Source organism: Papio anubis, chromosome 12 (genome assembly GCF_008728515.1).
Source record: "Papio anubis isolate 15944 chromosome 12, Panubis1.0, whole genome shotgun sequence".
Classification (NCBI taxonomy): Eukaryota; Metazoa; Chordata; class Mammalia; order Primates; family Cercopithecidae; genus Papio; species Papio anubis.
Genome location: NC_044987.1, coordinates 46,301,633 through 46,445,811, shown reverse-complemented (window position 1 = coordinate 46,445,811; position 144,179 = coordinate 46,301,633). Strand labels below are relative to the sequence as shown.

Sequence of the window (144,179 nt, the reverse complement as noted above, 5' to 3'; positions counted from 1 at the left end):
CTAACTACAGCCTAAAATTATATGATGAAGCCATCTGTATCGCACTGGGAAAATATCATGTGGCATAATTAATTCATTGGATGTGATGATTACTTAGAATTATAGAAATACAGTATTGGAAGGGCTCTCATGAGGTTTTGTAAAAAATTCTCAGACTCCTCCATAGACCTGTATTTAAACTTACCAGAAACATAATTACTCCATTCTTTGGATAATCTAGTAAAAAGTTAAATATTTGCCACTAATGAGCTTGCAAATTTGGTTAAGTAACTTAATCTCTCCAGGCCTCAGTGTCTCATATTTAAAAGTCAGGGCAGGAATGTATCATCTTTATTCAAACTCTACCACTGTGATACTGAAGGCCTATATAGAGCTTCTTCAGGTTCCTGGGGAATAAAGGGCCTCCTAGAGTAGATACCATTCCCATCCCACATTCTTGTTTATGTAAAACAATATGTTATCTTTTTATGTTTCTGCCTCTAATTTTACTAGAAAAAAAGAAAAAAGAGATCTGATAAACAAAGAGTCGTGGTCACTAGGATAGACAGTGTCCAAGTTTTCTGTATTAATAGGCAATGAATTTACCAACTTCATTGAGAAGTGATCCAGTGTAGACAGTACAGAGTTTTGAGTCAGAAGATATGATTAAGATGATGGCTCAGACCATCAACATCTGTGAGACTCTAGGTAAGTCACTGAGTTATTTAGCATCTGGGCTGCAGACCTAATTACAGCTTTCTCACAGTGCTCTTAACTTGGGCTCCCTGGAAATCAGAACCTGAAATAAAGGCTTTTATGGAACTACTTTATATGGGAGTGTGATTCCAGTAGCAGCCATGAGCAATGGGGAGCAAAACATAAAAGGAGAAAGAACCAGTAAAAAAATGTTTTATTGACTTGTTGCTTGATCCCGAAAGATCATCTGAGAAGTGTACAATATGTCAGGGTGACAAAGGAGAAAACCTTTGTCTATTGGTTTCCATTCCCCATTGGTAAACTATTCACCCTGTGGCTGTAGCTGTTTTATATTTCTAATTTGTGCATGTGTGGGTATCAAGTGACTCTCACAAGTGACCTACTTCCCAATTTCAAACAAGAAACTATGGGGTGAGGAAAGAGATGAGCAGTATTAGCCTGACATGTCTATTTGTAACTGCATGAAGCTGCTTGGAACCTATGCCAAACTGGTTAAGCAACTGTGGATGGAATAAGAAGTGCATCTGAGAAGATTTCTAACAGTGCATAAGAGATTTTTGTTATATGTCACCGCTTGCATCACTCTAATCCACGTGTGTTCTCATTTAAGTTCCATCTATTATAGAGGTCCCTTTTAGGTTATGAATGGATTAGGTAAATAACCTATATTCCCAATGGCTGCAACAGTTCACATGGCTCTAACTAGTATTGACTATTTCCCTCTTAATCATCATCCTAGAAATTGCTCACCTTTGATTAGCACTTTAGTTGGTCTGAGTAATTGTCTGGTGGGGTGATCCAGTATTATATCCCCAAGTGATCTGAGTCCTTAATTGCTTTGCCTTTTTCAGGATTTGTTTGCCACAATTTCCCATTGATCACTAGGCACAGAAGATAAATAAGCACCTCAGTAAACCCCTTGGACTCCATTGTCATTCCTGCTCCATTTTATTTTGTGGCAGCAGCTCTAGCTCATCGTGGTAATTAGCTTTGGTTATCCTAACATGAGCAATTTTATTTGCCTGCTAGTTCTTGGATATTAAGAGACCAAAGTGACCACATTGTAGTCATAGCTTCAAGTTCAGAGAAGTCATTACTGTCTCTCTAGTAGAAACATTTAGTTACTGGGAACCATGCCTCTAATCTAGCAGACCTAAGATTTGGAAAATAGCAAATTTTGGCAAGTGGATCACTTAAAATGATGGTGACCAAAGCCAATGCCAGTTTCACTCCTTGATTCCTGGAACCATGTATCCTAGCTGTTAGAGACATAGCACCATGGTTATAGGTTTACTGAATACACTGTATCCTAAAGTACAATCTCCAATCCTGAGATGACACTTTAACTGGGAATTAACAGACTGTCTGCTTATGGGTTTAGTCTACATGACAAAATGAGCAGATGTTATGGTCAGACACCAATTGTTTCATATCCTTTGCTTACTACAATTATATATAAAACCCTCAGATAGTCATTCTGGTAGAGGTACTGTGGGCAAGAAAAGATAATACATAGCCAGAGGTTTCCATGCTGGTAAGATTAAATCACTTACCAGGTCTCAGTTCAGGTAAAGTTAAATTAAAGTTGAAAAAGTCTGATGTACTTAATCTTCCACTTTACTGGCTGGTCTCCTCAAGAAACTGTTCCATATGTGAAGGAGAAATAATATCCTTTACAGACAAGTAAATGCTGAGATATTTTGTCACCACCAGACCTGCCTTACAAGAGCTCCCAAAGGAAGCACTAAACATGGAAAGGAACAACTGGTACCAGTCACTGCAAAAACATGCCAAATGGTAAAGACCATCAATGCTATGAAGAACTGCATCAATTAATGGGCAAAATAACCAGCTAACATCATAATGACAGGATCAAATTCAAACATAACAATATTAAACTTAAATGTAAATGGGCCAAATGCCCCAATTAAAAGGCACAGACTGGCAAATTGGATAAAGAGTCAAGACCCATCGATGTGCTGTATTCAGGAGACTCACTCATGTGCAAAGATGCACATAGGCTCAAAATAAAGAAATGGAGGAAGATCTACCAAGAAAATGGAAAGCAAAAAAAGCAGGGGTTGCAATCCTAGTCTCTGATAAAACAAGCTTTAAACCAACAAAGATCAAAAGAGACAAAGAAGACCACTACATAATGGTAAAGGAATCAATTCACTAAGAAGAACTAACTATTCTAGATATATATGCACCCAATACAGGAGCACCCAGATTCATAAAGCAAGTCCTTAGAGACCTAAAAAGAGACCTAGACTCCCACACAATAATAATGGGAGACTTTAACAGCCCACTGTCAATATTAGACAGATCAATGAGACAAAAGATTAACAACTGCTTGAAGTTGTTGGACTTGAACCCAGCTCCGGACCAAGCAGACCTAATAGACGTCTACAGAACTCTCCACCCCAAATCAACAGAATATACATTCTTCTCAGCACCACATCACACTTATTCTAAAATTAACCACATAATTGGAAGTAAAACACTCCTCAGCAAATGTAAAAGAAGAGAAATCACAACAGACTATCTCTCAAACCACAGTGAAATCAACTTAGAACTCAGTATTAAGAAACTCTCTCAAAACCACACAACTACATGGAAAGTGAACAATCTGCTCCTGAATGACTACTGAGTAAATAACAAAATGAAAGAAGAAATAAAGATGTTCTTTGAAATCAATGAGAACAAAGACACAACACACCAGAATCTCTGGGAGACATTTAAAGTAGGGTGTAGAGGGAAATTTATAGCACTAAATGCCCACAAGAGAAAGTAGGAAAGATCTGAAATTGACACCCTAACATCAAAATTGAAAGAACTAGAGAAGCAAGAGCAAACACATTCAAAAGCTAGCAGAAGGCAAGAAATAACTAAGATCAGAGCAGAACTGCAGGAGATAGAGACACAAAAAAAACCCTTCAAAAAATCAATGAATTCAGGAGCTGGTTTTTTGAAAATATCAACAAAATAGACCACTAGCAAGATTAATAAAGAAGAAAAGAGAGAAGAATAAAATAGACACAATAAAAAATGGTTAAGGGGATCACCACCGATCCCACAGAAATACAAACTACCATCAGAGAATACTACAAACACTTCTATGCAAATAAACTAGAAATCTAGAAGAAAAGGATAAATTCCTGGACAAATACACCCTCCTAAGACTAAACCAGGAAGAAGTTGAGTCTCTGAATAGACTAATAACAGGTTCTGAAATTGAAGCAATAATTTGTAGCCTACCAACCAAAAAAAGTCCAGGACCAGATGGATTCAGAGCCAAATTCTACAAGAGGTGTAAAGAGGAGCTGGTACCATTCCTTCTGAAACAATTCCAATCAACAGAAAAAGGAGGAGTCCTCCTTAACTCATTTTATGATACTAGCATCAGCCTGATACCAAAGCTTGGTATAGATACAACAGAAAAAAGAATTTTAGACCAATATCCCTGATGAACATCGATGCAAAAATCCTCAATAAAATACTGGCAAACTGAATCCAGCAGCACATAAAAAAGCTTATCTAACAACCAAGTTGGCTTCATCCCTGGGATGCAAGGCTGGTTCAACATATGCAAATCAATAAACAATCCATCACATAAACAGAACCAAAGACAAAAACCACATGATTATCCCAACAGATGCAGAAAAGGCCTTTGACAAAATTCAAAAGCTTTCATGCTAAAAACTCTCAATAAACTAGGTATTGATGGTACATATCTCAAAATAATAAAAGCTATTTACAACAAACCCACAGCCAATATCATACTGAATGGCCAAAAGCTGGAAGCATTCTCTTTGAAAACCGGCACAAGACAAGGATGCCCTCTCTCACCACTCTTATTCAACATAGTGTTGGAAGTTCTGGCCAGGGAAATCAGGCAAGAGAAAGAAATAAAGGGTATTCAATTAGGAAAAGAGGAAGCCAAATTGTCCCTGTTTACAGATGACATGATTGTATATTTAGAAAACCCCATCATCTCAGCCCAAAATCTCCATCAGCTGATAACCAACTTCAGCAAAGTCTCAGGATACAAAATCAATGTGCAAAAATCACAAGTATTCCTATGCACCAATAGTAGACAAACAGCCAAATCATGAGTGAATTCCCATTCACAATTCCCACAAAGGGAATAAAATACCTAGGAATGCAACTTACAAGGGATGTGAAGGACTTCTTCAAGGAGAACTACAAACCACTGCTCAATGAAATAAAAGAGGACACAAACAAATGGAAGAACATTCCATGCTCATGGATAAGAAGAATCAATATTGTGAAAATGGCCATACAGCCCATGATAATTTACAGATTCAGTGCTATCCCCATCAGGCTACCACTGACTTTCTTCACAGAATTGGGAAAAAACTACTTTAAAGTTCATATGGAACCAAAAAAAGAGCCCACGTTGCCAAGACAATCATGAGCCAAAAGAACAAAGCTGGAGGCATCACGCTACCTGACTTCAAACTACAAGGCTACAGTAACCAAAACAGCATGGTACCGGTACCAAAACAGATATATAGACCAATGGAACAGAACAGAGGCCTCAGAAATAACACCACACATCTACTACCATCTCATCTTTGACAAACCTGACAAAAACAAGAAATGGGGAAAGGATTCCCTGTTTAATAAATGGTGTTGGGAAAACTGGCTAGCCATATGTAGAAAGCTGAAACTGGATCCCTTCCTTACACTGTATACAACAATTAAAATGGATTAAAGACTTAAATATAAGACCTAGCACCATAACACCCCTAGAAGAAAACCTAGGCAATACCATTCAGGACATAGGCATGGGCAAAAACTCCATGACTAAAACACCAAAACAATGGCAACAAAAGCCAAAATTGACAAATGGGATCTAATTAAACTAAAGAGCTTCTGCACAGCAAACGAAACTATCAGAGTGAACAGGCAACCTACAAAATGGGAGAAAATCTTTGCAATCTATGCATCTGACAAAGGACTAATATCCAGAATATACAAATAACTTAAACAAATTTACAAGAAGAAAACAAACAACTAAAAGGTGGGTGAAGGATATGAGCAGACACTTCTCAAAAGAAGACATTTATGCAGTCAACAAACATATGAAAAAATGTTCATCATCACTGGTCATCAGGGATATGCAAATCAAAACCACAATGAGATACCATCTCACACCAGTTAGAATGGCGATCATTAAAAAGGCAGGAAACAACAGATGCTGGAAAGGATGTGGAGATATAGGAATACTTTTACACTATTGGTAGGAGTGTAAATTATTCAACTATTGTGGAAGACAGTGTAGTGATTCCTCAAGGATCTAGAGCTAGAAATACCATTTGACCCCGTGATCCCATTACTAGGTATATACCTAAAGGATTATAAATCATTCTATTGTAAAGACACATGCACACAGATGTTTATTATGGCACTATTCACAATAGCAAAGACTTGGAACCAACCCAAATATCCATCAATGATAGATGGATTAAAGAAATGTGGCACATATACACTATGGAATACTATGCAGCCATAAAAAATGATGAATTCATGTCCTTTGCAAGGCCATGGATGAAGCTGGAAACCATCATTCTAAGCAAGCTATCACAAGGACAGAAAACCAAACACCTCACTCATAGGTGGTAGTTAAACAATGGGAACACATGGACACAGGGTGGGGAATATCACACACCGGGGCCTGTTGGGGTGGGGGGCTGGGGGATAGCATTAGGAGAAATACCTAATGTGAATGACTAGTTGATGGGTGCAGCAAACCAACATGGCACGTGTATGACTATGTAACAAACCTGCACATTGTGCACATGTACCCTAGAACATATATATACACACATACATATATATACACACACATATACACATATATATGTATATATACACACACATATATATGTGAAGAAACTGTTCCATAATAAGATTTAACATTGGCCTCTGCTCTGGTATGTTTCTCATTTCCTAGTGACAGAAGCTAAATGAGTCTCCTTCCTGCTGATAGAGATTCAAAACAAGCACATTTGCCAGATAAATAGGTGTGCGTCAAGTGCCAGAGGCTGAGTTGCTCTGTGTCAGTACACAGACCACATCTCGTTAGCAATTGAGACTGGCCTGCTACTTACTTAAGTTTATAGTAGCCCTCCATCATCACTGTATGACCCCTGAGTTTCAGGGCTCATATATGTCAACTAAATAGAAACGGCCACCTCTTCAAGTCTTTGATGATGTTGGTAATCTCTGTTATTTCTTCTTGAATAAAGTGTTCTTTCTAACTTTCTATCTTAGTTGGTGACAGGTGAACAGTTTCAGAGATTTTCATGTGACCCTTCTTACAATAATAATTTTTGTTCCACAGGTGAGTAGACCAAAGAGAGAATTATGTCAGCCCTTCTACTAACTACAATTGAGGGACCAGGTAAATATCTAAAGGAGAGCAACTTGGGCTCATTGGATCCACTGTGAGTTAGAACTGTGCAAGAATTCTAGCTGATACAAACCACCTATGTAACAAAACTTCCTGAATTTATCCAATTTCTGATCTTTGACATATTCCTGTTTCTAAATTCCTGCATCTCACAGCTTAGCAAACTGAGAAACTGACTGTTTTCTGGATCAGATAGTCGGAAATTAAATCTTACAGTGATTCTATCTAAATGTTTTTATATCTCTTGCCTTCATCTTAAAAATATTTTGGAGAGTTATTGATAATGAACACTTTCTGTTCTTATTTGCCTACCCACCAGGAGTAATATATTTTACTCACATTTTTCACACTAACATTGGGTATATATGAGCCCCCCTTGTATTAAGTCTTTATTTTAATACTATATTTTTTCTTTTCAATATCTATTTTAAAGAGAACATTAGGAAGGGGAAGCATAATAATCTAGGATTTGTTTGACAAATATAATAGCTCCTGCTGGAGATGATATACACACAAATGTTCTTTCCAGCTGAAAAATCAGAATCACCTGCAGGGAGGAAAGATTTCTTTTCCTTACCCATTGCTAGATTCATGACTGAAGCACCTACAACAAAAGACACATTACTAAGAGAAAAGCATGCAAATTTATTTCATGTAAGTTTTATGTGATGAGAGACTTCAGAAATGAACAAACAGGTACATTCGTATATTTTTCTGCTTAGGTTTGATAAAGAATGGATAGCTGTGGGGAAGTGTGATTGGAAAAAAGGAGTATCATGTAATGACAATAAATTGGGAGGAAGGGGTCAGCTAAGTAATGCCTGTTAGTGCAGATTCTTCTTGGCATCTCTGGGTCTTTGGATTACTTTCCCCAGGTATAGGAATAGTAACTCTCAACAGAGGAACCTACGACCTGCTTCAGAAGAATGCCAGAAAATTCTTCCTAGGTTTTGTGACTTGCTTCAGGGAAGAAGGGCAAGGGGAAAGTGAGAGTGAGCATCGTGCTTCTGCTGTTTTCTCAATGCCAGGGTTTTATACTTTGGGGTGGCATGATCTGAACCCCATCACACCTCAAGCCAGCTAAAGTTGTTGAGTATTGGTCTTGGGAAATTAAGTGAGTCTCTGGCCTCAAGCAAATGATTTTATTCTAAGCGTTTCTTTACCTTTCTCTATGTGACTACAATAATAATTGGCATTTACATAGTAAATTATAATTGACAATAAACTTTCATACCTATGGTCACATTTCATGTTTTCCAAAAAACTGCTATGAAGATTGTCTGCACTTTAGTTTAGTTATAAGAGCTCATATTCAAAATTGGTATCTCTCTCCTCACAAAGCAATCAAGTGCCATCCAGACATAAACCTACATCTTTTTCCTCCATCTCCAATTATTTTTATGTTTTCCTATACTATCTTCCTTGAACTCTTACAGTGAATGTATTAATACAACAGTATAGTGAATAAAAATAACATTGAGAGTCAAGATAGTTACTTAAGTACATAGAGGTGTTGTGAGACGCAATTAAGAAATGTGTGGGCTTTAAAGACATTACAGGGGTATAAGAAAATGTTATTAAAAAGGTTAACTGAAGGTGGCTGTGAGAGTGGAGGTAGACTGATTTAAGTTAAATAATATTTCTAGGTTGTGATTGTAAATACCTTGTACCTTGAAATACTTGAGACAACACAGGGATGTCAGATTATACATGCTCTAGAACTGATAAATATTTATTAAGTACATGTATAAATGATTTAATTTTTCCATAATGTCAGAAGTTTCCAACTTGAGATTATATCTTGTTGGCATTAAGAAATAGAAATCTCTCATGCAAATTCCACAAACATTTATTGAATATTATTTGTGTATCTGCTGTTATGCTAGGTTATGCTAGGTCCAATTGCTATATTCTTGGATCCACAGTTCAATGATGTAGACAGACATTGATTAAATCATCACCAGGAAGTATAAATCTCCAACTGCAGGAATACTGTGAAAGAGTTATATATGGTCATATAAGTGTTTGAAATGAAAATTTGACCTCATCAGTGAGTCAAAGTATTACAAAGAAAAGGACAAAAGATTTGATATGTAGAGGAGAGAATAAGACTTACCCAAATGAAGAAGGAAGAGTAGCTAAGGCCAAAAGGGAGTCCTTTAAAGATCACCTATTGCAAAATTTAGCATTGTACACAGGAGGGCTGAAAGAAAGAAAATATGGCTCAAGTAGAGTGTATAAAGGTATCAAGTTTGAGAGAACACTAGAGATAGTAGTGGTCACATTGTGCCAGGCCTTGCAGGCAGTGTAGATGAGTTTTACTTTTATATTAGGGCAATGATCAGTCACTGAAGATTTTTAAGAGGGATAGGGAGTGACTTGAGCAGTTTTTTGTTTCCATAAGGTTTAATTGCCTGCAGTTTTGTGTGAGCCAGGTAAGAGCAAATTTGGATAGATCAGTCGGTAGGTTATTCTAGCAAACCAGTGATAGATGATACTAATGAGACTGGTGGTGAGAATGAAGAGGAGGGAAGCAGAATTGTGAGGCATTAAAGGAATTAGGTCAATAGGACTGTAACTTGCATAACAAGGCTATGCCATTTACCCAAAGAGGGAGCTGTACAAGAAGACCATGGTTTGAAAGGAAGATCGTTAACTTAGCTTTGAAAATATTGTGTGGAATGAATATTTGATCCTCAAGATGAGAGGAAAGACCTGTGCTGAAGATACAAGTTTGGAAGTTATAAACACATGGTGATTGAAGTCTTGGGTATTAATTAGATTGCTTATGGGGGCAGTACAGGGTGAGAGAAGAGGGTCTTGGAATGAGCCTTAGGAAACTCAAATATTTAATAATTAAGGGCAAGAAGTATCCTGTAAAGAAGACCAACAAAAACAGATTGAAAATAAAAAAGAACTGGAAAAATATGTCTAACAATGAAGCCCCAAAATGCTCAAGAAAAATAGGCAGAACTGAAAGGAGAAACAAATAATTCAACACAAATTATTGCCAAGGTTAATATGCTACTCTGAATAATTGATAAAACAACTAGATATAAAATCAACAAGAGTGTAGAAGACTTGAAAAACACTAAGTTAGACTTAAAAAATAAAAAATTTGAGAAATCTCTAAATATTTTAAATTAAGTATTACATGTATAAATAATCCGTATGTCAATGAGAAAAGCCACAGGGGAAATTGGAAAATATTTTGAAGCAAAGAAAAGCAAATAAAAAAACCCCACTTATCAAAGATTATAGTATTTGCTAAAACAATGGTTAGAGGAAAATTGATAGCTTTAAATGACAGCTATATTAGAAAAAGAAAAAATGTCTTAAAACAATAATGTGAATTTACACTTTAAGGAATTAGAAAAATAGTTAATGATAGCACAACAGGGTCATAATAGACAATATTACAAAAAATCTAAGAGCCTGGGCACGGTAGCTCACGCCTGTAATCCTAGCACTTTGGGAGGCAGAGGCGGGTAGATTGCCTGAGCTCAGGAGTTCCAAACCAGCCTGTGCAACACAGTGAAACCCCGTCTCTACTAAAATACAAAAGAAATTAGTGGGGTGTGGTGGCACGTGCCTATAGTCCCAGCTACTCAGGAGGCTGAGGCAGGAGAATTGCTTGAACCCGGGAGGCAGAGGTTGCAGTGAGCCAAGATCATGCCACTGCACTCCAGCCTATGCAACAGAATGAGACTCTGACTATAGAAGAAGAAAATAAAATAAAATCTAAGCAATCCACACACAAAAAAGTTCTAGAATTAATAAGTTTAGCAAGGTTGCAGAGTAACAGGTAATTAACAGAGCAACAAATAATTCAAAAATGAAATCAAGGCAATAACTCCACTTAAAATAACATCAAAATAAATAAAATACTGTGAATAATTTTTTTAAAAGAACTGCAAAATGTATATGCTTCATATTATAAAATACTGCTGAGAGAAATTTAAAAAGGTCTAAATCAGAAAGGTAAATAAAGAATATTCAACAGAATCAGCTGAAACATAAATAAGTAAAAGACTTTAACAAGGCAGATGGATACAATATGAAAGTAGAAAACCCAATTTTTTCTCACATTCCAGAAATAAGTAATTCAGAAATACAAAAGAAAATACTTGACTATAGCAGAATCAAATAGAAAGTAACAAAAATAAGCTTTCTTGTATCAAATTTAAACAAAGCCAAAAATAAGATTTAACTAGATGGAGGAAAAATCTTTTTTAAACTATGAAAACACCAATTTTTAAAAATTAATTTGCAATTTTGATGCAAGTTAATCAACATTTAAAGAATTTTGAGTGAGATTGTCAAAGCAATTCTAAATCTCCTCTGGAAAAAATGAATAAATGAAAACTACTAAAATATTTCAAAAAAGTGAGGAGAGGAGCTATTGCTTTACCAGATATAAATGTTTCCTATAACATCTCAATAATTGAAATAAAAATGGTAAACAATAGTCAACAGGTAGATCAATGGGGCAGAAAGGTAGTTCCAAAGCAGATTATGAATATACATTTATTTATGTATTATTTTATGTATTATGTATTATTTTTTATGTATAGACAAATATTATTTGAGATAATTTAAGCAGGGTTATAATGGTTGTCCACTTGGCAAGCAATTTTAGATATGCATTCTGTAGAACAAAGTCCATTTCAGATGAAACAAAGAGTTGAATGTCAAAAAAATTCCCAAACCAAAATAAGCCAAATGAAAAACATAAAACCATACAAATAGAAGGAATATGAGTGAATATTTATCTGATATGGAGGGGAAAGAACTTTATGACAAATAGTGAAAGATATCTTCCAGGAAGAAGTGAAATTAAGCTCATTAGTTAACAATAAAAGACATTCTTCAAAAATCTTAAACAAAAATAAAACGGAGGAGACTGATAAAATGTTCGCTGGAAATATGACAAGTGAAAGCTTGATACAAGCACATAAACTCAATTGGGAGAAAAAACAACCACCCAGAATCTGTCACCCTGCCAAAAAGAGTATGTATGAACAAATAACAGCATAAGAATATTAAACAAACAAAAATCAAGATGAATATAGTTGACAAATGTAGTTGTACTTAGGAATACATCTAACTAGGGCCGTCAGAAATCTCTACAAGGAGAACTACAACATTCTGTTGAAAAAAAATCAAATGATACAAAGAAATGGAAAAACTTCACATGCTTATGAATCTGAAACAGCAATATCATTAAAATGACCATGCTACCCAAAGCAATCTACAGATTCAAAGCTATTTCTATTAAACTCTAAATGTCATTTTTTACAGAATTAAAATAATGTATTCTAAAATCCACAGGGAAACAAAAAGAAGTCCAATAGTCAAACCAAATCTAAGCAAAAAGAGGAAAGCCAGAGGCATCACACTATCTAACTGAAACTATACTACAAGGCTATGGTAACCAAAAGAGCACACTACTGGTACAAAAGCAGACACACAGCCCAATTGAACAGGATAGAAAACTCAGAAATACAACCACACACCTACATACTCAACAAAGTTGACAAACAATGCAGAAAGGATTCCTTATTTAATAAATGGTGCTAGGATCTCCAACACAGTTCAGGTGCTGATCCTCAATAAAGTTGACAAGCAATGTGGAAAGGATTCCTTATTTAATAAATGGTGCTGGGATACTTGGCTAACCATATGCTAGCCATATATAGAAGAATGAAATTGGACCCCTACCTTTCACCATATACACAAATTAACTGAAGACAGCTTAGGGAATTAAACGTGAGATATAAAACTATAAAAATCCTAGCAGAAAACCTAGGAAACACAATTCTGGACATTGACCTTGGTAAAGACGTTATAACTAAGTCCCCAAAATTAACTGCAACGAAACAAAAATTTACAAATCAGACCTAATTAAGCTGACGAGCTTCTGCACAGCAAAAGAAACTATCAACAGAGTAAATATATAATCCACAGAATGGGAGAAAATATTCTCTTTTTTAAAAAATTATACTTTAAGGTCTGGGATACATGTGTAGAACATGCAGGTTTGTTACATAGGTACACACGTGCCATGGTGGTTTGCTGCACCCATCGACCCATCATCTATATTAGGTATTTCTCCTATTGTTCTCCCTCTTCTAGTCCCCCATCCTCTGACAGGCCCTGGTGTGTAATGTTCCCCTCCCTGTGTCCATGTGTTCTCATTGTTCAACTCCCACTTATGAGTGAGAACATGCAGTGTTTGGTTTTCAGTTCCTGTGTAAGTTTGCTGAGAATGATGGTTTCCAGCTTCATCCATGTCTCTGCAAAGGACATGAACTCATCCTTTTTTATGGCTGCATAGTATTCCATGGTGCATATGTGCCACATTTTCTTTATCCAGTCTATCATTGATGGGCATTTGAGTTGGTTCCAAGTCTTTGCTATTGTGAATAGTGCCGTAACAAACATACATGTGCATGTGTCTTTATAGTAGAATGATTTATAATCCTTTGGGTATATACCCAATAATGGGATTGGTGGGACAAATGGTATTTCTGGTTACAGATTCTTGAGGAATCACCACAGTGTCTTCCACAATAGCTGAACTAATTTACACTCCCACCAATAGTGTAAAAGTATTCCTATTTCTCCACTTCCTTACCAGCATTTGTTGTTTCCTGACTGTTTAATGATCACCATTCTTACTGGCGTGAGATGGTATCTCACTGTGGTTTTGATTTGCAATTCTCTAATGACCAGTGATGATGAGCTTTTTTCCATATGTTTTTTTGGCCGCATAAATGTCTTCTTTTGAGAAGTGTCTGCTCATATCCTTCACCCACCTTTTAGTTGTTTGTTTTTTTCTTGCAAATTTGTTTAAGTTATTTGTAGATTCTGGTTATTAGCCCTTTGTCAGATGGATAGATTGCAAAAATTTTCTCCCATTCTGTAGGTTGCCTGTTCACTCTGATGAGAGTTTCTTTTGCTGTGCAGAAGATCTTTAGCTTAATTAGATCCCATTTGTCAATTTTGGCATTTGTTGTCATTGCTTTTTATGTTTTAGTCATGAAGTTTTTGCCTATGCCTATGTACTGAATGGTATTGTCTAGGTTTTCTTCTAGGGGTTTTATGATTTTAGGTCTTACGTTTAAGTATTTAATCCAGTTTGAGTTTTTTTTTTTTTTGAATAAGGTGTAAGGAAGGGGTCCAGTTTCAGTTTCCTGCCCATGGCTAGCCACTTTTCCCAACACCATTTATTAAACACGGAATCCTTTCCCCATTGCTTGTTTTTGTTAGGTTTGTTGAAGATCAGATGGTTGTAGATGTGTGGCGTTATTTATGAGACCTCTGTTCTGTTCCATTGGCCTATATATCTGTTTTGGTACCAGTACCATGCAGTTTTGGTTACTGTAGCCTTGTAGTATAGTTTGAAGTCAGGGAACGTGGTGCCTCCAGCTTTGTTCTTTTTGCTTAGGATTGTCTTGGCTATATGGGCTCTTCTTTGGTTTCATATGAAATTTAAAATAGTTTTTTCTAATTCTGTGAAGAAAGTCAATGGCAGCTTGTTGGGAATAGCATTGAATCTATAAATTACTTTGGGCACTATGGCCATTTTTACCATATTGATTCTTTCTATCCATGAGCATGGAATGTTTTTCCATTTTTTTGTGTCCTCTCATATTTCTTTGAGCAGTGGTTTGCAGTTCTCCTTGAAAAGTTCCTTCACGTCCCTTGTAAGTTGTATTTCAAGGTATTTTATTCTCTTTGTAGAAATTGTGAATGGGAATTCACTCATGATTTGGCTCTCTGTTAGTCTATTATTGGTGTGTAGGGATGCTTGTGATTTTTGCACATTGTCTGTATCCCAAGACTCTGCTGAAGTTGCTTATCAGCTTAAGGAGATTTTAGTCTGAGATGATGGGGTTTTCTAAATATACAATCATGGCATCTGCAACCAGAGACAATTTGACTTCCTCTCTTCCTATTTGAATAACCTTTATTTTTCTCTCTCTTGCCTGATTGCCCTGACCAGAACTTCCAATACTGTGTTGAATAGGAGTGGTGAGACAGGGCATCCTTGTCTTGTGCCAGTTTTCAAAGGGAATGATTCCAGCTTTTGACCATTCAGTATGATGTTGGCTGTGGGTTTTTCATAAATAGCTTTTATTATTTTGAGATATGTTGCATCAATACCTATTTTATTGAGATTTTTTTGACATGAAGGGTTTTAAATTTTATCAAAGGCCTTTTCTGCATCTATTGAGATAATCATGTGTTTTTTGTCTTTGGTTCTGTTTATTTGATGAATTATGTTTATTGATTTGCATATGTTGAACTAGCCTTGCATCCCAGGGTGGAAGCCAACTTGATTGTGGTGGATAAGCTTTTTTATGTGCTGCTGGATTCAGTTTGCCAGTATTTTATTGAAGATTTTTGCATTGATGTTCATCAGGGATATTGACCTGAAATTTTCTTCTTTTGTTGTGTTTCTGCCTGGTTTTGGTATCAGGATGATACTGACCTCATAAAATGAGTTACAGAGGAGTCCCTGTTTTTCTGTTTGGAATAGTTTCAGAAGGAATGGTGGCAGCTCCTCTTTGTACCTCTGGTAGAATTCAGCTGTGAATCCATCTGGTCCTGGGTAATTTTTGGTTGGAAGGCTATTAATTACTGCCTACATTTTGGAACTTGTTATTGGTCTATTCAGAGATTTGACTTCTTCCTGGTTTAGTCTTTGGAGGATGTATGTGTCCAGGAATTTATACATTTCTTCTAGATTTTCCAGTTTATTTGCATAGAGGTATTTATAGTATTTTCTGATTGTAGTTTGTATTTCTGTGGGATCAGTGATGATATTGCCTTTACCATTTTTTATTGTGTCTACTTGATTCTTCTCTCTTTTCTTTATTAGTCTGGCTAGTGGTCTATTTTGTTAATCTTTTCTAAAAAACACCTCCTGGATTCATTGATATTTTGAAGGGTCTTATGTGTCTTTATCTCCTTGTTTTCTCTGATCTCAGTTTTTTCTTGTCTTCTGCTAGCTTTTGAGTTTGTTTGCTCTTCCTTCTCTGTTTCTTTTAATTGTGATGTTAGGGTGTAGATTTTAGATCTTTCCCACTTTATCCTGTGGGCATTTAGTGCTATAAATTTCCCCCTAAAGACTTCTTTAGCTGTGTCCCAGAGATTCTGGTACATTGTATCTTTGTTTTCATTGGTTTTAAATAACTTTTTTATTTCTGCCTTAATTTCATTATTTACCCAGTAGTCATTCAGAAATAGGTGGTTCAGTTTCCATGTAGTTGTGCAGTTTTGAGAGAGTTTCTTAATCCTGAGTTCTAAGTTGATTGCACTGTGGTCTGAGAGACAGTTTGTTGTAATTTCTGTTCTTTTGCATTTGCTGAGGAGTGTTTTACTTCCAATTATGTGGTTAATTTTAGAATAAGTGTGATGTGGTGCTGAGAAGAATGTATATTCTGTTGATTTGGGGTGGAGAGTTCTGTAGATGTCTATTAGGTCTGCTTGGTCCAGAGCTGGGTTCAAGTCCAACAACTTCAAGCAGTTGTTAACCTTTTGTCTCATTGATCTGTCTAATATTGACAGTGGGCTGTTAAAGTCTCCCATTATTATTGTGTGGGAGTCTAGGTCTCTTTTTAGGTCTCTAAGGACTTGCTTTATGAATCTAGGTGCTCCTGTATTGGGTGTTAGTTCTTCTTAGTGAATTGATTCCTTTACCATTACGTAGTGGCCTTGTCTCTTTTGATCTTTGTTGGTTTAAAGTCTGTTTTATCAGAGACTAGGATTGCAACCCCTGCTTTTTTTTTTTGCTTTTCATTTTTCTTGGTAAATATTTCTCCATCCCTTTATTTTGAGCCTATGTGTATCTTTGCAAGTGAGATGGGTCTCCTGAATACAGCACACTGATGGGTCTTGACTCTATCCAATTTGCCAGTCCATGTCTTTTAATTGGGGGCATTTAGTCCATTTACATTTAAGGTTAGTATTGTAATGTGTGAATTTGATTCTGTCATTATGATGCTAGCTGGTTATTTTGCCCATTAGTCTATTCAGTTTCTTCATAGTATCAATGGTCTTTACAATTTGGTATGTTTTTGCAGTGGCTGGTACCAATTTTTTCTTTCCATATATGGTGCTTCCTTCAGGAGCTCTTGTAAGGCAGGCCTGGTGGTGACAAAACCTCAGCATTTGCTTGTCTGTAAAGGATTTTATTTCTCCTTCGCTTATGAAGCTTAGTTTGGCTGGTTATTAAATTCTGGTTTGAAAATTCTTTTCTTTAAGAATGTTGAATATTGGCCCCCACTCTCTTCTGGCTTATAGGGTTTCTGCAGAGAGATCCACTGTTAGTCTGATGGGCTTCCCTTCATGGGAAACCTGTCCTTTCTCTCTGGTTGCCCTGAACATGTTTTCCTTCATTTCAACCTTGGTGAATCTGACGATTATGTGTCTTGGGGTTGCTCTTCTCGAGGATTATCTTCATGGTGTTCTCTGTGTTTCCTGAATTTGAACGTTGGCCTGTCTTGCTAGGTTGAGAAAGTTCTCCTGGATTATATCCTGAAGAGTGTCTTCCAACTTGGTTCCATTCTCCCCAACACTTTCACGTACACCAATCAAATGTAGATTTGGTCTTTTCACATAATGCCGTATTTCTTGGAGGCTTTGTTCATTCCTTTTCATTTTTTTCCCTCTGATTTTGTCTTCATGCTTGATTTTATTAAGTTGACCTTCAATCTCTGATACCCTTTCTTCTGCTTGATTGATTCAGCTATTGACACTTGTGAATGCTTCATGAAGTTCTTGTGCTCTGCTTTTCAGCTCCATTAGGTCATTTGTGTTCTTCTCTAAACTGGTTATTCTGGTTAGCAGTTCCTCTAACCTTTTTTCAAGGCTCTTAGCTTCCTTGCATTGGGTTAAAACATGCTCCTTTAGCTTGGAGGAGTTTGTTATTACCCACCTTCTGAAGCCTACTTCTGTCAATTCATCAAACTCATTCTCTGTCCAGTTTTGTTCCCTTGCAGGAGAGGAGTTGTGATCCTTCGGAGGAAAAGATGCATTCTGGTTTTTGGAATTTTCAGCCTCTTGGGGTTGGTTTTTCCTCATCTTCATGGATTTATCTACCTTTGGTCTTTGATGTTGGTGACTTCAGATGGGGTTTTTGTGTGGATGTCCTTTTTGTTGATGTTGACGCTATTCTTTTCTGTTTGTTAGTTTTCTTTCTAACAGTCAGTCCCCTCAGCTGCAGGTCTGCTGGAGTGAACCCCACCAAGCTCGAGCATTACAGGTCAACTTCAGACTGCTGTCTGGCAGCAAGAATTTCAAGCCAGTGGATCTTAGCTGGCTGGGTTCCATGTGAATGGGATCCACTGAGCTAGACCACTTGGCTCCCTGGCTTCAGACTGCTTTCCATGGGAGTGAATGGTTCTGTCTTGCTGGCATTCCAGGTGCCACTGGGGTATAAAAAAAAATTCTGCAGCTAGCTCAGTGTCTGCCCAAATGACCACCCAGTTTTGTGTTTGAAACCCAGGGCCCTGTTGGTATAGGCACCTGAGGATATCTACTGGTCCGCAGGTTGTGAAGACCGTGGGAAAAGCGTAGTATCTGGGCCAGAATGCACTGTTTCTTATAGCACAGTCCCTCACAACTTCCCCTGGGCAGGGGAGGGAGTTCCCCGACCCCTTGCACTCCTGGGTGAGGCGATGCCCCACCCTGCTTTGGCTCGCTCTCCATGTGCTGCACCCTCTAACCATTCCCAATGAGATGAGATGGGTACCTCAGCTGGAAATGCAGTAATCACCCACCTTCAGCATTTATCTCGCTGGGAGCTGTAGACTGGTGCTGTTCATATTCAGCCATCTTGCCAGCCGAAAATATTCTTAAACTATGCATCTGACAAAGGTCTAATATCTAGAATCTGTAAGGAACTTAAATCAACATGTAAAAAACAACCCCATTAAGAAATGGACATAAAACAAGAACAGACACTTCTCAAAAGAAGCCATACATGCAGCCAACTAATATAGAAAAAATTTTCCAAATCACTAATCATCAGCAAAACATAAATCAAAACCACAATGAGATACTATCTCACTCCAGTCAGAATGGCTACTATTAAAACGTAAAAACTAACAGATGTTAATGGGGCTATGGAGAAAAGAAAATGCTTATACATTGTTGGTGGCAATGTAAAATTAATTTAGTCACTATGGAAAATAGTTTTGAGATTTCTCAAAGAACATAAAACAGAACTACCATTTGATCCAGCACTCCCATTGCTGGGTATATGCTCAAAGGAAAAGAAATCTTTCTGGGGAAAAGTCACATGCACTCATGTGTTCATTAGAGATGTATTCACAATAGCAAAGACATGGTTTTAACCTAAATGCCCATCAACAGTGAACTGGAAAGAGAAAATGTGGTACAGATGCACCATGGAATATTATGCATCCACAAAAAAGAAAGAAATCCTGTTCTTTGCAGCAACGTAGATGCAGCTGGAGGCCATTAAGTGAATCAACACAGAAATAGAAAACCAAATACTACATCTTCTAATTTATTAGTGGGGGCTAAACATTGAGTATACATGATCATAAATATGGGAACAATAGATACTGGGAATTACTGGAAGGAAGAGAAAGGGAGGAGAACAGAGTTTGAAAAACTATGTCCTGGGTACTATGCTCACTATCTGCTTGACAGGATGATTCATATACCAAAACTTAGCAACACCCAATTTACTCATGTAATAATCCTCCACATGTACTCCCTGAGCCAAAAACAGAAAACAACAACAACAAAAAAAAACCTGAAAATAGAAGAAAACATGAAAGATAAAATACATTAAATTTAAAAAATACTTAAAAATCAGTATTAATAAGACAACCTAATTTTAAAGAAATGAAGAAAATATTTCATCAAACACTTCACCAATGAAGATATATAAATATAAAATAAGACATAAAAAGATGCTCAATATCATTAGTAATCACATAGATGCAAATTAAAATTACAATGGAATATCAGTACATATCCATTTAAATGACTAAGAAATGTTGGAAATGAAGAGGAAAAACTGAGACTCTCACACAAAGCTGGTATTGGTAATGTAAAAGCGTATCATCTCTTGGAAAAAACAGTAGAGTTTTTCTTAAATATACACATAAAATATAACAGTAATTCCAGAACTAAGTATATACCCCGGAATAGCGAAAACTATGCTCATACAAACACCTGTATGCATTTGGTAGTTGTATCAGTTTCCAAAGGCTGCATGGTAAATCAAAAACTTGATGCTTTAAAACAACAGAAATTTATTATATTACATTCTAACCTTGAAATCAAGGTGTCAGCAAAGCTGAAGGCTCTAGGGAAGAATCCTTCCCTGCTTCTTTCTAGCTTCTGGTGGTTGTCAGCAATCCCTGACTTTCGTTTGGTTTCAGCTGCATCTTTCCAATTTTTGCCTTTGCTTTCACACAGCCATCTTCCCTCTGAGTATGTGTGTCAGTGTTTCTGCCTCTCCTCCTTTTATAAGGACAACAGTCACATTGGATTTAGGGCCATCCTAACCCAGTATGACCCCCTATTAACTTATCACATCCGTAAAGACATTATTTCCAAATAAGTCACATTCTGAAGTTCTAGATGGGCGTGAGATTTTGTGGGACACTATTTGACACACTGCAGTTTACCATCTGTCCCCCAGATTCTCATTCATCCCACATGCAAGATATATTCAACCCAGTCCTGTGTCCTCCAAAGTATGGATCTATTCTTGTATTAATGGTAAGTTCTAAATTTTCTTTAAATATCAACTCAAAAAGTTTTGATGTAATCACCTCAATTATCAGAATCAGAAATGAGTGAAACTCAGGATATGGTCTATTATTTGGCAAAATTGCTCTTCATTCACTGACCTGTAAAACTAGAAAACAAGTATCTGCTTCCAAAATACAATGGTAGCAAAGGCATAGGATAGACACTGACATCATGAAAAGGAGAAGATGGAAGGAATAAAGGGTCATTTGTCCCAAGCAAGTTCAAAACTCAGCAAAGCAAATTCTTTTAGGCCTCAAGGCCTGAGAATAACTTTCTGTGGCCCATGCTCTGCCCTTGAGAGCCACACTTTCTCTTTGATCTGATAGTTACTTTGCGTACTGTGACTGAGTGAATGTGTGTACTTCCACATATGCCTGTGCCAGGTCTGAATTTTTCACTCTGATGCAACTTGGGTGACCAAAACCGTGATTTTATTGTTTTGTAACTGAACCAACTAGGTTTAACTCTTCCTTTTGGTAAATAGCAAATTTCTTGGTATATTTACATCCAGATAAATTGAGTCATTTGCAGACATTTCTTTGTCTTCTTTAGGAAGTCTAATTGAGGGATTTCCCCTTTGTTTTTACTTTCCTTACTTTCTGCCTGTCTCCAGTGAGTGATCTAAATGCTGGGTTGGGTAGAGGCAGTGGGTGTATGCATTGTCCTAGCATTAACTAGATCAAGGTATCTGGCCCATCATTGTCCTTTGTTCTCTGTGGGTGTTTTCAGCATGAGTCTTAGGGCATTTGGCTGCATACACTGAAACCTGCTGAGGTATCTTGTTTTCACCATGGTCATTGGTCAACAGGCCCATATTCTGCCTCTTCAGCCTTTGTGCTTCTCCCTGGGACATAGGAAATAAACATTTTATACAACCCTGTGAGGACTTAAATTTTGCTGGTGCTGTTAGGCCCATCTGCCTAGGTATTCCACTCAGATTTTTTTTTTTTTAATTTTATTGTGCACAACAATACCAGACAGTTAACTTCTCTACAGGGCTTTCAGTCTGGGAAGTAAGGCAAGAAATACCTTTCTTATGGTGCCCTCCAAAACTTATCTGGGAATTCCATCATCTCCTTCTGCTAGGATATCTGGTCTACACTTCAAAGTTGAAGGCCGTGAATTATTTCTCCATAATCTGTAAGTCATTTGCTATATTGCTCCATTTTCTGTTTACATGATAAAAATACTCCTCCAATGATGAAATGATTTTATTTCCTCATTCCATGTAAAGAAAACTGTTATAATCGTCATGATTTTTCTCAATGTTATCATTTTTAGTTTAAACTTTCTGCCTTTGAATTTGAATTCAAAAAATGTCCTTTGTCTCTCAACATCTTAGCCTTGTGAAAACCTTTGCTTTCAAGGTTGTTGCATCTTGAATGCATTTTAAAGCCTGTTTTGGAACTTAATGCTAACATTTTGACTCTGTGTTCTAAGTAATATATGCCCTCCCTCAGAGGGCAGTGAAAAATCACTTTTCACTTTCTGCCTAAATGGTGTTAAAAGGGTAGTACAAAGAAGCATTGGTGTATCTGGAATGTGAGAAAGCCTGCTTGGTAACATTTAAAAATCTTCATTCTCATTTAATAATATCCCTTTCTTTTGTTATTACTTCCACCCATATGTGCCTCCATCTATGGACATCTATGTTTATACATACACACAAACACATATGCATATGCACATATTCACAGGTACACACATACATATCATGTAGAATATTATATTTTTGTTTATTCTCTTTATCATTTTCATGTTAGAAGATATTATCTATGTCATCTTTTTTCCTGATGGCTAAATGCTCAGGCATCTTAATAGCTATCCTTCATTAATTTGCTTGACATGTTATTGGGCTCTCTTTAGATGCCAGAATTGTAGCAGACACTGGAGAAGATATAATCTCTGCTCACAAAAGAACCATAGGATAGAGGGAGGGAGTGATTGGCAAGCATTTTAGTCAGGGTTCCACATAGAAAACACTATACACACATACATACATATATGCATTTATGTATGTGTATATATACATGCATCTATATACATATATACACATATAGACATGTATATATGTATGCGTATGTATGTATATATACACATATGTGTGTGTATATATACACATGTGTGTATATGTGTGTATACAGACATACACACATACATCCTTCATTATACAGATAAATATCTCTCATACATAGATGTGTGTATATATACCTACACACATATGTGTATATATGTATGTGTATATACACATATATATTCCTCTGTATATACGGGAATTGGCTTACATTTTTGTAGGCGTAGGTTAGTCTGAAATCCGCAGGGTAGGCTAGCATGTTGGAGACCCAGGACAAAGACCCAGGAAAGAGTTGACGCTGTGACTCAGGTTAAAAGGCAGTCTAGAGGTAGAATTTCTTCTTCCTTAGGGACCTCAGTCTTTTTCTCTTAAAGCCTTCAACTGGTTTAATGGGGCCTACCCACATTATTGGAGATAATTTACTCAAAGTCTACTAATTTAAATGTTATCAAATCTAAAAGAATAACCCTCACAGCAACATCTAGACTGATGTTTGACCAAAAACTGGGTACTGCAGCCTAGCCAAGCTGACACATAAAATTAGCCATTAGAGAAAGTAAACAGAAAATTAAAGTGTGATAACTGATAAATTCCTAGAGAGTTGTGAATATATTTTTTTGACGGGAAGGATCTTCTCTTAAAAGGTAGAAACTTCATGATATGCAGCTTAGTCCATTCAGGCTGCTCTAAAAAATGCCATAAATTTCCTGGCTTGCAAATGGCTGAAACTTAATCTCTTATAGTTCTAGAGGCTAAGCAATCCAAGATCAAGGCACCAGCAGATTCAGTGTCTGGTGAGGGTCTGTTTTTGCTTCATAGATGTCACCTTCTTACCACATCCTCACATGGTGAAATAGCTCTCTGAAGTCTCTTTTATAAGGGCATTACTCTTATTAATGAGGGCAGAGCTCTTGTGACCTAATCATCTCTCAAAGGCTCCATTCTCTAATACTATTACATTGGGAATATCTGGTTCAACATATGAATTTTGAGGGCCTACAAACATTCAGAGCATAGAAGCATGCTCTTATATCAATGTCCAAAATTAGGAAAAGAAATCCTTAAGCATTTATATCCTGTTTCATTTGTATTCTTAATTTTTTTGTTTTTCTTTTTGAAATATTTTTAAATACCACCAGATATAACTGAAAAAATATTTACGACAGTGGCAGAGTAAGGTAAAATATTTAAATCAAGACAATAAGCATTTTATTGTTTATTAATCAAAGTTGCACTGAGCTTATCAAAGATTTAAAGAGAAAACAAGTGAATGAAAAATGTACTGCTAACAAAGAAATGTTTTTAGTCTCGAAATCTTACAAGGCATTTAGTCAGGTATTCCATTTCCCCTAATGGCTGGCTAGATATTTGAGACAAATAAAATTCTGGGTCTGGACTGGTACCAGACCACGGCCTGTTAAGAACCAGGCTGCACACCAGGAGGTGAGCGGCAAGTGAGTGAGCACCACTGCCTGAGCTCTACCTCCTGTCAGATCAGTGGGGTATTAGATTCTCATAGGAGCACGAACCCTATTGTGAACTGTGCATGCGAGAGATCTAGATTGCGTAGTCCATATGAGAATCTAATGCCTGATGATCTCAGGTGGGACAATTTCATCCCAAGACCATCCCGCATGAAAGTCCGTCGATAAATTGTCTTCAACGAAACCAGTCCCTGGTGCCAAAAAGACTGGGGACTGCTGATGTATAGAAAACATTTTCTTCAAAACTCCAAAATGCTAATACAAACAAAGTTTAAGGTTTAAAGTTTTCCACATGACACAGATGACCTAATGCAAGGAGTAAGTTACTTACAGGACATCCCTAAGTCACAGATTAAAGTGGATATTTTACTGGAGTTCCAAACTTTGACGGGCCTAGGGCTTTGTTCTATGGCTGGAAAAAGCACAGCACAGCTACATATGCTGTCTTCACTGCATCTCAGATACCAAATATCTCAATGGTAAAAGTAGTTCTGTTTCACTCAGGGACCATTCAAGACATAAACCATACTATTTTAACATGTAAATTTAATATAAAAATTGTTATGGTTAACTAGAGAGAACAGAAAAAGCAAAAGGGACATAAATATCATAATGGTAGGTGGTAGGACATAAATATCTACCAGTCCTAGTCCTGAGGGAAAAATGAATGAGAATGGAATCTTAGAGACTTGAAAAAGAGTAATCACAAAGGTGTGATGAAGACCTTTGGGAAGGAGTAATGTATGGCTGGTGCTGTTATCTCTGAGGAGAGTAGTTCTGATAGTATAGAAAATCCGCAATGCGGACCAAACAGCTGCTATCACCAGGGTCAAGAACAAAGCTGATGCTATGATTACACCAATAGGAACAGGAAGAAACAAGTCTGTTTTTCCTATCTATCTCCCTCTGGCATGTCCTATTGGCAGAGCCAGTTGACAAAGAGGAAATGTGTGTTGCAGAGTCTAAGCTACAGAGTGTAGACATACCTCCCCAGTCTCTCACCTTTTCGTGGACAAATCTTAGTTTGGTAGTTTCACACTTGCACATTTTTGGTAGGAATATCAAGTAGTAGTACAGTCATTCCAGAACAAGTATGAAGGTTCCTAAAAAAAAATAAATATAGAGCTACTGTATGTTCCAGCAATCTCACTATTGGGTATATATCCAAAGGAAATGAAGCCAGTATATTGAAGAGATATCTACACTCCCATGTTTAGTGCATTGTTTTTCACAATAGCCATGATATGAAATCAACCTAAGTGTCCACTAACAGATGAATGGATAAAGAAAATGTGATGTATATATACAATGATATACAATTCTACCATAAAAAACAAAATATCCTGTTATTTGTGACAATGTGGATGAATCTCAATGATATTATGCTAGGCTCAGGAAGACAAATACCTCATGATCTCACTCAAGTGTGAAATCTAAAAATGTTGATCTCATAGAAGGAGAAAGAAGAATCATGGTCACCAGGAGTAGAGGTGATGGTGATGAAGGGGGTTGGGAAGATGTTACTCAAAGACTACAAAATTTCAATTTGCTAGGAGGAATAATTTCAAGAGATCTGAGGTAGAACACAGTGTCTAAGAGAGTAGATTTTAAGTTTTAAGTGTTCTCATTGCATGAAATAATGCATATGTTAATTAGTTTACTTTAGCCATAACACAATGTAATATATATTTCAGAAAACTATATATTTCAAATATCATGTTTTACTTGACAAATACATACAATTTTATCTATAAAGTTAAAAAGATAAAATACATTACATATATATATATATATATATATATATCAGGAGGGATGATAAATACAGTTAAAGTATTCTAAGTCCTTTGTATTTTCATGGGTAAAAATAAAGATATCAATTAATATTAGATTTTCATAAATTAAAAATGCATGTTAAAAAGTAACCATGGAAATATTAGAAATAGAACACATAGCCTGTAAATTGGTAGAGGGGAAATAATTGGAATTGCCAAAAGTAATCAATTTAATAGAAGAAAATATGGGAGAGAAAAAGGGACATAGAGTTGGCATGACAAACAGAAAGCACATAATAAGATCCTGGGTTTAAATCCACATATATAAGTGATTTCATTTAATATAAATGAAGGAAGCAATCTAATTTAAAGGAAAACATTGCCAGGTTGGATAAAACAATGACAAAATTCAGCCACATGTTGTTCACAAGAGCCACATCTAAAATATATGGATATAGAAGTTTTGAAAGAAAGGATAGAAAAGATTTGCCAAGAAATCCTGACAAAAGATGGCACAACTACTGATTTGTTCAGACTACAAAAGAATCTACGTGCCCAGTCCTAGATGTGAAAAAAGACTTTCAAATGTGATACATAGGAAACTTTTACTTGATCTTGCCTGGGCTGCAACCTGGGGTTCTGCCAACTTGCGCTTCCAGCAACACAAGGCCAAGTCACGGTCTCTGACTTCTGCTTATCACCACTTTGTATAGCCTGAGGAAGAATTGATATGAATCTGGACTTTTGATACTAAATCAAGACATACATTCACATGGGTAAAGATAGAAAATCTTACTTCAACCTGGGCAACCTTTCCATTTCCGGAATCCCAAAGACAGTACTTCTATTTTTAAAAGAATAATCAGAGGAAGCAGAAATTATCTACAGTTGAAAGCTCTGAAGAAAAAGTAAATTTTGGGAAGGTAAATGGTTTATTCACAAAGCTGGTTTTATTTTTCTGTCATTTTATCCTCAATTTCTTTGTTTTCTGCTTAACAATTTGGAGGCCATTAAATCCAGAAAATAAAATAACTTTGATTATAATGTTGACAGTTTCTTTTTTCAAGTTCTTTCCTATTCTTTATAACCTAGAAAAGATAGACATTAGATTTATCCAGTTTCAACATATTGTATCTCTTTTGAATTTAAAAGTAATAAAAAGCATTCAGATATTAATTGAAATTACTGTCTGAATAAGCTACTCCTAAGTTGTATGAATTTCATTATCTGTCAGTTCTCAAACATGTAAAATGAGCAAGGGAAACATTTTTCCAACAATACTTCAAAATTTCTGAAAAAATTAGATTGTCTATTATCATACAGACACAGAGGAGATATAAGGGGAAAGTAGACTTTACTCTTTTTTTTTTACTTCTATTTTTCTATTTTATGTTGAAAATATCCCCAGACACCTACTGTTACTCTTTCTGTCACTATAAACTTGCTTCAATTATCTAGATTTTTATTATTTTTCTTTTGAGATGCAGTCTTACTGTGTTGCCCAGACTTGACTTGAACTCCTGGGCATAAGTGATCTCACCTCAGCTTCCTGAGTAGCGGGGACTATAGGCATGCACCACAATGTCTATCTCTAGAGTTTTTATAAAATGGAACCTTATAGTGTGAACTTGTCTTTGGCTTCTTTCATTAAGGATATTTTGAGATTCATCTATGTTATATGTATCTATAATCCCTATTTGTGTTATTCAAAATGTCATATGCATGGTGTCACGCAGTAAAAAAAATAAAAAAGAAAGAATATGTACCATATATTTTAAGTTATACAGTAATCGAAAAGTGGAGGAAAACTGGTCCCAATGGTATGATTTTGTTGTTAATAATTCTATAAGCCAATGGTTATATTCTTTCCAGTGTGGTAGGGGCAAAGTTCTATTAGCATACATGTAGATAACAAATAGAGTCTACTCATAAATATTTCTTTCTGAAATGTAAATAGGGTCATACGTCTACCTGCTTGAAATTTTCAACAGCATAACAATGAATAGAGAGAGAGAGAGAAAAAAAAAAACAAAACACATTTTTTACAGGTGGAAGGTATCCAAGTTACCCTGAGTTACCAGCAGTGTATCCATACAGGTCTGTAGTAACTTCAATTCTTGAGTCCTCAGAATAAAGAATTCAACTGAGGGCCATAAGGCCGAAGAGACTGAGGCGAGTTTCAGAGCAAGAGTGGAAGTTTATTTTTAAAAGGCTTTAGAACAGGAAAGAAAGGAAAAGTTGCTTGAAGAGACACAAGTGGGCACCTGAATGTCAAAGACAGAGTTTAACACTGATCCTAGGACTTTATAGACTCTCCTCTTTCCCATGATTCTCCCTTAGGCTGGGCTTCCTGCATGTGCAGTGTCCTCCTTACCCTTGGAAACTGAGCACACGCAGCACGTCTACGAAATTGTACACATGCCCATCTGAAGCTTTTCCTAGCGGAGTGTCCCTGCAAGTCACACTTCACTACTTTTTCTCTTAGAGCACATGCCCAGGAAGTTTCTTCTCCCTGGCCTCTGCATTCAGTTAACACTTGAATGTCAATAGCTGTGGATCATCAAGAGAGTGTCTCTCCCGGGTGCCCTGGTGCCAGCTGCCAAGTTATCATTGTTAGAAAGGCAGTGTCATAATTGCGGAACCACGCTCATGCCTATCTTACTACCTGTAACAAATTCATGAACATAAAATACCTAAACAATTGGCCTCTTCTTACCCCTTCAGGCCTGGTTTCCATCCCTATTTTTAAGAACCACATTATGGTCTGTACCTCTTTATCTTGCAGGGCCCTCTATTTGGAATGTTTATTCCTTTACCCACTTTCTTTGCTGTAGAATCTTTTAGGGGCTGCTGGTCTCAGCTGTACTGTGAACATTTATTTTTCTTCTCTCTTCATAATCGTTCCTTCATTGTGGTTGTCTTAATCAAGCCTTTTATTGTGTTGCTTTTTAAATTACAGGGGAAAGAAAATGTTGACAGGGATTATATTTATTATTTAAAAAATTCGAACAACTTCCCTTAAATAAATATTATGCATGTTTTATACATCAAGTACATAAGAGTTATAACAATGTAAGAAATTTGCTGGTGATCTTTTATGATTGAAAAGTGATTGAAATTGGGGAGAAATTGAAATGCGTACAATTTCAAACAGTAGCTTTTTCAGGTAGTAATTTTAATGAGCCATCTGAACTTCTGTTGTTTATGTCACTTACATAATGAATACATTTTGTATCCTTGTGGAAATTCGGATCGATCTGACTCCAGAAAGCTTTGCCAGAGGTCATACTATGAGCCTGGAGGCTTCTAGAGAATTTCAAATAAGATGCCGTTCACTATGAAGTAGAGAAAAATTCCACATTTAGGAACTAGTATCTCAACTTTACCACCATTGACCTTGGACAAATAACTTCATTTCATCATTTGTAAAATGAATAGATTTGACCTGATTAGTGTCATTCTTTTTTTAAAGTCTCTTTTTGTTTTGCTAAATACAAAACCTTCCTTGTCATTCTTGGGGATGCTCTGATTGCTCTTAGGCCAACCTCATTCCTCTGTTACTGATGAGCAAATCACCTCTGAAGCTGCATTGGACACTGGGCTGAGCCCACTTTCATTTTATTGGCTCTATAAATACATAAAAAATCAGGCTATGAAAAAAGTAAGCACAATTTCGGTTTCTAAGGCTGAAAGAGACATGTAGTCATATGTTTCAGTTGGGGAAATAGGGTTTGTATACCTATTATTTATATTCAATCTGAATATTATGAAGAGTCTTTTGGGATTTCTTAATAAATGGGGCCCTGTGTGATGGTTTCCCAACCGAGACAAGCACAGTCCTGAATGCAGGCACCGGCTGTGTGCTTGACTCTTAAGCAGCTTTGGTGGTCTTGCAGAGGTTCCACACTGCTCATCATGTATCCTCCATTCAACTGATCAGCAGAATAGACTTCTTGGCTTTTGTGCAAAATGCTGAAAGATTGAATCCTCATGTCAGTAATTTCTGGTTGCTTGGAAACAATTCTCCTTTGGTCACTGTGAAGGAATTTAGGTCAGCAGTGAATTAATCCCTTACAAATTAGAGAAATATTGCCTATCATGAATTCTAAATTGGTCTGTTGAAGATGAGAACTATAACACTGATTCCACCTTTTTAAATGAATGTGAAACAAATTGAAAGGCAACATTCCAAATAAATTCTCTGAAAATGAACAATGTTATTTTACATCAAGAAATTCCTGTTTTTATCAAGAAAGATCCAGTGATTCTTACGACCCACAACCAAATAGGATTTTTTACCACTTCACATTAGTAGCATATAGCAATGAAGAGACAGAGAGAATAAAATGAAATGCGTCCCTGGGAGGTACCCTGATTCTAAGAGAATGCGGATGGTATTTTATATCCTTCAGTCTGATAAGAACTGCAGAAATAACCATTTGAGAAACCTCACAGTAATTTATTTCAAGTGATGAATTTTGGAAGGAGATAAGGAGGAAGAAGATTCCCAAGCTCTTTTCATATTGTACCCAGGCATTAAGATAGTACAGTATGTTGATAAAGAACTGTGCCTGTTCCAGGGTGAAATCAACTGGGCATGTTCAAGGTTAAGATCACTCTCTCTCTCTTTACAGGTGGTAGATAACCAAGACAGGGAAAGTAGAGAAAAATACGCAGATAAAATGCCCTAGTTCATCTTCCTTCACCCAAAAAATAAAGGCATGCCCACATACACATCACACACACACACACACACACACACATATACACACACACACATCTCTATCAGATGTTTTAAGCTGTTGCTTTAAAGTTTAGGGCTAAGCATAGTGGGGTATCTAATCCCAGTTAGGGTCTTAGCTATTGTGTCTTCAGGGTATTAAAGCCACTTTCATACTATATTTTATTTCAGCTGGAGTTTTTAAAAATTTAGATAGAGTTTAGCTTTATTGAGGGTAGATCTTAAATACTCTTTATGCTGAGTTCTATTAGCTTATTAGCTTGGGTTAATCGTATGATCTCAGTGGCTGGCACAAAATTAACCAACCCTAAATATTAGTATAGCTTAATTAAACTTTTGTTTATTGCTAAAGATTTATCACTGCTGTTTCCTGTGGGGGTATGGTTGAACAAAGTGTTTTGAGCTGCATTTGTGCTTGCTTGATACTTGCTCCTTTTCATTCGGTTAATCTAGAGGCCATTTTTATGGGGATGGGGATGCTTGCATGTGTAATCTCACTAAGAGTCAATAGAAAGACCAGGACCAAACCTATTTGTTTATGGGGTTGTGCAGACCCATCTAGACATTTTCAGTGTCTTGCTTTGAATAATTGACTACACCCCCAACTGTTATGGGCCTGGAGCAAGGAGGGTAGTATTCCCGAGCAGGATGATGATTTCACAGAGGTTGGTAGATTAACAGACTAAAACTTGGTAGGGGATATCCATGTTGATGAGAATTATCTTGGCTATAATGTGCTATGTCCGATTAACGATTTTATATACTATGTAATACTAAGGACTTTTAGTACGAGTCAATATCCATGTTAGCTAGGTTTGTTATGTGGGTGATCATCATGAATGTATTATAGTTGATCAAGAGATTTTCAGTAGATGCTTATATGAATGTGGATTAAGTTTTTAATGTACTTTCATATGTAAATGTACTATGTACAATCAAGCAATTACAATACAATATTCACAGGGACTAGCAGTAATGCACAAAGTACATAAAAGCACTAATGTATTAGTGGCAGTTGGTTAATACTGACATGGCAAAGTGTGTGCCGAAGAAAGTACAGGGAATAGTTTAATTAGAATTTCAGCTTTGGGTGTTGATGGTGAAGCAGGAATGCTTTTTCTCTTTGTCCTGGGAAGGGATTCTTCATTTCCGGTTTATAAGACCAGAGTATTGAATTATACTACAGGGGCAGTTTCATTAAGTAGGGCAATAAGTGGTATAGGGTGAGGATGGTAGAGAAGTTCATAATGGATGTTGTCCGTCAAATGATAATAAAAGGTTATTCGATGGGCTATCCTCCAATTCATGTGAGTGTAACAGGTCAGTCACTAAGATCTAGAATAGGCATTGAATTAATGGACGGAATATTGTACTTTGTTGTTGAGACATGTAGAGTACAGAGATAACTGTTAAGATGAGAATGGAAGATATAAGGGCTAGTACACCTCCTAGTTTTTAGGGATGGATCGTAAGATTGCATATGTAAACAAAAAGTATCACTTTGGCTTAATGTGGGGTGGGGTATGAGAGGGCTGGCTAAACTAACTATCTGGGTCACTCAGGAGATCAGGCGAAAATAGTACTAAAATTATTAAGAGGAGGAGGAGAAAAATTAAGCCTAGAATATATCTTTACTTGTATAATAGGGGTGGAAAGTGATTTTGTCAGGGTCTGATGAGATCTGTGAAGGATTGTTAGATTCTGTTTCATGTAAGAATAAAAGCTGAATAGTTGCTGGAGCTGTGATGATGAAGGGTAAAATGAAATGGAAGGCAAAAAATCATGTAAGGGTGACTTTGTCAACTGAGGATCCACCTCAAATTCATTGTACTAGGTCAGTTCCAATATATGGGATGGCTGATAGTAAGTTTGTAATTACTGTAGCACCTCAGAATGATATTTGGCCTCATGGGAGTATGTAGCCTATGAATGCGGTTCCTATATTTGTGAGTAGGAGGATAATGCCTACGTTTCGGGTTTCTAGGAATATAAATGACCTGAAGTATAAGCCTCAGTGAACGTGCAGGAAGAGGTAGATGAAGAATATTGAAGCACCATTAGCATGAAAATAGTGGACTATTCAGTCATAGTTTACATCTCAGATAATATGAGCGACTGAAGAGAAGGCAGTTGAGGTGTTTGATGTATAGTGTATGGCCAGGAATAGTCCTGTAATGATTAGGCGAATTAAGCAAGCACCAAGAAGTGATCCAAAGCTTCATCATGTAGAGATGTTAGATGGTGTGGGAAGATCAATAAATGAGTAGTTGATCATTTTTATTAGCAAATGCGGTTTGCGTATTTTGGTCATTAGTGTTCTTATAGTTGAAGTACAATGATGGTTTTTCATACCATTAGTCATGGTTATAGTCCATGTAGGAACAATGGCATATGCTTTATTTTTATGAAGTCTTCTTTTGATTATAAGGTTTGTAGGTTTTTCTTCAAAACCTTCTCCTATTTATGGGGGTCTAGGGTTAATTATTAGTGGTGCTGCGGGTTATGGTATTGTGTTACATTTTGGTGGGCTTTTGTGGGGCTAATGGTTTTTTGAATTTATTTGGGTGGTATAATGGTTGTTTTTGGCTATACTGTGGCAATGGCTATTAAGGACTATCCTGAAATGTGAGGATTAAGTGTTGACATTTATTATTAGGATTATTCATAGAGCTGGTGTTAATTTGGTGAATAATTGAGTGTGATGGGGTGGTAATACATATGATCTATAGGATCTCTCTCTCTCTCTCTTCATTGTTATATACTACTAATAATACAAGGTGGTAAAAAACTCTCTCTAGATATATATTATTCTCCTTTTGCCACTGTAAAAGAGTTTGGTCTAGATAGATATACGTGTGTGTGTGTGTGTGTGTGTGTGTGGAGAGAGAGATCCTATATCCTATAGATTTTATTTTTCTGAAGAACCCTTAATAAAACATAAAATATTCTGTAGTTAAATATCCAGGGAGCTTATAACAATGCAGATATGGGGGACTCACTTTATTTCTGGGATGGAAGCTAAGAATCTATATTTTTACCAGGTATCCCCCTCCCAAATGATTCTAATACATACAAAGTTTGAAGACCACTGTGCTAGAACAATAACAGCATTGTGTGGAGCTCATTCTGTATGAATCAAGTATTAGGTTTATTTTCCTTTATAAGCTTATGCCATCCTTAGATTAATTTTATGAGGTAGGCAATGTTAATAGACCTTTAAATCACCTGAAGATATTTAGGTAGATAAGCTAACACCTTCAACCTCATTAGAATTTTCCAACTGTTCAAATCAAGACCTTCTACATAACTACTAAATGTCAGAGCTTCCTGGAACTTCTATAAGGCATACAAATTGGTGGTCTTGTGGAACTCTCACAAGACCGTGCTCAAAACTTTTAAACTTTTACCTAGTCAGAGCTGGTTCCAGAAAGTGACTCTGAAGGACAAACCTTTTATTAAGTCCCTAAATGTAAATGATATTGCTTTTTCTTTCTTTTCTTTTTGGGCGCTGGGGACGGAGTTCGCCTGTCACTCCAGGAGTGCAGTGGCCAGATCCCCAGCTCTCACTGCAAGCTCCTCGGGCCTCCCGGGTTCACGCCATTCTTCCTGCCTCAGCCTCCCAGTAGCTGGGACTGGGCCCCACCACCTCGCCCGCTACTTTTTGTATTTTTTGCAGAGAGACGGGGTTTCACCCATGTTAGCCAGGATGGTCTCGATCTCCTGACCTCGTGATCTGCCCTGGCCTCCACTCCCAAGTGCTGGGATTACAGGCTTGAGCCACCGCGCCCAGCCGTAAATGATACTTTTCAATGTATCTATTGTACCATTTTTTTTCTTGCAGTTAGAAGAATCCCAATGGATCAGCTGAAACAATCTTATAGTTTTATAGATTAAGGAAAGACTTAGAAAGGTTTAAACTCATTTAAATCATTTAAACAGTATCATTTGTTTAAAATATTGATAAAATGATACTAACTTAATTTTTTTCTTGAAACAGTTTAACATACATTCTTATGAGCTTGCTTCCTGCATTGAAGCCGCCTTATCTGAAAGCTTGGTAGTGTGTCATTTTCTATTTATGAACCTTAATAAATGGTGTAAAACTTAGGATAAATAAAGACTTTACAAGTTAGTTCACATATTTCTCAATTGGAAAAACTTCACTGATTGTTATTATTTTTATGCAGAAATAGAGACTAGTCTGCTTTTAGGGACACTTTAAATGTTCTGTCTGCATCAACTCTGAAAAATTCCAGTAGTATCTTTTAATGGCTGTGATAATCACAGTGTTTCATCTCATTCCACACAAGAGGAAATTATTATGAAGTAATTGATCATCTCAAATGCAGTCAAGGCAAAAAGATTAACTATTAATCAAGAATCTTAGTGATTAGATGGGCTCAAAGGAACAGAGTGATTGCAACATCCATTTGAAGTGTGAGAATTGATTCTAGAAAAATCAGAGCACCCCAGGATTGGTTCTAAAAGCGTCCTTTGGGCACAGTTGGCCTTGTTTAAAACTAGGAAAGATACAAAATCTTTTATCCCAGACTATTTCTCAAGCTTTGCATTTGTCAGAATCACCTGAAGGTCTTGTTAAAATACAGATAGCTGGGAGCTCCGTTTCCAGAGTTTCTTACTTAGTAGATCTGGGATAAGGCTTGATAATTTACTTTTCTAATAAATTCCTAGCTGGTGATGCTGCTACTAGCTTGGGAACCACAGTTTGGGAATTACTGCCCTAGTAAACATGCTGCCCTAAAAGAAAAGGAAAACAATTCATAATTTTTATATTCCTCAAACTAGTATGCCATATTTTAAAACGAATGAACACGATGACAATAATTAACACTATTGGGATTTACTTGGCACTTATTCTTGGTCCTGTGCAATAGGTCATTTAATTATCTCAAGAATCCTCCTAGGTAAGTATTTTTATGGCCTCCATTTCAAAGGTGAGAAAACTGAACAGAAGAGTGGTTAAGTAAATACCCTGAAGTTACATGAATAATCAAAGACAGAGCTAAAATTTGGATCCAGGCACTCTGACTCCAGAGCACAGGCTTGACACATGATCTATACATACACTTCTCAAATAGAAATTTTTAATCGTGTCAATAAAACAAGCATTAGGGTCAGATATACTTGAATGAAACCCAAACTTCACAACACTTTTACAAACTATAAGTGACAGACATACTGTTTTTTAATTTGTATTTTCTTTATCAGTCAAATGGGGCTAATAACACTTATTTTTGTAGGAATGTTAAAAAATAAAATCAAATAATGTATATAAACACTTAGATAAAGGTATAGCATGTATGAGTGGTCTACAAATTGGAACCATTATTTGCTCATATCAACCGTAACTCCAGACACATCGAGATTTAACTTCCCAATTTATGATTTACTATTCATACATCCATTCAATTTTCACATGTTAAATAATTATTATCAAGCAAACATTGATATTTTTCAAGAGATAAAGGAAAACATTATAAGTGTATAAACTAGTAGCATTCTGTAACACTAGTGATGAACCGGATTCAAATGAAGACCAGACAACTGATAGGTAGACTGTGTTTGCCAGTTCAGGTTTGAGGATTTCTATTGGAGTTCTATTCATTTTGCCTACCCATTTCAAGTGACAGCTCAGGACCTGTGTATCCAGTCTTTTAGGACAAATGCCTTTTCGAATTTTGGTATTGCAGAGAAATAGGCAGTGTAACCTATTGAACAGTTGCCTCAACCTTTGAAGTGCTGAATCCATCTGCACAGAGAGTTTTTACTTGACTCCTTTGGCTGCAGTAAATTTTCCATATGGTTCACTGCAGCACTGCAGATGTAGTGCTACCAAGTGTGTGATTCATATCTGCAGATAGTATGAAGAGATTTCCATAGCAACAGGCCACTAAAAAATGAGAAAATGAGGAGTCAATGTTACATAACAGGATTTTTAAAATTGTTTTGTTTTTGTTCTTTTGCTGAAAGGGCAACTGGTTTGTATTGCTCAAGAATTTTAATGAGATAATATACTGAATTTAATAATTACATTAAAAATTAATTTCCCCTGTAGATCATGCCACAAAAAAGGAACAGACTCTCAAAAGTACCTGAACTTTTGTTTCTCAGTTAATTGAATTTCAGGTTGGGATCTCTATCTTGTCCACATTATAAGTGTAGCAATTTGCTGTATAAGTAATCTATAAGGGACAAGAAAATGTGATTTGATATAGAATCTACTAAGATTCATTATATATATATCCATCCATATTAGAATCCAGGCACTTAAATGAAAAACGGCCTCTATCTTCGAGAAGCTCCAAGCCTATTAAGGAAGAAAGAAACACAAGCAAATATATTCAACATTGATAGATACTGTGTTATGGGCAGCAGCAGGACTGCTGCTATTGGTTGGTTATATCTGAGGCCAATTTTATGGATCAACCCTCCTGCTGAAATATCCTAAAAAATTCTGGATAAGATATTAAAAATAAATGTAAAGTATTAATAAGCTCTCAGGGAAGTGAGCAGTTCTCAGATCAGGCACTGATAAAGAATGGAAACTCAAAGAACTAACTGCTATTCTTAGTGCTCTGCAGCTGGCGTTCACTCTAAGGACAATTGCCAAACCATGTAAGCTTGCATTTCGGTTTTCATGGACTCATGGAGTGAAAGAGACAGGAAACCAAGCCTGATGTCTGCCAAAGACAGGAAACCAAGTAGATTTCTATGGCAAAACTAGGTTCTCAGGAGTCTAAGGACCTCTTCAGTATAAGGATGAGCCAAAACAAAACTAATAAAATCTTTCTTAGTGTACTGAAGAAGCAATTGTCTTTTAATAACAATGAAATGAGCTCCAAATGAAAAATGACAGTGTGAAAATTGAGAAACCTAACATAGTACTTGCCAAGATTTGCAGTATATAATCTCACCATCTGGTTCAAAAGAAACATAGCCACATTTTTAAATCAGAGTGGTCCAGTATTGGCAAAACTTGGCAAATCAAAGCAAATCAAATTTGGCAGTATTCACCTTTTCCCAGGTCTTGAATAATTTTCATGCGTAAAACTCTAAGAAAAATAAGCTTATGAAAATGAACTAAATTCACTAGGAAATGAGGTTCTGTGAATAAGAACGAGCATTAAAGAACAGCAAACAAAGTTTTATAAAATCGTCACATAATAAAATAATCAGATCCAAATTATAAAATAACTCTCTAATATGCTTAAAGAAAAAAAGTTTAAAAACATGTATAGTGAATAAGGAATAGAATCAATGACCATATTGGGAATAGTTTAAATAGCACAGGTGACTTTGTAGCATATTATAGAGAGAAGAATAAAAAACTAGTAAAGTAGAATATGGTTCTAAAGAAATGATCTGAAACTAGTATGAAGCAATGAGATGGAATATTTAAAAGGGAAACAAGGAGTCATGGATGTTGGAGTAAGACAATCCAACATATGTATCATCAGGGTTCCAAGAGGAGAAAAGAGAGAAACAGGAGCAATATTGGAATGAGTTTAAGCTGAGAATTTTCCAGCAGAAATAAAAGACCAATCCACATTTTTTAAGTCCAATAAATCACAAGTAGGACTTTTAAAAAGTCTGGCACATTATATTTAAACCAAAGTCAATAAAGAAAAAGAAAGCATTTTAAAAGCAAGCAAGCAGAAATGATAGACTACTTCCAAAGCAGTAATACAAGAAGAGTTGATTTTGCAGAAGCAACCACAGAAGCTAGAATAGTATGTTCAATGTATTGAGACAAAATAACTGTTGGCCTAGAATTCTACACTCATTAGAAGTATGTCTGAAAAACAAGAGTGGAACAAAGAAATTTTCAGACGAACAAAATTTAAGGAGTTTACCAGCAATAACTCTCTATAAAAAAATTCTTAAGGATATATTTAAGGCAGAAGAAAATTCTTCTCAAATGTAACTGCAAGAAACAAAAGCAAAGTAGTAAATTTGTGACTAAGTCTAAACAAGCACTGGTTATAAAGTATAATAAAGGCTGGGCACGGTGGCTCACGCCTGTGATCCTAGCACTTTGGGAGGCTGAGGCAGGTAGATCACCTGAGGTCAGGAATTTGAGACTAGCCTGGACAACATGACAAAACCCCGTCTCTACTAAAAATACAAAAAATTAGGTGGGTGTGGTGGTGGGCACCTGTAATCTCAGCTACTTGGGAGACTAAGGCAGGAGAGATTGCAGCGAACCGAGATTGCACCACTTCACTCCACCCTGTGTGAAAGAGCGACACTCCATCTCAAAGAAAAAAAAGAAAAAAAGTATAATAAAATATTGGGGATTCGAAAATAAAGGTGAAGTACATGATAATAATATTACATAATTTGGAGAAATTGTGAATGGAATTAAGGTGTTTCATGGCTTTTGTATTTCTTAGCAGGTGAAAAAAACCCGATTAATTTTAAACTTTGAGAAGTATATGTCTTCTAATTACTACACTAACCATTTCAAATACAAAGTAGAAATACAACACATTACTTCCGAATTAAAACAGGGACTAAAATAAGAAAAAAATACATTCAAGAGAAACCAAAAAATGGGAGAAAAAAGAAAATCATTCAGGTCAGATAAGTACAAGCACAAAATAGAATAGTAGAAATAAATCCAAAATATATAAAAAATTGTTATTCTCTATAATTGAACAAAATATTACAGTTCAAAGCAAAAAATTGTCAGAGTGGATTAAAACAATCCAAGTACAAGCATGTATTAGATAATGATTGCTACATAAAAACTGCCCAAAAACATAGTGGCTAAAAACAACATACATTTTTACTTTACAGTTTCTGTGGGCCAAGAATCTGAGAATGTCTTTCCAGGTGGTTCTTGGTCAGGGTCTCTCACAAGACTTCAATCCATGTGTTGACAGGGCCGCAGTCATCTCAATGCTGGACTGTGAATGAATCCTTTTTGAAGCTCACTCTAGTGGTTTTTTGGAAGACCTCAGAAGATCTTCTTCCAGCTTACTCAAGTGAAACTCTCACAGTGCTATCTTACCATAGACAGCTGGCTTTCCCTAGGGCAAGCAATCCAAAAGAGAGTAAGAGAGACCACTTAAAGCACAAGGCACAGTCTTTTTATAACCTAATCACTTCCTTCATATTTAGTTCATTAGAAATGAGTCAGTTTAAGTCCAGTCTATATTCAAGGAAAGGATGTTATATAAGAGAGGTAAATCAGGAGGCAGAGATCATTGGAGGTTGCCTACCCGCATGATTTTTTTAACAGGACACATCTAAAACATAAGGAAATAGAAATAATGAAAAAAGGCAAACCAGAAAGGAAACTAATGCAATTATAGTAAAATCAGGTAAAGTAGACATTAATACAAAAAACATTACCAAAGTTAGGGAATTAATTTATAATGATAAAAAGTTAATTATAACAGGAAGATGAAAAATATTAAAGTCTTGTTAAATGACATCACAACCTCAAAGTATATAATGCAAAACTTGATGAACCTACAAAGAAAAACAGACAAATCTCCAATCATTATAGACAGAAGAGTTAATAGATATTTGAGTCATGTAATTAACAAACTTGATTAGCAGACATACATTAAAAACTGTAAATAGCTGCCTTAAACTCATGGGAAAGGTTTACAAAATATGTGATACCTGTATACTGAAAACCAGAAAACATTGGTCAATTACATTTTTGAAAAATCTAATTAAATGGAGAAATATACCAGGTTTGTATATTAAAAACTAAATATTGTTAAAATAATAATTTTCCCCAAATTCAACTATAGATTAAATATAAGCCCAATTAAAATCCCAGCAGTTGTTTTTGGTAAAAGTTGAGTTGTTTCTAAAATATATATGAAAATTCAATGGATGTAGAACTGCTAAAACACATCTTTAAAAGAAAAAACTTATTTTTACACTAATCTATTTCAAGAATTAGTAGAAAGCTTCAGTAATTGAGACAATGTGGTATTATCTAACATAAGAATAGAAATATGGATCAATGGAACCAAACAGAAAGTTCAGAAATATATCCACATGTCAATTGATTTTTGACAAAGTTGCTAATGTTATTTAATTTGGAAAGTAAATTTGTTGTGTTTTTTTTTTGTTTTTTTGTTTATTTATTTTTTTTTTTTGAGACGGAGTCTCGCTCTGTCGCCCAGGCTGGAGTGCAGTGGCCGGATCTCAGCTCACTGCAAGCTCCGCCTCCCGGGTTTATGCCATTCTCCTGCCTCAGCCTCCCGAGTAGCTGGGACTACAGGCGCCCGCCACCTCGCCCGGCTAGTTTTTTTGTTTTGTTTTGTTTTGTTTTTTGTATTTTTTAGTAGAGACGGGATTTCACCGTGTTAGCCAGAATGGTCTTGATCTCCTGACCTCGTGATCCGCCCGTCTCGGCCTCCCAAAGTGCTGGGATTACAGGCTTGAGACACCGTGCCCGGCCGGAAAGTAAAGATTTTTTCAACAAATGGAACGCAAATGGTCATAGCAACTTTATTCATAGTAACCAAATTAAACACTGAAAACCACCCAAATGCTCATCAATAGATGAATTGACAAATAAAATGTGATATGTCCATACAATGGAATACTATTTAGCAATAAAAAGGAACACAGATGATTTTTAAGAAGAATATACAAAGTGAAAGAGGCTGGACTCAAATAAGTACATATTATATAAAATCAGAGAAAGCTAGTACACAATGCCTGTGAAGATACGCCAACAAGACACGTTCAATTTCACATTGCTATATTTAAACAGCTCATGAAATTAAAGGCTTCAGTTTTTGTTTTATTTTGGAAAAAAATGTTGAAGTTTTTGTTGAAAGATGAGGATTAGTTAAAAGCATGTAAAAAGAGCAATGTGCCTCCAAAATCCTCCTCCCCATCTCTGTGCAGACAGATTGCCATCCCTTCCCCAGCATGGTGGGAGGGGTGTTTATAACTGCATAGGTGAAGATGAATCACTGCACTAGGATTAAGAGAAAAGTCTACATGTTGAGCAGTGAGACTATCAACTGTCTTTCCTCTGAACAGTAAGAGAAACTGGCTCACTAAAAAATGTCTACAGATGCTAATATTTGGAGGTTTTCCAGAAAACATTTGAGTCTCTGCCTTATTACCCCACATATCACATACACCAAGGTGCAAATCAATTATTTAAGGCCTCCCTTTTAAATCTAAATGAATGGTCAAGAAACCCTATACATGTGTGTAATTACAGGTACTAAAATAAAAGTCGGAAAAATGAACATAAAATGCACTTGTAGGAGACATACAAAATTAGAAGAACAAGAAAGCTTAAAATAAAAACTGTAATTGACACTTCAGAGACACAAGGAAGTTATCGAATCCACTAAAAAATCGTATCAGTATCCAAAAAGACACTAAGAGATTAAGAGAAAGCTTTTGGAAATTTAAAATGAAACAAATAAAATAATTACATAGACAGATTGAAAGAAAAAGCTGGATAAATGTCCAAGAAAGAACTAACAAATAGATGGAAAACAGGTGGAAAAAATAGAAGTCAATTGGAGGTTCATTCTAAGAGGTTCAAAATGCAGGAGAGTTCTACGTAGAAGCCTAGAGACACTAGAGGTGAGGACTGGGGGAAAAAACAGTTAAAGAAAGTTAAAGTTTCCCAGTAATCAAGGACATGTATTTCCAGATTAAAAGAGCCCATCAAGTACCTAACACTGCAAAAGATGAAAGATCACCAGTAAGGCACATAGATCATTGTGAAATTCCAGAACATCCGGAATAAAGAACAAATTTGAGAGAGAGAGAGAGAGAGAGTGTGTGTGTGTGAGAGAGAGAGAGACAGAGAATCAAGCTAGAAGGCAATGGAGCCTTCCTGAAGACCAGTTATTTCCATCAAGAATCCTACATTTAATCGCTCAAATTATATAGTAAAATACAGGCATTGTCAGACATGCATTATCTCCTATGCACCTGTTATTATAAAACAATCAGAATATTAGTAAAAATGAAGGAATAAATTAAGAAAGGAAGGAGTTCAGAAAATGGAGTCCTCATTGACTATTAGGGATGCTGTGTTAGTTTGCTAGGGCTGCCGTAACAAAATAACACACACTGGGTAACTTAACAGAAATATCTTTTATCACAGTTCTGGAGGTGGGAAGTCCTCAAGATGCCAGCAGGGTTGGCATCCTCGAAGCCCCTCTTCTTGCATCTTCACTTGGCTGTCCCTTTAAGCATAGCGGCCCTGGTGTCTGCTTGTATGTGTTTATCTCCTCTTGGAAGGAAACCAGTGCGATTGGACTAAGGCCAGTCTTGTAGTCTCATTTTAATTTAATTACTTCTTGAAAGATGCTATCTTCAAATAATGTCATATATTGAAGAATCTGGGGTTAGGGCTTCAACATATGAATTTTTGGTGAACACAATTCAGTCCATAACAAAGGCCTAAAGAGGGAAGCAGTCCTGAGTAAGGCTAGAGGACAAGGAGTTTGCAAGGATGTAGAGAAAAAGTAGAGAGATTATTGATTGCATTTGCTATCAAGAGGTGATTGACTCTTTTATGGGAGAGTTTGAGAAAAAGCAGTAATAGGGACATCATTTTTAAACAAATCATTAAACAGTTAACTTCAGGGAACTAAATGTGTACAAAATAGTCAAACTACATAGTTCAGCTATAAATTATATTTACATTGTTACAATAAAAAAAGATGGTTTAATTAAAAATTGTATAGTATAACTATTTTGGGAAGATGAAAAATATTGGGAAATTGGGTAGTAGTGCAAAAATGAAGTCTTTATCTTCCATAGTAGAAAGATAATAGATGTTTAAAATGGTAAAATGAGTGATAACATAGTCATGTTGTTTAGAAATACGAAGGTATACAATAGGAGAATCAATGAAAAGTTTTGAAAATGAAATCTAGGGATGAGGATTCAGTGGTAGGAGTGACAGGAAATAGGACTATGTGCATATCTTTGTTTGATAAAATGAATTTAATGTGGATGGTTAGAACAATATTACATTGCTTTATTTTAGATAAGATTAATGCATACTTATTGTAAAAAATTTGAAAAATAAAGGTGCCAAAAGAAAGTATTTCATCGTTAATGTGGTTAATGCACATACATGCTGCACTTGCTGTTTTATAATCTTTATTACTTAAAAGCATATGGTGATTTTATCATGACATTGCTTTTTATATATTTTTTTAAAAAATAAAAATGCAAAGAAATCTAAAGAAGAAAAATACCAACTCCCCTTGGAAAAGACAGGAAGTGACATTGAACTGGTTCTTAACATATAATAATAAAATGATTGAGCTCTTTCTGAGTCAGTCAATTCACTAACTGCTTTACATACATCATATCATTTAGTTCTCATAATAAATCTGAAATTTCAATGATAAATCTCACTTGTACAGAGTAGGAAACTACGGCTTAGCAAGATTTTTGTCAAGGTCATTTGGCTAATAAATGACAGTGCTAGAACTTTAAATACCACAACCACCTGGTAAAAAGTGCTGTGGGTGTTGGTCTGGAATACACCCAGATAACCAGCCTCCCTGACTCCAAGGCCTGGGTCGTTAACCTCTTCACCATGTTCAGTAGCTGGGTAAGTGAAGGAAGAGGGGAGGATATTGCTGACAGAATAAACTATATATAGAATAGAAGAATGAGGACTTCAGGCGTGGTTGGAGCCTGACATTTCTTTTTCCTGTGTGGATATCATGGTATTTGTGGACAGGGATTTGGCTGAAAAGTTTAGTTGAGGTAACAATAAGGAGTACCTTGCCTAACGTGGACTTCCATCAACAGGCCTCTGGTTGTCAGACAGGGACATCCATACCGGTGAGGATCATCAATGTGAAAGGCGTCATCAGTCTTAACCAGTTGGTAAGTAATTTAAAACATTAATTCTATATGAAAACAAATATAAATATATCATGGAGTAGAATGGAAAACTTACAAATTTTTAAGTTGAAGCCGAAGACTTCAAAGTTTTATTTTTATTATTTTTTATTTTTTTGCTTTTGGTTAGCTTTTATGACAATCTCCTGGATCTCAAGGGTCTAGGTTTGATTCTCTCTCATTAGGAGCTCTTTATTGGAAAGTTTTAAAGTAGTAATCTATGAACAATAAGAATCTGATTGAGAATAACATGATTGATCAGATTTGTTTAAAATGTTATTTCCTTCTAAGGAAATATCATGATGCCTAACCATAATAACAACAAAAATGTAGTCACAGCTTTTCTTTTACAGACCCTAGAGTGAAAATATATTAAATTTCACTGATGGTGTTGATTTAGGAAGAATATTAATGAGTGACAATGATAGAAATAAAAAAATCTCCAAATCCATATTACTATAATATAAACTGACCTGTCTCAGAATATTTCTTGGCACTGCTAGCCTGTTTTCCCAATACTAAAATAATCAGTTCACCTGGAGACAAGAATTACATGGAGAACTTCAGACAAAATTCATCAGCACACTGAATTTATCTCTACTCACAAACAAATTCTGGCAACCTATAGAAGCTGCTCTAAACTGTACCTTATGAAATAGCAAAGGAAGTTGTCTGTTGTAGTTAGATTTCTAGAGGGAAAAAGATAAGATTAAAACCTGACAGCTTGTAAATGCAGTGTAGTATTCTGGATTGGATCTTAGAACACAAAAAGAACATTAGTGGAGAACTGGTGAAATTCAAATACAGCCAGGAGTTTAACTAATAGTAATTTACCAGTGTAGGTTTCTTAGTTTTGACAAATGTATATGGTAATATTAGTGTTAGCTGAAAGTGGGTGAAAGATATATGGAAACTCTGTGCTCTATCTTTGCAACAATTTTGTGAATCAAATTATTCCAAAATAAAACATTTATTAAAAATATTTAAAAACCATTGACTTCAATGTTATGAAAACAGAAATATTTGTTGATTTGATACCAGGTCCCCAAATAATTTTTAAAACTATTGCAAGTTATGTTTAAAATTTCAAAAATTTTCACCTTCTTGCTTAGAGTATCATGAATGCCTTATTCCTTCAATGTTAAGAACTTTGTCATATTTACTAGATAGCTGATCTATTTCCATCAAGATATTTTAAGTTCGACATTCATTTTTAAATCCCCATTCTACTACGTTTGGCAGTTAAAAATGTTTAAGAGGTCTGAGTATCTCTAATCTGTACTCCAGATAATGGGTTTGCATCCTTTCCTCCTGCCATAAAACACGTGCAATTATGATAGGAAAGCAGTGGCGAGGTGTTTTCTGCCTGTTGTATATTGCCAGGGAGTAAGGATGCCAGGGAAGGTAACTAGGTTGTTCTTGCTCAGAGGGCAAGTGCCGGACAATGACACTGCAGAGGCCCATCCAGTGCACAAAGGTATGGACTCCATGCCGTACTTTCTAGTCTGCCTTTTTTTGGGTAATTTATTCTTCAGTAATTGCTTATTCATTGACTTTTTCTGTAATTACTTTTTTTTTTTTTCAATTTGTTCATCAGCTTTTCTGATTGCCAAACAATGTGCTTTAAATGTGGTAGGCTGACTCTGTGATGAATGATTATAAATGCACATATTATTTTCTCTTAAACATTTTTGAAAGCTAATTTATCCACAACTTCCTGTTTGAACATTGCAGTCATTTAAATAGATTTAGGAAAAGGCAAACTCTATAACAATCTTTAGTTAAAGATGCATTTGGGACTTAAAAACTTCAAGGGAATTAATCGCTGATTCACCTTGAAAGTATTCTGACAAATATCCTCTCTTTTGCTTCCATGACTACAAAATTCTGCTGTTTTCAGATTAACCTAGGATAAAATGATTGTGTGCTTTATAAATTTTAGAACACTCCTGCAAAGGAGTTGGTATTTCTTAAGATAAGGAAATGGAGGATTAGAAAGGCAAGTAACTACACACAGAAAATTTAGGGAAGATCATTAACTATTGGGTACCATGATCACTACCTGGGCGATGGGATTAATTGTACTCCAAACCTTAGCATCATGCAATATACCCATGAAACAAACCTGCACATGTACCCTGTTGTATCACTTCATTTTCTCACTGCTAGAAAGACATACCCGAGACCGGGTAATTTATAAAGAAAAGAGGTTTAATTGATTCACAGTTCCCCATGGCTGGAGAGGGCTCAGGAACCTTACAATCATGGCAGAAGGGGAAGAGGCAAGTCTTACATGGTGGCAGGTGAGCGAGAGTGACCAAGAACAGGGACAACTGCCTTATAAAACCATCAGATCTTGTGAGAACTCACTCACTATCATGAGGACAGCATGAGGGAAAATGCTCCCAGGATCCATTCACCTCAACACCTAGGGATTCCAATTCAATATGAGATTTGGGTGGGGACACAAGGCTTAACCATATTGCCTCTGAATCTAACACAAAATGAAAGTTTAAATGATTTTAAAAAACCAAATAAATTTAGGGAAGATCAGGCATGAAACTTTGTATAGGAGGTGGCTCTCAGCAGTGTGGAGAGTGAGGTATAAAGATAGAGGTGATATCTCTCCCGACTTCTGGAATTTCAACTTTACTAATAGCACATATTAATTTAACAAGCAAATATTTTCGTAAAGCAAAATAAAATTACCTAATGATTGTGATTTTCTTGTTTCTTACGATGTTTGATCTGTATACAATGGAATAATTTGTGGGTGTCTTTGCTTCCCAGATTATTTCCTGATTTCTGTCAATTGAATATTCAGTTCAGTCAATACTCCTTTGAATCAATTTTCTGATTTTCCTCTACCAGATTAGCCATCTAATATATCATTATTTTTCAATAATATTCAGACAAGAATATTTATTAAATACCTACTCTGTGCCCAGAATTGTGGAAGGCGCAGAATGGTGGTAGGAATACAAACTGACAATCAGCCAGGTGAAGTGACTCAGGCCTGTAATACCAGAACTTGGGAGGCTGAGGCAAGAGAATCTCTTGAGCTCAGGAGTTTGAGACCAGTCTGGGCAACATAGTGTAACCCCCATCTCTACAAAAAATTAGAAATTAGCTGGATATGGTGCTGTGTACTTGTGGTCCCAGCTACTTGGGAGGCTGAGGTGACAGAATAGTTTGAGCTCCAGAGGTCAAGGCTGTAGTGAGCCACGATTGTGCCACTGCACTGCAGCCTGGGTGACAGAGCAAGGCATTGTCTCAAAAAAAAAAAAAAAAAAAAAAAAAAACCGCTCAAAGCCTAATAATGGATAATGTTTATTGAGTACTTATATGCTGGAGAGTATTTTCAAAGCCTTACATGAATTACCTTATTTTATTTCTCACAATAACCCAATGAAGAAAACTATTATAATCTACCATTATATACTATATATTGTACACTATTTATTATATTGTTAAATGATATAGCATAACATTTAATATTATAGGATTGATAGATTATAATGATATGCAATATCAAATATATTAGATATTGTACATCATTTTATAGATAAGGAAATTACATTTTTATGAATTAATTAAATAAAATTTAATTTCCTTATCTATGAAATTTTGAGACAGAGTCTCTCTCTGTTGCCCAGGCTGGGGTGCAGTGGTGTGATCTCGGCTCACTGTAACCTCCATCTGCATGGCTCAAGTGATCTTCCCACCTCAGCCTCCCAAGTAGCTGGGACTATAGGCATGTGCCAGTCTGCCTGGCTAAGTTTTGTATGCACATATTTTTGATAGAGATGGGGCTTTGCCATGTTGCCCAGGCTGGTCTCAAACTCCTGGGCTCAAGTGATCCACCAGCCTTGGCCTCCCAAAGTGCTGGGACTACAGGTGTGAGCTACAGTGCCTGACTGGAAATTAAGTTTTATAGAAATTAAGGAAATTGCCCAAGGTCAGATTGCTGATAAGTGACAGACAGGATTTGAATCCAGCATGTTAGACTCCAGAGCTTAATTGCTTAATTTTTTAAATGGCTTTCTGAAGGATTTATTACATAGCTGGAGAGAGACAAGACACATACACCACACCCCAAAACCCCACCAAAAGCCGTACAAAATAGTACTGGACAAAAGTCATAGTTTATGATTAGCCCCATGTCTGTCACTTCAAAGGCATGCATTTTAGGGTGTGGAATAGACTAAATAAGTGCCAAAGAGCATGGATCAGGGCCTCAGTGCTGTAGGAATTCAGATGAGATCAATGAGATGTAGTGTTGCTAAGAAAGGCTTTGTGAAAAAGGTGGACTTTCAGGCTGGAGCATGGCAATATTTAAATAGGAAAGTCCAAAAAAGCATGAGCAAAGACCAAAGGTAACAGTGAGTCGTGGATGTATCCCCAACAGGTAGCAGATCATTTGGCTTACACAATGAGTCCATGCTGAGAAAGGTGAGAAATGTCAGAGAGGACAGGAAAGCCCTGAGACTGGTACCTTGGAAGCTTCACTCAGCAGTCTAGATTTAATGTGAGTGATGGTAATAATGGTGACAATAACAATAAACAATAAACAAGCTTTACAGTTGGCCCTGTGCTTTCAAAGACATAATCTTAATATATGTGTTTGTAGAATATTAATGTGGCAGAAAATGGATTGCAGTAGAGAATGCTTAGATTCAGTGAGGCTCATTAGGACATTACTATTAGCCAGAAGTGCAAAAAGGAGAGTTTGAGCTAGGGTCCGGGTAATTAAGGGGACCTGGAGGATGTAATAGCTATTAAATGTCTACCATGTGCCAAAGACATTAAATATGCTGTGTTAATGTTCAAAAGAATTATATGTTATATATGGTATTCTGACATGAGCTCAAGGCCTGGTTCTAATACTTACCAATTGTGTGACATTAGATAAGCTATTTAAATGTTCACTGCCTCATGTTGAGCATCTATCAAATGCCAGCATTGGGCTAAGTCTAGGAAAAGAATGGTGAAATAAACAGTCACTGTCCTTGTACTTATGAAACTTACAGTCTATGAGGAAGACTGATATTAATATGTAAATATATAGTTTTCCATTGGTGCATTGAAAGTTACCACCAATTTAGTGGCTTAAAACCATCAGTCAGTCACTTAAAAAAATCCCAGTAGTTTATTTCTCACAGCTCTGTAGTTCTGAAGTCCAGACTGGCTCAGCTTGTTTCTGTGCTCCTGGTTTCTCAAGACAGAAATCAAGGTATCTGTTACCTGGGCTCTTATTGGATGGCTTTGGGAAGAATTGGCTTCTGAGCTCATTGAGATTGTTGGCAGAATCTAGTTCCTTGTGGTTGTGGCACTGAAGGGCCCCTGTTTTCTTATTGGCTGTCCACTGGGGGCCTCCCTTAACTCTGGCAGGACCCTCTCGAGTCCGAGCACCCAGGCCCCTGTATCTCAGAGGCAGCACAGCAGGCCAAATCCTTCTCACACTTGGAATCTCTGACTTCTCTTTGTACCACAGCTCTGTGACATCCTCCTTTACTTCCATCTAGAGAGTGTTCTTTCCTTTTAAGAACTCCTGACTAGATTGGATCCACCTAGATAACTCAGGATACACGTTGTGTTTTAAAGTCCATAACCTTAATTCCAACTGCTAAGTCCCTTTTACCATGTAACATAACATATCACAAATTCCAGACATTAGAACATCTCACAGTGGGGGAGGGAAGGTGTGTGTGTGTACCAAAACTTCCAAAACATATCACAAATATGCTTAGTTATCTTTATTTCCACAGCCCCAAACCAGTCTTTCACATGGACTGTTACCATAGACCAAATTAGTCTTTCATTTAGACTATTACCGTGGACTTCTAAACAGTTTATCTGCTGTCATTCTTGCCCCTTTCTAATCCCTTCTCAAGGGGCAACCAGAGTGATCCTCTAAAATATGTTGCTCAGGTCCTGTCTCTCTACAGCTTCCATTATTCTGACAGCCAAGTTCCTCATTCTGACCACACAGACTTGTGGGACTGACATCTTTTTTCTTCTTTAGCCTTTATTTATTTATTTATTTATTTTTTATTATTATACTTTAAGTTCTAGGGTACATGTGCATAACGTGCAGATTTGTTACATATGTATACTTGTGCTATGTTGGTGTGCTGCACCCATCAACTTGTCAGCACCCATCAACTCATCATTTACATCAGGTATAACTCCCAATGCAATCCCTCCCCCCTCCCTCCTCCCCATAATAGGCCCTGGTGTGTGATGTTCCCCTTCCCGAGTCCAAGTGATCTCATTGTTCAGTTCCCACCTATGAGTGAGAACATGTGGTGTTTGGTTTTCTGTTCTTGCGATAGTTTGCTGAGAATGATGGTTTCCAGCTGCATCCATGTCCCTACAAAGGACACAAACTCATATTTTTTTTATGGCTGCATAGTATTCCATGGTGTATACGTGCCACTTTTTTTTTTTTTTTTTTTTTTGAGACAGAGTCTCGCTTTGTCGCCCAGGCTGGAGTGCAGTGGCGGTATCTCAGCTCACTGCAAGCTCTGCCTCCCGGGTCTACACCATTCTCCTGCCTCAGCCTCCCAAGTAGCTGGGACTACAGGCGCCCGCCACCTTGCCTAGCTAGTTTTTTGTATTTTTTTAGTAGAGACGGAGTTTCACCGTGTTAGCCAGGCCGGTCTTGATCTCCTGACCTCGTGATCCGCCCGTCTCGGCCTCCCAAAGTGCTAGGATTACAGGCTTGAGCCACCGCGCCCGGCCCCCACGTGCCACATTTTCTTAATCCAGTCTGTCACTGATGGACATTGGGTTGATTCCAAGTCTTTGCTATTGTGAATAGTGCCGCAATGAACATACCTGTGCATGTGTCTTTATAGCAGCATGATTTATAATCCTTTGGGTATATACCCAGTAATGGGATGGCTGGGTCATATGGTACTTCTAGTTCTAGATCCTTGAGGAATCGCCATACTGTTTTCCATAATGGTTGAACTAGTTTACAATCCCACCAACAGTGTAAAAGTGTTCCTATTTCTCCACATCCTCTTTTTTTTGTTTCACTCTACTTTCACTTCATCAGGCTGAAGTAACAATAACATACTTGTAGTTTCTTGTATAGACCAGTATTTTCTCACTCCTGAGTCTTTGCCCATCTAGAATTCTATGTCCATGGTGCTTCCTCCACTATCCTACCTCTTCCCAACAACCTAGTTTTAGCTTTTTCCTTTCTTTTTCCATCAGTTCTGAGCTTAGAAATCTTTCTGTTGACATCTCATTAGAAATTGGTCCCCACATGTTTCATATAGTGTACTCTCCCCCTTCATAATATCGATTTGTAATGATAACATAATTAAACACAGCACTTAATTTATACCAGGCATTGTTCTAAAAACTTTTTTTTTGTTTTTTTTTTTTTTGAGGCGGAGTCTCGCTGTGTCGCCCAGGCTGGAGTGCAGTGGCCAGATCTCAGCTCACTGCAAGCTCCGCCTCCCGGGTTTACGCCATTCTCCTGCCTCAGCCTCCCGAGGTAGCTGGGACTACAGGCGCCCACCACCTCGCCCGGCTAGTTTTTTGTATTTTTTAGTAGAGACGGGGTTTCACCGGGTAAGCCAGGATGGTCTCGATCTCCTGACCTCGTGATCCGCCTGTTTCGGCCTCTCAAAGTGCTGGGATTACAGGCTTGAGCCACCGCGCCCAGCCTAAAAACTTTAAATATAGTAACTCTTTTAATTTTCTCAAGAATCTTATATGGTAAGTACTATTATTACCTTCATTTTACAAGTGAAGAAACTGAAGCACAGAGTTGTTAAATACCTTGTCCTAAATGACAGGTAATAGGTAGAAGAACCAAAAGAATCCAGCTCCATAGTCTACCCTCCTAACTAATAGGTAACATTGCTATTACCTCTAATGAGGTACGCATGTGTTTTCTTATGGTGGTTGGCAGAATAACGTCCTCCAAAAGAAGTCCATGCTCCAATCCCAAAACCTGTGAATGTCACAAAGCATGACAAAATGAATTTTGTAGATGCAATTAAGGTTATCACTCAGCTGGCTTTAAGGAAAAGTATACTTAATTATCCAGGCAAGTCCACAGAACTTTGTCCAGCTGAAAGCTAAGAGATGCAAGGGAAAAGGAAATCAGAGAGATTCAAGGAATGAGGGAGACTGGAGTCATGATTATTGGAGGGTCCATTTGGAAAGCATATGAAGAAGGAATGCTGTCTTCAGGAGCAAAGACTGGCCACCAAAATTAACAAGGAAACTGTGACCTCAGTCCTAACTACAAGGAACTAAACTCAGCCAACACTTTAAATGAACTTAGAAAAGGATTCATCCCCAAAGCCTCTAGAAGAAAACACATTCCTGCCAACACCTTCATTTTAGTCTTATGAGACTCTAAGCTGAGAACTAGCTGAGTCGTGTTATATCCAGACTTCTGACCTTCAAAACTGTAAGGTAATACATAATTGGGTGTTGTTTTAAGCTGCATCATTTGTTTTGATTTGCTATATTAGCCATAGAAAACTAATACAGAGGTTAAATAATCAGGTCTTAAGTTATGACTGGAAGTGGGAGAAATGAAGAAATGGGGAGTGCTAATAATAAAGATTAGCATTGAAAAACTTGGATGTCATTATTTAGTCAACAGAATTTGGGGGGAAATTCAGTTGAGGGAAGGATTTAGAGCTCAGAAGTTCTTTGTTAAATATAGTTTGAAATATGTAAACCTGGTAGTCAGATATATCAGTTTAGAGCTCATAGACAGGTCCTGAGTTTAGAACATGCATTTAGGAGTCACTGACATGCAGCATCATTGCTTAATCTATAAACCTGACAGTAGTATTAGTTATGGTGAAGGGTTGCTATGAGACACAAATGGCATGATGTGTATACAGTACCAGAGCAGTGCCTGGAATTTGATAAATGCCCAATAAATGTTTGGTATTATGATTTCAAACTTATTTATGAGGAAACTGATGCTCAGAAAGTTTCAGAAACTTACCAATGTGTCTGGAAAATTGTGGAGCCAAGACTTCAACCTAGATCTGCCCATTATGCAGTTTGTTCTCTTTCTCCTGTGCCATAGGAGATAGTAAGTCTTCATTCGAACATGTAGAAGCATCCCTAGGTGTTTTCTTTAGTTGTCATGGTTCTTGGTTAGAAACATGAGAAACCAAATCTGACTAATTGAATTGGAGAAACGAATGCATTGGGTGTCTTATAGAATCCTAGAAAAGCTGGGGAACTACACCAAGAAAATGAGCAGAAACCAAGGGAAGTCAGGGGACAGAAACCAGCCAGAAGAACTATTGGACGAGGGCACCTCTGCCACCAACTGGAACTAGGCTGTGTTGTGGGTACTGTCACCACCAAAGGCTCTGAATGCTGGTTATACTTGTAGTTGCTGCCAGTCTTGATCTTGGATGTTGTAGCTACTATCTCTGAAGCGTTTGGAATACACTCTCTACTGTCTCTACTTTCTTTGATTCACTCCCTCCGTATTAAGCCCTGGCTTAGGGCATTGTAGCAAGGATTCTATTATGGGCCAAATTGTGTGTCCTCGCTTCCCCCCATTGAAGTTCTAACCCCTAGTACATCATAATGTAACCTGTTTTAGACATAAGGTCTTTACAGAACTAATTAAGTTAAAATAAAGTTTTTAGGGTCGGCCCTAATTCAGTACGACTGCTATCCATATCAGAAATAAAATGTTGTCATAGTCATATACAAAGGGAAGATCATGTGAAGATAGAGGAAGATGTCCATCTACAAGCTGAAGAAACAGACCTGGAGCTGGTCTTTCCCTCACAGCCTCAGAAGGAAGCAAAACCTCTGCCAACACCTTTATCTTAGACTTCCATTTTCTACAACTGTGGGAAAATAAAAGCTACCCAGTCTATGTATTTATTATGGCAGCTCCTAGCAAACTAATACAAATATGAAGGAGATTCACATAGTAATCTCCTTCTTTGTCTGATTCTTCAATTTTACCAATTGACATCCAGGACATCTTTTCTTCTCAGCATTAGAATCAGGTCCAGGACACCAAATATAGCTTTTAACCTATACTTTTTCTTCAACAAGTCTCAAAATATCTACACAATATACAGTCATAATAATGTAGGGGAAGCTTTCTAGAATAATGCATTTTCCCTTATGTAAGGAATGCTAATGAGCAGATTCTGCATATTAGAAAACTGACTATAAGACCAATAATTGTGCTAGTTATGGTAAAGGGTTGTTATGGTAAAGTCTTTAAGAAAGGCTTGAACCCTTCAGACAATTTCACCTCTGAAACACTACATTGAAAACTAACTTTGGGTTTTTCTACAAACAATTGTGTAGTTAGATGACTAAATATATTTCTCTTTAATTTGTCCTTTCTCTGACATTCCTTTTTCTGGCAAATAAAAGTTCTATCTACCTGATTTCTCAGTCGAGAAACCTGAGTAATTTTTTTTTTTTTTTTTTTTTTTTACTTTCTGATTCACCTTCCCCATTCAATTAATCATTGTGTGCTGTTGACTCCAGTACCTAAGGCAGTAGTCTACCCCATCCATTTTTCTCATGTCCTTTGCTACTATCTGAGCTCAGCATACCATCATCTCTCCCCAAAATTACCACCACAAAATCCCAATTGTTTTCTTTGATTCCAGGGATCATTCCTCCAATCTTTCCTGCATAAGAGCTAGAGTCTTCTATGTGGCAGGTTGGTTCTGGAGAGCATTTAAATCGTTCATTGGTTTTCCATGGCCCTCAGGATGAAGCATAGGAATTTTACAGCATAGTTTACTCAGTTCTTGACTATCTCTCTAGTCTTTGCCTCCTTCTGTGATCTTACCTCTTCTTTTTCCCACAGTCCTATGCTCTGCTCTGGCCATAACACCAACATTAAATTTCTTTTTATACTCATTGTCTCCAGGATTTTGTACTTTAAATTCCCACTGTCTGGAAATTGTCACCCACTCTTTCTTCCTAGAACTCCCATTTTAATGAAAAGTTTTTATTTAGATGTCTGATCTCAGTGCCTCACTTACTAGGTGAATCACACTATGCAAATTACTTAGTCTTATGCTTCAGCTTTCTCATCTGTAAAATGGGGATATCAAAGAATTCTCTTCAATGGGCCATTGTGCAGAATAACAGAATTAAGTTTTATAAAATGCTTATGATAGCCAAGTGATCATTGCGAGCACTCAATAAATGGTAGTTATTACTATTTTTTAATGCCATTCTCTTTGAGCATGGTTTCCTTATCATACCACTCCTGAACTCAAAACTGAGTTTGGAATGCTTCCTGCATACTTACATAGCTCCCTACATTTTCCCCATGTTAGCTCATATACGTTGTTTAAAGTGTTGGGTGCTTGTCTGTGAGCTCCATGAGGGTACATTTGTATTCCTTATGTAAAGAACAATGTGGATACCTAATGCATTTTTCTTAAATGAATGAGATTCTTCTATTTTCAGTTCTTCCAGAAGAGGCATCAAGTGTGATCTATAATCTACTCTGGTAGGCAACATCTAGAGCTCTAGAATGTTTTTCTGACCTTCTAGATCTGCATAAGCCATAAGTATTAAGCAAAAGATTAGAGAGATACCGCAGTGGTATGGTATAAGTGTCATAAGCAATGATTTAACTACTGGACCAAATTAAACTAATGTTTACTGAGAATCAGTTTGGTGCTAGTCAATTATTATCACTCAGTCTTCACAAATATCAAATGAGTCAAGCATCATTTTGCTTATTTTATACATAGGCTATCTATGTAACTGATCTATATAAATAAAAATCAAGCATACTATGGGTTTTTTGCTCAAAGTCACACAGACAGTGTTCCCTTGAAGCTAATTCTTGACTAAAGTCTTTGCATTTTCCATCTTACCAAGATGGATAGCCATTCACCTAAGGGAAAGGCAGTGATGACAACATGAAATATTACACATGTATATAACAATATTTGGAGATTTTGTTGACATACAAGATTCCAAATTATTAGTTTCTTGTCTTCTTGTGAATTGATCTTTCTGAAAATTACCTGCTCTTAAGCAATCAGAGTTTAACTCTTAGTAAGTTTTTAATAAATACTTGGTTACTATTTCATGTGTGAATGTTGCTTAATACCTTGTGATACATGTGCAGCACTTCCCAATAAAACAATATAGGAATAAATGCTTACTTTTTTTTTTTTAGATGGAGTCTCACTCTGTTGCCCAGGCCGGAGTGCAGTGGTGCGATCTCGGCTCATTGCAAGCTTTGCCTCCCGGGTTCACGCCATTCTCCTGCCTCAGCCTCCCAAGTAGCTGGGACTGCAGGCACCCGCCACCATGTTTGGCTATTTTTTTTGTATTTTTAGTAGAGACAGAGTTTCACCGTGTTAGCCAGGATGGTCTTGATCTCCTGACCTCGTGAACCGCCTGCCTCAGCCTCCCAAAGTGCTGGGATTACAGGCGCCTGGCCTACTTACATTCATTTTTATGCAACAACCAGCCTCAGGAATTAGCAGCTACTTTTTAACAGAAATCATTCTTAACTAATCAGTTCAATCTTTCTCCAGTTGGTATTAAGGTGGCTTTGTGAGATCTGCCTCTTTTGGAGGGGCAATTATACCTAACAGTAATTGAGCTCTCTCGAGAAAACTGGGTGGTCTTGTTGCTTTTATCAAGGAGAAGCATTCATCTTGAACAAACCTTTTCTGGGATAAATAAAACACCAGTGATGTGGGTGTATCTGAACCCCATGGTGGGCATTCATCACTTCATATTTCTATGTTTTAATTCAAATCCTACACTGTGGAAACAACATATGACATCCTGAAATAGTTCTGCCAGCTCATCCTCTGTTAACTTTAAAAATATCTAACATTTACTGACTGCTTACTATGTGCTGACACTGTGTAAAACTCATTACTGTCATCATCTTACTTAATGCTCATAACAACCCTGTGAATTTGAATGTATTCTCCATTTCACAGGTAACTTGTTCAGACTGCCTCAGCCAGTAAGAGGCATAGCTGAGAATCTAATCTAGGCTGTATCACTGCAAAGTCCATGTTCCTAATCACTGTGCTATGTTACTTTAGTAAAGTGTACTACTATCCATCGGACACAAGAGAGATGTTAGACTGGAGTAATTTTATCCTAGTCAGAAGCCTAGTGAAAGATCCTTTATTTAATGGTTTTTGTACATTTTGCTACTAGAAAGTAAATTCCTAGTGCTTTTATTGTCTCTACCTGTTGCTTATAAAGGTGTTAATAGATTTTGGTCTTGTGTTCTTTGATCAGGGACCATCTTTTATACTTCATGGGTATCTCCAAATATGTAATGCATTGCTTTGCAGTTGCAAACATAGAATAATGCTTTGCTAATTAAAGTAAATGACCAGAGATGTTGCAGAAAGTCGGGATTCAGACAGATAGTGGTCTACACGGGTCTGGATTTTGACCTGTGTTTATCAAATGCACAGGAGTATACATAGGCTATATTTGGCTGCTTTTTAATTACAGATTGCCTGACTTTTCAGTTGTTCTTTTTCAGTGACATAGGATGAACAAATCAATCAAGCTATGCTTCTTTAATTACAGTGTACCAAAACCAACTTGGGTAGAGGGAGCAAAATTACACGATTTAAGTTACTTTGTAACACATCAAAGAAAAAACCATCTGTATTACATTTTTAACTGTCAAACTTATCAGCAAAAGCAAAATAATTTTTAAGTACTTGAGAAATAGCTGAACAAACTCTTTTAATATGATATATTGGAAAAGCAATGAAGTAGAAGATAGAGATTTATCTGACTTGGATGCTAAGAAATTTAGGGAAAATTTCTCCAGCAACCTCCATTCATATTAACTTACTGATAATTGGAATACCATAAACTGGATGAAACTTTTGAGTATAATAAGAATGAACCTTCATTTGGCCAGTAAAGAGAAATCTTTTTATCTGTCCTGCACATCAGCAGGTTTCAGTCAGATTGGTTGTGGCAATGCATATGATACTGGTTTCAAAAGTACAGAGGATGAAAACAAAAGAACAAGACTAGATCTCATTATATAGACCAGTGAGCCCATGTAATATTATTAGGGAAACTGGGCCCTCGGCAACAGGAAAATATTGCAAATTATTTTACACGAAGAAGGCTCTATTTGTGGCTACTATTTGGTGGAAAGGAGAGAGAAAGGGGACATAGAAAAAGAAGCAGCAGAAGAGAAGTGATAACAAATAAAAGGAAGAGTTGAGAAGGTGTTGAAGTTACAAATTAATGGTCACTGCCATATGACTTACTGAAGTTTTTTGGCATTCAAGCTAAAGAAGAGAAATAAATCCCTATTTGCTTGGCGAAATTATGAAACATGGGGAGTCATGATGGGTCTTGGACTTTGGAGTAAGCAAATAGCATAAAACTAAGGTGCCCAAGTGGTAACTAATTTGGCCTCTGGTTATCTGAAAGTTGGCGATTGGGATTTTGCTAAGTGTTCATCAAGAAAATGACCTCTCTACAAAGTCCAGTGGAATGACGGACTACCTGTTCAACCAGGGTAACACAGGTCCTACACACATGTAATCAATAGCTCAGCATCCTGGTAGGAAAGCTTATTTTGCAACATTTTATACTAATGCTAAATTAAGGTAGTATGTGTTATAGTTTAACCCAGTGATATAAATCTATTTTAAGAGCTTTTGTCTCATAATACTGAACTTTGTAGGAGTTCCCAAAGACAGAAATGTGTTGAAATGACATTACCATAAAAAGTAATGTGACATTACCATAAAAAGTAATGTAAAATTACTGGTGAATATGGATGTTTCTAATTTGTAAGACACATAGAAATCTGACTTTTAGCTTTATAGACACACCTCTATATAGGGTGGTTCAAATTAAAGCACTACTATTAGTATACATTTTCATTTTATTACACTTTATTATTTTTTTAACCCATATTAATAACATCTTTCCCCTGGTCACCAAGGAACAGCTGTAGAGCATAGCGATTAAGGTTCGTATTACAGGTATTAAGCATGACAACTCTGAAACCAGACTAAGTCAAATCCAAATTCCATCATTCCTGGCTCCTTAGTCGCTCTGAGCCTCGTGTTCATCGCCTGTGAAATAGTAACAAAACAGCTGATCATCTTTTTGGTGTTCCTTTGAGGACTAAATGAGTTAATATTAAGTATTTAGAATAGTGCCTGGTACATATATTTTAAAAATATCCGTGATATGGTTTGGCTGTGTCCGCACCCAAATCTCGTCTTGAATTGTAGTTCCCATAATTCCCATGTGTCATGAGAGGGACCAAGTGGGAAGTAATTTAATCATGAGGGCTGTTACCCTCATACTGTTCCCATGATAGTGAGTGAGTTCTCACAAGATCTGATGGTTTTATAAGAGACTTTTCCCCCTTTGCTTGACACTTCTTCCTGCTGCCATATGAAGAAGGACATGTTTGCTTCCCCTTCCACCATGACTCAGCATGAGAATGGACTAACACAATCAGCTATCGTTACTATTGTGCTCAAGAGATTATACTTCATACTTAATCATTATAATTTCTGAAGGGTTCAAATTTTTGTCTCAATTTAATTTGCCTACCACTCATCTGCTAGTATCCCTTCCAACAGAAAAGTGTGTATTCTCTGTTTATTACACATTTCCTTGATGAATTTTTCTCAGTTTGGATGTTTGTCTGAAGACCAGTCCACCCACAGACCAGAAACAGTGTTAAGTTTCAGATATCTGTGCCTATTTCTTGGAATGTATAACCTGATCTGGACATGAAAAAAAACTCATTGTTTATAGGTGAACACATCTAGATACCTTGGAGGATAAAAGGAGTGCTAACTGATTGGATATAAAGACAAAAAGTATGAACCAGAATGTCCTGGGCAACATGGGATGTATAGTCACTCCACCTGTAGTTTACTCCTGCTTTCTGTTAAGGGACATTTGGAGAATATGAACATTTGGAGTAGTTTTATATTCTCTGAGATTCACTTGGCTGAGTGTTATCTTTTCCTCCCTTTATTTTTTTTTTATTTTCTTCTTCTTCTTGCTATTTTTTTGTTCTATTTTTCTTTGAAACACTTCGTCACAGAAAGGGAAGGGAATAAGATTCAGAGACTGAAAGATGCAATTATCTTTGTATAACCTGACGTTTTTGCCATTAAAGTAGAATTTGAGAAGTGTCATGGATGAGTAAAGAAAAACACATCAGAGAGGCTACTTACAAAAAGAAAAAGAAATTTCAGCAGCTTACTAGACCAGAAATAATGTGAAGGGAGATGACATGGAAACCCACAGCACTAGTGAAGGACAAGAATTTCCCTAGAGAAGAGACAATGGAGCATCATTAATCTGTGTCACTGAGAGACAAAGGGATAAAGAAGAAAAAATAAGATTTTAAAATGTATGTGCTGAGTTTGGGAGGAGGGTTTCAGGAGATAAGTTGAAATTCTGGAGTCCAAGTAAAGTTCTGCGAATGGCTCCAAGGCCTGCCTCATTTGATATCATCAAAAGCCCGAAGGTGCCTCTTGCACAGTTGGAGAGCGGCCTTCATTGTACATGAACATCTCAACAACTACTAATTAGTATCTGGGAAATTAATTTATGCCATAAATGCTTTTAAAATTGTGCTTATCCAAAATCTCTAATGATCTGTGAACTACACAAATAAATGTGTTCCTTAATCACCTCTTAACAAAAATTAGCTTGTTCGTTATTTTCTACTTGATGTTTGCATATTATCTCTATTTTAACCTGACTTTCCTGGAAAGACTACCTCAGTAGTCCTTTCACTAGCACTCAAGTGCTCCTCACTAGACAAAATAAATCCCCCCCATGTGCACGCACATGCATGCACACACACATACACACACACACATCCACTTTTATAAAAAAAAGTTTGAAAAACAAAAAACATTTTTTATAAAAGGTGTGAAATTTGTCTCAATGAGAAGTGCAGAACTGGTCAGGCTGGGCTTTGCAGCCGTGGGAACAAGCTGTAGGGGAAAATGTTGACTGAAATAAGCAAAATGGGGGCTCTAGTGAGGGGCTATATTCAATCCCTTCCACAGGATCTACACATATTTTATTTTCTCAGCTCCCAGATTCATTCTTTACACAGCTGTTTGGGCCCTGTTGAGAAGTGCTGAGAGGTGGGCAGCACAAACCACGTGTTGACACACACATGTTTTGTTTGCATCCGCTTATGTCTACCTCTCTGAATACCATGCTGGTCAGAGGTGAGGTGAGCATCTTTCATTGGAAGCCTAGTCTACATATGTTTCAAACAGTCACAACCTTACACTTTTCTCCTTATATAGACTTTTACTGGCTAATTTTCCGATAGAATTACTTTGGTTACTTTTTCCTTCAGTTTTTCTTGTTGGAGGTTATGATGGGCAGGTAAAGTACTAAGAGGTTTTACAGATCTGCCCAGATAAGAAGGAACCATGTGTTAGTGTTGCTGCATGGTTACCTATAAATTACTCAGAAGTTGAACATTTACTGTCTCTGCTACCTCACCAAGGCAAGGGAGTTGGACCTTAAGTGCTTCTAATTGACTAATATGTACATCAATAGTTCATGCTAAGAAAAAGGAAGCACTACTCTTGGAATCAAAAGACCCAGATTGAAATCTCAGCTCCATAGCTTACTTATGAGATAATTTTATATGTGTTACTTAAACACTTCAAACCTAAATTTGCTTGTACAAGTAACCTCTGTACTACTTTGCAAGGCTGTTGTGAGGATTAAATGAGAAAATATTTTAGTAACCGCAAAACATGATATGAAAATCAAGTATAGTTCTTAGCAAGGGTTCTAAGTCAAAGATTTATATGACTGAAAAAGAAAATCTGTTATAGGGTTCTGGGTAATATAAATTCTCTGTCCTTTCTCTCGTGAAATGTTCAGTTTGTTATAAGTGACTCCTTCATTCCACTCACTACCTTTTAACTTAAAAAACTAGACAATCCTGGAGTTACGATCATGTTTTCAATTCATGTAGACTTTTGATAACATCTTTCCTCATCTCTTAGTTTTAATCTACCTTGGATGCTTTCATTAACTATATTTTCTATTTTCTGTTCATGACCTTCATATAACGTCTCATCAGATTCAAAGCTACAACTACTCCTTTGCATTTTGCATTATGCTCTATAGTTTAAAAAAAAAACCAAAAACCCTTTTTCCATAGGTTATTGTATTGGATCCCCAAAATAATCCTATGAAATAAATAGAGATTACTCTTTTTAAAATTTGCTTGCGTGAAAACTGAAACATACAAGGATAGCAATTCATTTTTAACTCAAGGTTTTTGTTTAACCCATGAGAATGCCATTATTTCAAGTTGTTTCAGGTATGCCTTAAGTATCTTCTTCTTATATATTGAAATCTCAGTATATTCTAGGCCTTATGCTAAGCAGTTTGCACAATTATATTGAATTATAAGAATTTTATGAGAGAGGAATCATTTTTCCTGCTGCAGTTGAGTAAACTGAGGCACAGATAAGTAATTTACCTAAAGGTAAGGAGCTAGATAGGAGATCTAAAACTTGCTTCTCGTTTAGTCTGATTCCAAAGTCAATACTATTAGCTACTATGTTCTATTCCCTCTCTAATTTATCTCAGGTTTCTTACTTTTCTCAAAGTAGGCCTTATTAACTTTCTTTGACCACTCTTGCCACTTTCATCACTGAGTCTGCTACAACTCTGCATCTATAATGACTAATTTATAAGTCCGAAGCAAAAGTTCACTTTCAACCTAATCAGTCTGACTTGTACATATGGGAAAACAAAGTTAATAAGCAAACCTTAACATAAACCCTGAACAAATATGCATGGGACAGACCCAAACCAACATAATACAGGCCTACAAGACTGAACTGAGATTTGAACCACTAACACAAGACTGAGCCTAACCTCTGAAACACACATGTGAGGGCACATTCAAACTAGCATAGCAAAGGTTTAGAAAACTAAAATCAGTTCTGAATTACCTGTATATATCTCAACATAATCTCCAAATCATGCATATTTATAATAGTCATTATCAAGAACAGCAATAATTTAGAGAACTGAACTGAAATTTGAACCATCATCCACAAAAAGTAATATAGAATTTGATTTATTGCTAATACAAAAATAAGAACATCCTGCAGATTGTAATAGATAACAAAGTTTAAGACACAACCCAAAATTACTTGACATACAAAGAACCAGGCAAATGTAGCCCAACTCAAAGAAAATAAAAGGAAAAGATACCAACACTAGGATGACATAGATGGAATAGGTCCTTCAAAAACTTTAAGGAATCTATTTAGCTCCTTCATAAATTGTAAAAAATAAAGAAGAAAAACATCAAAAATACAAAAGCCTCACACATGAGATGAATTAGAAGATAAGTAAAACTCAACAAGAAATAAACTAAATTACCATTTTAGAACTGGAAATACAATATCCAAAACAAAGAATGCACTGGATAAACACAAAAGCAAAATGGATATGATAGTGAAAATAACAGAGATTTAAGAAATGACCAGCCTCTGGAACGTATGGGATATCAAAGATTGAATATATGTGTATTTGAAGTTCCAAAAAAGGGGTGGGGTGGGAGAGATTGCTGTAGGAAAAAAATCAAAATATATGGCTGAATGCTTTCAAGCTTTCATAAAAGTCTTGTATTTATAAATTCAAAATGCTTGGTGAATCCTAAAAATAATAAACTCAAAAGACAGCAATACTAGACACAGACAAACTGCTCAATTCAAATATAAAAAAGGTATTGAAAGCATTTAGAGAAAATTGTGTCCGGAATTGGTGGGTTCTTGGTCTTGCTGACTTCAAGAATGAAGGTGCGGACCCTCGGGGTCAGTGTTACAGTTCTTAAAGATAGTGTGTCCAGAGTTTGTTCCTTCATATGTTCAGATGTGTCCACAATTTCTTCCTGCTGGTGGGTTTGTGGTCTCGCTGACTTCAGAAGTGAAGCTGCAGACCTTCACGGTGAGTGTTACAGCTCTTAAAGGCCACCTGTCTGGAGTTGTTCATTCTTCCTGGTGGGTTCGTGGTCTCGCTGGCTTCAGTAGTGAAATTCCAGACCTTTGCCTGTGTCACAGCTCACAAACGCAGTGTGGATCCAAAGAGTGAGCAACAACAAGATTTATTGCAAAGATAGAAAGAACCAAGCTTTCACTGGGCAGAAAAAAATTAGAGCCTGTTGCCTCTGGCTGGCCCGTGCAGCCTGCTTTTACTCCCTTATCTGGTCCCACCCACATCCTGCTGATTGGTTCATTTTACAGAGAGCTGATTGAGCTGCTTTACAGAGAGCTGACTCGTCCATTTTGACAGGGTGCTGATTGGTGCATTTCCAATCCCTGAGCCAGACACAGAGTGCTGATTGGAGTATTTATAATCCTCTAGCTAGACATGAAAGTTCTCCAAGTCCCCACTAGATTAGCTAGACAGAGTGCTGATTGGTGCATTTACAAACCTTGAGCTAGACATAGGGCGCTGATAGGTGTGTTTACAAACCTTGAGCTGGACACAGAGTGCTGATTGGTGTATTTACAATCCTCTAGCAAGACATAAAAGTTCTGCAAGTTCCCACCAGATTAGCTAGATACAGAGTGCTGATTGGTGCACATACAATCCTCAGGCTAGATAAAATAGTTCTCCAAGTCCCTGTCTGACTCAGGAGCCCAGCTGGTTTGGCCTAGTGGATCCCCTGCCAGGGCGCGGATGGAGCTGCACCTGCACTCCTCAGCCTTTGGGCAGTTGATGGGACTGGGCACCACGGAGCAGGGGGCGATGCCCATCTGGGAGCCCACCAGGGGCGGGGTGGGGGTGGGCTCTGACATGGTGGACTGCAGGTCCCAAGCCCTGCCCCACAGGGAGGAGGCTGAGGCCTGGTGAGAATTCAATTGCGGTGCATGCGGGCAGGCAGTGTTGCGGGGCTGGGGGACCCGTGGCAACCTCCGCAGCTGGTGGGCGCCCCAGTGCTAAAACTCCCTCCTGCCGCTTGGCCAGGGGCCGGCCGGCAGGCCAGCCCAGCTCTCTGGGCTCAGTGCTTGGCCTTGAACAGCCCGGGTTCCGCCCAGCCTCTCCCTCCCACACCTCCTGGCGAAAGGAGGAGCCGGCTCCAGCCTGGGCCAGGCTAGAGAGGGGCTCTAATAGTGCAGTGGGGGGCTGAAGGGCTCCTCAAGCTCCGCCAGAGTGGACGCCGAGGCCTAGGAGGCGCGCAGAGAGGGAGGGCTGCTAGCACGTTGTCACCTCTTAAGATGACATATTACTTATAGGGAAACAAAGATTAGACTTTTTTTTTTTTTTTTTTTTTTTTTTGAGAGGGGAGTCTCGCTCTGTCACCCAGGCTGGAGTGCAGTGGCATGATCTTGGCTCACTGCAAGCTCTGCTTCCCAGGTTCACGCCATTCTCCTGCCCCAGCCTCCCGAGTAGCTGGGACTACAGGCGCCCGCCACAACCCCGGCTAATTTTTTGTATTTTTAGTAAAGATGGGGTTTCACCGTGTTAGCCAGGATGGTCTCGATCTTCTGACCTCGTGATCCGCCCATCTCGGCCTCCCAAAGTGCTGGGATTACAGGCATGAGCCACTGCGCCCGGCCTAGACTGTTGATTTCTCATCAGAAGCTGCGAAAGCCAAAGACTACATCTTTAAAGTACTGAAAGAAAGACGAAAAATTCTTGCAAACCGTAATTCTATATCCAATGCAAATATCCTTCAGTATTGAAGGTAAGATAAAGAAATTTTGGCATGATATAAAACTGAGAGCATGTGTCACTAACAGATATTTACTAAAGGAATGATAAAAGAAATTCTAAGTAGACTGAAAAGTTAAGTGTGTATATTGTAATCCCTAAAGAACCACTTAAATCACGTCAAATCAAAACAAAACACAAATACAGCACTAAAAAGCCAGATAATAAATCAAAATGGAATACTAAAATTATTCAAAGGAAAAACAGGAAGGGGAGGATATGCAAGCAAAAACCAAAGAAGACAAACAGAAAATAAATAAGAGAATGGTAGGTCTAAATCTAGCTATATCAATAATTACATAAAACGTTATTGGCTTCGTTACTCCAATTTACAGACAGAAATGAACAAAGTGGGTAAAAACAAGACTGAACTATATGCTGCTACAAGAGCTACACGTAATATATAAAGACACAAATAAGTTTAAATGAATGGGAAGAATTGATATGAAATGCAAATAGTAAGCATAAGAAGGCTATAGTGGCTATGCTAATATCCATTAAATAGGCTTTAAGATAAATAAGATTACAAAGAATGCATTTTAGACTAATAATAAGAGAATTAGGAAAAGCCTTGATATGCAGTACGTGAATAAAAAATATACAGAATTAAATACAATTATTTTTTCTCATAGGAGATTTCAACAACTCTCAGTAATTGATAGACCAATGTGACAAAAAGTCAATAAAGACAAAGAAGACCTCAATAATTATAATGAACCACTTTAATTATATTTGTAGAGCAGTGTATCCAATGACTGAAGAATACATATTGTTCTCCAGTACATGAAATGCATACACTGAGACTACAATCTGGAGTACAAAACAATGCAGTGAATTTTTTAAAAGCTGAGTAATACAAAGTGCATTCTCTCACATCAGGGGAATTACATTAGAACCAAATAGCAGTAACTGTAGAGTTAAACTTCATTTAAATAAAAATTAAACTATACATGTAAATAATTCGTGGGTCAACGCCCAATTACAAGAAAATCTATAGAATATTTTGAACTAATAATTAAAATACAACATATCAAAATTTTTAGGAGTAGCTAAAGCACAGGTAAGTAGAAAACATAATTTCAAATGCATTTATCAGGAAAAAAGAAAGATCTAAAGTTCATAATTTAAGGCCCATCTTAAGAAACTAGAAAAGGAATAACAAAGTCGAAGAAAGATTTTATAAAGAAAACTCAGAAATCACTGATATTAAAAAGAACAGATGGTAGAAAAAAATTAGTAAAAATCTGTTTTTTTAAAAAATGAAAATTGGCAAACCTATGGCTAGAATATCACGAGTAAAAGAGAACATAAATCAACAATATCAGTAATTAATGCTTAATGTGCAGGATTTGTTACGACAGACTCTATACATTAAAAGAACAAGAGAATATTATAAACAACTTTGGACTAACAAATTTGACCCTTTACATGAAACAGACAGATTTCTTAAGACATAACTTATAAAAGTTTACACAAAATGAAACAAAAAAGCTGAATAGTCTTACGTCAATTAAATAAACTGAATTTGTTACCAAAATCCTCCCTCTCTTTCTAAACAAAACAAAATAATTCCTCTAGGCCTTGAGTTTCACTGTGGGGTCGGCATTGACTTCTGTGAATATGCTTCCCTTGGCGACATCACTGCATGCTCCCTGTGTGGAATGAGTAGGGGTGAGATGGTGGGAAGGTACAGCAGGTACACGGGAGGCTGCAGCAGAACAAGACTCATACATAGGATACTTAGTTTCATGACCAAAGACATTCTTCTTTCTTGTTGTGACGATCAATTTAACCTCAGCAGCCACAAATCAAGCGGGAGAAAGGAAGAATCAAAATACAGAAAGACGAGACAAGTTCTTTCACTGACCCTCAATAAACAATGTCAGTGTTCTGGGCCAAACATGTCAATATACCTCCCTCTGAGGAATATAATATGGGGCAGAATAAAAGAGCTAAGAGAGTACAAACCTTGAAATTCTTAACTGGAGGCCAACAATTACCAATTAAATAACTTTCCAAACATCAAGGTATACAATGAAAGTCTACTAGTAGAGTTTTATTCTATTAAACCATTCTCTAGTTGTGCCATATTATTTCTACAGTTTTTAAAAGGATAACCAATTAATTCTCATTTATATCTACCTGTAGTTCTAATCTAACTTTGCTCCATCACCTTCCTACCTCATTCCTGATTTGCAGCTTTCAGAAAATTATCTTACCATACAGGGAAATAAATCATCATCTACTTAGCAAGCTCTTCAGATAAACATGGGTACAGGATGTTCCAAAGGACAGCCAGCATCCAGTTTCCTCTGCCAGAAGTTTCTTAGTAACTCACAGCTTTGGACATTAAGCATATCATTTCATGCTGGCTTGCAGTCTGTCTTTGACCCTTGCCATCATCTTCCAGGTCTAATGATTTATAGTAAGAATGAAAGCATATTGTTCCTCCTCCTAAAATATTGAAAGTTGACATTCTGTCTTACTTTGAGCAAATTAAGCTTAATAAGCCTAATTCAGTGATGTCTCAAAATCTGATAATTTATGATTTTATTTTTATTTATAACTTATTCTATTTTGCTCTCGTTGGAAATAACAAAATATGTTCACATGCCTGTATTTTCCACGACAAAATCCAGCCAATAAAAAGACCCAGTAAACACCAAATTTAAAGATGTTTTTCTTTTGTATTCTAGTAATGCCCAATACATAATAACATTTTGTGTTCATACAGCTTTGAAGTTCCTTCTCTCTCTGAGCTGTCAGATAAACAGTAAAGCTTTCCAAAAGCACTAACCCATCAGGTCCACACCTGAAAATTTTTAAAAGCTGAGACTTAATTAATAAACAAATTAACTACCAGAAAATCAGTGCATACCCGAGGGAGAAAATTATTTATTGTATTATAACATGTAATTATTAATTTAATTCCTTATTCACATAGTCACATATTAATGCCAACCCCAATGTGGCCATATTTTTAGTGTTTAGGTCCCATTTTATACTAATAAAAATGGCCTTCTGTCCGTAGCCTGCTTATTACAAGACACATATTTTTTCCTCCCCAGTCTTAGTAATAAGTTCCAGATTCTTACAGGACTTACTTCAGTTGAAACAGTACTATGGATTCCTCCCAGCAAACCAAAGGGCCCTGATAAACACGACTTTCGCCACCATAGAACATTGCTTCTGAAATCAGAAGTTGGTACATTGGTTACAGCAGTAAGGGGATAATACCCCATTCATCTGACCCAAGTTTCTTGGGGTTTGTACCCCAGTTTGCCCAGGACAATGCTAGTTTATGCCTCTTTATCTGGTTTCATGATTAATAGTCACCTTCCCTCATCCTTCTACTTTTAAACTGCTCTTCATCTGGGCTATGAGTTATGTGGTCACCATATATAGAATTGGCAGCTGAGATCTGCTTACTCAACGCTGACTGCTCCATTCAGAAGTATTCTGTATAAAAAGAGACTAGAGCTTTTGGTGGGTATCTTGTCACACAGACAGAACCATTCCCCCCAGGTCATGCCAATAGTGTCAGTGTGGCAGCATCAGAGACACAGTTTCAGCATCAGTCACATACTCTGTACCTCCCTGAAATAATATAGATTTTGATGTTAAGCCTAGATATCTCACCCCTCCTTCCTGTGAATATCTTTGGGTGTTGTCCTTTTCTGCCAGCTGGACATAGTGTTTAATAACTTTAATCTTCAAAGGGAAATAATCATTGTTTTGCCATCTTTTCATCCAGAAACTTCCCTGAATAAAATTAATGAGTCAAGTAATAGGTAAGTATCATAGAATTTGACTTGCAAACAAAATTTAACCTTGGAATCCCACAGAGCAAAACAATGATCTTGTTCCTTGCCTCTTTGAACACTATATAGGTATTTGCTTTGACTTTTATAATTGAGGGATCATTATCATGACCTCAAACTCATTGTATTCTGGTTCAAGGTGGCTTGATCGTATCTTCATCAGCAACAAAAATAGCAAGCAGCTTTTAAATGACTGTTCTTTTGGCCTAATAATAATAATAATAATAAAAGTTATGCCTCATGGGGTACTTCATTGTAAGTACACATATTCTCTCACACATGTCCACATACCTACACACATTCTACATTAAAATCTTTAAAAGTTAGCACAAAGACTCACTCAACCTGTCAATTTAGTTATTTTGTCTGTAAAGGTAACAAGTCTTCATAAAATAACGATAACTAAAGTACCAAAACATTGACTCAACAAAATAATATCAGTTCTTCTGCAGCCTCTTTCCCCACGGACATCATTCCACAATAGTTGTTTTTTTTTTTCTAGAAATGAAAAAAGTCATCCTTCTCTCTTCTCCTTTTAACATACACACATATGTACACTTCATAACCTTAGAGGTTACAATTTGAAAACTAATCTTTCCCTCCCTCATTCCCCTATAACTCTGACAGTGTTGCTGTTTGTAAAACTTCCCCACCTCTACAAATAATCGAAATCATATTCCTTTTAAAGCTGTTGTGTGTGTTTGTGTGTGTGTGCACACTCTTATGTTTTGGGGGCTGGGTGATGGGTACAAAAACCCCCCTTGGGAACTCCTCTCTTGTTCTGGCTCATGGTTTTATCCAGTTTTTTAGTCTTTATATTGCTACCCAATATATTTTAGGCAAAATATCTATAACCTCTTCGTCTGTTCTTCCCAAGTATAGGCACCTAAGAATGATTGAAGAATTAGCTTTGGGGATCCAATCCCACAACACTGCCACACACACACACACACACACACACACACACACACACACCAGTAGACACACAAACAATACCTGCAGTCTACCCATCAAAGTGTTAGAAGTTCTTTATATTTAATCTGAGGAATTTTAGCTTAGTGCTACACCTTTCTTTAACTCACTTATGTAGCAGATCTCATTGAATGGAACATCAAAGTGCATGTCCTTTTCATTGACCAGTGTGGCAATTTATCAGTATTATAAAATTCCACCATACACACTAAGACTGATCCACCTATGATCCATGCATTTCATGGTTATGCCAATTCGCTTCAAGCCTGGGGACAGTCCCCTGTTCCCCTCAGGGAGAGAGGCATTCACACAGAATGCTGTCCCTCAGCCTTCCCTCTGAAAAAAGTATAGACAGCCTTTTACTGGAGTTACCTACACCTCCTTCAAATGAGTATAATAATTAGACACTTCTTACTGAGCCTGACTTTAGCATCTGTTACCCAAAGGACATTTATTTGATAGCCTTTCTTCCCTGACCCCTTCCCCAACTAAATTGTAGACCCCTTAAAAACAGGCTGTGTCTGGCTCACTTCAGTATCTTCAGCATGTGACATGGCAGATAATAAAAATGAATTGAACTGATTTCCACATCATATAAGTCATACCTCTTAAAATAAAAATGAGTCACAAGTTATTTTTTCCCACCATTTTCAGAGCCTTTAGACTACTTAAAGGCAGTATTTAGAATGGCATTTCATGCCTAAATGAGTGGGAATGTTGAAAGATAAACTGTTTTCATTGTTGTTTGTTTGGTCTGAATCATCTGGGAAACATGCTAATTTTACCTTTTCCCCAGCTATTACCCCTGTATGCACACAAATTGAACCTAATGGCATTAAAAGAAAAGGTAAGAAAAACAGTATATAGCTGGAGAGGGAAGGTAGTTTCCACTTGCTAAATTTTAAAAACTCATATGAGGTTGAAGTTATTGTATCTCTTTGATCCTAAGATTAAACCCTGCCATATGTAGCTTTGCAGAGAGCCTGGGTCTTTCTGGGAACTCTACTACCTGGAAGTGGTTGGCTGAGCTCTGAAATTCACAAGAGTACCATTGTCGGGGAGAAGAGGTTTTCATAGACACTTTTAGGGTCTCAAGCTGCGTCTGAAAATCAAACTAATAAAAACAGGTTAACAGGAGAAGAACATACAAATTTATTTAATAAGTCTTAGATGACACAGGAGATTTCATAAATGAAGACCTAAGGAAACAGTTAAACTATATTTTTTATGCTAAGTTTGATGAAAAAGTGAATAGTCATGGGAAGTATAATTGGATAAAAATGTACAATTGAATGGTAATAAACTGGAGAGAACTTAGCAGGGTCTTTTTGTTCAGCTTCTTCTCTGTATCCTTGTGTCTTCAGAGACAAGGATATTCCTTTCCTCTGGGTATGGAGAGAGCACCTTTCACATGAAGGTTTTATGACCTACTTCAGGGAAAGGTCAGAAAATTATTCTGAGCTTGTATGACCTACGTTAGGGGAGAAGGGCAGAGGAAAGGTGAAAAGGATCTTTCTGCTTTGGCTGCTTCTCCAAATGCCAAGGTGTCGAGATTTTGGAGTAGTATGTCCTGAATCTCATCGCCCTTCTAGTCATTTCACTGTTCTTCCTGCTTCACAACTTACTGTTGAAAACAATATCAAAGGCACACTTCTTGCTGCAAATACATTCTGTTTAAAAATATTCTGAGCAAAATATTCTTAAGAAAATGGTGTTTGTTTCTGGCCATAATATATCTTTCTTAATATTGATCTAGTAAAAGGCCCCAAATTGAGACATTAGTGGTGCACCATGGTTCAAACACTAGGCAACAGATTCAAATTTTAACAGAAAGTTTCAACATAATAATAAAATGTTCTTTTCTTATCTCTGCATTAAATATCATTTATATCTTCATCGCAGGATTAAAATTGAATGATGCTGGAAATAGGATGGTTTACATATCCAGACAGTAACCGCAAAGAGCTAAGAGAACTAGAATACAACAACACAGTTGTATACTGTGTACACAATGCACAGTCTTGCTTTGCTTCCCTCTCCTCCTGCCCTCATCTTTTCTTGCTTCTTTTCAAATTCCTATGCATCTCTTAGAAATATTTCCTGCATTATGAAAATAAACCTTTTCTTTTCTCTAAAATCTTGACAGTAACTGAAACCCAGATCCTGGTGACTTAACATCTATCTTATCTAAAGTTGACTAAGCAAGACGTATTTCACTACAAAATGGGATGCCTCCTAACAAAAATATATGTGATAACTACTAGGGAAAATTTTAAAGTCTGAATCCTATTATTAATTATGTGTTATGGTTGTGATATCACAGATGGAGTAGAATATCTATTTGGGTTAAAAGAGAGGATATGGTCAGCTACATCTGGAAAGGTTTATGAAGTCCCTACAAAGCACGTGGCATTTCATTCAAGGCAGAAAGAACATGGGCCAATGAGTGAGTTATAGACAGAACGTCTGTATCCTCCAAAATTCAGCCCTAACTCCTAATATTATGGTATGTTGAGGTGGAGCATTTGGGAGGCAATTAGGTTTAGATGAGTTCATGAAGGTGAGGCCTCCATGTTAAGATTAGTGTTTTTATAAGAATAGGAAGAGATAAGAGCTCTCTCTTTCTCCACCATTGGAGAACACAGTGAGTAGGTGGCTTTCTGAAAGCCAGGAAGAAGGTCTTCAAAAGGAACCGAATGTGCTGGCACCTTGGTTTTGAGCTTCCTAGCCCCTAGAACTGTGAGAAATGTCTATTGTTTAGGCTACACAGTCTATGGTACCTTGTTATGGAACAGCCCAAGCTGACAAATACAGGGTAGAAGCAGTGAAAAAAAATACTACGTTCTGGGAACTGAAAGCTTAACTGGAGCAGACATTTGTGATATGGCAGTAGTGGAAGCTTGGGCTAAAGAGAAAACCAAAATTGTAATCTTCGGTTCAGAACAGTCTTGAATTTGACAGAAATTTTGATGAATTCATTTTCTGTTGCCACTATAACAAATCACCGTAAACTTAATGGTTTTAAATTACAGAACTTTCTCTTGCAATTTTGTAGGCCAGAAATCTGACATGTTTCACCAGCCTATAATCAAGGTGTTGGCAAGGCTATATGTTTTCCTGGAGGGTCTAAGGGAAGATTTAATTCTGATTATTTGGCTACTGACCATCACCTGAGGGTCTTTCCAGTTTCTAGAGACCATCTGGTATTCATGTCCCCCTTCTGTATCTTCATAGCCAGCAATAACAGGTCTAGTTCTACTATTGCATCTATCTAAAGGTTTGTTTGTTAGATTGGACCCACCTAGATAATCTAGGATAAATGACCTATCTCCAAGTCCTCGACCTTAATCACACCAGCAAAGTTTGTTTGTTTGTTTGTTTTTTGTTTTTTGCCATATAAGGTGATATATTCATAGGTTCCATGAGTAGGGCATGGACATCTTTAGACTACCATTCTGCCTGCCAAAGCTGGTAAATGAATAATTTCTAGTGATGTAATATCAGATAAATTAGCTAATATTCTATACAATTTAACTAGAAATGTAGTATTCTATTAATATTTGAGCCTATTTTGTTCATTGTGCACATAAAGAGTGAAGGCTATGAGACTCTCCAAAAGTGTATGGATCTTTTTATTTCTCTTCTCATGTTCTTCTCTTACATTCTCTTTTCCTTAGAACAAACTTAACATTTGGTAGTGAATAGGAAAATGATCCACTCTTAGCACATAAAGATTTAGAATATGGATTTTGAGAGAACTAAATATCCAGTAGGAAGTCATTTATGTTTCCTTTTAACCACAAGTAAAGATATGGTAAGTGAAATGTTTTCCTCCTAGAAACCAAAATTTAGAATTGGAGCTCTGTTCATGAAAATACATTTTTCTACCATGAAAACACCAGAATTGATAAAAATGTTTAAAATAAAACATCTTTAAGAAAACACTTTTTAATTATGTAAAAACAGGACAGTACAGAAAGCTATAGGGTAAATTTTATTCTGAAGACATTTTATGCATTTGGGGGACTATTTATGATTCCTTAATATATGAGCCTGTTGAAGTTCTTATGAAAGTTTCCCTCCAGTTTTTTCTAAGAAAGTTTCCCTGTTAGTAAGCTAAGGAAATTTATTGTCCCGCATTTCTCTGAGGACTGTCAGATTTCTTAAAAATTGAAATCACTGCTTTTCAAACTTTTCATGATTTGTTCAGTGTATATAAATGCTTCCATAAAGTCTTCAGATATTATACCCAGGAAAAAGCATAGTTTCCATGGTGATCTCCTTTTCTTCAATGATCTCTTGCTCTTCCATTTCAACAAGACCCCTGTGGACCTCTATTGGCTTACTGAGGTTGTCTATCAACTCAGAACAGTGGCGATGTAAGAATTATGCGCAATTGCTGGGGAGTAAAAGAAATTTTTTGGTCATTATATTGGAAGTTTTATTTAATCTAAATCATTGTTGCAAGTTGATCATTCTATTATTAAAGTTAGGGTGGAGAATAGGAAAAAATACAGTGAAGTAGAAAATTTAAAATACACTTTGCAAATAATGGTTTAGAATTATTTTTATAGATGATAAGAGAAAAGAAATTACATAAAGCTGTCTTATAGAATAAACACCTAATCTGTGGAATACAAATCAGAATGAAATGGTTAGAATTTAGTCTTTTCCTACATAAAAATATCCTATGCCTCCCAATTGTAAAAGATTTTTGTATCATTTTTTATATTTATCCTTTAAATAAACATAAATAATTCTGACAGTTCTCTCATTTGATTAGGATAGCCTTGGTATTTTTTTTAAAGCTCTATCTTTGTATTTGTTTGTGTATCTTTTTATGCTTCCTATAGGGCAACATGTAATCTGGGGGTACAACACTCACAGAACTTTCCAACATTTAGTTCGGTGTTCCTTAAACTTTTATAAACTTACGGATTTCTTAGAAGTCACAATAATTTTGGAGCACACCACAATTTACTTAATTTCAAACTTAAAACCATTAAAGGTACATATTGTGGTAAGAGGTCATCTGTGGTAGAGACGGTGCTACAAATTCTCCGAATGTGTATCATTTTCCTCCTGGACATATGGGAGGGTTATGTGTCCTGATCTTTACAAATAAATTTGGAGCAATGAACTGAATTCTGACCAATGTAATTGAGTGGAAGCAGTGTGGTCCACTTCCATGACTGGCACATAAAACCACTTGAGTGATTCTCATATATGCTCTTCATATATTCTTATATACTCTCTGTCCTGTGGGAATCTTTTATTAAAGGTGGAAGCAACACAAGTTGGAAAGATTCTGAGTCTCTGGGTAACTATGTGGAGCACAATCCCAGCTAACTCACATTGGATTATGACATGAGAAAAAGGTAAATATTTATTAATGTAAGCCACAAAAATTTGTTGTTTATTGCAGCAACTAACCCTACTTATCTTAATACAATGTTTTATATAGATTTTAGTATGTGAACGTAACAAACACCAAAAGTTTTAGATAAATGTATTATTAAAAATTTTTTTCTCATCATTTCCCATCAAACCTGTGAATAGCAGAAATAATTCAAATTTATCATCAAAATGCCTTGGTCCTACTAGAGCATAGCTTGAGAACTTCTTCCTTCTTCCTTCTTCTTCCCTCCCCCTCCCCTCCCTCCCTTCTTCCTCCCTTCCTCCCTTCCTCTCTTCCTCCCCTCCTCCCCTACTCCCCTCCTCTCCTTCTCCTCTTTCTCCTCCTCCTCCTCCTCCTCCTTCTTCCCCTTCTTATTCTTCTTCTTCAAGTTCTGGGATACATGTGCAGAATATGAACCAGTGCTTGTAAATGAAATAAAGTATGTAATGAAACCTAGATCATCAAGGCTTCTCTGTACTTGATTGAGGCAGGTGACTTCTTTAAAATTTTCTTAATTCCTCTCCAATGCCTGGAATCAACATTGGCCTACAGTGTCATCCAGGTGGAGTTCTCTGATCCCAGACCAGAACTTTTGGACTCAGGTTGCTATTTCTTTTCTTTGGCGTCCTCTTTGATCCTCTACTCTGTTGTAGAGTTGACCAAATGCTCCAAGGAACTCTGGACTCATGCCTATGTGTTGTTGCAAGAACTCAGTGGTTCCAGGAGGGTAGCCTGTCAAGCAAATTGTTGCTGAAGACCGGAAAGGTATTTAATTAATGGGATCACATTACATTAGAAAGCCATTATGGTTCTAGCATGCTTATTTGGGATAACTCAAATTATTTACAGACAGGGACTCCACACAAAAAAATTTATTCAACACCCTAAAAACCTTAAGGAAATCTTAAATGCCATTGCATTAAGGTTAAGAAATGAAATATAAAATATTTAATTTTGGGAATATGCATAGAATTTACAAGGGACATATAGTATTTATAAAGAAAACAGGAAATGATGGATTGGTAGAAATGGGATAGGAAGAAGGGATGTAGTTATATGTAGGTCATTGTCAAGGTCCTAACTTTAGTTTCCAGTGATGGATTTGGAGGTGTTTATTAAATTGTCAAACAAACAAAATAAATGACAATTCATTCATAAGCCAATGGTGACAGTATATCATAAACAAGAAATATGATTAATAAAATTGTGTCCACCTGAGTCCACAAAATAAAAATAATTCAGCAAAACAGAATAAAGCCAAGGAACAGACTTAAAATAAATGAAAATGTAAAGAAGAACATAACAAAGAATAAAAATAGCCTTTTGAATTGCTGGAAAAGAATAGACTCTTTAATAAATAGTTTTAGCACAATTAACTATTCATCGTAATACCTCACAATATACACTTGAATAAATTCTAAATGTTTTAAAAGAAAATAGTAAAATAAAATTTTAAAAATAGGAAAAAAATAAAAGTTTAAGAATGTTTATATGCTATTGAGAAGACAAAATATTAATCTGTCAGTTACAAAGAAATAATTAGCAGATGTCCCTAGATTTTAATAATTTAAAATTTTATTTAAAACCTTGATATGACTACTTATACATAATATTTCAAGAAAAAGGGTGGTTTGAAAGAAAATGCTGTACTCTGTGTAATAAAGGGGACATTTACAGGCTATATGAAGATAATCAGAATAATAATAAATGACCTAATAGAAAAATAGGAGAAATGTATGCACCATTAAGACACCTTGATGGTTGGAGGTTTGTGATTGTTTAAATTGGTAGCATTGATGGAAGTGCAATTTGTGAACATTTATAATAATTTTAATTGCAGATACCTTTAAATGGCTTGACAATTATATTTGTATGTCTCTATCAGCATTAGTAACATATCTTTTGGTTGTGATTGAGAGAAAAGTTAACAAAGTGGCTTAGGTAGCAAAAGGAAATTTATTGACTCACACCATTGTAAAGTCCAGAGCTAGTTCTTGCTGGCATCAGAAACATCTTGTTTCAGAGATTAACAATAGGTCAACAGGACTTACTTCTTTTTCTACTTCTTGGCTCTGCTTCCACTATTTTGGCTCCATTCCCAGACAGGTTCATTCATGGTAGTGGCAGAAAGATTTTAGTGCTTTCCACATTGTATTGTAACAAGCTTGTAGTCAGCAGAAAATATTGTTTCTCTTTCTTTCAAATTAAGAGAAAGCCATGGTGCTTATGGGCCAGCTGGGTCATGTACCCATCTATAAGCCAAACTACGTGTCTGTGATATGGAATACTTCAACTGGCATCAGCCTAAAGCTCATGCTCCACCCTAATTGGGTAGGTAGGGTCTTCCCTGAATTACTTAGAAGGGCGATGGAGGAGATTCTAACAAAGGTGATTTAGATTTCATTACTAAAAAATAGATGCTTGACGGGCCAATGTCTAAAAGTGCTCACTATACTAGAGAAAGGAATCATAAGGATGTTCATCATATAATTATAGTAACAATAAATAAGAACAATACTAAATATGCATCAATAAAGCAACATGACTTTAGTTTAACCCAATGAAATCTAATTGTATTGCTTTAGGAAAAAACTCTTAAGTTACAGAATTAAGTGAAATGATAATATTGCCAAATAACATAAATGGCATGGCCCTATTTCTGTAAAAATTAAATTATAACTTGTAAAGTTACATTTATATGCAATGTATATAAAGTTTACAGAATAATAGATGTCAAACTTTAACAGTAATTACTTTTAGAGTAGAGAGTAGACAATTGAGAGGATAAGATAAAGTGAGACATTTACTTTCATTGTGAATACTTTTTAATTGTATGTAATTTTATAAGGAAATGTATAAATAAAAGTCTTACATAAATATTAAAATGAATGCAAACCTTTGTAAATAGAAAGAATATGGAGTTATCTGTTGAGTGACTGATTGTTTCACTAAGCTGATTTAAAATAATGCTAAGGAAATAATACAAATGAAAAAAGACTTCAGATTGTTTTGGTAGAGATAATAAAATAAGTAACATCTGGACTTTTTATTTTCTGAGTCAAATGTGAAAGCTATTTTTGTTATTTTTATTTTACAAGTCAGAGCTATTTCCACAATGAGTTGGAGTTTTTTGGAGAAAGGAGCAGTATGTTATAATTTAAAGTAAGGATCCCACTTTATATGTCATATATGTTTTATAAGGCCAAGACATCAGTTTAAAAGGAGTCCACATCTGAGTAACATAAATTCTGCTAAAATTAAAGCAAGAACAAAAATCAAATTTATGGCGAAATTTTGCTGGAACAAAGGTGAAATTATTCATGCTTTATTAAATGTTTAGGAGAACAATGCCCCAAAGAAATCAGCAGTTTACAAATGGATAATTTGTTTTAAGAAGGGACAAAACAATATTGAAAATAAAGCCCACAGCTACAGACTACCCACATTAATTTGCATGGGAAAAGGCCATCTTGTTCATGCCCTAATTGAAGAAGATGGATGCTTAACAGCACAAACAATTGCCAACACCATAGACATCTCAGTTGGTTCAGGTTACACAATTCTGACTGAAAAATTGAAGTTGAACAATGGGTGCCAAAATGGTTTCACTCAGATCAGCTGCAGACAAAAACAGAGCTTTCAATGGACGTTTTAAACATGTGAAAAATCAAGATACTGAAGCATTTTTTTCAAAGACTTATAATTAGGGATCAAACATAGCTTTACCAGTACAATCCTGAAGACAAAGCACAATCAAAGCAATGGATACCAACAGGTGAAAGTGGTCTAGTCAAAGCAAACAAAAACCAGTCAAGAGCAAAGGTCAGGGCAACAGTTTTTTGAGATGCTTAGGGCATTTTGCTTGTTGACTTTCTAGAGGGCCAAAGAGTGATACTATCTGATTATTATAAGAATATTTTGAGAAAGGCAAAATTTTAACAGAAAAGGACCCAGGACACCCTCATAGAGAGTCCTCCACCACAACAATGCTGCTGCTTATTCCTCTCATCAAACATGGGAAATTTTGCAAAAATTTCAGTGGGAAATCATTAGGCACCCAACTTGCATTCCTGATTTGGCTCCTTTTGACTTATTTTTGTTTCCTAGTCTTAAAAGAGCATCAATTTTTCCTCAGTTAATAATGTATAACAGAGTGCATTTATATGGTTAAATTTCCAGGACCCTCATCATATGAAAACAAGCTGAACATCACTAATCATTAGAGAAATGAAAATCAAAACCACAATGAGATACCATCTCACACCAGTCAGAATGACTACTATTAAAAAGTCAAAAAATAGCAGTGACTGGCAAGGTTGTGGAGAAAAAGGAATGCTTATACACTGTTGATGGGAGTGTGAATCAGTTAAACCATTGTGGAAGACAGTGTGGCAATTCCTCAAAGACCAAAAGACAAATACCATTTGACCCAGCAATACTATTACTGGGTATATACACAAAGGAATATAAATTGTCTATATACAGGCACATGCACGGATATATTCATTGCAGCACTATTCACAATGGCAAAGACATAGAGTCAACCTAAATGCCTATGAACAACAGACTGAATAAAGAAAATGTGGTGCATATAGTACATATACACATAGAATACTATGCAGCCATAAAAAGGAAGGAGATCACGTCCTTTGCAGGGACATGGATGGGGGTGGAGGCCATTATCCTTAGCAAATTAACACAGGCACAGCAAACCAGATATGGAATGTTTTCACTTACAAGTGGGAGCTAAATTATGAGAACACATGGACACATAGAAAGAAACAACACACACTGGGGCCTATCAGAGGATGGAGGGTGGGAGGAGGGAGAGGATCAGGAGAAACAACTAATAGGTACTGGGCTTAATATCTGGGTGATGAAATCTGTACAACAAACCCCCACAACACAAGTTTACCTATGTAACAAACCTGCACGTGTACCCCTGAACTTAAAACAAAAGTTAAATAAAAACTAAAAAATGAGATTAATAATGCTGATCTTCAAATAAATGTGCAAGGATTCAGTATATCTTATATAAACCTTGACACAATATACTAAGTAAATGTTTACAATCTTTTCTAAAAGATAGACTAAATGGCTGGTATCATCACTTACGAAAGTGTCTTGAACTTGAAGGAATTAATGTTGATAAATAACGTTTACATTAAAATAAATAAATAAAGCCTTTGTCTTGATTAATGAATAAACCATTCCCTGTAAAGCACATATTTTAAAATAGCACTCACTCTAATATAGTAATTCATTTATAGCAGTCCCTTTGCACTAATCACTGAGCTTCTCTAGGACACAGGCTGAATGTTATTTAATATACTTCTTTAGTGTCTTGAACACAGTCTGGTGTATAGAAAATGCTTAATGTTGATGGGTGGATGAATGAGTAGGAAGAAGTGAGAAAAGAATGAATAGTAGAGGAATGGCACTAGAATGGTCTTCCAATGTTAAAAAGATCTGAATTCAAATATCAGTTCTGCAAAAGTAAAAGTTGTGTGACTTTAGGTAAATTATTTCTCTGATTTTTATTTCCTCATCTTTAAAATAGAAAATAATCTTGCTTTTATAAGGGGGAGAGAAGGATTAAAGAGAATAACATACTGAAAGTGTCAAGTACCCCAAAAGTACCCAACTTATGGCAAATGACAATACCTGTTAGTTTCCTTTCTTCGTTCTGTACTCTTTTCATACGACAACCGCAGAGTAGTGTTTCTCACACTTCACCAGCAAGCATGAAGTAGGTAGTGGGCTGGAGAGGGGAGTTACAACCACTGGGTGGTGAAAAGTCCCAATTTCAGACCTACGACAGAATTTGCAGAAATACATGAAAACAGAAACAGAAGGCAGGACTCTGTTTGATGCATGATAGTGTAAATAAGACAGTGTTCTAAATAAAAACCTGAAGACCTAAACCTAGATTTTAGGCCTCCTCAAAGTTTATAACTCATTGCTTGATAGAATCACTTTCTGCTTGATCCCGTATTTTTAAACCATCTTTCTAGCTATATTAAATATACTCATAATAAAGTGTATAGCTCTTAAATCTTTAGATAAGTATAGTTTACTATGCAACCTAGCCTCACTGACTTTACTCACCTAAAATCCTTATAGAATTTAAAAATGTCTAAGCATAATATGAAAACCCTTTAAATTAAATAATACAGTGCTTTTTCCTATAAATGGATGCTGCCCCATGGGCTAATACATATCTTCCTATTCAGGGCAAAGCGGTTACCACCCCCTGTACTACCAAGGCTGAGCAGCTGAACCTAGTAGAGCTTTTGGAGGAGTGGTGGTCATGATCATGGTAAAAATCTACCCTTTATCTTTCCCACATGCAGCAATACATGTGGGCTTTGAGAGAGTAACTCTTGCTCCAAAGATGAAGCTAATTGTTCTTAACCAGGGTTTCAGCAAAAGTCCCTCATAGGTAGATATGTGGACATTTTGGAAATGACACCCTACTGAGAAAACATTACCAAAACTTCTTTCTTAGTTGTGTCAGTCCCCTCATCATTCCACTCTCAAGGCTGGTGGAATCACAATGCTCATATAATTAATATACTATACTATACTATATATTATTTATATTAATATGTTATATATTATATCATATAATACATTGATACAGTTCTCCCTCTACTGGGCCTACTCAATATATGTACATTGTTACTACTAGTAGCAGTATTTTACCTCATAATTTACATACATCATTTAATTTAGTCTTTGCAAAAATCTTGTCAGAAAGCCTCAAACATAATATTCTTATTTCACATTTTCTTGGAATATCATGGTTTGCAGGTATAATATGAATTATCTTACTTTTTTTGACAGAAAATGTAACATTTTATCCTTTAATTAGGTGAGAGGACTGAGGCTCAAAGAAATAAAATAATTCTCCCATAGCCACATAGCTAGTGAGTGTCAGACTAGAATATGATACCAGTTATTTGGAATTCTAATTTATATTCTTCCCTCAACACTAGATGGGTGAAAGAATAGTGGAAGACTTTCAAATATTGAAAGAAACGAGTTAGACAAAGTATAAATATTGTTAGATGGTGGTAAGGTAAAAATAGAATTTAACTTGAGTAATATCACAGAGAAGCAGTGCTCAGTGTGGTTGCTCATCACCTAAACAAACTTCCAGAGATAACTCAGCAGAACGGCTATCCAGCTTGTGTATCTGAAAGGTTAGATTTTCTACCTTATAATTTAATTGAGTAAACATGGCCATTCTCTTGTCATCTACATTTTGTGATTTGACAAAATGAGAGTCACTTATTTTTACTGCACGTAATATGAGGAGAGACTGATGTGTTCCTGTAAGAGGGTCACCAGAAAGGAAGACCACGGACAGGGAAGGATGGAGGAAATGGGGGAAAAGGGAAGATTAACTTGAAGAAATGGGGTGCGATGGAGTGAATAACATCCCCCAAAGATGTCCATGTACTCATGCCTGGAACCTGTGAATGTGTTACTTAATGAAAGGATTTTGTAAATATGATTACGGATCTTGAAGTGTGGAAATTTGCTAGATTATCCAGGTGGTCTCAACGTAATCACAAGGGTCTTTACAAAAGGGAAGCAGAAGAATCAGAAGGAAAAATATAAGGAACTAAGCAAAGGTCATAGAGGAGAGAAGATGCTATTCTCCTGGCTTTGAAGATGGAGGAAGAGGTCATAGTCAAAGAATTCTGGCGCATGCATTCCTAGAAGTTTGAAAAGGCAAAGTAAGGGTGTCTCCCTCCCTAGAGTCTCCCACAGGAACACAGACACTTAATGTTAGCCCAGTGAAACTGATTTTGGACTTCTGACTTCAAAACCGTAAGATGAAATATGTTGCCTTAAGCCACTTAGTTTTGTGGTGATTTGTTAGATGAGCAATAGGAAGCTAATACATGATCAAGAAAGGAGGACATGAAGGGAAGGGAAGGTAGAGGAAAAAAGAAGGAAAAGAGAAGGAAGGAAGAAAAGCAGAGAAAGATTAAGAAATTGTGAGAGGCAGCAGACTTGGAAAACCAATCAGGGTAAATATACAACGGAAAGAGGAAGGGGTTTTGTAGTCACTAGAATTTCTCTCAGGAGAATATTGTACGTGTCAGGTTATATCTCAGGGACTATGTTGGTGCAACAGCAGATGGCCCCTAATCTTTATCTTTTTAGTCTTGGAAAGAAGGAAATGGAGAGGCATTTACATATACACTGAATAAATATTCACAATAAATTAGTTGTTAGCCTTTGCAATAGAAAATATTCTTAATTTTATAGAAGAGAAATCTGAGTCTCAGAAAGTATGAATGAACAGTGGAGTCAGTATTCCAAGCCAGATTGACCTTCCTCTGGAATGAGGAATTAAAGTAACTGAAAAGGAGAAAAGTAGGAAGGACAAGGATATCCAGAGCAGGAAGAGTGTGGGGCATAGGGGAAGAGGGAGAGAAAATGGCTTAGAGTTACTGATGTGCTTGCCAGAATTTTGAGGAAAGAGTTAAGCAGCAAACAAATATCAAGATTTTGGGGCCTCTATGTGTACATTAATTTGTGGCAAGTTCTCTGGCAAGCACTAATACTACTCCATGGTTAATATCTTTCCAATACAGACTCTTCCAGCACCATTGCTTTCCATGGCATTGCTTTATTCTTCATTCACTTCTCTTTATAAACATGTTTATCAGGCACAAATCAGTCAATTCTACTTCATAACTGAAATAAGCTGAATTCTATTATTGATTTTAGCTGCTTTCTGGAGTCTTGGCTCTGTCTCTGTGATATATACTTATTGAGAGAATTACCTTCTACCAAACCTCCTTTTCATTTTTTTCTTATCTCTGTTCATTCCATTTCAATAAATGTATATTGAACTCCTACCATGTGCCATGTAGTGGGCAAGGTGGTAGAACTTAAACTAATCGGAATAATAGGTAGTTACGCAAGCTCCCCTGACCCCCGTACCAAAATGTGAAGAGCTGATTTGTGTTCACAGAATAACTTTGACATGCCCAAGATGGAAGAGGGTCACAGCAAGGAGCATTCAACTGAATGTGGAGAGTCAGGAAAGCTTCTGGCATGGGCTGGATTTTGCTATGGAGACTTGGTTAAGTTGGAGCTATGTTTTACCAAACACCTTTCCCTATAGAGTCCTAGGGTAGAGTTGGATAAATGAGAAACATGCAAAATATTTGGGAAACAGAAGTAAATCTGTGTCCATTGCCTTGGAAGGTATTTGAAATCAGTGATGATGATGGTTGAATGCAGACATGACTGGGTGGAGCCAACCTGTTCTTGCTCTTCTCTGGTTTGCATCCAGCTCAGCTTTCTGAATGTTGGTTGTCCAGATGAACGGAAATCCAGGCCCACTACCACATGCTTGGCAGCAGACCAGAAGATATGATAGCTACAGAGCTAATTGGGATAATACCTCTCAGGTTAAATTTTGGAGTTCATTGGACACCATAGTAGCCAAACAATGATCCAAATAGTTATTTCAGTTTTAAAGACTAACATTTGGTCTCCATGAAGCAGTTTTAGTCTCAATGTTTAGATCTTGGGGTACATTAGATACAAGACAGAAAAATTAAAATGCCATAGTAAAAGAAAGAATCCACTGTAATGTGAGAGTCTTCTATGCAAAACTTAATCTAAAAGTCATTTATCCTTTAGCTAAAAGCCAAATCTATTTTAGTATAGTCACAACAACTATTCATAGGCTTTTCTGGAAATTGTAGGTAGAAGACATTGGTGGAGCTTCCTGACATTCAAGAATTGGACTTTATGATTATCCAAAAATTTCACAGATATGGGTAATAAATAGCAATTGGGAGATATGGTAATAACTAGAAACACAATTGGAAGTCTGAAATTGAAAAAGGCAGCCTCTGCATTTTATGACTATGAACACTTAATATTTAGTGCTTGCCCTGTAAGCGCAATAGAACAACAGATACTATTCTATGTGTTTTAAATGTATCAATTAGTTGAATTACCATGGACTCTTAACAGGTAAGTGAAATTTTTATGTTTATGCTACAGATGAAGAAACTAAGATCCAGAGAGTTAAATCATCTGCCTCAACTCAGTGAGCTAGAAAACAGCAGAGATAAGATCCAAACCCAAGTCACCTGGCCCTAATCTGAGTGACACTATGCATTATCTCACACTTTATGAAACAGAATACTCAACAGTTATGAACAAAGATGCTGAAACCCTTCACAGTTGATATGTCAAGACTGATACATGGAAATGGTCAGTCTCATATAGAATATCTTGAAATGTGGAACATTATGTGCTATAGTTTGGATATGAGTGCCCCTGAAAATCTCATGTTGGAGTTTGATCCCCAGTGCTGGAGGTGAAGCTTAATGGGAGGTGTTTGGGTCATGGGGGCAAATCCTTCATGAATGACTTGATTCCATCTTTGAGGTAGTGAGTGAGTTCTCATTCTATTTGTTCCCACAAGAGCTGTTGTTAAAATGAGCCTGGCACCTCGTTCCTCTTTCTCTTGCTTCCTCTCTCACCATGTGATCTGTGCACATCAGCTGCTGTTCACCTTCCAGCATGAGTGGAAGCAGACGGAAGCCCTCAACAGAAGCAGATGTTAGTCCTATGCTTCTTGTAAAGCCTGAAGAACCATGAGCCAATAAACTTCTTTTCTTTATGAATTACCCAGCCTCAAGTATTCTTTTATAGCAACACAAATAGACTAAGACATTATGTGACAAAGAATGTGGCAACAGAAATTAAAGAGTGATCCAGATTAGGGCTAAAATGATAAGGGGTGAGGCCAGACAAAGACACAGAGAAAGAAGGAGAGAAAGAGAGAGAGAGAGAGAGAGAGGCGCAGAGGCAGAGGCAATGAGAATAAACAAAGAAGGGATAATTAATTTGGAGGATAGACACACAACAAGGCCATATACTCCTACCACAGGATTTCTCTGCTACTGAATAGATCCAACTGAGGAAGGATGCTAGTTGCTGGGGACACAACTTTTGGTACCCTGCCCACATCCTCTCTTCTGGCTGGCGTACCATCCCAGCTGCTTTGAGTGTTGCCTCCTTCTCAGGAGAATTGCCTCCCACAAGACAGAGAGGCCTGTTTCTTTCCTACCTTCTTCAGGTTCATACGCTGTCACCAATGTCTGACTGCCTAGATGGTAACAAAGGCCACTCCCTGGCCCAAAGGTGAAACCAAGACTGGAACTGTTTGTGCTCCCAGAGATTCCCACAAAAAACAGACTGCCATGACTTTCTAGCCGAGAACTTGCTTTTGATTCACTTTTTCCATTGCCTTATCCTGTTATCTTATTCTGGTATCAGAATCTAGGGAGCAAAGCCATAAAACAAACCATTTTAAATGTCACTATCATGATCACTTATATTTTTGTGGTAAACTGTCCTTTACTGCTGTCTGCTGAATGATCATCTGCTCTCTCATCAACCAAAACACAAGGTCAGCTACTACTCTTTAGATTATTTATTATACTCCAGGTACTGGGATAAACATTTAACATCTATCTCATTTAGTCTTCCTAACACTCATGTGGTGAGTATTATTATCCTAAACTGAAATATTAGAAAATTGAGATTCAGAGAAACTAAATAATCCCTCATAGTTACTTGGTCAATATACCTTGAGAGCCTGAATAAGAACCCAGCTCACTCACCCCAAATTACTGCTCTGTTTACTCTACTACAGTGCATATGTACCCTGTAAACAGGTCTGCATTAATAGAAGTATCAAATCTTTTTGGAAAATGCAGTAATTTTGTAGTTACTGGATAAATCACAGCAGCAGATGGAGTGCTATTGTTTAAAAAGTACCTTTTAAGTCTGTAGTCCTTGTTTGTACTATATTCAAGTATTTGTGAAGTTTTGAACTGAAAAAAATAACTTTAGGGTTCTTTCAAGAGTATTCCAATAATAACACTGTAATTGTTTGTTTGTATTCCCTTATGTTTTCTTCAGTAGGAGACATCCCATCTACACAATACAGCCCAAATGATCAGCTGCATTCCTGCACAGCCATCTCTAAAGTATATATAAATGAAGGAGAAGAGCAGTATGATTTTATTACCAAATTCACAAAAAGGTATGCCTGTTGCCAATCAAAGCAACTCAACTAAGCTAACACTTAAAAAAGTTCTATAGATATGTTAAAAGTCAGAAAATTCTAAAATTCATTATAATGTGCCTATTTAATTTATAAAATCCATAATAACCCTTACAATAAAATAAAGTATATTCATACTTATGCTTAAATTATGTAATATTGTTCATCTTAATATTATCTGTAGAATAGAAGTCTGGAAACATATAAGACCTTTTAAAATTAATACTATTTTAGTTTAGTCATTATATTATCTAGCCTTTTAAAATACTTACTTAGTTGGGACTGATTTTATTATTCACATGCTCACAACAAATCTTTTTTATGAGCACCTCATTAAAGAGAAAATATTTTTGTGGGACTATTTACTGTACTTCCTTTCAAAAGCTTTCACAGTTCTGTAAAATATCTGTATATGCCCCGAATGTCAGATACAGAGACATCATCCACTGTGAGTCATCGTGAAAATGGCCCAGAATCACTGGCACAGACTTAAACCAAAACTAATATAGGTCTTATGTTTGTGATGTAGCTATTCATGTCCATTTTCATTCTTAATTCAAATTTTAAGAAATTCCTTTTGTCAAAAAACAACAACAAAAAATCATTTAAGGGTCTACACACATTTGTCATCAGGGATCCATAACTTTTCCTTACTGTGGTCTTTGGCTTTTCTGACCATACTAAATTTGTTTCTTTTTTTTTTAAGACAAAGTCTTGCTCTGTCGCCCAAGCAGGAGTGCAGTGGCCGGATCTCGGCTCCCTGCAAGCTCCGCCTCCCGAGTTTACGCCATTCTCCTGCCTCAGCCTCCCAAGTAGCTGGGACTACAGGCGCCCGCCACCTCACCCCGCTAGTTTTTTGTATTTTTTTTTTTAGTAGAGACGGGGTTTCACCGTGTTAGCCAGGATGGTCTCGATCTCCTGACCTCGTGATCTGCCCGTCTCGGCCTCCCAAAGTGCTAGGATTACAGGCTTGAGCCACCGCGCCCGGCCTAAATTTGTTTCTTTATTCTTGTTTTTAGTTTGGTGTTTCTAAGCTAAGATAGCTCCTATTTGTATTATCAACTAATGTGTGACATTAAGAAGATGCCCACATAAATTGGAGCAGGAAAGTGATAACTCAAGCAAGGATATAACACAATTGCTCCTGTCCTCTGCCCAAGCCAATTTTTAATAGAAATAGACTTACATTCTGCGATTGGAAGGGGAAAGAAGGGGTTGAAAGTGACAACCTTATCATCATGTGGGACCTATCTCAGTCTGGTGTTTATGCATGGAATAACTATCATTGTATATTTGTGCTTTATGTTCAGACCAAATGAAAAACATATTTTTTTCATTTGCAATGCAATTATTTAATCCTGCATTTTATGCAATTGAATTTTTTATATCACACATAACATTACGTTGTGTTTTAGTATATCACGCAAAATGTTAAAATATTTTGTAACCATGTTTTATGTACAAAGTATTCCATTTGTTTCAAACTTTAATCTGGATGCAAACACTGGGTTTCATATGTAACATGTAAAAATTAAACCAAACAATTTTGAGAAAATTGTTTTTATGTTTAGTTGATTTCACCTGAGGGTCTAAACATGATTCAAATTTGTTGTTAGTCTGTTTGTCAAAGCATGTCATTGTATATTCTGATTGCCTCCAGGACAAGCTGTGAAACGTCTAGATTCCAGAGCAACAGACTGTGATCCATTCCCAGCAACCCCTCCCTACCGTCTGCCACAAGCTCCCATAAAGCAGGAATCAGAGCTAGACTGGCTCAGCTTAGGTAAGAAGTGAGGCTTCATGTGAAAAAGACTACACCTACAAAACAAATTCTCAAATATATGATACATGCTAAGATTTTGAACTTGACCCAGAAGTTTGTGGTATACACACAAATACATATACACATGCACACGGTCATATACCTATGCTTAAAATTATTTTTAGTGCTTTCCAATTAAAAGCATAAATTACTCCATAAAAACCTTGCATATTTTAAAGGATAATTTTATAAAAATATAAATATAGAAAAGTAGATGTATCATAAGTATGTAGATAAATGATTTTCCACAAAATATAATGGAACATTATCAATATCCTGGAAAAGTGCCTTATTCTCTCTCCTAGCCACTACATTTTCCCTGTGGCTAACAAATATTCTAACTGCTAACACCATGAGTTAGGATTGACTGTTTTTGAAATTTATATAAGTAGAAGCATATGATATATGCTGCATTTTTGTTGCCTAACATTTTGTGAATTTTATCCATGACTTCTATATAGTAATGGTTTACCTATTTTCATTATGTTGCGTTGAATGAACATACCCCATATTAACCTTTCTATTATTGATGGCCACATGGTTTGTTTCCACTGTTGACTATTACAAATAGTGTTACCTGTATTTTAGTGAATATATGTACATATTTTTGTTGGATATATATACATCAAAGAATAGAACTCCAGAGTCATAGGCTCAGCTTTATAATATAGTGCTTAATACTTTATCAAATTGGTTGTATGAATTTACATTTCTACCAACAGTATCTGAGAGTACTATTTACCTGGTGTCTTTACTGACACTTGTTTGTCATTTATTTTTGCCATTCTGGTGTGCATTTAGTAGTAAGCCATTGAATATCTTATCATATGCATATTGGCCATTGAAATATCCTTTTCCTTTTCCCATGAATAGACTATTCAACTTTTTGTCTATTTTTAAATTGGATTTTTTTTCTATAGAATATATTTTTAGAGTAATTTTAGGTACACAACAGTTGAGTGGAAAGTATGAATAGTTCCCCTATGCTTCGTCATCTCACATACGCACAGCCTCCCCGACCATCAACATCTTGCGCCTGGCTGGTACATTTGTTACAACTGATAACCAACACTGACATGTCATTATAAAATAAAGTCCGAAGTTTACACCAGCGTTCACTCTTGATTTACATTCTATGGGTTTTGACAAATGTGTAGTGATATATATCCCCTATTATGGTATCAGAATAGTTTCACTGCCCTAAAAATCCCCTGTGCTATACCTATTCATTCTTCCCTGCCCTCTAACCCTGGAAATCATTGATCTTTTTACTGTCTCCATAATTTTGCCTTTTCTAGGATATCATATGGTTGGAATCTTTTATTTCATTTTGCTTAATGGTATTTAGCCTTTTCAGATTGGCTTCTTTCACTTAGTAACATGCATTTAAGGTGTTTCACAGCTCTTTGTGGTTTGATAGCTCAGAATTTTTGATGCTGGATAATATTCTGTTGTATGAATGTGTCCCAGATTATTTATCCATTCACCCTCTAAAGTACATATTGTTTACTTCCAAGTTTTGGCAATTACGAATGAGGCTGCTATAAACATTTATGTGCAGGTTTGTGTATGGATGTAAGTTTTCAACTCATTTCCATAAATAATTTGAACACAATTACTGAATTGCATAGTAAAAATACTAGTTTTGTAAGAACCTCCAGATTGTCTTCCATCATAGTTGTGCAACTTTGCATTCCCACAAAAAATGAGAGTTCCTGTTCCTCCACATTCTCATTAGCACCTGGTGTCAATGTTTTCTATTTTAGACAGCCTAACAGGTACGTAATAATGTCTCATGGTTGTGTCAATTTGCAATCCATTAGTAATATATGATGTTGAGCATCTTTTCATATGCTTACTTGTTATCTGTATATCTTCTTTGGTGAGGTGTCTATTCAGATATTTTACCCACTTTTTATATCTGTTTTCTTATTATTGGGTTAAAACTCAAGGCTTCTTTGCATATTTTAGATAACAGTCGCTCATCAAATATATCTTTTGCAAATATTTTCTTTCAGTCTCTGACTTGTTTTCTCATTCTCTTGACAGTATTTTTTGCAGAGCAGAAGTTTTTATTATTTAGTGATGAGGTTTAACTTATCAATGATTTCATTCATGGATTATGCCCCTGGTGTTGTATCTAAAAAGTAATCACCAAACCCAATCCAAAGTCATCTAGATTTTCTCCTATGTTATGTTCTGGGAGTTTCAAAACTTTGCATTCACATTTAAGACTATAATCCATTTTGAGTTGATTTCCTGCAATGGGAGTAAAGTCTGTGTCTAGATTTTGTTTTGCATGTGGACATCCAGTTGTCCTAGCACCATTTATGAAAAAAATTATCCTTTTTCCATTGAATTGTTTTGCTTCTTTGTCAAAGATCAGTTGACTCAATTTGTATTATATTTCTTTCTTAACTCTCTGTTATAAATTTGATTTAAAATTGAATATGTTTACATTTCTTACTGATTTGCCAGTGTATAGGGGTGTGTGTGTGTGTGTGTGTATGTGTGTGTATTCTGCATAATAGTTCTTTTTCAGGTCTTCATATGACAGATATCTCAATCTGTGGTTTCCCTTTTTATTTTCCTTATGTTACTTTTTGATGAACAGAAGTTACAAATATAATTAAGTCCAATTTGACAATATTCTTTATGTTAATGCATCTTGGTCCTATTTAATGAATCTTTCCCTACTCCTTGTTCATAGAGAAATTTTTCTATGTTTACTTCTAGTTTATTGTTTCACCATTTACATTATGATCTATGACCCATCTAGAATAAATTATTGCATATTGTGTGTATTGTGTGAAGTACCATTCTTTCACTTATTAAAATACTGATAACAATAAAGGAAACAACAAAGTGAAGAGACAGTCACAGAATGGAAGAAAATACTTGCAAGCCATACATCTGATAATACCCCAAATATATAAAGCACCCAAACAACTCAGTATCAAGAAAACAAATAACCCAATTAAAAAATGGACAAAGAATGTGAACAGATACCTTTTAAAGACATAGAAATGGCTTAAGAGGTAAATAAATAAATAAATAAACAATGCTCAGCATCCATAATCATTAGGGAAATGCAAATTAAATCCACAAAGAGATATCACCTTACATCTGTTAAAAATACCTTTTATCAAAAAGATAAAAGATAAGCATTAGCAAGGATGAGGAGAAAAGGGGGAACACTTGCAGGTTGTTGGTGGGAATGTAAATTAGTACAACCATTGTGGGAAATGGTATGGAGGTTCCTCAAAAAATTAAAAATAGAACTACCATATGGTCCAGTCATCCCACTTCTGGGTATATATTCAAAGGAGTTGAAATCAATATGTTGAAGGGATACTTATACTGCCATACTCATTTCAGCATTATTCACAATGGCCAAGATATGGATCTGTTGTTGATCAAAGGTTACAAAGTTTCAGATAGAAGGAAGAATAATCTTTTAGATCTATTGCACTGTAGGGAGACCCTTTATCCATTGTCTTTACCCAACCAAGTGATGAAGTTAAGAATTGAACTTAGGAAGTTCATCTCCAAACTCTATGTTTGATTATTACTCTATAATTTCCTCTAATATTTCAATATAGATCTCTGGGGGTAGAATTCGAAACTGCTATGAAAACATGCTGCTAAGATCTCTAGCTGCAGGTAACAGAATTGAGTGATGGTCTTAGCTGATGCCCTTCTGATCAACTACCACATTCATGCCAATGACTGAATAAAGTGGGTCTATTATAGAGATAGAAACCTCCTCTAGTGGGTATCTGGGCATGATGATGGCCCCTTACCAGCCATTTTTCTACCATAGTCCTTTTTCCTTCTTTTCTTTCACAGATGTTAGACCAGTGTGATGGTCCAAAAGCTCTCTCCATCCCCTCTTTCTTCCTCCTTCAATAAACCTTTTGTGTATCTGGTTCTCTCTTGACTTCTCCTCAGCAAATCCAAACTAACACAGCTTTGAAAAAGTAACAAATATTAATTCTCACCTAATAAAAATGTTAGAATGAAGGGATTATGAAGACAGGAGACTTTAGAAAGCTTCTAGGACTTTGGAGTTGGTGGGAGGCTAGTTTGAGTCTATGTCTCTTCTTGATAGGTGGTTTCTTTAGAGTTCATGCACATCTTTGACTTTCCATTGTCTTTAAGTTTGAAAATTCTTTTCTTAGAAGTCACTCTGGATTATGAAATTCTAGTGAGGCCTGTGTGAGACTACTCTTCAAACAAGACTTTGGTGAAAGAGAGAAGGAAACGGTGTTCTTTAATGCTATTTGGACCTGCTCACCTGGTAGCAGATGAGCAGTGATACCGGGCACATTTTCTCCTTTGCCATTCAGATGAAGTGTCCTTATAGTATCTCTCAGGAAATTAACCACATAATGCAGTTTCAACAGAGAATCCTAAAACAGCAAATGGGCATTAGAAGAAATCTTAAATCAGTTGTCAAATCAATGTGCCTTTTCACCATCACCAAAAGTGAAATACCCATCAACAGTAAATATCATGAGAATATTCATGAGTGGACTTCTGTATAAACAGTATAAACAGGACAGATAGGTGTCATCTTTTTATACCTAAGGAAAACAGTGTCATACATGGAAGTACCATAAGTGCTGAGGACCTCATCCATGGAATCAGGACTATACCGCTTCTTTTGCACTGATCTGTAAAGCCATAGAGGAAAGGGCCTAGAATTTGGAATGCACATAAAACTATTTGAATCCTAGCTTCTTTATGCTGCGATGGGTGTCATTAACAACATATTTACTTTTCTGGGACCCAACTTTTTCATTCGAAATATGGGAATAATAAAGTATATATTGCAGAATTATTGCAAGGAATAAAGGAAAATTATTTCTATTAGTTGATGCCAGGTAACTATGAATTTCCTCCCTCCCCCCACACCCATGTTATCTCCTTTTCTTGCTAACTCTGACTCCTGTTCATCCATGTAATATGCCAATTATCATCCTTCCAACATATCCAGAATCCAATTTTCTTTCATTTGTGTCCTGTATCCAATCTATTACCAAATTATTCATATTCAACCTCTACCATGACTGTTGACTGTGCCTATCTTCCTTTTAGTAATGGTGCCTCCATAGTTATGTCCACCTTACATTTCATCCTCAACTATAACACTAGCCCTCCTAGCTATTCTTTCTTTTTCCAGTCTCTGCCCCCTTAATTGCATGGTCTCCACTTGGTTACTAAAGCAGTATCATTTTCACGGCTGAAATTCTCATTTAAGTTCACTTTACTATCTGGTTTTCTACAATAGCCATCTAATCTATCTCTTCTTCTGTTACATAATTGCCAGATTCCTCACTTGCCCTATCTTCTTGTAGAGTGCATGACTAATTTATATTATAATAGCTTCATACCATGGTATCTTCTCTGTTGTAGGCACTAAGCATGCCTGACTTATCCTTGTAACATGATGCAAATAAGTATTAATATCTCATTTTGTATGTAGGGAAACTGAGCCTTGAGCCAGAGAGCATTTAAATTATCTACAGTCTCACAACTGAAAATGTTGGTGGGGCTAGGATCAGAACTCATTTTGCCTAACTGTAAAATCTATGCTTTGTCCATTTACTGCTTTTTTAAAACATTGCTCCTTTATCTTGGATGCCTAATATGTGCTATAGATAGATAGATAGATAGATAGATAGATAGATAGATAGATAGATAGATAGTTAGTTAGATAGATAGATAGAAAGAATTAAATGAACTCAGTAGTTTGCTAGTGAACACCCTGGTTATGCAGCTCAGAAAACAGCAGAGGGCAGTGCAAGAGCTTCACAACATTAAATGAACGTAGACAATAAAATGTTATAAAACTGCAAATAAAGAGGAAGTGTTCTATGGTTTCTGGAAGAATTCATCCCAAGGCAATGTTGAGAATGTCGGAGGATGTTTTCATCAAAGCTACTCCCAGTTTTGAAAAAGCAATTCCCATTGCTGACAGTGAGGCTGTGCTAAAAATTGCATTTCCCCTCCCTAGTTTCAGCTTCTCTTTAGTTCATGTAATACCACATATGGGTAAGCAAATCATAGCTTTTCAAGCCAGCTGTGTGCCACTTACATCTGCAAAACCAATATGCTCACCAGGTGAGTTTCTTGCTCAATCCACCTTTTTAATTCATCCTGTGGAGAGAAAAGTGTGTCTTTGGCTCAAGGATGAAATTTGTACTCTACCTCATTATGCTATTCTTGTACATTCTGTTATTTCCATGTTATTACAATGGAGAATATCCAAGTTAAGTACTCTATCTTAGCTGGCTTGTCTAATTTTCAGAGCAATTATTGATTTTTTTTTTTTTTTGCCTCAATGGAAAATATGTATTGCCTAGGATTTTGAATTCTTACAGAAATGTTGAGGAGAGGGGTAAGTCATATTAAAGCTAGGCAACACTCTAGTGGTTTTGCTTTGTTTTTTCATTGTGGAAATATAATTGCTTTTATATTAGGCATATCATAAATATAAATTTCATTGTTTACCAATTCCTACATCAATTACCAAAACAATAAATGGCTTAAGTTGAGCATAAAAATTTTCATTTACATGGATACGGACTGTATACACTCATAAATATTTTCTTATGTGTTTATGTAAATATGTAACCACATTGTGAGAACATGATTCATCCTAGCACCAGGCATAAGGGACAGATTTGGAAGGGACCGCCTACTTTTCAACGTGTAGGGATGGGGGTGGGGAGTGTATTCCAGTAAGTGAGAAGTTTTTTGATTTTTTTCAATTGGGACTATGAAAAGACAACAAAAAATATTTAAAAAGGCAAGACTTGCTCTCTGGAATGGGAACTCTGAGCTTTAATTTTACAGCTTATGCAGTGGACTAAGGGGATGTGGAGTGGGTTCTGCTGTCACCTCTAGTTTTTCTTCCCTAGGAATGTAGTGAGAACCTCTGAGTGCTCATGGAGTAACCTCTATGCTTATCTCACGTGGGCTCCCTTCTGGAGATTTTCCATTCTTTTCCTTCTACATTACCTAATATGGGGTAAAACTACCAGTTCTTATTTTAGTAACTTTCATGAACAATGTTAGTCATTGCTCATTGAGGTACTTAAAGTTCATTAATTATTGTGAGACCCTAAGCAAGTGGCTGTTTTAACCATAAACAACAACAGTAATAGTATTTCCTCACATTGTAAAGAAATAAATGCAATCATATCTATAAAGTACCTAATGTTCAAAATATTAGTAATTATATTTTGAATATTATTATAGATCTCCTATAATATGCTGTACTTTATCAAAGCACTCATCTTCATTTAATGGTTCATTTGTCCTCCTGTCTAGACTGTAAGCTTTAAGAGAGTGAGAATAGTGGTACAGAGTAATAAGTTCAGATATAAAATGAATCAATGAGTGAATATCTGATTCTTAGATATTTATTGAGGGATTTCCATAGATAATTTTGCTTCCTATCTGGATTTTCTACACTTGTTGGCTATGACTAGAAATACTATTGTTCTTTTTAATTTTAAACCTAATGTTGAAACTGTAACATTGAGACAATGCCGTGTGTTCACCAAACCACTTCATTTTCCTTCTTGGCATACAACATAACTATGTTTTGTAGCCCTCTTACAATTCAGTGAGACTCTGCAAGCGGAATATGGGTGGAAGTAATGTACATCCCTTTGAGTCCTGGCCACAGCATGCTCCACATATCTTTCCTGCTCTCTCTATCCCAATTTTGAAGCCTTGAAAACAGAGTTCAAGATGGTAGAGCCACAATACGGTAACAGCCTAGACTCCAAGTCACAGCTTATAGAAGAGCCACTCAAAGGACAGTAATATGAAAAAGAAATCATATTGCGTTATGTTACTGAAATTGTGAGGTTTATTTTTTTGCCACATTCAGCCTAGAATACACTGACTAATACACTGTTTCCAGTTGAGGCAGTTTATATTCAGTTTTGGGGAGAAGACTCACTTTGTATTTTCAGTGAGAGCTGAAAGAATGTATAGGGTCCCACAACATTGCTCTTTCTACATTATACACTTGAAAAAGTACCTTCCAAGATAATAGTTCAAAAGAAACTACTTTGCTGTTTAATCATTTAATGGCCAATATTATTCACTCGCTCAATTATTCATTCATTTATTCATTTATTTCACAAATAGTTAATGAGTGGGGCCTATAAAGGACATTGGGCATAGAGTGGTGACAAGGACAAGCCCTTTACTTCATGAACTATATTCATATATGGAATAAATATTACAGACACTTTAAAAATAAATTTATAATTAAGTATCAACTAGTGCTGAGTGCTATGGTGAAAAATAAAGAAGGTACTTTGTTTCATTTTAGCAACAGGGTCTTGCTCTGTCACCCAGGCTGAAGTGAAGTGGCGTGATCATAACCCACTGTAGCCTTGAGCTCCTGGGCTCAAGCGGTCCTCCCACCCTGGACTCTCAAATTGCTGGGATTAAGTCATGAGCCATCATGCCCAGACCGCTTTGCTTTGTTGTAATAGCATCTCCAATGCCTAACAGCACCTGGCACATAGAAAATACTGAAGAGAATGGAATAACATAGGTTGTTTGGATAATGCACTGCTCCTGCTGCCCTCATGTTCAGAGCCCAGGATATTTGTTGATTCATGTTTTATCCGTGGGTTATTGACTTAAAAGAAAGATTCCAGATTAGGCACTTGGTTATTGAATGCCTATCCAATTGTTAATAAAGCAGTTCTGACTCTTCTTTTGTCTTCTCTTTTTCTTTCTACTTTTATTTTTTATTAGGTTCACATGATTTTAATTTTTACCCGTATCTTCTGGGCATGAACTCATAAATGTAGAGACTGCATCATGTCACATAGTGATCTGTTATTCTTTTCTCTACATTCATTTACTGTTCTCAGTGTTTCATTATTATAAAACTAATGTATTATTTGCCACACTACACTAACCTGTGAGTAAGAATAGGACTGTAATGACAATATGATCTTTCTCTAGTTCCAGCTACTTAAGATTATTATGGGTTTGTCTAATATGAGCTCCATAATTTAGTTCTTTTTAGCCACTAAGTGTTTTTTTCCCTCAGGTTTCCCCCATTTTCTGCTCTGGCTTTCTGATTACATTCTTATACCTTCAATACCAAAAGTTAGAGCCATATTCTTTATCCTGCTAAAAGCATAACAGACAAACCTGTGAACCATGTTGCTGGCCATGCCTCAATGTCCATGCCAAGACCACTGATGCTCAATGAGCAAAGGGCTGGCTGGTGTCTGGCAGAGAGCCCCTGTATTCAATAGTAACCAGTGCCATTCTTCTTTTCCTGCCACAGTTGTACATTGTCCTTGATGCAAATTAATGCCATTCAAATCTCCCCCTTTAGCAGTTATTGTCAGAAGCCTCCTTAGCTCCTTACCAGTCTCCCAAACTATCCCAGACCGACCTGAATCTTAAAAATATCCTTGGTTTCCTAATAGAATTTTACATTTTGTGGGGATAGAGCTCCTCATTCTTGTATCCTTGACTGCCTCTGGCCCAGATTTGGCCACATTAATAGGCCCATAATTAGTGAAATAAGTTATTTCTATGCTTTTGCATGGGGAAGTATTAATTCAAGGTTGCCTTTTGGCAAATGTGAATCTAGCATGTTGCCTATAAATTTGTATATAAGGCTAGGTAGTGGTTCTAAACTTCGGTGTATATTGGAAGTCCCTAAAGGGCTTTAAAGAAATGCAAATGGCTGGGCCCCATCAGATCTTATACTTGACAATGTCTATGATAAATATAGAGAACCTATATTTTCATTTCTCCTCAGGTGATTCTAGGATGATCAATCTGCAGATTATATTTGAGAACCACTCTAGTAGGTAATGTAATATTCAATTGTATCTACCAATTTTTATGAATCATTTGCTTCCTGCTAGACATTGTGTTAAATAATGTGGATACAAACTGAATAAGTTAGTTTCTGTCCTCAAAATATAATAGGGAGTGATGTCTGACATGTAAAGAAACAATTAGAATAGGATGTGATAATGAAACAAGCAGTTTCTATAGCTACACTCATTTTGGTCTCTCTGTCATTGTCACTTTTTGTTGTCAGCAGTAAAATTTTGGCATTAGAAACCATTCCCATGGAAACTGAGGTAACCTATTTTCTTAAGGAGAATTTCAGTTATTTTTCAGGAAATGGCTTATGAGGCATGGTCTTTGTGAGCTTTCTCCTCTCTCCCCAAGAAAAAAAAATAAGTTTGGCTGAGATTAAAATAGAATGTACTATGTTTTCCCCATTTTTATTGCTCTAAGAGACAGCTCTGAGTTCCAACACAACTATGTTGCAGAGGATTCATTGAATTTTCACTAGTTTATTTTTACTTTTTTTAGTCCTATATGATATTTGTGATTGTGGTTGACAAGCCTTGGTGGAATCAGCCTAGCTAAAGTATAGAAATACTCTTGGTAGATATTTCTCTGGTTACTGCAGGAGGTCACTGCTGACAGCACATGCCATCCAGAGGAAATTTTATTTGCATTATCAACTCTAGATCACCCCACATATCTCCAAATAAACCTCCATCCCTCACCACTACAGCAAGCCAACTGTTGCCTTGGAAATTTTCTGTCAAACCATGGAATTGACTTACAGAATCCTTGATAAGGGAGATAGCAGAAGGAGGTGAATATGGACATAGGCTTGAGAATTTTAGGACTTCAGTTCAAACCTCACCTTTGCAATTTCCCAGCTAGGTCACCTTACCGTATTCATTTCTCTGAGCCATAGTTTCTTTATCTGCAAAATGCAGATAAGAATCTCTACATAACGAAAAGCGTTATAAATGGCAGCCATTTGTGGTAGGTAGAAAAATGATCTGCAAAGGATGGGACCTGTGAATATGTTGCCTTACATGGCAAAGGGAACTTTGCAAAAGTGATTAAAGTTAAAGACCTTGAGATGGGAAAATGTTGCCTGGATTTTCTAGGTGTGCCCAACTTAATCACTTGTATTCTTAACAACAGAGACCCTTTCCAGGTTATGAAGAGAGCTGTGCCAATGGAAGACAGGTCAGAGAGATGCATTGTTGCTGGCTTTGAAGATAGTAGAAGGAGTCATGACCTAAGAAATGTAGATGGCTTACAGAAGCTGAAAAAGGCAAGAGAACGGTTTCTTTCTTATATCTTCCAGAAAAGAACTCAGCCCTGCTGACACCTTAATTTTAGACCTGTAAAAGTCATTTTAGACTTCTAATATCCCAAGCTGTAGGATAATAATTTTATGTTAAACCACTGAGTTTGTGGTGATCTGTTATGGAAGAAATAGAAAACTCATACACTACTCTTATTATTAAGCATCATGACCACACTTGAAAAAAAATGCTTTATTCTCTTATACGATTGAGCTAAGGATGATGACCTTGAATTTCTGACATACATGGTCTCTATAAACCATCATCTATCCTTATCTTTAGATTAGATACCTATAGGTCACCTATTAATAAAATGGTAATAACTAATGGAACAAAACCCCTAGAATTAACATCTGATGACATTATTTGAGGTTGCTTCTGCTCCTAAGAGTGGGGATATGTGTCAGAGTGAAGAAAAGAAATGCTCCCTGAAGTAAAGGAAGGCAGGATTCCTTGGGGAGGAAGATAATAGTTATTTCCTTGAAGTGGGACAAATTAACAAAGGAAAGATCAATTGTTAGTCAAATGGCCTGGCCTCAGACTGGGAGATGGGGCAATGCCTCACCTGGAGCAACACCATGAAAATGACAAGATGGTTCATAGCAGAGAAAGATGTGCCCTGTCCTGAAGAAAGAATGCCCTGGGCCTTCACATAGCAATGGGGATGGAACTGGTACATTACTTCCTTAGTAAGCGGGAAAACACTGTGCTCACAGGTTAACAACAGAGAGGTAATTTTGGAGGTTCTGAGTTATTACTGTAGGAAACTGAGCACTAAAATAAATAGAAGCCAAAGACAATGTCCCAAATACCCCCACTTTAGTCTCTATGACTAGATGGGCAAAAAAGGAATATCAAAATCAGTTGAGGGACTCCTCTCTTAATTCCCACTAAAATAATAAACAACTAAGGCCCTACACTTCCATTGTATCATGACATTACCTGGATGCCATTCAGAATGCAGATTTTCCTACCTCTGACTTATTGTATCAAGAATCTACAGTTCAGCGAAATCCCCAGATGATTCCAATGTTGATTATCTGATCATTATGGCCCTGGATCAGGTAGAACATTTAACTGTGGGTTTGCTGTAAGTTAGTGTTTCCCAAACCTACCTTTACATTAGATACATCTGAAAAACTTCAAAAAATAGAGACCCACAGGTCCCATCTCAGAACAACTGAATCATCTACACGCAAGTGTGTTTTCAAAATTTCTTCATGATGATTTCAATATGTAATCAGAATTGAGAACTACTATTTTAAGAGAAGACATTCATCCTACTACATAATCAAAATGATACGTGATACTTCAGATGTACTGGGTGTGTCAAGTGTGATCGTTAGTTGCTCTGTTACTACACTTACCACCCTGAACATTCCTGCTTCTGTTCTCTCTGCTTTGGAGTTATCCTATCTGACATCTGAACCATGTAGCATAGGCAGGAAATGAGAGACAAGGCTGGCAGTGTACACATGCAATGCCTGACACTGGAACCCTGCCCATTCCTGTGTAAAATTCAGGGCTATAAGTTCTGCTGTACTGAAGTCACTCTTCAAAATACTTCTGCACCTCGCCTTAATATTGGCTGATGTGAGCAGATGTCATGATTATTCCTCTAATCATCAGGAAATGAGTTTGGGGGTAATGAACCTCATTTTTGTTTCTTCTTAAAGCAGTGTTACCTAAAAGGTAAAACTGGGGACCAGTTGCCCTGTGGCCTTGGCCTCTAGCATGGGATTTTTTTTAAAAAATGAGGTACCAGGAATTTGCAGTTACTTGTATCAATCAAGGAATGAATAGGGATGGTGCAAAAATTACACTAAAATTTATAATCATCTATTGAAGTATTGTCTCATAATTCTTTTCTTTCTTTTCTAGTATTCTGTTGGGAGAAAAGCTGAGTGTTGGGAGAGAAGCTGAGGCAGGGCTTGCATGTCTGCTAGACTTGCTGGCTCCTTGCTTCTAGCACTCCCATTATCTCAAGTAGCCATATGTTTCTCATTCACCTAATACACCATTTCCTTTCAACTCCCACATCCTCACCACCTGTTTCTTTGTTTGATCATCAATAAATAGCATGGGCTCCCAGAGCTCCGGGCCTTTGCAGCCTCCACATTCGTGGTGACCCTCTGGCCGGTCCCACTTTCTTTCTGAAACTTTTTCTCATTCCTTTAACTCCACTGGACTTCATCGCTCCCATGACCTGGTGTTGGGTCTGATCACCCCAACAGTATTCAGGAGGGAAAAACGGTCTATGTCATGAGTGTGTGTGTGAGTATGTGTGTGTGCATGCACATGTGCAGGAGAGAGAGATCTAACCTTCCTGATGATTCCAGTCCTCCGCTGGTGAGCCTGCATGTTGTTAGACAGAGTAAGAGAAATAGCTATTGGGGCTGGGCTTGAATTTCTTGGAAGAATTTACACCATGGAAATCATCAAGTGCTACAAACGGGGATTGTTTTCCCCCAGAAAACCTGTGGTTAAGGATTTACCAGCACACTAGCAGTTGGTTGGTTAATTTGCAACTAATCAAGGATCGTGATTCTACCCATGGCTATCAAGGTCAGGGGAAATAGCTGTTACATTAACTCCTTCTTGGTACAAACATTTTTATTTAAATTATCTCCTCTAATCATCATGGCTGCCCTGGAAAAGAGATACTATTATTCACTTTCAATAAACAAGGTGAGGATGAGAAAGAAAGATGAGCTGATTGTCCAAGCTGATACCACTTGATGGAGCCAGGTTTCATGAAGATGTCCTGATGCTGAAGCACTTGCTTTTTTTTAACCCTTTTACACTGATGTCAGCCCATCTTCTGATACATCACTGTCTATGTTCAATGGATATATGTTTCATCAATAAAAGGTTCTATCTGTCACCCAAACAGAAAACAATTTTCATCAACCAATATAACTTTCATGAAGTAAAAGCCTGAGAGTAAAATCAGACTAATACATTCAGCCCCAAACTAACCCCATGAAATGGGAAAACAACTCTCTTCCCATGGGGGCCTTTGTGCTAGGTGGTGTGCTAAGTGTGACAAAATCACCTTCATTATTTCCTTTAAGGCAACCAAAAGCCCAGCAGGTTTGAGACTATCATCCTCTTACATGCAAATGAGTCTCTGAGAGGCTAAGTAACTTTTCCAATTCTTGCAGTAAGTGAGTGGTTTATTTGAAATTAAAACTCAGTTATGTTTTGCTCCAAAGTCTGCCTGACCTCACTGTGCTGTGGCAAGAAAAGGCTAGATGTCTTTAGCAACTTACTGCTGCCCTGAGCATCCTTGCCCTCTTCTTCTTCAGTGACCAAAACAGGAATTTGTTACTTAATTTTCCAGAAACTGACTAATACTTAGCATAGGCTCTGCAGAGTGCTTCAGGATCTCTGGTGTGATGTGCAGAAAATATTTGAAAAGTAATACAATATGATATTCCACACCAAGATGATAAAGTCTGACTACCCTGTGTTAAAACCCTCTCTTTCTAGTAGTATGAATTTAGGCAAATTATTTAATGTCTTTAAGCCTCATTTCCTGATCTATAAGATGAGAAAAGTAATAGCTACTTGACAAGATTGTTGTTTGAAGTAAAAGATATATGTCATAACATAAAATTTGGAAGATGATAGGATCTCAAAAACATGATGTTATTCATGTCATGGCCAGACCTTGCTCTTTGAAACATACATCTAGCTAAAGGAAGAAGGCAAATTCATGAATAATCCCAGAATTACGTGGGATATTTTGAACATGGATTCTTAAAATCACCTACCAATGTTACATAAAAATAAAATGTAAGCAGAGGTAATACAGCAAAATGTAATAACAATATAAGAAAAACTAGTTTGACTATTCTGAGTAAGCTTTACTATAAAAATCTTCTAGTTGGTGCATTTTTTTATACAACATTGTCCCCTGTACCATCAAGGGCATTATTGATGTAGCATTTCTGAAAAGTATTCTACTCTTTTCCTAAAGATTTTTTTTTTCCAAGCCCCAGTCTCTTGTTCTGTATATTTTAGTGGTGGTGCTTTCTTGATCTTACCATGTTCCAAAGGAAGATTTTTCAGAAGACTACTAGGACACATAATCCTTCTTCAAATGTTTCCTAAGTAGTTTGTTGACAAAGACATCAAGTGACTGCAGTTATCCAATCATGACTCCGAGAATAACACCTAAGTTTATGCACACAGAGGCAGTGACTAATAGTTACAATTCTCTCTTGGCTAATAGCAGTTGTAAAACACCGTGCATTTCCATTTCAGATATGCTCGCAATGTGGAAAAAAATGTGTCTTGGAATTGATGTAATACAGTAAGTTGCGAACAGCCAGAAAAAGTGAGAGCATGTGATAATGAAAAGAGCACCAGCTTTAGAGTTAGACAAATATGGTTCTAAATCCCAGTTCTATCACTCTTTATCTGTGAGATCTGGAACATTCATACTTTCACTCTCTTAGCCTCAGTTCTCATTCTAGGATAAAGATAATAATCTGTGCCTTGAAAGAATGTTGGAAATCAGATTATATATGTGCAAGCATCATTTATGTACTAATCTGTACCTTTCCTTCTTCTTCAACTGCTCTTCTGGTAAATATTCAAGAACAAGGGGGTTAGAAGGGACCTCGCTGCCTGCTCCTTCCACCCTGCTGGAAAAATACAAGAAATGAGATTTAGTGCTGCTCTTAGGGGATGAGGAGCAATAAGCTATGGTTTACATCAAGGATTATTTTACCTTTGTTGTAATACATTAGAGCCAATTTCTCACACACGTAGCCCAATGGATTGGTTGCCTAAAAGGTGAAATGAAGTACTGCACTATTGAACTCCAAAGGGACAATGGAGGCATAGGCTACTTCCAAGGAGACACCACTAGCAATTAGTGCTGTCTGCAAGCGGTTCATTGGGATGCTTAGACAAAGCATTGAATACTGCTTCAAGGAAAAGATGTTTCCCTAATTAGCGCTCATGTAACTCTAAAGGAAAAGACATACAGAACAGAACACTCACTAATAACTTTGTTTTCCTCTTATCAGCAATAGTTTTTAAAGTTTGAAAATATGAGTGTAAAAAAAGTATGACCTTATGTTTTTCTCCAAATGGAAGAACTCCTTGATTATTAGGGCAGGAAACTGCTGAGGTGCTGTCTGCCCAGGAAGTACAGAAGAAGGAAAGAAGGTGGGAGCAGAGGGCCCCTTACCTCCCACCCTTCTCCACCTCCCACCCTTCTCCACCTCCCTCTGACTGATTCTACCATGCAGAGTTTGCCGGGGCCAAACAAGAATGCTTGCATTGAGTACCTGTGACCTCCCAAATCCAAATCACAAGTGCTCTTCCCTCTGCCCAGGATGAGGCCTAATTTATTTCTTCTCACCTTTCAAGAATCTGCTCAAGATCACCTCATTGAAAAAGCCTTTCCTAACTTGTTGACTGGATTACTTTTTCCTGCGTGTATGTAGTAATAATTATAATTATCAATAATGATAATAATTATGATCAGTAATAATAATGATAGTTATAATTTTTGAGTAGTTACTCTATGTGAGATTGTTTACATATATTATATATTAAAATCCTCTTAGCATCTCTACAACAATGGTATTATCTCCAATTTTGTAAAAGAAGCACACAGAAGCCAAGTTAGCTTCCCAAACTGACAGAGTAGCTAAATAGAAGCATCAGGTTTGAATCCAGAGTTTTTCTCACTTCAAAGCCCATATTCTTTCTCTTACATCACACTTTCCTTATACATGACACTTACTGTTCTATTCAACATGTAGATGTGTGTGTGTTTGTATGTGGTTTTTTTGTTGTTATTTTTGCAATTAGAATGTGTCCTTAAGGGCAGATGTCATAGCTCTCCTCTGTATTCTCAGTATCTAATAGCACTTCATTATGTTAGAAGAACACTAAATGTTTGTTGATGATATTAACAGTATAAAAATTATATACATTATAAATGCTAGAATATTGTATGTATTATTTATTTGACAAATATTTGTGAAAAACCTTCTATGTTCAGGACACTACTCTAGTAATTAGCTATAAAGAGGTGAAGAAGAAAAAGCATCTGCTTTCTAGGAGCACCAATCTAGTAAAGTTACAGAATCACCTCTGTATATTTTTATACAACTTTAATAAAATCTGAAAAACTATAAAATCACACAAATTTTAAGCCTGGAAAACAATTCAATGATCATGTGATCCAGACTATTTATAATATGTATGAAGAAGTACGCATGGGAAGATTAAGTATGTTGCCTAAGATTAAAAGTATTTTAAAGTTCAAACACATTCACTTTGCTATTACTTTCAACCTGTTTCCTTCCAGGAGAGATGTGTCTTCCCTCCCAGCAGTCAGCTCCTCCTATGTTCTTGTGCTGCTTAAGTATCCCATGACCATACCAAGCCCTTGGTGCATCCCTCACCTGCCAGAGTGACCATCTAAAATTCATACCCAATGCTTGTTACTTTCATGTTTAACGGACTTCTATGGATTTCTTTATGCTATGGAATAAAGCCTAAGCTGTTTAGAATGGCATCTAAAGCTTTCAAACTTTTTATCAACTGTTGTGTTTTTTTTTTTTTCCAGTTTCATCTCTCCCATAACTGACTCCAAACAGCCTGGTCTCTAGCCATAGTCGAAACTTCCTGCCACTCCCTGAATCATAGAAGTTCTCTTTATCCTCTGTGTTTTGCATAAGTTTTTCTTGTACTGATTCTTCCTGACTTCAACTTGGAAATCTTTAACTTATTTTTCAAGAAAAATTTGATTCATTTATGAATTCATTCACTTACTGAGTAGTCACTATGTGCTAGATATTGCACTAGTAGATCCATTTCAGGAGGAATAGCCTAGTCCAAACTGAAAACATGGGAACTCTTGTTAAGAAAAATATTAGTAAGAATGTCAAGATAGCAACAGCAGAGCATTAAACCAAGAGTAAGACCCTTCTAACTATAAGGCTGTGTGCACCTGCATAGGTCACACTCTCATGAAACCAGCTCTGACCCACCCTCTCTCATCTAGATTAGGTTGATTCACAATACATTCCACGAGAAAGAGCAAAACCCTCTCAACTTTTACTATCTTTAAAGAAAAATAATTACACAGTGATGTGAAGAGTATTGGTAAAGACAGGTCTTCATTTGGGGTGACCTTAGCAAGTCTGCTTTTCATTTGTTCCTCCATTTTCTTGCTTTTCATCCTTGCTAAAACACCAGACATCTAACAGACACCCTAAAGAATGTGACAAAAAAGGAACTTTACAATCTTTTACTTTAGTATCAAGAAAAAAATACATGAGATTGCTTACCACTTGTTCATTGATCAGTCAGATTTTGTGATTGGATTGTGCTTCCAATGGTTGGCAAGCTGAAATGGATTTTGCTCTTTCCTCTATTTACTGGCAGAAACTAGATGAGTTTTAAGGATCATCTAAAGAACAGAGTTTCTGGACATCAGAATGACCCTTTTCATTAGAAATATATTTAAACTATGAATTGGAAATATTTTTCTGGCTACAAAATTCTTCTCATCCCAGTGAATAGACTGCCCTGTAGTTCAAATGAATTACACCAAGATTTTGAATATGTACATTATGTGTATCAAGAATTTGAAATGTGTTATAGAATACTATAGCCAGGCCACTAGGAATCAGGAGTAAATAGAAAGAATACAGGTCTTGCCCTCCTGGAGCTTTGAATGTAGGTGATCAAATATCTTTTCATTTCCATACCCTTTATAAGACAATAATACATTTAGTTTCTCTTTTGTTTTTTCTCCTCCCACAGCCCTGTGTACACAGCTGAATGAAACCCTGCATCACGTGATATAGTATTTGTTTGCCTGCCTGTTTACCTTACTTGAGCCTTTTAATGATAAGAGGCATAATTTATACATCTTTTATCCCTGGAACCTAGCACAATACATGTTCAATGTCTCTTTGATGAAGAATGTGTGAGTGAAGGAAAAGCAGTAGAAATGGGCATGGAAGAGATGCTCAAACTTCCATGAGTAGTCTGACAGCCCTATTAGGTACTAATCTGGAAATTAAAAGATTCAAGTTCTGGTCCAAGCTCACTCACCAAGGAGGTAGCAGAATCTTTGCCATAACTTGGCAACATCTTGAATGTTACTTTTCTATTTCCTTGGCATTACTCCCTATACACCTCTAACTAATTACTGAGTCCTAAAAATTTTGCTTGAAAAGTATAGATCCTCTCAATCTCCACTATCACTATGTTATTTACAGGGCGGTCCATCTTTCTCCTGGCTGTTTGTAATAGTTGCATAACTGGACTTCCTTTCCATCTCCTTCAGATTCATCCTCCACAATGATGCTAGTCTAATCTAATTAAAATGCAAATCCAACATGTCATTCTCTTGCTCAAAGCTTTTCAGGGATTGTGGTTACTAGCAGGATGTAGGCAGAGCATGGCAAATCAAGCTCTAGCTGACTAGCCCTTCTCTACTTCAGTTCCTACTACTCTCAGTCCCCACTGCAATCTCTACTCATCCTAAACACCCGAGGAACTGATTTTTGACTTCTTAGATTGTCTAATGGCATGATATATCCCCATTTCTTTGGTTAGCTCAATCCTATCCATTCTTTAAGATTCAGCTCAGGTACCATTTCTTTCAAGAAAGTCTTGTGTATTCTCTTAACTAGGATTAGCCCAATATTTCTCATTTTTGATGAGTATTGTATAGCTCTTAAAGTATTATTGGAATTGTTAGACCTTATTCATTATTAAAATTACCATATTACCTTATTCATATTTTTGAAATTGCCTGTTTGTGTACTTGATCATCCTGGTAGACTATACACTATACAGATGTTAGAGACCCTGGTATAATGGTAAACTTACAACACAAGACAATAAACATACAACATTTAGTATGTTGCTCCATAGATACTCCATGTATAAATTGTTTCCACAATACTGATGGTAATATTAGTGGCTTAGTTATAGCTAACGCTTAGATGCTGGGATGCTTTCTCTTCATTTTTTATTGGTATTTTTCTCTCACCAAAGACCAGTTCTCTCATAAGGCAGGAAATATCACGCTGGCAGCTTCCAAACCTTGTAACTCAGAGTTTTAGTTATCAAAGATGACTGGTGTTCTTTTTTTCCAAATTTTGTGTGTGTGCATGTGTGTGTATATATATCTATACACACACATATATTTTACACATATAATATATATACCTATATATTTTACATATATATATTATTACTATTATTTTTTACATAGGTATTTGACTGGTTGAGCTTAGGTCAAGAGCCCACTGCTGGACCAATCAACTATGGTCAGGAGGAAGGAAGATACTTTGTTTTCTTTATTTTTCCTTTTTAAAAAATTGTAGCAAAAAAGCAAAACATTAAATTTACCATTTTAACCATTTTTAAGCGTATGGTTCTGTAGTGTCAAGTATATTTGCATTGTTGTGCACTAGAGCTCTAAAACTTTTTCAAATAATAAAACTGAAACTATATATCCACTAAAAACAAATTTTTCCAATCCTCTTCCTCTCGTAATTTCACCACCTCTAGCCACCAAATTTCTACTTATTTTCTCTATGATTTTGGCTACTTTAGCTACTTTGCATGAGTGGAATCATACAGTATTTGTCCTTTCGTGACCAGTTTATTTGCTTAGAAGAACTTTGGGGTAGTATATGAAATCAAGAAGTGTGAGGTCTCCAACTTGTTCGTTTTTTTTTTTTTTTTTTTTTCCAGGGTTGTTTTGGCTATTCAGTGGTCCCTTGGGATTCCATATGAATCTTAGGAATTTTTTTTTTTTTTTCTATTTGTGAAAATAAAATGCCTTTGGGATTTTGATAGGGACTGCATTGAACCTGCATATCCCTTTGGGTAGTAAGGACATTTTAACAACATTGAGTCTTCCAATCCATAAACATGGAATATTTTACCATTTTTTTCTATCTTATTTGATTTCTTTCAGCAACATTTTGTAGTTGTGAATGTATAAATCTTTCATTTCTTTAGTTAGATTCATTCCTAAGTATTTTATCCTTTTTGATGCTATCATAAATGGGATTGTTTTCTTTAGGAGGTAGAATTTTGATAATAGGACAGCCCCAGAACTAAATAAGAGGGCCAATCAGTAATTGAGAGGCAAGGTATCAGGGAGGAATAAATAATTCTACAGGGAAAGGATATGGTATTCCCCAGTGTAAAGGAGTTTTGTTAGACAGCCAGAAGCAATATATATTTACTATAGTAGTCTTTTTAAGGATAATGATGATTGATGATGATAATCATGTTAATAATATATCATATGCTACAAATTCCCTGGGAGCAGTTCCAACATACTTTGGACTAATGACAAAAATATTACACTAAGTGTGCTTCCTTTTAAAGAGATCATTTTGAGATAGTTGTATTAAAATCATCTGAACATATATAATCCTCTGTGTTATTAAAAAACACATTTGGCATTTTATAGTCTTAACTGATAGTGATGATATTCATTCCAAAATTTGAGACAATAGAATTGAAATAACATCAAGTATGCCTACTGGTGTGTGGGACACAGGCTGAGTGCCTTATGTATGAAATAATATGTACGCATTATATATATATATATAATTACGTGTGTGTGTGTGTGTGTGTGTATAAAACTTACCATAACATCTCTGTGACATGAGGTGATAACATAGGCAAAATGTATAGTATTGTGGGGGAACTAGAACTACAGATATATTGAATTTATTTTCATTGGGAAGAAGAAAGGATTAAGTAGCTCTGATTACAAATGAGACTCCTGGAACAGCTACAAGCTGTCAAAGTATTAAGTCATTTCAATTTCTGTAAAAGAAATGTGCTGTTGTTCAGGACCCTCTGGCCCCATTTTGTAGGGTTGATGGAGTTCAACTGAAATGCTTACTTGAAGATCAGCTTGAATTTGTTTAACAGGAAGAATAAAAGCACCCCCAGGTATAAAATGAGGGTGAATTGCTCTAGCGGGGCTCTGGAAAGAAAGCAGCTTGTCTGGCTTATGACAGTGTTTGCTAAGTTGAATGCCATTAAACATTCTTGCCCATATCATATGTGAGTCAAACACAGAACAGATGAGGGGGAAAATAAACACTTAAAATAGCTTTTCTCTTGGTGTCAAATACAGTGTATAAATTGGAAAATGAACAGAAGTTGTAGGAATACAGGATTGAGTTCCTTGTGTTGGGTACTGAGGGAGGGCAATTTGGCTCACTAACAGCCAGGCTCCTTAAGGCTTTGTCTTGGAGAGCAAGAGAAGAAAGAATAGCAGAGTACTGAAATTTGTTTCATTTCAAGCATGGGATGTGCAACTTAACTAAGTATTTTAATTTAGTTCTCTTATCTTCCCAACTAAGTAGTATTAGCCTCATTTTACAGATGAGCAACTAAGGCAAGTTTACAGTTAATTAAGCTAGACAATGGAGAGTCTCTTTGGCTCCAAAGATCATACTACTTCGACTGCACTGGCTGCTTTAAGAGGAAGAGAGTCTGCACTGTCTCTGCTTGGGATATGTTTATAATTCCATGCCAGTAAGTAAGCAAAATTTGAAAGTCCGCTTTGTGCTGTCCACCGAGCCACAAAAAAATGAGACACAGGTTATGTCTCATTGACATAGTTAATGTAGCTGAGAAGATAGACATATTATTCTAAATGCAAAGCTGACAGTGATGAGTGCTATAAATGAGGGTACAAACCAAGTCTTCAAAAGGAACATTTCCTGAAACTATTTCTTCACATTTACTTGTGCCTTTGTACATGTTATTTTCTTCCCCTATTTCTTCTAAATTATTTAAGCCTGCTTATTATTCTGAATCAGTTAGTAATTCAGATGCCCTTTAAAAATGTTACTTATTTGGATAGATGTCATGTAATCAAAACTGTACCAGGTACTGACGAAGATACAGCAATGTATAAGAGTGAACCCTACTCATTAGTGACGTAAAAGGGAATGATGACAGAGCTGAATTAAAATCTTTCAGCTATCCAGCAACTGTCTGACCATAGCCAAGTCACAAGCCCCCAACCTTCCATTTCCACTCATACATTTAGAAGGAGACCATGCCAAGGGGCCATTCAGTCCTTCCCCAGCCATCTGTGGTAAGACTCTCTCACATTCTAGACAGCAAGATGTCTGTACCAAAAGTGATACATTATAGGGAGCTGACCCATCCAATTTGAAATCTGGAGAGACCGTGCTTGCTGGAATCTAGGGCAACACATCTAGGAGAAAGAAAACTGTTTCGAATTTGGGTGCAGACACATCACAACAAATACATTGCTCTCTGCTGAGATTTATGACAGAAAAGTCAGAAACTACAACATTAATTTCAAAACACGGCTGCTGAAAATTTTCCAAAGGAACCATCTCCTGTAGTTGTTGAACTAGGGAGCAGAAAAAAAAAAGCAGAGAATTGGTTGTCTTTTAGACCAATAATTCCAGACAGAGGAAAAGAGCGAAGGCTTCTCTGAGTCAGACATGGGTTCAGGTCCTGAATGTGCTTGTTGTGCGCGTTACTAATCCTATTGACCCCCAATTTCCTCCTTTGTAATCCTGGCTGGTCTTCCCTATGACGAGTTTCTTTGTGAATATTCCAGGGCCTCATATGTGTTAAGTATGTAGAAAGGAGCCCAGCACATATTAGGCACTCAAAAGAGCTGGTATCTTCCTCCACCCTGCATTCAGGTTAGTTTTATCCTGCTCTAATTTCTTCAGGCACTGGAGTGTCTCATTAATAGTTTACTTGTTTGTAGAAAGATTCCTTATACATTTTTTACTAAAGCCAATCTTACTGATCTTTTTGCCTTTTAAGTATAGACATCTGAGGAACTCTATAGCTTAGAAGTCTATATTTTTTCTCATTAATTGGGAAGTTAGGTACTTTTAAAGTGAATAGAATAAAAACATGTGAACATGCATTTAAAATAATTCTTCAGATTTAACCCCCGCCCAACAAACCAATATTAACCATAAATGAAAATCTGCATCCTTCTTGGTAACCTCTCCTATATGTCTAAAATGATGAGTCAGCCAATATGTTTACAGATTTGGTGCCAAAGTCCTACCTCCTGATACTTTTATTAACATTCCCATTTGAAAAATTGTAAATATTTTACTTTTGTAGGTTTTGCAAACACTGGTATTTTTATGCCTCCAGCAATCCCTAGCTTCTAAATATTTTATCTTGGGTAGCATGTGGTATGTGAAGTAACGTTCTGCTACCATATTTCCCAGATCTTAAAAACCTAAAGGTCTTGAAGTTAATGTTGAACAGTGTTAAGAGGGTTATTTTTAAATTTCTTTTGTAGATTTGTTGTTGTTCCTTTTTAATAAAACTGAAAAGCAGCAGAAATGTTTGTAAATGGAAGAATTTCACCCAAAATTTCTAGAGCAGATACACATATTTGCCTAAATTTTGCTTGGATTTAAAAAATACCAGCCCGTATGAAATTGTTTTTAAGAACTGAGAAAGAAAGAATGGCTTTAGAATCCATTTAAAGGCAAAATCACCATTACAGGATAAATGAGATGAATAGTTTCCTCTTCCATTTTTAATGCTCAATGTACTTTTCAGCTCCAGGATAAAATAGCTTTTCTTACTTTCTGAGACAAAGACAGGCATGTGGAATAGCCAGAACACTGGAACTGAGCTAGAGACTAACCACAGGAGAAGGAGCAGATGGGCTTAAGCAAAGACATGACTCAGAATCCTTGTCATCATATAATTATAGGCAGCTATCATAAATCTGTAAGAATCTGTAAGGATGGGCTCTATAAATATCTATTTTTCATCTCAATATTGGAAGTCTTTACCTTATTTAATGCATCTATGTTATATTTCCCAAAAATAAAAAGAGAAATATTCCAACTATTCAGGTGAATAAGCTAATCACCTCCAAAAGTTGCCTACTCAGCATATCATAGGGACAGTAAAAATTGCAACATGATAAAATGGATATCTGACCTTCACCAGGGAAAGTCATTATTAGGCTGCATGATCTCCAGTCTCTGTTCTTCAAAGGCATTACTCTTCTATCATTCCCCAAATGTAACATGTCCCTACCAACCACAGAGCATGTGTAAAACCTTTTCCTCACCCTCTGCGCTCTACTTTTTCCCTTGTATGCTGTAGCCTTCCCCAGATCCCAGACCAATCATCTCCTCAGAGCCACTTTCCATGAATCTTCTCAATATATATGAAATCACTCACAGAGTGTAAATCTCAGGTGCAATTTCACATTTGCTTTTGCTTTTTAAAATTAATGTCTGCTCCCCTTCTAGACTGTGGATTCCACAACAGCAGGAGCATGTCTGCTTTTGTTCATCATTGTATTTTCAGTATTGAGCCTAACACCTGGCACATGCTAGGTGCTTAATAAATATGTGTTGAAGGACTACATGAATGAATGCAATATTGTGCATTATTTCTAGGGTTCTAAAAATGAACATTGTCAGGATCTCAATGCTTCTCACTAGTTCCCAACTATGCTTTCAGGTTTTTAAAGGGCCCTTGTCATACTTCTAGTTACTGTAATCCACCACAGCAAGAGTGTAACTAAGACATCATGACAGGAACAGGTGCCAAAATGTGTCCATAAGACAAACTAGGATTCCCTCATGCAGGAAGGACCAAGATGCCTGCTATCACACTTTTAGAGCTTCATTGCTTTCTGTTAAGGTATTTTGTCTTCTGACAGCCTGTTAAGCAAATACTCTCAGGAGTAGTGCCATTGTCACCAACACTTAGGCAGGACTTTTGTTACTGGTGCACAATTGCTAATAGTAGACTTCCTATAGAGACAGATAATAATTAGAGCCCTCAACAGTGGAATGGGCTGCCTAAGGAAACAATAAAATGTCCATTACTGTGGATATTCAAGTAAAGCTTGGTGTCTACTTATGAAGAATGCAGTCCAGAGGATTACTGCACTGGGTGCAGGACAGAAGGTGTGGCTTCCAAGATTCTTTCTGCCTATAAGATGCTATGAGCTACTGCTCAGTTTCTAATGAACTGGAAGGAAATGCCTTTCAAGTGCAGATGAAAGGCACAGGGGGAACGGCACTGTCTGGTACTAGTCTGAAAAATGTCATTTATTAGCTAAGTGATTTTGGCAAAAAGTTAACTCCTCTAAGCTGTTTTTATTTCTTTATAATGGCTATTTGAAGGGTTTTGGAACAATGAAAGGAGAGAGAAGCTGTACTTTTGAAACATAAACTATGCAGTGCTAAGCACATTTTTTGGCCATTATTATATCAAGAAAAGCTCCTTTTGTCTTAATTGCTAAGTAGGTCCCACAGTTGGGAAGAGATTTTCTAGACAAAAAGCATCAGGGAAGGGGCACCATTATTCCTCTCTACCCCAATGTCCTGAAGGTAGAAATATGATTAAATCGTCTAGGGAACTTAGATCCCTCTATAAGCTCAGGAATGGCATCTTTCTTGCGACACCAGAGCATATAATCTCTCCATCCTATGCTTTTATGGGCTAAAAAAATAAACAGTTTTTTAAGTGTAAATAAGATACAACTGCCAAAGGTCATGGAATTACCTGGATGGTTTGTTCAGGCTTTCTTCTTATAGAAACAGTGATTATTTGAAAACGTGCCAAAGCAAAACTGTCTTACCCTTGGAAAATCTTATTTGTTTTACCTCTGCAACAGGCAGTCAGCTTGTCTCTCTACTCCTTCCGTCTTTTTTCCCCATAGTCATTCCATCATTCACTCATTCAACAAATATTTACTGACTCATCTCTGAATGAGACACTGATGGACATGTTGGAGATATGATGAAAAACTGAAGTGGTCCCTACATCATGGAGCTTACATCATATGTAGAAAGATATGTAACAATAAGAAACTCTTTAAAAAGTTGAAATACACAAGTGAGTAAAATATGAAGGAGGAGTATACAGGAGATTGACACTACATAATAGAATAATTTATCTTGTCAGGAAGATCAGAGATGGCCTAACTAAAGATAAGAAAACTGAGCCAAGATCTGAGAGAAAAACTAAATTGAGAGTATCAACTAACAAACACTCCCATAGTATAGAAATCAACAGAGATGAGGTGAAACTCCATAGGCTTTCTAATACCTCTCAGGTGGATAGGGAAGTGAATTGTAAGAACATTTATTGTTTAGTGAGATCATAATGTGTAAAATCCATAAATTTGTGCAAAAAGCAGATGCAACAAATTAACAAACTATTTGACAAGCAAATGTCTGAAGATAGCAGTTTCTTCTTTAAATACTTATATTCACCAGCGAGACACTTGTTCCCAAGTTTACCTCCTGACATACCAACTAGAACTCAATGTTCCAAATATTAATATAATGTGCATCTCTCCTTATGTCCTCAGACCCTCTGTCACAGAAAGAAAGGTAAGACGAACGGACGGACGGAAGGAAGGAAGGAAAGAAGGAAGGGGGGGAGGGAGGGAGGGAGGGAGGAAGGAAGGAAGGAAAAAGAAAGAGAGAGAGGTAGGGAAGAAGGAAAAGGGAGGGATGGAAGAAGGTGGAGGGAGGGATGAAGTGAGAGGAAAGGAAGACAAAAAGATAAGAAATAAAGCAAAAAAGAGAATGAAATGAAGGAAGGAAAGGAAGCAAGGAAGAAAGGATGGAAACAAAGGCACCTAGTGTTTCCTTTTCTCACCCCTTCATCATCTTTTCTCATGCATGTTCTACTCTTGTTTTTTAATATATGTTTATTCCCATCCAAAGTCTTTCAGCTATGCTCTCTGGAACTCTCAAATTCCATTTTTAACTCCTCAAACTTTATGCAGAATTTTTCTCCAACTAAATTTACCTCCAACTAAATCATCACATTTTTGGGAGGGACCCAGTTCTGCTTTCTGTGGCTGCACATTGGAATCAACGGAAGTGATGTTAAAATTATAGATACGAGTTTTCCTGGTGTATGCCTCCTTTATAAACATTTATTAAATGCTTCCCAAGTGATAAATGGGCATTGAGGGTTGAAAAATCCCTGCAGACTGGTTCCAGAGCGAGGCTTTTATCTTACGTATCTGTGTTTCCCTTATCCTTACATAGGGCAGGCATATAATATGATATCAATAATGGACTGAATTAAACTACATGTCAAACCTATTTTATTCACTGACTCCATAAAAAAATCATATGACTCTCATTTTCTTTTCCAGAATTGTTTTGGAGAACTTGGAACTCAACATTCCATAAAGTAAGTGTAGTCTTTTTTCTAAAGAATTTTATCCTCCTTTCACTAGTGTCATTCAAATTTTATCACCAATAGCTCTATAAACATCAGCCTGAAAGCACATGGAAGCATATTTTCTAAGGCTGCTAAAGCATTCATTCTCAACCCCAACTGAACAGTAGATATGTTGCCTTGCAAAGAGGTTAATAAACAGGGCATGGAAGGTCAAGGATTCTAAGCCAGGAGCAAATCCCACACCATGCAACTTAAACAGTACATTATTCCAGGATAATGCAATCACTGGAGCTGTACTTACACGACAAATCTTAAAAGTGTCATTGCATTATAAAAAGGATTTTGAGAACATTAGTAATCCTAGTCCATCAGGAAAGTCCTTCATTCAACTCATAGTCCAATCAAAACTGCCTTAATGTTATAGACTTTGGTATGGCCTATGTAGCATCTAGAATTATTTGCTACATTGAATTTATTGCTGTGTTTGGCTGACTTTTTTTGTAACTCAAGACATGCTGATAACTTTTATGCTAATGAAGAAGAAGGCAAAACAAAAGCATGATGGAAAGTATAAAGATTGGACTGCAGAAGATATGTGAATACTTTGATTATCCTGTTTGATATTGCCTTATTTTTGGGAGAAGAAAAGGATGAATGTTAATAAGTCCATCTTACAGAGAAAGAAATGAAGGGTCAGAAAAAAGCTCATGTGGCTAGTAAGTGGTAGAGTGAAACCCAAATGCCAGTATATAGCCAATATTCCAGAGAAAGGGAAATTTCTATAACAAGGCCACGAAACTTTTAGCGTATTAAGTAGGGCACTGCTATATTTTCTAGAAATTATCCTTTTGCAAATACTTTTCATTTCATATAGGTATCTAATTATTGTATCTGCAATTGTTGAAAAGACTCAACTGTCTCCCACTGAATTGTTTTGGTGCCAAAGTAGAAATAGATCAACTGTATATGGGTGGTCGACTCTCTTTTTTGATATATTGATTTTTTGTTCTTATTTTGTCAATACTGTTTTGATCCTTCCAGGTCATTTGCATTACCACACAAACACATGAAGCATATTCATTTCTACAAGAAAAGTCTGTTGGGGTTTTGATTAGTATTGTTTTGAATCTAAACATGAGTTTGAGTAGAAGTCACTTATTAACAATATCTGTGTTGAATAATTCTAGATTATGAATGCAGCATATCTTTCCATTTATTTAGGTTCTCTTTAAATTCTCTCAGCAATATCTTATTGTTTTCTGTGTACTTGTATCTATGCACTATTTTGCATATTGTGATGCTTTCAAAATGATATTTTAAAAATTTTATTTTATAACAGCTCACTGACAATATGTATTTATATTTAGATAGATTTGTATGTATATTTTATATATTTTAAATTGATCATATGTATGTATGTGCATATATATGCATATATATAATGCTTGTATCTTATAGTCTTTCCAAATATATTTATTAATTTTGATAGAAAGTTTTTGCAAATTGCTTAGACTATTCTATATACATAATCATGTAGTCTGTGAATAAAAATTGTTTTAATCATCCTTTCCTATTGTTATATTTATGTATTCCCATTATTTATTTATTTATTTTTTGCCAATTGCATTAAGTAGAACGTCTAATATGTTTAATGAACATGGTGAGAATACACATTCTTTGCTTTGTTCCCTGGCTTAATAGAAAAGCATTCAGCCTTTCAACATTAAGAAATGATGTTAGCTCAGGCCAGGTGCGGTGGCTCAAGCCTGTAATCCCAGCACTTTGGGAGGCCGAGACGGGCGGATCACGAGGTCAGGAGATCGAGACCATCCTGGCTAACACGGTGAAACCCCCGTCTCTACGAAAAAAATACAAAAAAAACTAGCCGGGCGAGGTGGCGTGAGCCTGTAGTCCTGGCCACTCGGGAGGCTGAGGCAGGAGAATGGCGTAAACCCGGGAGACGGAGCTTGCAGTGAGCTGAGATCCGGCCACTGCATTCCAGCCTGAGTGACAGAGCGAGACTCCGTCTCAAAAAAAGAAAAAAAAAAAAAGGTGTTAGCTCAGTATTTTTGGTAGATGCTTTTTATTAGTTCATGAGTCTACTTTCTACTTCTATTGTTTTGGGAATATTTTTATAAATAAATACAAATTTTTTTCTTTTGCATTTTTGAAATGGTTATATAATTATTTTATTCACTTGGTAAGTTGAATTATATTGATGGATTTTTTCAGTAGGAATCAGACTTTCAATATTGGGGAAAACCTGTTTTCTTCTTAAGGTACTATCTTTCTATGTATCTTTGCATTTGACTTATTCATGTTTTGTAAAGAATTTCTGAACCTTTACTCTTGAAGGATATTGGTCTCTGGTGAGTTTGTATTGTAAATGTTTTGTTTGGTTTCAGCATTAGGCAATGCAGCCTCATAAAATGAGATAGAAAATATTTCTTCGTCTTGTATTTTCTGAAATATTTTGTGTAAGATTATTTTATTTCTTTCTTAATTGTTTGTTACCATTCTCCAGTGAATCCATCTGGGCCTATACATTTCTTGGTGGGACGTTTATTCATAACTATGAAATCATTTCTTTAGTAGATAAAAGCTCTTTAATTTTTCCATTTCATTTGGGTTGAATGAAAGAGCTTTTATCCATTTCCCTTAAGTTATTAAGTCTATTAGTATTAAGTTGCATATTAATTTATTATTTCCATTTTGTTGTTGGTAGCATATAGAATAAAGTACTTTTTATCATTCCTGATACTGGTATTTCATTTTCTTTTTTCTTTATTCGTCTGGTAGCTTATTATTTCACTAATTTTTCAAAAAATTATCTCTTGGTTATGTGAATTCTATGTATTATTTGTTTTCTGTTTATTTTATGGAATTGTGGTTTTAATTTTATTATATCCTTTTTCTTGTTAAAATACTTTTTTAAATGATTGGTTTACAGTTTTAAATTTCAACTCTGATTTTATATTCAGGAGGTACATGTGCAGGTTTGTTATTGAGTATATTGTGTGATGCTATGTTTGGGGTATAATTGGTCTCATCACCCAGGCACTAAGCATAGTCCCCAACAGGTAGTTTTCAACCCTTGCTATCCTCTCCCCTTCAGTAGTTCCCAGTTTCTGTTATTGGCATCTTTATGTCTATGAGTACCCAATGTTTAGCAGCCACTTATAAGTGACAGCATGTGGTATTTGGTATTCTATTCCTGCATTAATATGCTTAGGATAATGGCCACCAGCTGCATCCATGTTGCTGCAAAAGACATGATTTTGTTATTTTTAATGTCTGCATTATATTCTATTGTGTATTTTTACTGCATTTTCTTATCCAGTCCACCACTGAAGGGTACCTTGGTTGTTGCCCTGTCTTTGCCACTGTGAATAGTACTATGACGAATATATGGGTGCATGTATCTCTTTGGTAAAATGATTTTTTTAAATATCCAGTAATGAGATTCCTGGGTCAAATGATAGTTCTGTTTTAAGTTCTTTGAGAAATCTCCAAATTGCTTTCTACAGTGGCTAAACTAATTTATATTCCCACCAACAGTGTATAAGTGTTCCCTTTTGTCTGCAACATGCCAGCATCTGTTGGTTTTTTTTGACTTTTTAGTAATAGCCATTCTGACTAATGTGAAATGGTATCTTACAGTAGATTTGATAAGGTTGTAGCATTTTGATTATGATGTGTATTGGTGTGATTTTCTTTGCGTTTTTACTGCTCAGAGCTTATGACACTTATCGGGTTTATACAATTATATTTTCCATGAGCTTGAAAACTTTTCACCATTATTTCTTTATATATTTTTCCACCACCCTGTCCCATCTGTAAGTCTCTTTTGGCCTCTTCTGGCACCCCAACTGTATGTATGTTTTACTATTTGATATCATTTCACAGTTTACTGAAAGTCTCTTCATTTTTTTCTTCCTGTTTCAGTTTGCATAGCTTCTATTTTCCCATATTCAAAGTTACTCTTCTGTAGTTTATAATGTACTGAAAAGCCAATTGAATTTTTTATTTTAGATATTGTATTTTCAATATAAAAATTTTGTCTTTCTCATAATTTGTATTTTTCTATTGAAATCCTCTATCTTTTCCCTCCTTATGTTCATTTAGCCCTTTTAAGTCCTTGAACATATTTATAATAGCTATTTTGTGTCTTGGTTAGCTCTTTCCATCATTTTGGTTATTTCTGAATGTCTTTATCTTGATTGACTTTTCTCATGCTTATAGGGCATATATTCCTGTGTCTTTGCATGTCTACTCATGTTTTATTTAATCGTAAACATTATAAATGGTGTATTTTCCTCTTATTTAAATAAGATTGGGTTTGATACTTACAGACTTAATTTACTTATACTTCAGAATTGTTTATAAGAGTAATTACATTTGGACTAGAGTAGCCTTATTCCTGAGATGTGAGATTTCTGAAGTGTCATTTAATTATCTGAAGTTTCAACAAGGTCTCTCTATTCTGGTTGGTTGGAACTCAGATTTTTCTAATGGACATGAAAGCTTTGGAATTTCACTGAGTTCTCAGCAACTTGGTAGGTGTCCTTTGCCCAGCGTTTTCAAGTATCATCCTGTGCATGCATACTTTAATAATCAGCCAAAGACTAAATAGGAGTCTCATGTAGCAAACAATCTAGAGCTACTTTTCTTCACAGTTATTGATTCTGTAGTATTCTGACTGCAAATTAGATTCTCTAGTACTCTGACTGCAAATTCTAGTTGCTTACATTATGTCCAAAACATTATGTCCAAGCTTTGATTTCTGTCTCCTCAGCTCAGTCAGATACCTGTGTACCTCTTGGTCTTCAGCTCCAAGTGCTATGGGCGCCTCTGAGCTGAAAGCTGGGCAATCATGGCAATCATGAGGCTCAACACATTTGTTATCCTTATCTTGGGGATCATGGTTCTGTTCTGAAAATATATTTTTCTTTTCATATACTTTTCATATACATATTTGTCTAGTTTTATAGTTATTTATAACAGAACAGCTGGATTATTACCAGCTACTCTAACATGTGAGAATCAGGAGTCCTCTCCCACCCATGAGCATTAAAAATCAAATGAACAAATAAACCTTCAAGAAGACAGTAAATTGTTCCCATTTTCATCAATGTGTCAAGTGCTGGCATTGGTCCTTAAGCACCCAAACTTATAACCATTTGATGGAAACTTTTGGATGGAGTAAATGTAGCACTCATTAATTATGTGAATTTTTACAAGTTATTTAATGTTTCTGGGTTTTGCTCTGTCATCTTTAAAATGGAGATAGAAATACTCTTTATAATTGTTGTGAGGTTTAGAAGAGTGCTTAGAAGACACATAACACAGTGTTTGACACAGTATTAAGCACCCTACCAAATATTATTATTCTGAAGGTAAAAGTTAAAATATTTATTACAGTGATGCTTAGAAAGTATTTTCATTATAAAAACAGAGTAAAAATATAATTTAAAAATCCAAGTATCTTTTTTATGCCCCAGTTGACATGACTCTATGATTTTTCTTCTTCAGATTGTTGATATTGTGGATTACACTGATTTTCAAATGTTGAACCGGGCTTGCATAGTTATGATGTTAACACTTTTTACATATTGTTAGATTTGACTTACTGATATTTTGTTGAGTATTTTTGCATCTATATTTATAAGAGATATTAACGTGTCATTTTCTGTTTTTTTTTAAATGGACTTTGTGTGGTTTTGGTAGTGGGTATATTAACTCTATAAAACGAATTGAGAAGTGTTCATTTCTCTTCTATTTTCTGGAAAAGATTGTGTAGAATTGATGTTAGTTCTTGAAACATTTGGCAAAACTCTCCAGTGAAACCATCTGGGCCTGAAGATTTCTTTTTCTGGAGTCTTATGATTGTAAATTCCATTTCCTTAATATTTACAAAGCTATTCAAATTATTTATTCCATATTAGATGAGTTGCAGTAATTTGTGCCTTTCAAAGAATTGGTCCCTTTAATCTGTCAAATTTATATGTAAAAAAGATTTGATAAAATTTTATGCACATTCCATGATAAAAACACTCTGTAAACTCCTCAACTTGATAAAGAACATCTAGAAAAAAACCCTTCAGTTAATATCATACCTAATAATGAGAAACTAGATACTTTTTCTCTGAACACTGGAAGAAAGGTAAAGATATCTTCTCTTGCCATTTTATTCAAGTTCATACTGGACATTCTAGCTCTATAATAAGATAAGAAAAGGAAATAAAATCAACCTGCATACCTTTTATTAGAAAGGAAAAAACAAAACTGTCTTTATTAGCTAATGACATGAATGTATAGCTATGTAGAAAATCCCAAGAATTGGAAAAACATCTGCTGGAACTGATAAGTGAATATAGCAAAGTTGAAGGATTCAAAGTTAATGTACAATAGTTGATTGCTTTCCTATATGCCAGCAATGTACAATTGGAATTTGAAATTTTAAAAACCATTTATAATTGTGTCAATATAATGAATTACATAAGTATAAGTCTAACAAAGTATGTATAAAATCTAAATGTGGAAAATAACGGAACTCTGATAAAAGAAATTAAAAATCTAAAAATAAATAAATAAATTCAAGTAGTACAAGAAATTACACAATAAGCATTATCTACCTATCACCTCAGAGCTCCAATCTTACTTCTGAGAGGTAACATGATCAATTTTCATATGTACTCTTCCAAAATTTTGCCATGGCTGTACAAACCTCAGTTTCTGTAGCTTCTTGATGTTTATGGAAATAGGAGTCTTTTATATACAATTTTCTCTAGCTTTATTTTATTCACCAATTGATATATCTTCAGTTTTGTTCCTTTTTACACCTACTAATACAATTCATCCTTTAATAACTGCATCATATTCATTGGCATAAATGTAACACAATTTATGTTATGTTTATTGAAATATTATAATAACATATTTATTGACAGTATTAAGATATTTTCAGATTTTTACTTTTATTAATAAGGCCATAAGAATCATCTTTGTACATATATGTTTGTGTATGTGTGAGCATGACTAAGTAAATTTCTACAACAAAGATTGTTAAATAGTTGTGTAAGGTATGACATTTTGGTCAATATAGCTGAATTTTCTTCCAAAGAGTTTCTCAGTTGATGTTCCCACAAACAGCACTGATTTCTTAGCACTGTTTCCAATACTGTATATTATCAAATACAAATTTTGTGACTTGATGCATGAAACACAGAATTTTAATATTTTATTTTGCATTGTTTTTGCTGTAACTAGATGGAACATTTTTATTTGGTTATGAACTATTTGTATTTCTATCTAAATATCTATTCTAAATATTTGCCCCTTTCCTATTTCTTTTAAATTAGTCTTTTTTGCAAGATTTTAAAAGTAGAATCAAGAGATTAATTCTTTGACACATGTTACAAAAAATATTTTTTCACATTGAGGTTTAATTTATTTTTTCAGTTTGTTGTTTTATTTTAGTTTTAAAAATTTTATATAAACAATATTTTCAATTATTTCTGTCATAGTTTTTACTTTTTCTGTTCTTTCTTTCCTATTCCAATATTAAATAAAAATTAAACAATGGATATTTTTAACATTTCTTTCAAAATTTCTAGTATTTAAACATTTCAGTCACATGCAATGGATTTTTAAAATTAGAACTGAATAATCTGGTTTTTTTTAAAATTGCTAGTCATTTGTTGAATAATATTATTTGCTTAGTAACTCATTGGAAATTCAATCCAATGATACGTTTTTATTTTTCACTTTACATGTGATATTTCTCTTTTGCTATAATCCTGGGAGCCTTTACAAATTCTTTATAGAGGGCTAAATTTGCTATACTTATTTTTTGGTAGAAATTCTAATACATATAAGTACACATATATTTTATATATAGTATAAATATACTATTAGAAAATGATGTCTGATTTACTGATTGTAATGATCAATCAAAATTGATCTCAATATTTATAATACTGATCATATTTTTTCCTCTCTCCTTTTAAGACTAAAATGCATTTTGTAGTGATTAGTCTCAGTCATAAGACTCAACATGATTCTCTCAAAGAGAGGTCTGGCCATACAGCAGTTCAGAGGGATGCCTAGCTCATAAGAGAGAATGAGATCTGTGTGCTCAACTGCAAGTGTGATTGGATTTACAGATTAGCAAAATGGAAAAGATCAAAGCCCTGTTATGAAGCAGACCTACAAGCCTAGAGCTTGTTCTTGTAAGAAAAATTGTTCTTTCCCACTAATCTTTCTAATCTTGACCTCACAGAAGGGGTTTTATACTTAAGACAATGTTATCAGGATGATAGATTCAATCTCAGGCCACATTTCACTTTCTCTTAATACGGGTGAACACTCCTTTGGTGACTAAATTGGTAAATCTATGGAAATCTAAGGCTTCAAGCAGAATTCTAATTCCATTAAATTGATGTTCAACAGAGCACATTGAATGATGTGGAAACTACGGAGGCCTGCATACTCACTCTGAATTAATCACAGTCTATTTTTTCCCAAATGGTAGAATTTCATTGTTCTTACATCTGTGACTTCAGTGCCTGGCACTGTGCTTGTCACATAGCAATTTGCAGGTTGAGTCATTCTTTTAAGAATCAAAGGTAAATTTGTAGTTTGTACAATTTTAAAATTCAAAACCATAAACCCACATTATTTACAGCTGAACAGGAATGTTTGGGAAGTTTTGAAATTGACTATATGTGAGCAGATAATGAGGTTCTCACCTTCCTGTCTCTTGTATTCAGTAACAACATAATCTTAAAGTGGTGAACTTTTTCTTATCCTGAATGTTAGGAAGATTGGAGCAACTCAAAATGCTTGTTTTGTTAAAAATTTTTCCACGTATTGATGTCTATCTTGGAACAAAATTGAATGCATCAAAAATAGTCACAACTGAAACTGTAATGGAAACAATTTAATATTATTGAAGCAGAGGATGCTTCAGTGTATTCCAGTTCCTCAGGGTCATGATAATATTATCATGGATCTCTGTACTCACATATATCCTCTTGCCTCTACCATTATATGCTTCTTAAGAACCATTTATAGTATCTCAAATTTATGAAATGAATCATTTTCTTCTTTACCTTTGGGCAAGACCCCTATTGGAAAAATTTCTTGCACTTTTTTTCTATTTTCATTTAGCTACTTGTATTAGCATTTAATAGTCAATGTAAGTACAATATTTCTAGGATAATATCATGACTTGCCAAAGTGTGGTTACATGCCCTTCCTATGTGCCACAGAACCTATGCTTACTTCTCATATTTTGAAAGATTTAAGAAGGGCATTCCTCATCTGTGAAGCAAATTCATTGCATTCTTTCTCAACTGAGTTTAGATGGAGTCCCAGAATATTCTTTCTCTCTCTCTCTGTCTCTCTTTTTCTCTCCTTTTAAACAATCTTGTTGAGGTATAATTGACATACTATATATAGTTAAAGTGTATCATTTTATATGTTTTCACAAATGCATACATCCATAAAATCACAATCAAAATCAATATAATAAACATAGCTATCAAACTCAAATGTTTCTCCATGCCCCTTGTGGTCCTTCTCTCTTGTGCCTCCCTACCCCTAGTTTACCCGGGATTCATAAAGTATATGCTCATTTTTTTCTTCTGGTTTCTTTTATTTATCACACTTATTTTAAGATGCATCCTTATTGTTATGTTACCAATTGTTCCTTACTTTTTGTTGCTAAGTAGTATTCCATTGTATGAATATATACCACCATTGGCTTATCCATTACACTGTTGATAAACATTTGAGTTGTTTTTTAGTTTTGGGCTGCTGAAAATAAAGTTTCCATGAACATTCATTTACAAATCTTTGTATAAACATATGCATTAATTTATTTTAAGTAAATAACATGGAGTGGAATAGCTGATTTATATGGTAGGTATACATTAAGCTTTCTAAGAAACTGCCAAAGTGTTTTCAGCGTGGTTAGACCCTTTTATGTTTCTACCAGTAATATATAAATGTTTCATTTACTCAGCACCTTTGCCAACACTTAATATGGTTATTTCTATTTAATTTTAGGCATTCTAATAGATGCATAGTGGTATCTTATTATAGTTTCAATGTTAATTTTTCTACTGAATAATTATGTTGAGCAAGTTTTCATATGATGAATCCACCTATATGTCTTTTTTAGTGGAATGTATTATCAAATCTTTTGTCCATGATTTTCATTGGGGTTTCATGTTTTCTTTTGGTTGAATGTTAAGATTTCTTTACATATTCTTGATAGTCTTTATCGGCTGTATTACTTGAAAATAGTTTTCCTAGTCTGCCTTTTTTTCATTCTTTTAGGAGCGACTTTTTTTTATTATTATTATACTTTGTGTTCTAGGGTACATGTGGACAACGTGCAGGTTTGTTACATATGTATACATGTGCCATGTTGGTGTGCTGCACCCATTAACTCGTCATTAACATTAGGTATATCTCCTAATGCTATCCCTCCCCCCTCCCCCCACCCCACAACAGGCTCTGGTGTGTGGTGTTCCCCTTCCTGTGTCCAAGTTTTCTCATTGTTCAATTCCCACATGTGAGTGAGAACATGCAGTGTTTGGTTTTCTGTTCTTGCGATAGTTTGCTGAGAATGATGGTTTCCAGCTGCATCCATGTCCCTACAAAGGACATGAACTCATCCTTTTTTATGACTGCATAGTATTCCATGGTGTATATGTGCCACATTTTCTTAATCCAGTCTGTCACTGATGGACATTTGGGTTGGTTCCAAGTCTTTGCTATTGTGGATAGTGCCTCAATAAACATGCGTGTGCATGTGTCTCTAAAGTAGCATGATTTATAATCCTTTGGGTATATACCTAGTAATAGGATGGCTGGGTCAAATGGTATTTCTAGGTCTAGATCCTTGAGGAATTGCCACACTGTCTTCCACAATGGTTGAACTAGTTTACGGTCCCACCAACAGAGTAAGAGCGTTCCTATTTCTCCACATCCTCTCTAGCACCTGTTGTTTCCTGACTTCTTAATGATTGCCATTCTAACTGGTGTGAGATGGTATCTCATTGTGGTTTTGATTTGTATTCTCTTGATGGCTAGTGATGATAAACATTTTTTCATGTGTCTGTTGGTTGCATAAATGTCTTCTTTTGAGAAACGTCTGTTCATATCCTTTGCCCACTTTTTGATGGGGTTGTTTGATTTTTTTCTTGTAAATTTGTTTAAGTTCTTTGTAGATTCTGGATATTAGCCCTTTGTCAAATGGGTAGATTGTAAAAATTTTCTCCCATTCTGTAGGTTGCCTGGTCACTCTGATGGTAGTTTCTTTTAATGTGCAGAAGCTCTTTAGTTTAGTCAGATCCCATTTGTCAATTTTGGCTTTTTTTGCCATTGCTTTTGGTGTTTTAGTCATGAAGTCCTTGCTCATGCCTATGGCTTGAATGGTAGTGCCCAGGTTTTCTTCTAGGGTTTTTATGGTTTTAGGTCTAAAATTTAAGTCTTTAATCTATCTTGAATTAATTTTTGTATAAGGTGTAAGGAAGGGATCCAGTTTCAGTTTTCTACATATGGCTAGCCAGTCTTCCCAGCACTGTTTATTAAATAGGGAATCCTTTCCCCATTTCTTGTTTTTGTCAGGTTTGTCAAAGAACAGATGGTTGTATATATGTGGTATTATTTCTGAGGGCTCTATTCTGTTCTATTGGTCGGTATCTCTGTGTTGGTACCAGTACCAAGCTGTTTCGGTTACTGTAGCCTTGTAGTATAGTTTGAAGTCAGATAGCGCGATGCCTCCAGCTTTGTCTTTTGGCTTAGGATTGTCTTGGCAATGTGGGCTCTTTTTTGGTTCCATGTGAACTTTAAGGTGGTTTTTTCCAATTCTGTGAAGAAAGTCATTGGTAGCTTGATGGGGATGACATTGAATCTATAAATTACCTTGGGCATTATGGCCATTTTCACAATATTGATTGTTCCTATCCATGAGCATGGAATGTTCTTCCATTTGTTTGTGTCCTCTTTTATTTCATTGAACAGTGGTTTGTGGTTGTCCTTGAAGAGGTCCTTCACATCCCTTGTAAGTTGGATTCCTAGGTATTTTATTCTCTTTGAAGCAATTGTGAATGGGAGTTCACTCATGATTTGGCTCTCTGTTTGTCTGTTACTGGTGTATAAGAATGCTTGTGATTTTTGCACATTTATTTTTTATCTTCAGACTTTGCTGAAGTTGCTTATCAGCTTAAAGAGATTTTGGTCTGAGACGTTGGGGTTTTCTAAATATACAATCATGTCATCTGCAAACAGGGACAATTTGACTTCCTATTTTCCTAATTCAATACCCTTTATTTCTTTCTCTCACCTGTTTGCCCTGGCCAGAACCTTCAACACTATGTTGAATAGGAGTGGTGAGAGAGGGCATCCCTGTCTTGTTCCAGTTTTCAAAGGGAATGCTTCCAGTTTTTGCCCATTCAATACGATATTGGCTGTGGGTTTGTCATAAATAGCTCTTATCATTTTGAGATACATTCCATCAATACCAAATTTACTGAGAGTTTTTAGCATGAAGGGCTATTGAATTGTGTCAAAGGCCTTTTCTGCATCTATTGAGATAATCATGTGTTTTTTGTCTTTGGTTATGTTTATATGCTGGCTTACATTATTGATTTGTGTATATTCAACCAGACTTGCATCCCAGAGATGAAGCCCACTTGATCATGGTGGATAAAATTTTTGATGCGCTGCTGGATTTGGTTTGCCAGTATTTTATTGAGGATTTTTGCATTGATATTCATCAGGGATATTGGTCTAAAATTATCTTTTTTTGTTGTGTCTTTTAGCAGCGACTTTTGAAGATCATTCATTTCTTCTTTTGATAAAGTCAAAATTTTTAATTCATTCTTTTATGAATTCTGCTTTTGAATAAATATCCAAATAATATTTGTCTAACCCAAAGTTACAAACATTTTGTCCTATGTTTATGTCTAGAAGTTATGTGGTGTTAGGTCTTACATATAGATCTATGATCCACTTCTAAGTTCTTTTTTTTTTTTTTTGAGACGGAGTCTCGTTCTGTCCCCAGGTTGGAGTGCAGTGGCGCTATCTTGGCTCACTGCAATCTTCGACTCCCTGGTTCAAGTGATTCTCCTGCCTCAGCCTACCGAGTAGCTGGGATTACAGGCGTGTGCCACCATACCCAGCTTATTTTTGTATTTTTAGTAGAGACAGGATTTCACCATGTTGGCCAGGATGGTCTTGATCTCCTGACCTTGTGATCTGCCCACCTCGGCCTCCCAAAGTGCTGGGATTGCAGGTATGAGTCACAGTGTGCAGCCTCAAAGTTCACTTTTTATGGTATGGGTTCAAGTTCAATATATATATATTTGTTTTTTGCATGTGGGTATCTGTTTCAGTATTAATTGTTGAAAAGCCTATCTTTTCTCATCTGGCTTGCATTTACAGCTTTGTCTAAAGTCAACTGACTATATATGTGTAGATTATGTATAAATTTGTGTTCTATTCCACTGATGGGTTGTTTATCTTGATGTCAGTACCACAAAGACTTGACCATAGTAACTACACTATAGTCTTAAAAGTTAGTTGATGAATTAAAGTCAATATTCAAATGTGTTTCTTTTTTTTACAAAGTTGTTTTGACTCTTCTAGGCCCTTTGCATTTCCACATTAATTTTCTATTCAACTTGTCAGTCTCTACAAAAAGACTATTTAGATTTTGATGGAATTGAATCTATAGATCAATTTAGAGAGAAATAACATCTTAAACTTTTTGAGTCTCCCAGTCCTTGATCATGATACATACCATCATATATTAGGTCTTTGTAAGTTTGCTTCAGAAATGTTTGTGTAGTCTTTATTTTATAGGACTTGTACATCTTTTGTCAGATTTATACCTATTTAATATTTTTGATGCTTCTCATTCTTTAATTTCAACTTCCAATTGTTCTTTGCTAGAATATAGAAATGTGATTGATTTTTATATGTAAATTGTAGAATTTTTTGAAGATTCCATAGGATTTTCAATGTAAAGGATCATACTATCCGGTAACAGATATCTTTACAACTTTCTTTCTAATATGAATGTCATTTCTTTCTTTTTCTTGATTTGTGGTGTATCTGGAATTGGTAGGTTCTTGGTCTCTCTGACTTCAAGAATGAAGCCATGGACCCTCATGGTGAGTGTTACAGTTCTTAAAGATGATGTGTCTGGAGTTTGTTCCTTCAGATGTTCAGATGTGTCTGCAGTTTCTTCCTTCTGGTGGGTTCGTGGTCTCGCTGACTTCAGGAGTGAAGCTGCAGACCTCCTCAGTGAGTGTTACAGCTCTTAAAGGGGGCACGTCTGGAGTTGTTCATTCCACCCCATGGGTTCATGGTCTCACTGGCTTCAGGAGGGAAGCTGCAGACCTTCTCAGTGAGTGTTACCGTTCACAAAGGCAACATGGACCAAGAGTGAGCAGCAGCAAAGTTTATTGTAAAGAGCTAAAGAACAAAACTTCCACAGTGTGCAAGGCGACCTGAGCAGGTTGCTGCTGGCTGACTCAGGCAACCTGCTTTTATTCACTTATGTGCCCCCCACCCCACCCACATCCTTCTGATTGGTCCATTTTACAGAGAGCTGATTGGTCCGTTTTGACAGAGTGCTGATTGGTGCATTTACAATCCTTTAGACAAAGAGTGCTAGACAGAAAAGTTCTCCAAGTCCCCACTAGATTAGTTAGACACAGAGCACTGATTGCTGCATTTATAAACCTTGAGCTAGACACAGAGTGCTGATTGGTGCATTTACAATCCTCTAGTTAGACATAAAAGTTCTCCAAATCCCCACATGACTCAGGAGCCCAACTGGCTTTGCCTAGTGGATGCTGCACCAGTGCCGTGGGTGGAGCTGCCCATCAGTCCCGTGCTGTGCACCCGCACTCCTCAGTTCTTGGGTGGTTGATGGGACCAGGCGTGCAGCACAGGGGGTGACACTCATTGGGGAGGCTCGGGCAGCCCAGGAGACCATGGTGGTGGGGAGGCTCAGGCATGATGGGCTGCAGGTCCTGAACCCTGCTCCGTGGGGAGGCAGCTGAGGCCTGGCAAGAATTCGAGCACAGTGTTGGTGGGCCGGCACTGCTGGGGGACCCAGCGCACCCTCTGCACCTGCTGGCCCAGGTGCTAAGCCCCTCACTGCCCAGGGCCAGTGGTGCCAGCTGCTCTGAGTGCGGGGACCTGCCAAGCCATGCCAACCTAGAACTTGCACTGGCTTGCGAGTGCTGTGTGCAGCCCTGGTTCCTGCCTGTGCCTCTCCCTCCACACCTCCCCGCAAGCAAAGGGAGCTGGCTCCAGCCTCTGCCAGCCCAGAGAGGGGCTCCCACAGTGCAGCGGTGGGCTGAGGGGCTCCTCAAGTGCAGCCAGAGTGGGCGCCCAGGCCTAGGAGGCGCGGAGATGAGTGAGGGCTTCCAGGGCTGCCAGCATGCTGTCACCTCTCAGTGGTACTGGCTAGTATCATAATTATAGCAGTTAATGTAAGTGATGAGAATATGCATACTTGCTGTGTTTCTTATATTAAAGAGACAGCATTCAGTTTCATTAATAACTGTAATGTTGAGAGGTAACAACGTGCAAGCAGTGCTCGAGGGCTGCTGTGGGTTCCAGGTGGGCACAGGCTGGGCGGGGGCAACATTCGGTGTGGCCGGCTGGTGCCTGCTGGGCTTGATTGGGGACGAGCTCTATCTGGGCTGCCAGAGTGCCCAGGCTAGCTGCGGCAGAGTGCCCTGGTGAGTGCCAGTGAGAGGTGTAGCCCTCTGGGCTTCTGGGACTGGTGGGGACTTGGAGAACTTCTGTCTAGCTAAAGGATTGTAAATGCACCACTCAGCACTCTGTGTCTAGCTAAAGGTTTGTAAATGTACCAATCAGCACTCTGTCAAAACAGACCAATCAGCTCTCTGTAAAACAAGAAAGTCAGCTCTCTGTAAAATGGACCAATCAGCTCTCTGTAAAATGGACCAATCAGCAGGATGTGGGTGGGGCCAGAGAAGGGAATAAAAGCAGGTCACCAAGCCAGCCATGGCAACCCGCTTGGGTCCCCTTCCAGGGTGTGGAAGCTTGGTTCCTTCAATCTTGGCAATAAATCTTGCTGTTGCTCACTGTTTGGATCTGTGCTGCCTTTCTCACTGTGAAGGTCTGCAGCTTCACTCCTGAGGCCAGCGACATCATGAACCCACTGGTAGGAATGAACAACTCCAGACCTGCCGCCTTTAAGAGCTGTAGCACTCACCCCGAAGTTCTGTAATTTCACTCCTAAAGTCAATGAGACCACGAACCCACCAGAAAGAAAAAAAAAAAAAAACTCCAGACACATCTGAACATCTGAAGGAACAAACCCTGGACACACCATCTTTAAGAACTGTAACACTCATTGCAAGGGTCCATGGCTTCATTCTTGAAGTCAATGAGACCAAGAACCCACCAATTCTGGACACAATGTTAGGAGAAAGTTGTTTACAAATGCCATTTATCAATTGGTAGAAATTCTCTTCTGTGTCTAGTATGCTGAGAATCTTTATTGGAAATGGATATGGATTTTGACAAAATTTTTTTATATTTATTGAGATGATCTTTATTTCTGTTTTTGTCTGTTATTGTGGTAAATTAAATGGATTGATTTTCAAATATTAAAACCCACCTCACATTTCTGGGATAAACTTGGTCATGATGAATTAACTATATTATGTATCATTTGATTCAATTTTCTAAAATGTTAAGAAGTTTTGCATTTATTTTCATGAGGGATAGTGGTAATTTTCATTTTATTTAATATATTAGTCTGGTTTTAACGTCAGAGTAATACTGGTTTCATAGAATGAATTGGGAGGCATTTGCTCCTTTTCAATTTTCTGAAATTGTTTAGAAGTTGTATTGTTTTTTCTTTGTTTAGTAGAATTCCCCAGTGAAGACATTTCAGACTGGAGTTTTCCTTGTGTGGAGATTTTTAACAAACTAAATTCCTTTAATTGATATAGGGCTATTCAGGTCACCTATTTCTTTTTGTGTGAGCTTTTTATGGTTTGTGTCTCAAAGGACTAGTCCATTTCATCTAAGTGTCCAATGTATTGCATAAAGTTATTCATAATGTTCACTTATTATTTTAATATTTGTAGAATCTGTAGTTGTCACTTATTTTATTCTTGATATTGGTAATTTATGTTGTTTTTTGCTTTCTCTCTTTTTTACCCTAATCCTTGCTGCTAGATGTTTGTCAATCTCATTGATCTCTTTAAAGAACCAGTTTTTGATTTCGATGATTTTCTCTATTGCTTTGTTTGCTATTTAATTGATATCTGCTTTGATATTTATTATTTCCTTTTTTCTACTTACTTTGGGTTTTTTTTTCCTTTTTTTAAGTTCCTTCAGGTAGAGGTTTTTTCTTTTATACTATAGATATTAATTACAATAGTATTTTTCGTTATCTGCTACTTTAGGCACATTTCTTTATTTTATTTTATTTTACTTTATGTTCTGGGATACGTGTAGGTACATCTCTTAAATGTTGACATGTAGCATTTTCATTTTTGTCCAGTTCACAATGTTTTGAAATCCTACTTTAGATTTATTCTTTTACTTATAGTTTACTTACAAGTGTGATATTTTGTTTCCAAATATTTGGGGATTTTCCAGGTATCTTTCTATTACTGAATTTATTAAAACTTGCTTTTTGGCCAGGATACAGTCTATCTTGGTAAATGTTTCATGTGTACTTGAAAATAATGCATTTTCTACTATGGTTGGGTGGAGTGTTCTATAAATGTCAAGTAGTTCAAGTTGGTTTATGTTTTTTCAAGTCTTCTGTATGTTTACTGAACATACAGTTTTTCTGTCTACTTTTTCTATCAGTTATCATGGAGGAATGTTAAAATCTTTCATTTTAATTGTGAATTTGCTTATTACCCCTTGCAGTTTTGTCAAGGGTTTTCTTTCTGGTATTTTGAAGTTCTGTTATTAGGTGTAGAAATATTTTGAATTTTTTAATGCCATTTGATTAATTAACCCCTGAACATTATAAAATGACCCTCTATATCTTTGGTAATATTTCTTTCTACGAATTGTCTAATATGAATATAGTCATTCTAGCTTTCTTTGATAGCCTGGTGCCAGAGTTTGAATATGACTTGTCTCCACCAAAACTCACATAGAAATTTGATCCCCAATGTGGTGGTATTGGGAGGTGAGCCCTAGTGGGAGATATGTGGGTCATGAGGATGAATCTCTTGTGAATGGCTTGTTGCTGTTCTCATGGTAGTGAGTTCTCACTCTTGCAAGACTGAATTCTTTCTTGTGGGACTGATGCTTTGAGAGTAGGTTGATATAAAGCCTGGATGCCCCCTCAGGTTTCTCCTCTTTGCATGTATCTACTTCCCCTTTGACTTTCTCCACTATGTTGTGATGTAGCATGCTCAGCCCCTTCTGTGTGACGCTCTGTGTCACCTCAGAATTCTACAGAGAGTTCCACCAGCAAGAGGTCCTCAGTCTTGGAACTCTCAGCCTCCATAACTGTAAGAATTTTTTTTTTTCTTTAGAGATAACCTAGTTGTGGATATTCTGTTATAAGAAACAGAAAACAGACGAAGGCGGAAAACTGGTACCAGGAATGTAGTGTTGCTGTAAAAATACCTGAAAATGTGGAAATGGATTTCAAATTGGGTAATGGGCAGAGGTTGAAAGACTTTGGAGGATTAGGCTTGAAAAAGGCTGTATTTCTATGAACAGACCTTAAGGGTGGTTCTGATAAGGACTCGGAAGAAGACAAAAAAAATGAGGGAAAATTGGAAGCGTTTTAGAGACTAAATGGCTGTGACCAAAACATTTATAGGAACATAGACATTAAAGGCCATTTTGATGAAGTCTTAGGTAGAAATGAGGAGTATTTATTTGGGAACTGAAGCAAAGGTCACCCTTGTTACATCGTAGCAAAATTTTTGGCTGCCTAGTATTCACACTGTAGGGCCTTGTGGAGGACTGAACTTAAGAGTAATGGATTAGGATATCTGGGGAAGAAATTTCCAATCAGCAAAGTCTCCAAGAAGTGGTATGGTTACTTTTCACTGCTCATGCTCAATTATGGGAGCAAAGAAATGACCTAGAGGTAGAATTTATACTTAAAAGGGAAGCAGAGCATAAAAATCTGAGAAATGTTTAGCCTACCTATGTGGTAGAGAATGAAAAGGTGTTTTCAGAAGAGGAATCCAAGGGTGCAGTCAAGTGACTGCTTTACATAATAGTGAAAACAGTGAGAAAAAGGCCATGACAGTATTTCAAAGATTTTCCAGGCTGCCCCTCCCATCCAGGCCCTGAGAAAATAGTTTTGGAGGACAGGCCTGAGGGACTGCTGCCTTGCATTGTTTCAGGACACTAATTCCTGAATCCTAGCTGCTCTGGCTGAAGCAGCCATGGCTCCAGTGGCCCCAAGTGTGACCCAGGCTTCCACTTTGGAGCAGTCAGGTGGTAAGCTTTGGCAGCTTCTACAAAGTGTTAGGGCCACATGTGCACAGAATGCAAAAGCCATAGAGGCTTGGCAGCTTCCACCTAGATTTCAGAGGTTGTATCATAAAACTTGGGAGACTAGGCCAAAACCTGCCTAAGGGAAAGAGCCACTACAGAGAATCCCCACTAGGACAATACCTAGTGGATCCATAGGTGTAGGCCACTACCAGACCCCAGAATGGTGGAGTCAGTGGCAGTGTGTAACCCTAGACTGAAAAGTTATAGGCATCTGATTCCAATCTATGACAGCAGTCATGTGAGCTGTGCCTAGCAAAGCTGTCAGAGGCATTTGAACCAGAGTGACTCCAACTTAAATAGGGTAAAATGACGCTGAGACCTACTGGGTTGCATTCCCTGGAAGTTAAGGTATTTTCAGTCACACAATGAGATAGGAGGTTGGCATGAGATACAGACCTTGCTGATAAAACAGGTATCAGTAAAGAACCTGGCTAAAGCCCACCAAAACCAAGATGGCGACAAGACTGACCTCTGGTCATTCTCACTGCTCATTACTTGTATAATTATAATTCATGTAAATGATAATACATTAGCATGCTAAAAGACACTCCCACCAGCGCCATGACAATTTACAGATGCCATTACAATGTCAGGAAGTTACTCCATATCGTCTAAAACGGGGAGGAACCCTCAGTTCTTGGATTTGCCCACTCCTTTCCTGGAAAACTCATGAATAATTCATCCCTGGTTTAGTATATAATCAAGAATGAACCATAAAAATGAGCAACCAGCAGCCCATGCCCCTGCTCTGCTTATGGAGTAGCCATTTTTTAATTGCTTTACTTTCTTAATAAACTTGCTTTCACTTTACTCTATTGACTCCCTTGAATTCTTTCTTGTGTGAGATCCAACAATCTTGTCTTGGGGTCTAAATCAGGATCCCTTTCTGGTAACAAAGCCATGAGCTGGGATGGACTGCGTGAGGGCTTGGGAGTCCATCCCTCATACCAGTGCACCAAGGATGTGGGACATGGAGTCAAAGAAGATTACTTATGACCTTTAAGATTTAATGTCTGCTCCATCAGGTTTCTCATTTGCTTGGGCCTGTCGTTACTTTCTTTTGGATGACTTTGCCCTTTTGGAATGGGAATATTTACCAAATGTCTGTCTCACAATTGTGTCTTGGAAGTAAATAACTTGTTTTTTATTTTACACTCAAAACTGGAAGGAGCTTGTGCTGAGTCTCAGATGGGACTGATTTTTGGCTTTTGTTTTGGTGCTAACACAAATTAGGACTTTGGGAGACTATTGGGAAGGAATGATTGTATTTTACATGAGAGATGGACATCAGTATTGAGGGGCCAGGAGTGGAATGCACTGGTTTATATAGGGTTTTTCACCATCGAACTCAGGTTAAAATTTGATCCCCAATGTGATGGTGTTGAGAGGTGGGGACTAGTGGGAGGTATTTGAATCATGGGGGCAGATACTTCATAAATGTCTGGGTGTAGTTCTTGTGGTAATGACTGAATTCTTGCTCTGGGAGATTGATTAGTTCTCACAGAAACTGATTAGTTCGATTGAGCATGTTTTGTTATAAAGTGAGGGTGCCCCTTAATTTTGCTTCTTCACATATGTCCGCTTCCCCTTTGACCTCCTCTGGTATGGCTTGACCCAGCACATGGACTTCACTAGATACCAACACTGTGCTTCTCATACTTCCCAGTCTGTAGAACTGTGATCTAAATAGACCTCTTTTCTTTATAAATTACCCAGTCTCAAGTATTCTGTTGTAGCAAAACAGAACAGACTGAGACAATTGTTATGTCTTTCTCTACTTCTTACTTTAAATCAGTTTTTGTCTTTATATTTAAATTGGGTTTTTTGTAGGCAATGTATAGTTGAATTTTGCTTATTTTGTTCTTGTTCTTAAAATCCAGTCTGTTGACTTCTAACTTTTTTGAATTGATGATAAAAATTTACATATTTATTGTATGCAGCATGATGTTTTGTACACATTGTGGAATGACTAAATGAAGCTATTTAACATATATATTATCTCACATACTTATGATTATTTTAGTGGTGAAAACATGTAAAATCTATGCTTAAATTTAACCTTAGCGATTTTCAAATATACAATATATTGTGTTATACTTTTCTCTAATTTGGTCTTGAGGTCTCTCTCTGGAGAGTGGCTACAAATTTTAGTCCTGCCCTGATGGAGTTCCAGGGGAAATGGTCTTAGATGTTTATAGTGTGTTTTTCACAGGATACTTCTTTATCTTGGCAGATGGCTGAATACCTAAGTGTCTGATCAGTGACCAAGTGTCCTTCTCTCAGGAAACTTGTTTATACTGACAGACAATCTGTCTTGTATTTAGTTTATTCATAGCAAGATAACCATTCTCTAGGAGATCCCTGACCAGGAAAAAAATTATGTTCAAATATGCTGATCAGGTGAGACACAGAAAATACAACATAGCAAAACACGTGAAATAACAGAAGCAGTGTATTACTTACAAATCCCAGAGAGAAGGCGTTAGCATACCTCACAGGATCAATGGCATGCGGGGAGTCATCTAGGACATATGCATATTTAACCAGTGGCTGGGAAGCAGGAGAGATAGAGCAAGGGACGTAACAACCAAAACCGTTTTTGGGGTCTGGGGCATTGCCCAAGCAGTTTCTTATGGGGAAGTCTAATTGGTGGGTTCAGAGAAAGTAGGCACAAGTTCCACGGAGGGATGCTGAGACTTAGAGGTGGTCACTGTGGCGTATCTGCACTGTGTATGGGGTATTGTGGGGGTCACCAAGGTGAGTAAAGGATGAGTCTATATGACTCGTAAATAGATGGTCATTGGGAAATGGTGGTATAAGGCAGATACATGGTTCTAGCACACTGAAAAACTGGGAGGAGGTGGAAAACTGGAAAATGTGTCAAGAATGACCAATTCTTGCTTCTGGTTGAGAAAGCTCAACTTATATTCAAAATGGATATAGAATAAATATAAAATTATGATAATACATTATTATTGACTATATCACCACCATGTAGTACAGTAGATCTGTTGAACTTATTTCACTTGTCTCACTGAAGTTTTTTTTTTTTTTTTTTTTTCCAGGGAGCGAAAGACAAAACATATTTATTCCAGGCCAGGTCTTAAAATGCATGCTGCACTGTTCCCTGTTATTATTGGCACCAACAAGGAGAGAACGTGCCTTAATGGCAGCTCCACCCAGAGCTTGCCATGTGGCTGCTGTGAGGCTTCCTGTGAGTCCATATAGTCTTCTTCCTCATTGGAGCAGTCAGTGAGGTTTTCTACCCTCATAGCAAAGGGATCCTTAACTATAAATTCACTGTGTGCAGAGAAGAGGACAGAATCTGATGCATTGATTGTTCCTCATTTAAACCATGACTTAATCTGTATCTTAGGATTTAACTATCCTTATTTTCTGATTAAAATTTTTTTTTAATAAAAGGAAGGGGGAGAGTGGTAAGGGGCAAAGCAATAGAAATTATGCTGTGCTGGCACGGAGACTAAGTTCTAGTCAGATTGAAGGCCCATATAAAGGGCCGACTGAAGTTTTGTGTCCTCTGACAAACATCTGCCCACTCCTTATGCCCCCCAGCCTCAGGTTGCCCCCATTTTACTATCAGTTCAACTTTTTTACACTCCCTATATAAGTGAGATCATGTGGTACTTTTCTTTTTATGCCTGGCTTAACTCACTTAACACATCCTCCATATTTATTCATGTGGTCACAATGACAGAATTCCCTTCTTTGTATAGCTGAATAGTATTTCATCATGTATATATGCCACATATTCTTTATCCATTCATTCACTGATGAACACTTAGATTTATTTCATATCATGACTATTGTGAATAATGCTCCAATGAACGTGGGAGTGCGGATCTCTCTTTTACATATTGATTTCAAATTATTTGGATTTATAACCAGTAGTGAAATTACTGGATCATATAGTAGTTCTAATTTTTGAGGAACTTCCATACTGTTTCCCATAATGACTGTATTAATTTACATTCCCACCAACACTGTACAAAGATTCTCTTTGCTCCACATCTTTGTCAATACTTCTTATCATTTGTCACATAAGACAAAAGCCATTTTACAGGTATAAGATGATATTTCACTGTGGTTTTCATATGTATTTCCCTGATGATTACTGGTGATCATTTTTTTCATATACTTGTTGGCTGTTTCTACACCTTTTAAGAAATGTCTATTGAGGTATTTTTCCCATTTTCAAATCAAGTAATTGTTTTCTTTTTATGAGTTGTTTAAGTTCCAAATATGTTTAGAATGTTAAGTCCTTATCAGATGTATGTTTTGCAAATATTTTCTTCCATGCCATAGGTTGTCTCCTTACTCTAGTAATTGTTTCTTTTCCTGTACAAAAGTATTTTAGTTTGGTGTGATCCCATTTGTCTGTGTTTGCTTTTGTTGCTTGTGCTTTTTGGGTCACACTAAAAAAAAAAAAAAAAAAAAAAAAAAAAAATCATTGCCCAAAAGCATGCCATGAAGCTTTCCCCATATGTTTTCTTATACTGTGTTTACAGTTTAGGTCTTTAATCAATTTTGATTTTTATAAGTGGTGTGGGAAAAGGGTCCAATCTCATTCCTGTGTGTAGATATCCAGTTTTCCAACCCCATTTATTACATAGACTGCCTTTCCTCCAATGCATTTTCTTGACATCATTGTCAAAAATGAAGTGGCTGTAAATGTATGGATTTATTTCTAAGCTCTCTATTCAATTTTATCGGTCTAAGCATCTGTTGAGTATGAGTTTAGCTATGAATTTTTTATATGACCTTTATTGTGTTGTGGAACAGTTCTACTTAATTTGTTGTGAGTTTTTATGAAAGCATGTTAAATTTTGTTGAATTTCTTTTCTTCATCTATTGAGATTATCATAGTTTTTGTTTTTTATTTTATTAACATGATATATGGAATTTATTGATTAGCCTATATTAAACTGTTCTTGAATTCCAGGAATTAACCCCACTTGCTCATGGTGAATTATCCTTTTAATAAGCTGTTGAATTTGGTTTGCTAGTATTTCGTTAAGAATTTTTAATCCATCATTCATCAAGGATGTTGGCCTGTGATTTTTTTTGTCCTTGTGTCCTTGTCTGGGTTTGGTATTAGAATAATTCTGCCTTTATAAAATGAGTTTGCAAGTGTTCTTTCCTCTTCCGTTTTTCAGAAAAGTTTGAGAAAGACTGGTATTAGTTATTTAAATATTTGGTAGAATTCAGCATTGAAGCCATCTGTTCCTGAAATTTTTCTGTGATGGGAGAATTTTTATTACTGATTTAATATACTCTTAACCATTATTGATCTGTTCAGATTTTCTGTTTCTTCATGATTCAGTCATGGTGGATTGTATATGTCTAGGAATTTATTCATTTCATTTAAGTTAAATTTGTTGGCATATAATTGTTTTAGTAGTCTCT

The 144,179-nt window shown here is 36.5% G+C and overlaps 1 long non-coding RNA gene across 3 annotated transcripts; it reads left to right on the top strand.

Moving 5' to 3' along the window:
* The first annotated feature begins 44,158 nt into the window (after nucleotides 1–44,158).
* LOC110741256 lies at nucleotides 44,159–120,542 on the top strand. Of its 3 annotated transcripts, XR_002517155.2 has the most exons (5): nucleotides 44,159–44,887; nucleotides 76,742–76,838; nucleotides 88,832–88,955; nucleotides 90,637–90,759; nucleotides 119,173–120,542. It is a non-coding gene; the product is annotated as an uncharacterized LOC110741256 (long non-coding RNA). The 3 variants fall into 3 exon arrangements; XR_004177424.1 differs by lacking the exons at nucleotides 76,742–76,838; nucleotides 119,173–120,542 and adding an exon at nucleotides 100,616–111,974 and having other exon boundaries at nucleotides 44,163–44,887; XR_002517154.2 differs by lacking the exon at nucleotides 76,742–76,838 and having other exon boundaries at nucleotides 44,165–44,887.
* Nucleotides 120,543–144,179: the final 23,637 nt, after the last annotated feature.